The sequence below is a fragment of the Lepisma saccharinum genome, chromosome 15 (genome assembly GCF_977018435.1).
Source record: "Lepisma saccharinum chromosome 15, izLepSacc3.1, whole genome shotgun sequence".
NCBI lineage: Eukaryota > Metazoa > Arthropoda > Insecta > Zygentoma > Lepismatidae > Lepisma > Lepisma saccharinum.
The window spans coordinates 65,878,767-66,021,446 of NC_139243.1; the positions used below are offsets into that span (position 1 = coordinate 65,878,767).

The window sequence follows — 142,680 nt, forward strand, 5'->3', positions numbered from 1 at the left end:
AACGTAGAACGGTCAACTCTGAATGGTACACAACAATTTGTTTGCCACAGGTCTTCGGTCAAATACGGAAAACAAACAAACGCCATTGGATCATTCTTCATCAAGACAATGCCAGCTGTCACGCATCTCATCTAACAACCGACTTTATGAACAGTCAAAAAATCGAATTGATGGGTCATCCGCTGTACAGTCCTGATTTGGCACCCAATGACTTCTTCTTGTTCCCGAATGTCAAGAATAAATTGCGTGGACAACGATTTTCGTCAGCGGAAGATGCCGTTGATGCGTTCAAAAACCATATTATGGAGGTGTCTCAAGAAGATTGGAAAAACTGCTTTGACAAATGGTTCGAACAAATGCACACAAAAAGTGTATTGACCATAAAGGAGAATACTTCGAAAAACAATAAAGCAGTTTTCAATGCCAAATTCCTGTTTTTTCATTGTTAGGCTCAAAATATAAATAGTGACACTCGTACAAGCACTAAATGTAGACAGGATGGGTATTTTTGGGAGTCATAATAGCTACACCTCTGTTTTGGATGTAATACAGAATTTGTGAAATAGTAAGATGGAATGTAGTGTCTCTTTCGCCCTGCTGAACTTTTGTCAATTATTTGCAGATTACCATGTGAGGCTCCTAGGGAGTTTTATGCTCAAGGCAAGATCAAGATGTGATCAGGTGTTAAAGGGGCATTATTCTACTGCTAGGAGACCTAAAGGTGACATAAAAATGCAGTGGCCATGAAAGAATTGGCATTAAACAATAGGCACTTGGACACGCAGATGCTGATAATGATGAAAGATCTTGCTGCAGCTGAAATTCAGTTGCTGGTGCTGAAAATATTTCTACCTTTTTTTTTTTTTGTCAAGTTACACATGTTGGTTTAATTCTGTTAGAATTTTGACAATTTCTTGGTTGTATCACTCTTGATTTTCTGCCCCTCTTTACTAATCATGATGATGAGGATGAGTGATGATCAGATGTACAAAATTTTGTTGATGGGATTAAAAGCCAACCAATTGATGTGCTTGGCCACAGAGCCAGCAAAATTTACCTTTGATACAAATTGGAAACAGGCTTGTCATGAGGATGCTGATATATTCAGGAATATCATTCAGCATATTGTTGCCATATACCCTGTAGGCCCCTGCGTGGCTGTGTTTGTACTTCATACATGATCCTTGTGCATTTACACAATGCACAATTGCAAACACATTCTTGAAATTTGCATATTTTTGCATTTCTTAGCATTTACACATGGTTCTACACATTTTGAATGTGCATGCAACTGGTTCAGACACATAAAAATTGTGGAAGTATTTCACGATAGAACTATGTGGGAAACATATCATGACTAAATACATCAGATATTCGAAATTCTGCATTGTGAACAAATTTTATGTTATGTAAAACATGAACATATATTAATTGAAAATGAGAATCAACATAAATTTAGAGGAGTATATTTGGTCACCAGCCTACATAGGTAACGGTTTCGTATGTTGAATGTTTTTTTTTCCATGTTTTTACACGTTGTACAATGTGTATGTATAATATGGGATGTAGTTACATTATTTATGAAATGGGAATTTATTATGTGCAGACAAAAATGATATGCTTTCTTTTCTTTTAATATGAAATATATAATGATTAAATAACAAATATTTGCTCACGCTCTCTCTCTCTCTCTCAGTCTCGTATTAGTAGTGTTTTATTTAAATATAGTTTCTCTTGGCCTCCAATGAAAACAATTGAATAAGCATGTATTCATTTGGGCAAGAGAACGAGTGTTCTTATTGTTGTTATTGATTAGGTTTATTTTACTTCGCTTTTCTACCACACTTGGTTATCGCGAAAATGAGGATGAGAGTGATATATGATGGAAATGATGAAGGCTGGAATTCGAACACGTGACGAGCGCGCATTCTTGTTCCTGTGTGTTGTACTCTGCAGTGAATAATGAAATGAAAAATTTATTTTACCTCCCATCACTTTTTCTAGCTGCATAGATTTAATAGCGGTAAGTACCTAATAAACTTAAGTCATGAGGGCAATTACAAGCAGAGGACCCTGGACTCCAGATTTCACAGTGGCCTGCAGATGCACTTGGAGAAAATTATTTGTATTTTCTTTTTGTTAGCATTGCTCTTCCATCACTTTACCTAACTTCTGCCATGACGATGAATGTTGATTAAAATAAATGGGTGAAGGATGGATACAAAGAGACGCTCATGCACAGGCCAGGGCTTGAACTCGTATCCTTTATTAACGAGATCGTGAGATGGAGAAATAAGGGAAATCAAGCAATGCAAATTTTTTGAAAAAAAGTTAATCATACACAAAGATGGTGTTTCAAAAAGCAATTGAAAATTATCACTGGTTGAAAATGCAGTTTGCTTTACGGATAGTTAGCCCTTTCCTCTAGGAAATGCAAGGCAGTGGATTTTTTATTTGCTTTATTTTACTTGGCTTCTTGTGCCACTTTTGACTAATTTGCGAAGATGGGGATGAGTGATGACATGATGAAATTGATAAATGGACACTCACAAACATCATGCCCATGCCGGGATATGAATCTGGGGCCCCTGGTGTCTTAGCGCGATGTGCTATGAGGACCCGCGTTACACAGTGGAGGCACACAATGATTTAGTTCCCACTTTAAACTGCAGGGCCAGTCCCGATTAGCCTTTCTGTACATACAAGTGGGCTTAATATACCAAGTCAACCAACCGTGGGGGAGTGGTTATCACAGTGCACTATGACACCAGGAGTTCCGGGTTCAAACCCCCACCTGGGGATGGGTGTTCTTTGTGTTTGTCCCTTCCTTAATTATATCGTATCATCTTCGCGGTTAACAAAAAAATGACGCTAAGTAACAAAAATCAAGTCAAATCATTGATTCATTGTTAGATTTGGTTTATTTTACTTCACTTTCCTGCCACTTTTGGCTAATCGCGAAGATGATAAATTGATGAAGGGACACACACACAAAGAACACCCATCGCAAGCCTGGATCTCTGGCTCAGTAGTCAAATGAAATCGTTTACAATTTTCAAAAGGCGGTGGGAGTTACGTGTACTTTCTTTAGAAATACTGGGTGCTAAATTGTGTGTGCATGTATGTGTGTATTGGGGGGGGGGGGGGGTATCACCACACCAACCACCCTTTGGCACCTCTCGGATTGCTACCCCATGTGCCAAGGTTAGCGCACGTCACTGATGTTAACAGACGTAAATCGCAATTGAATCGAACCATGTAAAAATTGCTGGTATGAATGAAGAATATACAGAATGTCTCCAATTTTGTTAATATTTAGTATACTAACTACATTTGGCCTTCTAATAACGAATCTGTTGTTGAAATGCTGCGGTCACATGTAAAAATTGTTTACTTACGGCTATATATGTTGCAAAATTACATTCTTCATTACTGCATTCATTCTCCATACATAAACATAACAGCCATCTTTGATGATATGAAAATGTGACGTTCAACATTCGTTGCGCTGTCTACAGCTTTGGCATACTGTTCCTTCATTACTTGCAGAGCATTAGTTGTTGTCTTGCACTTGAAGAACAGGTACTACTTTACTATACCGGAGACACCTATCAATGATTTATTTCGCAATTTTTTACATTGCTGACGTACTATTCTGCATTGCGGAACATTTCTTTAGGCGAAATAATGAATTTCTAATGAAAATAATGTCTATTTCTTGTTCCTTATTTCCAACAAACCATCCACGGGTAGCCCCAAAAACCATTGACGTTAGCCCAAAAATTCACGATAGCCCCACGAACCATCACGGGGACGAGGTATGCCTACTAGGTTAGGTTAGGTTAGGTTCCATTAGCACTCCATTTGTTTAATTTAGCATATACGGACAATACGAGAGCGTATTGTGTTCTCATGCAGAAAGCAAATGGCAGCAGCAGCAATAGCACATCAGAAATAGATTTTCGTAGAAAACCACATGCATTCGCATTAAATGGATCAAAACTATATTCCCAAACATCAACAACACTACAAAAAATGATTTGCGTAAGTACTTTCTCCTGTAAATTTGAAGAAATCTGTCTCCGGTATAGTAAAGTGTTACCGAAGAACATTATTCATTGAAGCAAGGCGGAGCAGAGGGGTGATAAAATTGTTAAGGTGCAAGATTTACTTAGGTGGAGTGCGGAGGAGGATGGACGTGGGCTAATTACGAAATTGATGGATTTTGGTGTTTTACCCAATGAGGGGGTTTACATAGGTTTGGCAATGGTGTTTGAGCATTGTTCTAGAAAAATGGCATTTTGCGCAGTGAGGAAGTAGACTTATATCTCCACGAAACTTTTTCCGGTAAACTTAGAGTAAATAAATATCTTGAATTTCGTTAATATTTGGTATATTAACTACTTTTTGCCTTCTGATCAGTACATTATGCATGGTAGCCCAACTAACTATGCACAGTTAGCCCAACAAACTATTGACGGATAGCCCCAAAAACCATTGATGAAAAGCCCCACGAACCATTTCCGGCAAGGTTAGGTTAGGCAAGCATAGTTATAATTTTGTTCGCAAAACAATGCGTTACAGAATTAAAAATAAAAAAATAAATAATTAAATGCACTTTCTTCATGAATTCCAGACGTGACCACGGCATTTCAACAACAGATTCGTGATTAGAAGGCAAAATTTGGTAAATGTCTGTTATATCGGAGACACATTTCTAACGCATATTTTCAGTTTCAAATGGTTCGTACTTACCAATTGTGTATTGCGGAACCTATTTCAAGGTGCCTTTATGCTTCTTACACGAAAATAACTTCAATTTTTCACATTACGAGTAATTCTTTTAGGACCTTTCTTCCATTGCGGAGCATAGAATATTTCGCGCACAGCTGTGGATCATCACGCATCGTGCTTGTGTTTTGTCGACTTGGAGTGGGCATGCAGTGTTGCAACCTTCTTAACCGAAAAATACCTACTTTCGTGTTCATTATGTCATCACAAACCATTGACGGATAGCTCCAAAAACCATTCCCGATAGCCCCAAAAACCATTCACGATAGCCCCAAAAACCATTGACGGATAGCAGTAACAATTTATTATCCTTCGGACACCTCTAATTTTTGCGTTTCGTCAATTTTTCACATTCGTACTTACGTATGTGCTTCGCGGAACATTCCTGAAGGTGTATTAACGTTGTTTTCATAAAATTAATTGCAAATTTTCACATTACCAGTACGTCTTTTTGCTTGCCTCAGACACAATATCGCAAGTACACCTTCCTACATAATCGCGCGTCGTGCTTGTCTTTTGTCAAATTTTTGACATTCGTACTTACGTATCTGCCTCGCTGAACATTCCTGAAGGTTTATTAACGTTGCTTTGATCAAAGTAAGAGCAATTTTTTACATTACGAGTACTTCTTTCTCCTACCTTTCCGCTTCCCTCACACACAATATGGCGCGGACACTTTCGTAAATAATGACGCGTCGGGATGACGCATTGGCCTTGTCTTTTCTCGATTTTCAATTTTTATGCAGTGTTTCAACCTTCGGAACCCAAGAAATGCCCGACACCAAAATTTAATTATCTATCTCAACCTAACTGAACTAACCTATTCACGCGCCAATGCTTCGTGCGGCTATCAGCTTCGCGGAACATTCCTTAAGGTGTATTGACACCGTCGTGACTATCATGACGCGTCGTGATTGTGTTTTGTTGATATGTAGTGTTTCGAACTGTCTGCGTTTGCGACGAGAGTTAGAACGGTATTGTGTAACACCGGGAAGGTGTTTTGTGTAAAATTCAGGTAAGTTTTCCGTATCCTGGAAACGGATTTCTTCAAATTTAAAAGTTTGGGACTCATTTGGGGGCAGGTGACTCTGGCCAATTTCTAACATGCCCTTAAAAGAGAGTCTATAGAAACAGGCGGGTAGCCGGAGCGGAGGCGGGGCCGCGATAGCGGTTGGGGGCGGTAGGTCAATTACTCCAGGGGCGGAGCCCGGAACCGGTGGAAAATTTGAAACGCAAATAGTGAAGATTCAATTACTTTGATCAAAAAAACGTCAATACACCTTAAGGAATGTTCCGCGAAGCTGATAGCCACATGAAGCATTGGCGCGTGGATAGGTTAGTTCAGTTAGGTTGAGATAGATAGTTAAATTTTGGTGTCGGGCATTTCTTGGGTTCCGAAGGTTGAAACACTGCATAAAAATTGAAAATCGAGAAAAGACAAGGGCGATGCGTCATCCCGACGAGTCATTATTTACGAAGGTGTCCGCGCCATATTGTGTGTGAGGGAAGCGGAAAGGTAGGAGAAAGAAGTACACGTAATGTGAAAAATTGCTCTTACTTTGATCAAAGCAACGTTAATAAACCTTCAGGAATGTTCAGCGAGGCAGATACGTAAGTACGAATGTCAAAAATTTGACAAAAGACAAGCACGACGTGCGATTATGTAGGAAGGTGTACTCGCGATATTGTGTCTGAGGCAAGCAAAAAGACGTACCAGAAAGACGTACTGGTAATGTGAAAAATTGCAATTAATTTTATGAAAACAACGTTAATACACCTTCAGGAATGTTCCACGAAGCACATACATAAGTACGAATGTGAAAAATTGACGAAACGAAAAAATTAGAGGTGTCCGAAGGATAGTAAATTGTTACCCACGTTTTGAAACACTTCTTCCTCTCGCGAGACCGCGTGACTTTCGACTCTCGCGCCATCTGCAGGTACATAATCGAAACAACGGCATTATGTTGTCGCTTCGCACAAAAGGCTACTTTTTTACATCAAAAGTGCTTATTTTCTGTTGTGCAGCATTCCATAGTGACAAAATACGGAGCGATTTTACAATACAGGGAATTTCTCCATTTTGTTTGAAATTCGGCATACTCACTAATTTTGGCCCCCTAATCACGAATCTGCAGTCAAAATTTGGCGCTCACACGTGGAAATAGCAAAATAATCGAAATTAAGTTCTTATTTCCACACCCTCGATTTCCGAATTTCCCGCCGGTTCCGGGCTCCGCCCCTGGGGTAATCGACCTACCGCCCCCAACCGCTATCGCGGCCCCGCCTATATCTATAGACTCCCTGTTAAGGGCATGTTAGAAAGTGGCCGGATTCACCTGCCCCAAATAAGCGCCAAATTTATACGTGAGCGCCAAATTTTAAGTGCAGATTCGTGATTAGGAGACCCAAATTAGTAAGTAACCGAAAATTCAAACAAATTGGAGAAATTCCCTGTATTGTTAAATTATACCAACTTTAATTACTCTACCAAATATTAATGAAATTGGAGACATTCTGCACATTCTTCATTCGCTCCAAATTGCATTCGTAGCAACTAAATCGGAATAAAACAAAAGGAACTTGGGCCCCTTTGGCTTTAGGCTCCGCTCTCTTCCAGCTTGAATTCAATGCTAATTTCACCCCTCTAAAGAACACACATAGATGAAAAATTCTACATAAACCCCTGGCACTAATATGCAGTGGAATTACATTACACCCAAAGTATATACCACTGATGGTACTAATTTTCTTACACGGGAACAAAATAACCAGCCTACAGAACTCCATGTGTTCCAGGTAAACATAAACAAGAGATCACAGATTAGCAAGAGATGAAAAACAAAACAGTAACCAAAGCGCCAAAATTTCTGCAGAGTTGCCAGATCAAAATTAGAAAAGTCCTTTCTTCTGGATATGACGTCCGCACGAAAGTAGAATGGCCAAATCCCAAATCTACAAGAGAAACCGGATTTCGCATTCCTAAGGGCCGGTTTATCAATGTCCAGTTATTCTTTCTGTTAACTATCTGCCAGTTGGAGAGGGGGTGCGGGATAGAATATTTTTGGTCACGACGGGAATTTTCTTTAAGGCCGAGTCTGCTGCCACGCGCGTGTCAGCAGCAGGGTTGGCATGTTTAAAACAAAAGTGTTTAAAACACTTTGTTTTAAACGTTTAAAACACACGGCTTTGTTTTTTTTACAAATGTTTTAAACGTTTAAAAAATGTGTTTTAAACATGTTTTTTTTACAAGTGTTTAAAACACATTTTGGTGGTAGATATTTTATAGTCTGTGATAATTTTTTGTTTGGAAACCCTGTTTTTAATTGAATCTGTGTCAATTAATCCGTGCTTTACAGTCTCACTTATCGCACAACACTTGAGCAACCTTATGTTCTGACGTCACGGGAGAAAGCTTTTTACTTTTAGGCTAAATGCCTATGTTGTTAGGTTAGGCAGGCTAGCTATGTATGCACAAGGTAGCAAAATTGTTGTGCGACAAGAAAGACTCGTGCTTTACTGTAGAAATTGAAACCTCTCAGTTACTTGTTTCGTATCGTAAGTTTGAGACTGGTGGAAGCTGGAAATGGAATCTAATATCTAAATACACAATGCGTGATTTTGATCATGACGTGATTTTTTTTCTTTTGCGATACGATTTATTGGTCTGTGTAACTGAATGAAGCGCAGATGCTTACTTTTGGTAACATAATTTTGTACTTTGAAAGATAAATTCATTTGGAGAATCTATTATGACACTCAGGCTGTTTTCTGCTATATATATATATATATATATTTCACCGTGATTTTTTCAGGACGAGCATAGTAATTCTATAATATTTAGTTTCTTGAAATTTAGATGAATATAAATCCTAACCTACTTCAGTAGTGGCGGAAAAAGGGGGGCTATTACCCACAACTTTTGTCCCTGCAGTCACGTTCGCCGACTTGTCAAAATTATTGTTGGGGCTCTGATCACTGAAATAAATTAATGAATGACTCACTCTCTCCCTTTTTTAAGTTTTGGCCTCAGTGTTCGGAATCTCATAAAAGTTAGGGGTGCGCGGGATCCCGAAGAGTCAGGACCGGGATCGGGAAAAAATTTCCCGTTCCGATCCGGACTTCGGGAAATGATTTCCCGAATTTTCGGGATCCCGTGCAGTCGGGAAATACCGAATTGTCATTTGAAAATGTCGTTATTTCTCGACGTTTTCTGCATTGTCAATTTCTGGGACTTACCGTAAATTGTTAGTTTTAATCCAGAAATCACTTAAAGTGAAAATGACGTGTATAATTCGAGATTTTCAGAGCTTCGGGAAATTTTGAACATTTCCCGACTCAGTAGGGAAATTGAAAATTTTTTTCCCGTCCCGATCCCGTCCCGCACACCCCTAATAAAAGCCCATGAATTCCTCAAAAATATCATTTTTTTATTCACAGTTCGAATGCAGAATATTAATTGTCCACGGATGGATATGTCACAAGTTTCGTCAACCATAATAGCAAAATATTCTCGACTTTTATTATCTGCTACCACGGAGCGCGAAACAGATCTCCCTAATATATCAATGATCTCGTTCTGAATGTCATGCGAGAGCCATTTGTAGTCCGAGCGTCCCATCCACTACCCTAGTTCATGTCGTCTTTTGAAACTTTTTTAGTAAAAATTTTAACAATACTCATAATTGCATACTTAGTATATACTAGTAATAAATCATGCGTTTTGCTGTCTCTGGTCATAGCCTCCCCAAAGTTGATGGTTTAGCGGTTTCAGTCCCCCAAAGTTGATGGTCTAGAAAATTTTAAATGTGTATTAAAAATTAAGTTCATGTGGCACAATTCAGAGTAAACTTTACAAGAGAAGCAAAATAATACATTAGATCCTCTTAAGCAAAATTATTTGGGAGGATCTGCCCCCACATTAATATTCGGGGGCTCGAGGCCCCCCCCCCCCCAAGCCCCATGGAGTCGGCGCCTATGCCTGCAGTAGAGGTGTGCGGGATCCCGAAAAGTCGGGACCGGGATCGGGAAATAAAATTTCCGTCCCGATCCCGACTTCCGGAAATGACTTCCCGACTTTTTGGGATCCCAAGCAGTCTGGAAATTCCGAATGGTCATTTTAAAACGTCGTCAATTCTAGACGTTCTCTGCATTGTGGTTTTGTACCAGAAGTGCAAAAACAAGCACTTAAGATGGAAATTACGGGTAGAATTCGAGATTTCAAGAGCTTTGGGAAATTTCGAACACATCCCGTTCCGACTTTTTCGGGAAATTGAGAATTTTCCCCGTCCCGAATGTCGGGATTTAATGAATTTCCAGTCCCGACCCAAAAAATTCTGTCCCGCACACCCCTACCCTGCAGTATGGTAAACCTCATCTCCAAAGGTAAATAAACTGTCCTTGTCGCCAATGTACTCATAAAAATGAGTATTTTTTCTCTTTAACGACTTTAACTATAATTTACTGGGAAAAGGTTGAATTTGTTTTGTTTAAAACATGTTTAAAACATGTTTTTTTAACTCATGTTTAAAACTATGTTTAAAACAAAAAAAACATGTTTTAAACAAAAAAAACAGTTTGTTTTGTTCTTTTTTAAAAAAACACAAATTTTGCCAACCCTGGTCAGCAGTAAGAATGAGCTTCAAATTTGCTCCTGCCACGTAATTCGTCTGCTAAGAGGATGATACAAATCTTAAGTACAGATGAAGACGAGAAAAATGCAAGTTTATGGCTAGTGGGAATGAATGTACAGGTAATTTAGATCCTTTTTCTTTACAAACTATTTCGCGATATTATTTTAATGCTAACAGAACCTAACCTAACTACGAGAGCATTTAGGTTTATTATTAGAATAATGCTGAGGGACCTAATCTTAAAACATTTTTGTGTAAGTAATCGCTAAAACTTCACAGTATGTGTTACAGACGTAATTGCATACATAGCATGATGAAATCACGATAAAGGAAAGACCGAGTTTGCTGCCACGCGCATGTCACTGTTGGGTTACAGCAGCAAAAGAACGTGGCAGCAGACACTACCTTTCTTTAATCCCGACAATTCGCGATTAAAATTATCCGATATGCCATCTGGTGAGATTTTCATGAACCACTCCACGTAGGACACTTCGTAGCGCTTCGCCGTGTTGAAGCCATTCAAAGCATGGGGAACAAGCGAAACATACTGTTCAGTATTTTGCTCTAAATCGTTTTGTGGTTCAGGACAAGTGAAAAGCCTACATCTGTTTTCCACCCCGTGGAATCAACAAAATGAAATGTTTAAATAAATCAGGGAAAATAGAACTGATTGGCAATATTGGCATAACTGAAATGCGGCAAGGAAATGACGAAGAATGTACGAGTCTGTTCACTCTATTTTCCGAAATAATCTTTCGGAAAGATGATTTTATTGCCTTGAAAGTAAGTGTTAAAATGTTCTTTATGAATATAACTTTTTTTTCGAAAGCAATGTATTATGTATGTAATTTGGAACAGGTGCAAGTCGATTAAGTGCAAAGATGAAAATACTTTCAGAATTAATTAATGTCCGCAATCATAAAGGTAAGTCAAAAAACATAATTGACATGCTAATGTTGCTGTTTCATTCAGTATGTCAATTTTTAGTGCGAACTGAAAATAGCCTCAATGAAATTGTTGTTATTGTTATTTATTATTATTATCATTATCCGGTGTTGTTATTAAAACAGCCTGCCTCTTTGGGGAAAAAACTGCAACAGCATGTTTTTATTTATTTCATCCCAAGCTTTGCAATACAGGTGAATTGCTTTATTTTCAAATCATTTCTGAGAGCCCCAGTTAGGCATTTACAACCGAGGTGCAGTGCAGATGAAACAGCACTGCTTTGAAAAGCCAGTGCGTATACATTAGTTTCGTGTGCGTTTCCCGTGTTATTTTTATTATCATATTTAAATGCTTCGTTCTCAGCACAGCTTCACCTTCGTTATAGTTCCTGGAATGCACATCGCATTCGCAATATTTAAATATAACGAGTAATTTAAACGTTTCTTCCATACCAGCAATGACAACACGCTGCTATTAAACTTTTAGGAGGGGGAAAATAATAATTGTCATCCTCGAAGATGGTATCATAGAATGGTATTGAGGCATCCTTTTAATGATTAGTAACATAATTGAAAAGGCGCTACTTTTAAAAGTAGAAAAAATGTATTTTGAAAAACCATATTCCTGAAACTTTCTGACCGATGCGCTACATAGAAAGTTACGTGTTCTCCTTTAGAATTTCGTCATTTTACAAATCGTAATATAATTTTAACAAAACATGGCATGCTAAAGAAGAATTAAAGAGTTTAAAAAAATAATTGATTAATAGACTTAGTTTATTTGTCACATATGGCTAATCGCAAAGATGAGGATGCGTGATGATATGATGAAATTGAAGAAAGGAAAGTAGACCGAGAATTGTCGAACGAGAATAGGGGGGCGATCCAGCTCCCTCCCTGTAGCGTGGTCACTGCCTATAGCTATGCTGGAGAAGAATGCACCAATTAATACGCTATTAAATAAAACAGATACTTTTAAAACTTTTAATCAAATTATTTGTGAACTATAATTTAAATTTAAAGAGAGCACATACTACCTGTGTAATTTAGTTTGGATGAATTAACTTCTGAAGCCTGCCATTTCAGAGCCTTCTTCCGGTGTAACTGCACTGCCCTTTGAGCCCTAGCTGTTGCGTTCATGTGGCGGAACGAGCAGAATACTAATTAAAACAAATATGTGACAAATATATATATATATATATATATATATATGTATATACAGGGTGTTGCAAAATACCTGTTACAACGCTTGGGAGGTGATTCGACAAGTAAAAACAAGGAAAAAATGCCATGTGAAAAAATTGTCGAAATCGGCACAGTTTTCGAGTGACAGGCGTGCGAAAATCGCCTCACACCATGTTTATGGCACAATAACTCAAGATGGAAGAAAGATATCAATGTCGGAATAAAATAATACAAAGAAAGTCGTGCCTGACGAATACAATGGTGCATCAATTGAGGCCCAGTGTAAATTGCGCAAGGGGACTCTCAAAGAAAGTGGGGAATCCCCTGATGGAAAATACAAGAAATTTATTACTATCTTCTACATAATGTTGAGATCGGAATGTAGCCAGTAAAAAATGGCGACGTATGTCCACATGTCCCACTACTGCTGGGACACCGTCCCACACCCGGGAAATAGGAAATTAACTGCAAATCTCCTGTTGTACACGGTTCACATTGCGGTACGAAGAAGAAAGAAACCAATTTGTCGCATGTCTCACTACTGCTGGGACACCATACCAAATGGAAAAAAATACGGGAAAATCATAAAAAAAAAGTTTTCAATCCCTTAATGTTGACACACTACTTTGCAGTACGAAAAACAAAAGTTAAACAATGGCCACATGTCGTCAGGCTGTACATATACTACAAGAGAGCTCCCCAAAGAAAGTGGGTAATCCTCGAAGGAATGAAGACGGAGAATGGCGAGAAAACGCACACAATCGCATGTAACATTTCCAGGCACAGCACATCTGGAAGGGATTCCACTGAGAAGCGCACAACCTCCGCACATGCAGATCGACGGTATGAAGTACAGCGATATCCAGCATCTTCACTCGCACCTTTCACTAAAGGACACTATGCGGTGCTGATAGGGGCTCACAAACACCGGTATACTCAGAGACGTTGTTGAAAATGTCCGCCATTGACTTCAAGACAAAGATGGCATCGGCGAAGCACTGATTGTCTGGTACGCGCAAATACCTCTGACATGTCACCAATTGTCCCAGCAGCGGCACTAACACGAGCAACGAGATCCTCAGCACTTTCCACAGGGGTTTCATACACGAGCCTTTTCATTTCTCCCCACACAAAGAAATCCAGTGGTGTGAGGTCGGGGGAACGAGGTGGCCTCGGTAAAGGCCCTGGCTCCCCGGTCGAAAGTGCGGGGGCGCCGTCGTGTTGAAACCAGATACGTTGTCTACCTGCCAGTGGCACGTTTTCCAAAAGTTCAGGTAATACGTCATGTAGAAACACCCGATAATTCCCACCACACAAAGTAGAGGGCAAAATGTACGGGCCTATCAAGTGGTCACCTACTACGCCACACCACACATTCACTGCGAACCTATGTTGATGATGGCGCACAATGATTGCATGCGGATTGTCCATATCCCAGACGCGGCTGTTGTGGCTATTGAACTTGCCGTCCCTGCTGAATATTGCCTCATGGGTCCACAGATCTCTTGTTGGGAAATCTGGAATCGCAAGAGTTTGTTGCACGTACCATTGGCAGAAATTCATGCGCAGGGGAAAGTACGTGGGCAGTATGTGGTGCACCTTATGCAATTGGTATGGGTGCAATCCCTCCTCCTGAAGAACGCGGAACATATTGCTATGGTGGGTTTGTTGAGTACGAGCAATGACACGTGTGCTGGTGTCAGGACGGTCTCGTATCGCGTCCAACACGTCCTCTTCAAATTGCACAGTGCGCACAGTGTGGGGTCTTCCAAAATCCCACCTACGGGGTAGTAGAGATCCAGTTTCATGCAGTCGAGCATCAAGTCTTTGAAAGAGTGCATGTGCTGGTAACCGCCTATTGGGAAAACGTTCGTGATACGAACGCCGTGCTTCACGGCTGTTTCGGTTTGCCTCTCCATAAACGAGATGCATATCAGCAAGCTCGTGGGTAGAGTACTCCACCATTGTCCTGTTCGAGAACTGCCCAGCAACAGGGGCACTTTCCTCCGAGTGACGGATCACAACTACCGTGATTAGCACCCACGTAATGTCACACAGGTGTCCACGCAGTTGTTGCAAACCGAGAAAGAACACGGGAATACGTACTCTACGTACAATATTCCTTGGCGCAATTCAACCATACACACACGCCAGACTAAACTCCACGCTGCGAGACGCAGAACAAGACAGGAAAAACAACGGTCGACTACACTCTCTACGTAGTATCCACCAACACTAATACGTAACAGATGACCTACACTCACAGCGCCTCTACTGGGGCTTTCTGTATCAATTAGCTGAAATCAATCTGAGCGTAATTTGACGGCATAGCGTCATTTTCGAGTGAATTTCCTATTTCCCGAGTGTGGGACGGTGTCCCAGCAGTGGGACATGTGGACATACGTCGTCATTTTTTACTGCCTACATTCCGATCTCAACATTATGTAGAAAATAGTAGTAAATTTCCTATATTTTCCATCAGGGGATTCCCCACTTTCTTTGAGAGTCCCCTTGCGCAATTTACACTGGGCCTCAATTGATGCACCATTGTATTCGTCAGGCACGACTTTCTTTGTATTATTTTATTCCGACATTGATATCTTTCTTCCATCTTGAGTTATTGTGCCATAAACATGGTGTGAGGCGATTTTCGCACGCCTGTCACTCGAAAACTGTGCCGATTTCGACATTTTTTCACATGGCATTTTTTCCTTGTTTTTACTTGTCGAATCACCTCCCAAGCGTTGTAACAGGTATTTTGCAACACCCTGTATATAAAATAAACAACGTGTTGATGCTATTGACGGCGCCAAAGAAAAGACAGAAGAGAAACGTGGAGAGTGCAGTGAAAATTTAAGGGGAGCAGTCACGTTTATTACACCCTTGAACTATCCCTTCTTAAGTCTTATCTCACTAATCGGCGACAGATAGCAAAATTTAATAATAAGAAATCTGATGAGTTAGACGTTTTATCTGGTGTCCCCCAAGGATCAGTATTAGGTCTATTTTTGTTCTTAGTTTATATGAATGACCTACCTTTATTACAAATGATCATAGTATTCTTAACCTTAGTATCAAAAATAAAGAAATGTTAAATGCTTCCTCTACATGGTTTAAAACAAATAGCTTGGTGTTAAATACGACAAAAACAGAAACTCACTTTTTCTGCTTAAATAACCCACCGTCCACCTTAAATAATCAGGATTATGTAAAATTGCTTGGCATATATTTAGATACAAAATTAAACTGGTCAGTTCATACCCAGGAACTATGTAAGAAACTTGCACGTGTCTTATATGTATTGCGGAAATTAAAAAGGTCTGTAAGTGAGGAAATGATGATCTCTGTGTACTACGCTTTTCTCCATTCACACTTACTGTATGGTAATTTACTATGGGGAAACTCTACAGTTGCAAAGGAAGTCTTTAAATGGCAAAAGAAGTCTATACGTTGTATTAAAGGAGTACAGGATATGGAGTCATGTAGGGAATTCTTTAAGGAATACCGTATTATGACAGTGCTGTCTATAAATATTTATCATAGTTTAATGTACATAAAGGAAAACCTCCCCAGTTTTAGGTTGCGATCTAGCGTACATGACTATAATACAAGGCACAATCTGAATATAGAAATGCCATACGCTAGACTATGCAAGACTCAAAAAAATTTTAAACATAATGGAATGAGATTATTCAATTTGCTACCAGCTTCTATACGTAATTTATTAAACAAGCAGTTTGTTAAACACATTAATAATATATTAGTACGATATTGTATATATAGTGTCACGGAATTTGAAGAACACTTCCGTCAGGGCCTGTAAAATGTAAATGTCTACTCATAATGCATCACAGAGCTGTAAAATGGGTTTTTGTACATGACTTGTATTGTAACGAAAATAGAGTACTATTTTCCAATTGCTTTCGCAGTAATAAAACATGTAGTTTAATTTGCAAATTGTATTGTTGAATGTGTAATATTTTAATATGTATTTTTAATTTTCTTTTCTTTTGTATTTTTTTATATTAATATTTATATACTTATTATGACGAAGTCTATTGCAATCACCTTGTCTAATGACTAATAAAGTATTCTATTCTATTCTATTCCATTTGCATACAATTTAAAAAAGTTCTGCTTTTAGATCTCGCACAATGCCTTTTTCACAAAAACGGGCAATCCCGCATTTTTTATATCAATCAAGCTGTGATATTTTAGATTTCTTCCGTTAGTTTTCTGATAATAGTTTTCACATCTTTCCATAGCATTTAGGCATGACTTCAGTTGACAAGAACAAAATAATCTTATTTCAAAACATGCAGCAAAAAGAAATCCAACGCGCTTAAGTTAAAACTCCCTTACATTGGAAGCCTGGAGAGAACAAAACAGGGCTTCCTTCGTAACACGATTTCTTGAAAACCATTTTACACATTTGAATCAACTTTGTGATAAATTGATTAGAAAGGATGAATCTTAACAGTAAAAGTTGTAACTTTTCCCCTGCTACTATCATGGGCGTCCGGAAGGGGGGCAAGGGCAGGCCGTGGTCCCCCTGGAAAATGAAAGTCAACCAAAAATTATATATTTGTCACATATAATTTCATTTCAGCCACAATTATATGTCTTAATTATTGCATAAATATGATAAATTCAAATTTAAGCAATTTGTTTTGAGGGAACAACACTATTATTGGGGAAAATTTACCTTGTTTGCCCCCCCCCCCGGAAAAAATACCATTCTTGCCCCTCCCTGGAAAAAATCCTGCGGACGTCCATGGCTACTATATTTTAGAAGATATTCGTTATCAAATATCTCAATATTTGCATATGGAACCAGCCTTTTCCGTGCCGAGCGTTTCGACGATGACGTAATGCATCCACGGACAACTGCGCATACGATCTGCGCCGAACGAGCACCCCCTGTGACGCGCACACCACGGAGCGAAGAAGCAAACAGAAGAAGTGTTTCGGTTTTCGGAAAGATCAGGCAATAAGTGAAAACGGATAATTCAATATTATTTTTTTCTACTCAGTGGGAAGGTAAGGGACAATATTCTTCGCTGTACTTGAAATTGCAGAGTACGCAACACATATGTAGAATATGTAAAAGGTCTTTTGTTGAAGACTGGAATGTTAGTTCTTTTCCTTTGAGTTTCACAATCAAGAGAGAGATGTATTTACTGTAGCATCCACAATTCTACCAAATAATGTATAGTTTCAAGATTTTTATCTGGAATTTATGTTCAGTTTAGATAACCAGATGAACATATTAAAAGGTCTACGTTTTTCTACAAAATGTACAAATTTAAGTCAAAATGCTATTCGCACTGATGCTGAAATAGGTCATTGCCATATGCTAGGAAACTGTGCTGTCCAATATGAAATTCATACTTCTAAGAAAATAATATTAAATTAATAGAAATATTTGAACATACCTACAAGAATTATGAATAATAAATGGTACACAAAAGAAAGAAAAACGATCAGACTAGAGGATGCTTATAAAAAATTGCTTCATCCGGATTTATGAGTGCTGTCTAATATAGAAATATCAGCACTGGTAAGAAGAAAATGAGAACACATCTAACATGGTTCACTCCTAAATTAGCGAACCTTAGAGCTATTATGCTCAAACTACATGAAAATGCCAAAAATGGCGATCAAACTGCTAAATTGAACTATAGTGAGATTAAAAAAAATACAAAGGAAATAAAATTAGCTAAGCTAAAAGCTAATGAGAAGTACATAACTAAGGCAAGTAATAAATGCAAAGCTGCCTGGTCAATAATTAAAAAGGGAATTAAGATAAGGGATGAAACAAAGTTGGCAAATATGACACCCGATGAGTTTAACAGTTTCTTTATAAACAATCAAGAACATTTAAACAAAATTTCTGTGAACTATAAAGACAATGTCAACAATGACCTTAATGGCTGGCTATCTTGGTAGGCAAAGTTTCCCACAATTTAATCATAAAACAATTAAAACTATCAAAGCCACGAAGGTACCAGTTAGATATACCGGAAACACATTTAACTTACCGGAAACACATTTAACTCGTTTATTTTGAAATAAATTTCATTCCTACTTACCTCATATGCATTTTGGAACATTTTTCAACTAGGGATTACTTTTTTTGTCAATGAAAAAAGCTTTATTTTTAACATTATAAGTATTTATTGGTCATTGCTAATTGGCGGCAAAATTTTGACTCTCATTGTCTATCGTCAGCTGATATGTTGTGTCGTCAGCTGATATGCAGTATTTCCGGTACTACTTTAGAATACCGGAGACACCTATCAATGATTTATTTCCCAATTTTTTACATTGCTAACGTACTATTCTGCATTGCGGAACATTTCTTTAGGTGAAATATTGAATTTCTAACGAAAATAATATCTATTTCTTACATTGACGAGTACTTACAGTTGTTCCTTATTTCCCACAAACCATCCATGGTCAGCCCCAAAAACCATTAACGTTAGCCCAAAAATTCAGGATAGCCCCACAAACCATCATGGGGACGAGGTATGCTTACTAGGTTAGGCCTGTTAGGTTAGGTTCCATTAGCACTCCTTTCATTCAATTTAGCACATATGGACAACATCGACTTGTAGCAGCAGCAATAGCGCGTTGGAAATAGATTTTCGTAGAAAACCACTTGCATTCGCATTAAAATGGATCAAAACTACATTCCCAAACATCAACAATGCTACAGAAACTGATTTGCGTAAGTACTTTCGGTACTAGTTTACTATCCTTCGGACACATTTATTTATTTTTACAGAAGAAACTACTTACCGTAATAAGTTCCTGTAGCATTGTCGAACATCGGGAAGGTGTTTTGTGTGATGTGGGAATGTTTCATAGTTGAAATTCATGTTGTTTGTTGAAAATTAATTCTCCGATGGAGAATAGCTAGCCCCACGAACCATTGGCGCTTGGATAGGTTAGTTCTGTTAGGTTAGGAAACATAGTTAAAATTTGGTGTCGTGTTAGTATCATGATCTAGAAATTGGAAATAATTGCGAACCATTAGCACTAGCCCCACAAACCATTGGCACTAGCCCCACGAACCATTGGCGCTGTCCCCACGAACCATTGGCGCTATCCCCACGAACCATTGGTGCTAGCCCCACAAACCATTGGCGCTAGCCCCACGAACCATTGACGCTAGCCCCACGAACCATTGGCACGTGGTTAGGTTGGCAAATTTGGTGTCGTGGTAGTATCAGGAATATATATATTTGGAATGTTCCGCGAAGCAGATACGTAAGTACGAATGTCAAAAATTGACGAAACGAAAAAATTAGAGGTGTCCGAAGAATAGTAAATTTTTACCGTACTTTCTCCTGTAAATTTGAAGAAATCCATCTCTGGTATAGTAAAGTGTTACCTTGTTTCCAAACTTATGAACCGATAAATGCCACACAAACTATTCACAAAAGGTTTTTAAGCGAAAATTGATCCACAAACCATTCACAGAAGGTTAGGTTATGTTCAGTTAGGTTAGGCAAACAGAAAATTGAATTGGAGGAAAAAAAAACCGCTCACACGTCATCTTGTAAAACTACCGCGTGGTTGTTACACTAACACTTATTAACAGAATAATGATTGTTTCTAATCCACAAACCATTCACGGAAGGTTAGGTTAGGCAAACATAGAAAATTAAATTGAAAAAAAAAAAAATCCCGCTCACACGTCATCTTGTATAACTACCGCGTCGTGGTTCCTACACTGACAGGGGGTTACGTAATCGAACGCACGGAACGTTTGATTCACGTAGTAGACGGTAATGGTGGCACGAGCTATAACTTGCACAATTCGAAAAAATACTTTTCCCAGCGTCAGAGAGTCCACAAGAACTAAATTCCGTAAGTACTTTCTCGTCTTTTCTCCTGTAAATTTCAAGAAATGTGTTTCCGGTATATCTGATCGTTACCGCCGGGAATCCTCTGTAACTCGTTTATTCTGTAATTGTTTACATTCATACTTACTTAATCTGCATTGGGAAAGATTGTTGGTACCAGTTTCATGGATCGGAGACACATTAAAATTGCATATTTTGTGTTTTGCATGGTTCGAACTTACCAATTGAGTATTGCGGAACATAGTTCAAGGTGCCATTATGTATTTTGCACGAAAACAAATGCAATTTTTCACATTCTGAGGGCTTTTTTTATTATTCCTTTCTTCGCTTCCGGAACACACAATATGGCAGGCACATCTTGACTCAAGTTCTGGGTATGCAGCGTTTCAACCTTCTTCACTGAAAAGTACCTACTATCGTCTTAGTCACCGGTGGAAATTATACATTATACATGGGTAGCTGACGGATAGCCCCATGAACCATTCACGGATAGCCCCACGAACTATTATGCACGGTAGCTGACTGATAGCCCCACAAACCATTTTCGATTAGGTTAGGTTTGGTTATGTTAGGCAAGCATAGTAAAAAAATAAAGGAGGGGTTGAAACACAGGGGCTTACGTCATCAAACGTACGCAGCATCTGGTTGTCGTAGGGAAGAAAATGAAAGCAATGGCAATTGTGTGCGTCGGTGAGATATTTCTCTTGAAAAATAAATAATTCCCGGTCAAATATATTCCACGATGAAAGAAAATACCTCGACAAACGTTGAAAACTTTGGAGAAACTCATTTCCGTAAGTAGTTTCTTGTGTAAAATTGAACAAATGTGTCTCCGATGTATGAAACAGTTACCAGATTATTTAAAAAGGGATTTTGCTTTTTTTTAACGAAATTAGTATCTATTGTCGACATATCGAGTAATTATTGTTCGTTCTTTTCTCGCTTCCTGAACATGCAAAATGGCAGGCAAATCTTGACTAGCCCCAAAAACCATTCTGGATCATAACCATCCACGAATAGCCCCAAAAACCATTCACGATAGCCCCATGCACCATTCCGGTAAGGTTCGGTTGCTTTAGGTTGGGCAATATAGTGAAAAAAACTGTGTTTGGAAACTCTTACTGAGGATTACGTCATTAGATGCTCACAACATCTGGTTCAAGTACATGGATGGAAATGCAAGCAACAGCTTTCGTGCATTGGACGGACATTATTATAGAAAAATACATGAATTAGCGGCCAAATACATTGAAAAATGCGAGAAAACACTTCTCGAACTTCCGAAATTACACACACACTCAATTCCGTAAGAACTTTCTCCTGTAAATTTGAAGAAATTGGATTCCTACTTTGATAGTTTTACTGAAATTTTAATTTTTGTGCCAAAAATGAAAATCTCCTATAGTGAAGATTTTTTTGGTCTATCGACCTTTATTATACAGTATATAATTTATAACGATAAAACTTGTTTTTGGACTTTTTGTGTTACAGTTTCGTTTACGCTAGAACATATTTTTGGTTTTACATTTCTAATTTACACTTTAAAACTGCTTAAGAAAACCCAAGGATTCTTTACGGTTTTTTTATTACAAACTTCTAAAATAAACTAGCGGTTAATAAATTTTTAATTTGCCCTGGAAAGCTGGAGGGCTTTGTTTTACATAGTTAAAACTAATACAAAAATTACCTCCAGTTGCCTTAGATTAATCTTAGATTAGTAACGTGGATTAATAAACAGAAAATAAACACTTTAACCTCAATTAAAAGAATATGGTCGACCTACTTACGAAATTTACTCAGCGCTGCGCTTTCTCTTTTACTGTAATCAACACTTCTGATATAAAAGTAATCATCTCGAGAGCTCTCGACACTGGGGGGGGAACACTATTGGCAGAAGGTGCTTGATGTCTTCTTTCCGCCGCTTCTTCTTTCCCTCGAAGATCTTCGACGTCTGTCTTCTTTTCACTTCTCGCACTATAAAAGTTGCCACGAGAAAAACAGTCTGTATTTAAATAAAATTCCACATGCCCTTTTCCCAATCATGCGAACGTTCAAATGTCCGGAACACAGGTCACTGTTAACTGTCCACTAGGCAGACGACATCTACAAAAACAGTCCACGAATAACTAACTGCAACTTGCTGCCGTTAGCACAATCAAATTCGCGAATTCTCCATACCCAGAGATCTCGACGCCAACTGCTGCAAGTAAAGTTCTGCAGCCTACGCGTGAAGTAACGTGGCCTTTCACTCAATGGCTCTACAAACACTGCTCGACAAACTTCACCGCGTTTTTCTTTGTCCCTTTACACAATGCACAGTAAGGACAGTTCATTTTCCCTGAGGGGTGTTAATCTCTCTATCCTCCTTCTTCTCGGAAGGAATAATCAGTCCTCAAAATAATCGGTTATAAATTGACACAATAGCTCTTCCAATTACAGATCTTATTAACAGGACATTAAATGATGGTATTTTTCCAAATAATCTAAAAATATCTATAACAGTCTCTATCCACAAAAAGCGTGATAGAGATAACCCTGGTAACTACCGGCCTATGTCCCTTGTTCCAGTGTTTTCTAAAATTATAGTTCTGTGTAAAAAAGCAATTGGCCCCTTATTTTGAACAGAATTCACTTATTAATGTAGCCCACTTTGTATTCAGATCGGGGCTATCTACTATTAATGTGGTAGAGAAGGTTGTAAATGAGATAATTAATGGTTTCGAGTCTGGCTCATATACATGTACTACTTTGATAGATTTAAGTAAGGCCTTTGATACAGTTGTGCATGAAATCTTATTTAAAAAAAAAAACTACAGTTATGGAATAAAGGGTACCGAACTATCCCTTCTTAAGTCTTATCTCACTAATCGGCGACAGATAATAAAATGTGATTTAAGAAATCTGATGAGCTAGACGTTTTGTCTGGTGTCCCCCAAGGATCAGTATTAGGTCTATTTTTGTTTTTAGTTTATATGAATGACCTACCTAATTGCCTACCATATAAAACAGCTATTTATCCTGATGACACTACATTTATTACAAATGATCATAGTATTCTTAACCTTAGTATCAAAAATAAAGAAATGTTAAATGCTTCCTCTATATGGTTTAAAACAAATAGCTTGGTGTTAAATACGACAAAAACAGAAACTCACTTTTTCTACTTAAATAACCCACCGTCCACCTTAAATAATCAGGATTATGTAAAATTGCTTGGCATATATTTAGATACAAAATTAAACTGGTCAGTTCACAGCCAGGAACTATGTAAGAAACTTGCCCGTGTCTTATATGTATTGCGGAAATTAAAAAGGTCTGTAAGTGAGGAAATGATGATCTCTGTAAACTATGCTTTTTTCCATTCACACTTACTGTATGGTAATTTACTATGGGGGAACTCTGCAGGTGCAAAGGAAGTCTTTAAATGGCAAAAAAGGAGTACAGGATATGGAGTCATGTAGGGAATTCTTTAAGGAATACCGTATTATGACAGTGCCGTCTATAAATATTTATCATAGTTTAATACATAAGGAAAACCTCCCCAGTTTTAGGTTGCGATCTAACGTACATGACTATAATACAAGGCACAATCTGAATATAGAAATGCCATATGCTAGACTATGCAAGACTCAGCAAAATTTTAAACATAATGGAATGAGATTATTCAATTCGCTACCAGCTTCTATACTTAATTTGGAAAATAAGCAGTTTGCTAAACACATTAATAATATATTAGTACGATATTGTGTATATATATAGTGTCATGGAATTTGAAGAACACTTCTGTCTGGGCCTGTAAAATGTAAATGTCTACTCATAATGCATCACAGAGCTGTAGAATGGGTTTTTGTACATGGCTTGTATTGTAATCAAAATAGAGTACTATTTTTCAATTGCATTCGCTGTAATAAAACATGTAGTTTAATTTGCAAACTTCGTATTGTTGAATGTGTAATATTTTAATCTGTATTTTTAATTTTCTTTTCTTTTGTAATGTTTTATATTAACATTTATATTCTTATTATGATGAAGTCTTTGCAATCATGTTGTCTAATGACTAATAAAGTATTCCATTCTAAGACAAATTATGCAGTGAGAAAGATCCATGAAGAAAATAAGTGTGGAAGCAGAAATATTTTCAGACTGCAATTTAATTTTTTATGCACACAAAGACAAAAATTGATATTTGCACCACAAGCATGCTTATTTACCTAGTTTATATATTTTTTCACTGGCGAGGAGCGAAGTGGTCCTCACACCTGCACTGCATGCATTATGTCCAAAGGAGATGCATTGTTCATTTTTGGACGACTACCATGTGGTCGCTATATTTTATGTAAAAAGGGTGTGATTACCATTTACTCTGTATTTGGTGATTATATTGGATCGTGAGGGGGAGAGGGACTTTTGCCTGTAGTTTCCTTGATCTGCCCATTGTGCTGTGAGATTAAATATCATCTGAGTTTCAAATTGATTCAGGATACAAATTAATGGGGACGACCATTAGATTCCAGGATGGAATTGGGTGCATCAATAATGCAGAAATTGTTATGTTGTTTTGAATACCATATCTCCCTCCTGTGCCAATAAATGCTAAATTGGCAAGGGTATGGCATTATAGGCTTCTCTGGCATAAACTAATTCCAGCTAGAAATAGAACCATGAAAGGAAGAACCATATAACATACTTCATTTTGTGATTATACCCATTGACTCTGGACAAACCCAGGTTAGGTACCTTCCAATTCTCTTGAAACATGTTTGTTTTACGTCCACTTTATACTCCGTTAAGGTAATTGAGGCTGGGCCTACAGTCGAAAGTGGGATCCAATTCACTGTGCAATGTGTCCTACTAGGGATCGATCCCAGAAGCCTTGATTACAAGGCAATTTCCTTGAAAGAGAATGAAGCAAATTGTAGCCTCTCCTACTCTTCAATTAATTGGTGCAGTACAATATGTGACTAATCAGCTGACTGAAGAGTTACTCTCTGATAGGGTTACCAGATAGCTAAGGGCATGCTGTCCCAAAATGTAGGACATAAAACATTCTCAATAAATAATACGTATTTCTATAGAACACGTTAGAAAGCAATTTAAAAATGACACTTTTCAGTTTAAAAGAATGAATTGTTAATGGATTTTTAAATGCAAAATTTCAAAACTTGCAATCATACTAAACAATGCAACTCTTACTACATGATTCAAGTGGTACTTCTCAGAGCAGCCTATTTTTCTAAAAAAAAATCAGGTTTAGTCAAAATATATTTATGTTAGAGTGGGCAGTCAAACTCTTTGAAATTATAGGGACCAGTACCAACATTTTACAAACTTTATGAAAAATATACATTTGCATTATGAATTGTAATGGCAAATAAATATTCACCAATTACCATAATTTGAAATGGTTCCAGAGTTTCATTTTGAGTAGTTTTTAGTTCAATTACAGGGTTTCTAAGAAAATAACAAATCCAGAATTCTCTGGACTCTTCTTGGCCTTTTTTTCGTTTTCCTTGACTTTTATTTAATAAACCCCGACTTAGATAAAGTTGGAAATTAGTAATTTAGAATATAAATATTTATTTAATGAAAAATCCCTACCAAAGGCCCAGTTAAGTTGAAAACTGAAGCTGTATTTAAGAAGAGAATTAAACCTGCTTTATCTATTAATGCATCCTGGACTGCATTTGGCAGACTATCAAGGCTCTGTCATCTGGACTCACAGCCAGTATAATCTTATGTGGGGCTTGTGTCTGTTGTCCCTATATGTTTGCGACTGTCCCTTCATCCATCTTATCTTAACACCATTCATCCTCATCTTCGCAATTAGCCAAAGGGGCAGAAAAGTGAAATCTACCAATCAGTCATTGTGGTAGCAAAAATTCTTGACCACAAGAATAATTTCTTGCCTTTTTATTGACTTCTTGAGCTACTTCTTGATTTCTTTGCTTTTTCTTGACTTTCAAACACCCTGAATAACTCTGTTCTCTATATCCCTGCTTTACAATTAAAATATTGAATCAGTATAAACGCTAAGGCAAAAAATTCCACTCAGGCATTAAACAGTGACATCAGTAGTAAGAGATCCCAAAAGTTTGTTCATTACTTGCTTCCGTTTTCCCATTTGTTTTCAAGCAGGACAAACATTTTTCTTTTTGGGCAATGACTGAATATCTATGTTCGTCTTAAAGGTTCACATATAACCACTTTTTGTAGATGCAAAATAATCTAACAGTTATTTTTCGTGATTTTTATTTTATTTTATCTGCAACGTTTCACCCTGGTTTCCAAAAACTTTTTCAAGCTACACCAAGATATACATACAACAACTGATGAATGACTGAATCAAAATAAATATCAGTATTGAGTTTGGATGTGCAGTAATTGACTTGTTACTTGCATGATTTTTTTTTTTGTTACATATTTTCCTAATTAATATTATGTGATGCTCAAAATATAGGACGTTTATGATATTTTTCAAATTCCTCCCGGATGCTGGACATAAGGTAAAATGTAGGACATGTCCAGGGAAAAACCGGACGTCTGGTATCCCTACTCCCTCAGCACTTGTCTTTTTAATCTGTGGAGAACAAGTTGATTTTTAGAGGTGTTAAATTTAAACTGTGAATTGCTATTACTATCAAGTTTATAATGCACTGCATTTTCCTAGAGACTTTTACATTCAAATTAATGTCAAAATATTCATAAATGCAAATTTTGTAAGCAATTGATGATCATGGGCTGACATCTATGACTTAAGCATACAACTTTGATATGTTTACAATGTAATTTTTTTATTAATCAAGAGCAAATTAATGGATGCAAGGGGTATATAAAATTTTACATGTGTGAGAAGTAAATCAAGCAGGAATGTGTAGTTATGAATATTCTAGGTGCTCTAATGCAGTCAGGGTACCATGATTAAAGGGCACACCAGAATCTTACCCAGGAGGCCAGTCGAGACCAGGCTAGCCTCAAGTATTTCTGTTGTCAGGGCTGATTTTGTCCACCCCTCATAACAATAATAATCACATTTGTAACAAGTACAATTTGTATTTCTGTTAGATTTTCAGATAGAAAGTTATTCATGAAGCAAGTGTCATTTCATACTTTAAATGCAAGAACAGACATGGTATCAATATTGCAATGAGGTGAGACTTGGTAATCTTGTCTTCTTTCATGTGCAAGGAGGTTGCTCTCATTCATGGTCTCACATCAAGTTGTAAAATTGTATCTTGGTGCCCCATCTGCATTAAAAAAAAAAAGAAAGTCTCGTTCCTGACTTGATCTCAAATTTAAACCTGAATAATGCAAAGATAATCACGATAAACAAATTATATAAAATAAATATAGATATCCTGTGGTGCAACAGCCTGTGAGGGGCAGGGCCTACCTTCCGACTCCTGGCCTCATTCCCACCTGTTGAGGTGGGAGATCATCCAATCACTTACGGGGTTTTGTGTGGTCAGCATGACCAATACCTAGTCGTAGGTTTTCATGACCGGATTATGCTACCCATTCGTCTCTTCGAAATTTCCTCACGATGGTGGGTGGCCACCAGTCCCATGCACAGGCCAAAATCTCAGGAGAAAAGTTGTTAGGCTTCCCCCAGGAGATTCGAACCGGTGGCGTCTCATAATTGGAGCCCTGTTGCTTAATGCTGAGCACAGTGATGACCAGATACAGCACCACAGCCAATATTTTTAGTTATTTCCCAGCACATCATTATTTAAATTTTTTTAGGATTGCACCACCATTGTTATTTACTGAAATAAGGGAATTGTGTCTAGTCCGATATTTAGAAACCTTGTAAACAATAGGTCTAGAAATATATTTGGGGAGGGGGTGGGGGGTCCGAACCAAGTATCTCAGAAATCATAATACAGTAAACCCTCATGAACACAAAATCGCTTAAGACGAACACTCGGTTAACATGAACAAAATGTTGGTCCCGGCAGGGATGTATTATATCTTATAGAAAGTTTTATCGGTTAACGTGAATTTCGGTTACCACGAATTACGAACTGTTTTCTTAGTCCGTTGCATCATTAGATCTCATTTAACATGAACTTTCAAAGCTTTTCATAACTTTTTTTGATGTTCCTCTGTCGTTCCTCTGCTAGGTATGTAAGAAATTGCTCAACAATCTCTATTATCTTGTCAACAATCAACTTAGACAGTATTGTAACCAACAGATTCAGATCAATAATGTGTTCAAATGTTTTTTTCTATTCTTTAAAACATAGCCAGTACGAGTAACATTAAGATTAAAACTTGGGTGCAATTGCTCAACTATCGCGATCATCACATCAACAATGAGCTTATATGTATTTAACCAACAAATTCAGTTGTGTGTTCAGATGTGCTTTTCTATTCTTTAAAACGTAGCCAGTACGAATTGACTGCTAGTTTTACGGAAGCTATGAGTACAGTTGACCGTGAAGTTACCAGGCATTTGCGTTCCCATCTGCGACAGTGCAATATGCAGGAATTTTTCACCAGAAAATGATCTGAGTACTTTTTTTAAAAAAAAGTTAATTACTGTAGTAGTGTTTACTATGATGACATACATAATATGTATTGTATATGGTTAGGTAATGTGTAGAAAGAACTGTATTACAACAATAAAATTTGAGTCCCCGAAATTTTTTTAACACGAACTCTTGATTTTTCGGTCCCTTAGGATTCGTGTTAACAAAGGTTTACTGTAATAATGTTTAAATTAAAATAATTATATTAAATTTAAATAATGTCAATTAAGATAATAAATAAATTAAAACTGTATTGGTATTATTACGTTAATAACTAAAAAGACGATAAGTGAATAGATATATAACAGTACTATTATTATCTAGCTTACATATAGTTAAGATTTCCAAAATTTGTGCAAAAGCAATTGCTCTGGCAAGGAAATTATGTGCATAAATCTTCTTTGGTACTGTGAATTCAAAGCAGTATGATCACAATAGAATCCTTGCCTTCTACCAAGGGTGCCTGCAGGATTTTTTCTCAGGTGGCAGAGCAAGATTTCATACCTTTCCCTCAAGTCATAGAAACTTACTTTTTTACAAATCACAAAATTGATATTAAATTGAAAGTACCTTGGTGGTGTTGTCAAGTTCTGTCTTGAATCCCATATTTAAATAGAAACCGGATTCACCTTGCTTTTTTCCATAAAAATTTATACTTTGCTAATGACTAGTTCTTTGTCTTTCTGTACATTTTCTCAATGCACAGTGGCAACACTGCGTTTCGGCAACTAGTAGCGGATATGAAATAATACCCACCCAACCCCCAATTCTCCACATATTGTAACAACTCTACAACACTCGCCAACGTCTATTTCCGCAAACAGTAGCTAATATTATATAACTCTTATATAATATTAGCTACTGTTTGCGGAAATAGACGTTAGCTAGTGTTGTAGATTTTGTTAATGATTAGGGCAAGACATTTGATGATTTTGCCATGTGAAAACTTTTTCTTGCCGACTATGAATTAAATCCAGGATACATTGCTTGCTTTCAGCATGCTGTAATTGTATCAGCGAAAGTATACAGAAGCTCCTCAAGTTAATGTCACTACTACAGGGTGGCGACAGACCTGGAAAACCGGGAAAAGTCAGGGAATTTGACGTGTCAAAAAAAGTCAGGGAAATGTCAGGGAATTTCGTCCTCATTGACTTTTTTATTTTTTTTTATTTAAAGATATCGTTATGGAACTCTGCACGGGAACAGAAAATTGTTATAACTCGGGCACTATGGGAGCAATCTACTTCGGATAAGTTTTGTTTTGCACCTAAAACATCAGCGCATGCAACCGTGTACAATTCAGAACGCCAAACCGAGGAAGGGGGTTGGGGGGCGCAACCCCCGAATTTCAATAGAAAAAAAATCTGAAGTTTGCCCCTCTTCTCCCACTATTTTGGGGAGAAGGCGCGAACTTTAGTATTCTTTTCAAAGAATGGACATTTCTCAAGAGAATGAAACATATTTCATGTTCTTGGGTGCCATACAACTAGAATAATAAGCCAAAATGTGATTATTATTTTTTACGAAAAATAGGTAATTTGCATTTTTGGAGGAAAATTGTTACAACTCGGGCACTATGGGAGCAATCTACTTCGGATAAGTTTTGTTTTTCAGATAAAATATTACAGCCTCCTCGATGGCGCAGTGGTAGCGTCCTCGCCTTGTAATCAAGGGGTCCCGGGTTCGATACCCGGTGGAGGCACATAGTGGTTCGGATCCCACTTTAAACTGTAGGTCCAGTCCCGATTAGCCTTACTGTGCGTAAAGTGGACTTAAAACACCAACTCAATCCAATCCAATCAGCTAACACATCATAGCATGAAGCCGTGTACAATTCAGAACGCCAGACAAAGGAAGGGGGTTTGGGGGGCGCGGTCCCAGAATTTCAATAGAAAAAACAAAAATTTGAAATTTGCCCCCCTTTCTCCCATTATTTTGGGAATAAGGCGCGAACTTTAGTATTCTTTTCAAAGAATGGACATTTCTCAAGAGAATGAAACATGTTTCATGTTCTTGGGTGCCATACAACTAGAATAATAAGCCAAAATGTGATTTTTTTTTTACGAAAAATATGTAACTTGCATTTTTGGAGGAAAATTATTATAACTCGGGCACTATGGGAACAATCTACTTCAGATAAGTTTTGTTTTTCAGATAAAACATCAGAGCATGCAACCGTGTACAAATCAGGACGCCTGACCGAGGAAGGGGGTTTGAGGGAACCCGACCCCCGAATTTCAATAAAAAAACCCATAAAAATCTGAAGTTTGCCCCCTCTTCTCCCGCTATTTTGGGGATAAGGCGCAAACCTTAGTATTCTCTTCAAAGAATGGACGTTTCCAAAGAGAATGAAACATGTTTCATGTTCTTGGGTGCCATAAGCCAAAATGTGAAACACTGTTTTTTACTAAAAATAGGTAATTTGCATATTGCTCAGAAAATTGTTATAACTCTGGCACTATGGGAGCAATCTACTTCGGATAAGTTTTGTTTTTCAGCTAAAACATCATAGCATGCAACCGTGTACAATTCAGAATGCCGAACTGAGGAAGGGGGGTTTGGGGGGCGCGACCCCCAATTTGATTTTGATTTGATTTGATTTAGTTTATTTTACTTCGCGTTTTGTGCCTCTTGGCTAATTTGCGAAGATGGGGATGAGTGATGAAATGATGAAATTGATGAATGGACATTCACAAACAACCAAGCCCGACCGGGATTCAAACCCGGGACCCTTGGCGTCGCAGGCGACCCCCGAATTTCAAGGAAAAAGTCTGCCCCCTCTTCTCCCGCTATTTGGGACGAAGGCGCGAAGTTTAGTATTCTTTTCAAAGAATGGACATTTCCAAAGGGATTGAAACATGTTTCATGTTCCTGGGTGCCATACAAATTGAATAATGAGTCAAAATGGGAAACTCTGTTTGGAAATGTGGCATGGATATGTTGCGGAGAAGGGAGAGGTTGGTCATCAATATGAATTTTCCAGGCTTGCTCCAGACCTGTGTCAGAGTTTCCACCCAAACATTAGAGTATGAACGTCCAAAAGGCACATTCATTTCGTAATCAGCACCATTATACCATATGGTGGTATCATCAGGCCAGTACGACCTTACTCTGATGATACTATATGGTATCATTGGGGGAGTAAAGGTTAAGCCTCTAAATATTACGTGGAAAATGCATTTAATTATCATTTTTTCTTGACCATATGGGAGTAGTAACGGGACTTGTGAACAGATGGAGCAGATAAGAGAGGGTGTCGCCGTCCGATAGTTGTCGGACGTCGTAGTAAGGCATTTTGTTGGGCAAACTGAAGGAACATGGAAACAAATAGGTTCCATTGATACATACGATTTTTGTTGAATATCGCCACCTGACAAAGTATCTCATTACAACATGTGACAGAAATTGCATGGACTGCAACATCCAACAAAATTCGAATGCATAAACAAGAAGAGCTTTAGACTGCAAATATGCTGCTGGAATGTTATTACTCTTCTGGCTCACTTCACCTTATTTAATGTAGCAGTGCTTACGACTCAAATTTACTGCAACACTAGTATTGCAATGAAATTAACGCCACTCTCTGTCCTGTCTGTTTAAACTTGTGAGAGATGGTCATTAATCTCTCACAGGGTAAGGTTAATGTCCAATATTATGAAACAAAATACTAATAATAAATACGTAAATATTTTAATATCATATTTACTCGATTCATTCAATCATAAAAGCAAATCACTTTCTACAAGAATTGACTTTTCTCTGCCAGCGCTGCTAAATTTTCACTTTCCATCTACTGATTTATATGAGGGGTGGCCAGAAAGTAATTTACAATTAGTAGGCACATTGATTTTTCGCAAACGCCAAAACCGTGAAAAATGGTAATTGCCATTCGAAATATCGAAATAATGCGAATTTGGCATAAAATGCGAATTGTTGGCGTTTTTAACGTTTTTTAAAAGAAATGTCGTAAAAGAACAAAAAATTCATGAAATCCAACTTTCTTGTATTTTTCTAGGCCATGTTTGTGTACACAGAACATGCAAGTTTTCCAACATTTTACTCAAGAGTAAATTATAGAGTTATACGTACATAGAATAATTCCGACAGACACATTAAATCATGTATTTCCCACGATTTTTTCAATTTCTGTCAAAACCATTTGCATCACAGAGCAAAGTGGCAGGGTTCTAACAGGAGATCGAGTGCATATCTACCGTCACACAGAAGCCACATCTTCATATTTGTCACACAAGATATGTTTTGAATTACCAAGCCAAGTGCGCACCATCGGCATTTGTTGAGCGAGTAATAATGGAGCTCAGTCATTAGGCCATCTGACAACTATGCGAGAAACCCGGGGTCGATCCCCTGCGGTGGAGAACCAGTATGTTTTCCACCTATTCAAACTGCTCCGGCGCCCACTCAGCATCATATGAAGCTGGTACCTTGAGGAAACTTTGAGGGATAAAGGTAGCCAGAAGCATGGTGCTGATCACATCACCCCCCCCCACCTTCAACCATGATCAAGAAAGTGTGGGGCCCTAACTCCACACCCCTATACACCTCCATGGAAAAGTGCAGGGGAGCACTTTACTTTTACTTCCTCAAAAATATGTTCCAACATATCAAACTGTCGCGAAAATATGTAGACCATGTGACCTACAATTTAAAATAATAGTTTAAAAGCACAATGGAGTATTAAGTTTCGGTATATTTCTCAGATAAATGTTCTAAAACAAAAACGCGAATTTTGGGAAACGTAACACTAAGAAGTCAAAAAAAGATAATACCAATTTTTGGTGCCATAATATATCGGTATCTGTCACGTGAGATTGATTGATTTTAATTTTTGGGTGCGTCGTCACTTATGGTCATTATGCACCCTGCAGTATATACGGGGAAAATTCCTTTATCTAAAATCCTTACCTTAAAATTAAAAAGGGGGTATGGAAAATAACTTTCCCAAAATAACTTTCAAGATATCAAAATCTCACGAAGAGGCGTAAGCCATGTAACAGTAGTTTAAAAACACCATGAAGGTATAATTTCAGATATTTGCCAGAAAAAGCGCTAAAATGAAAATGTGAATTTTGGGAAAAATAACACTGTATATTAAAAAATAAAAAAAATACACCAATTTGAAAAAAAAGTAACAAAATATCAATGTCCCTACCGATTAGGCATAAATAAAACATGAATATCAGTTGTAATTTATTCCATTAGTAACAATGAGTCCTAACCTAATTTTCGGCATAATCACCACCGTTGTTCTGGCATTTGTCGTAGCATGGCACTAAATTTTGTATGCCCATGGTATATGTGTCTGACAGCAAAGACTGGGACTATCTCTATCACAGTGTAGCTGTCAAATCCTTGCCCTGCCAGAAACCTCTTCAGTTAAACCAGGAGATGAAAGTCGATACATTCAAGGGCAGGGCTGTAGTACAGGGAGTGGTCCAAGATCTCTCACCTGAAGTGATGCAAAAGGCCTGTGTTGTGCTGTGTGGGGTTGTGCACATTCGATTGGCCTTCCGTTAATTGTCTGCACCATCGTCTGACCATACTATCACTCACGACGTCCAATCTGCACACCTCACACGATTGCTGGTGGCTCTGTGCCAAATTCTGAGCGTCCAATGTATAGGCTACATCGCAGTCGTTGGGAGACTGGAGAGCTGCAATCTTTAATCTAGAACTGTCCTAAAACGGCTGCATTGCAACTGTACCAGATTACAGCTACATGCCACTTCTTCCTGCCTGCATGTGTGTGTGTCGCTCTCTGACCTCTAGTGCTGCGTACAGGCACCATTGGAGCTTTTTTCAGGATGCCCCTCGTATATGAACTTTCAGAAGCTTTTATTATTAGTGTGTTCCTGTTTTAATGTGTGGTTAGCTAAATCAGGTACCTATACAATGCAATTCTATAAATTCCTTGCGTTAAATTTCTAATACCTACTTACCCTTTACGTCAGCATTAATGGTATTAATGCATGTTGTCAGTTTTACAGTACTTCACTTGGATATACTGTACTGAAGCAGAAATCCCATTGATAATGTAAAGAAATATGGCACTTGATTTTGTTCGATTCAATTGTTTCATTTATATGCAAAAGTTAAGTTGTTTGCTTTACGGAGAAGAGAGAAGTAGCTTTATGCATCGAAAAATGAATCCGCACTCATGGTTGTTGCAAGCAGAGGGTTCCAAACCTCAGTGGAAATATCAACATATAATACCGAAAATGGATAAGGAGACTGATAAATTACAAATTGTATTTCTTAATCATTCACTCTTCACTCTTATCTCATTTAGTCATAACTTTAAAAATAATCAAGTATTTTATTTTAAACTTACTGCGCATGACAAAATTCCGTAATCCTTCCCTACCTTGTGAATTGTAATAATTTTCCAAATTCACTATTTTGCAGTTTGAATTCAAATGATAGAGAATAGAGAAATTAAGTCAATTTCATAGAAGATAATATTGGTACTTAACAAATCCATACCTGGATCTGTATGAGTTTATTATTTCAATTTACAAAAACATCGATTTAGTTTAGTTTGTAATTGTCAGTGAAAAATATAAATTTTGTCCTGGAAAACCTGCAAAAGTCAGGGAATTTCATTTTTGCTTGTTTGTAGCCACCCTGTACTAGCAAAGAATAGGCAATTATTTTTATTTGAAAATATCAGCCAAGTGTTAATTGTTCATTTTAATTCAGATTTATTGCAAAAAACTATTTCAATTTGTGTTTTCAGTAACAATACAGAATACAGTTATTTTTTGTAAATTGATATTAAATTGTTCTACATTTGCTATTTCTGCAATAATAATCAGACTGTTTCTTACAAGAGGTGTTCATGGGCATTATCCTCCATCTCAAACAACATGCAATAAATTTAAGCATATTGGACTATAATCCATTAAATGGCTCCCTAAAATTAACTCATTTTCTGGTAAGAAACTAAAAATACAAATATGTTTTTAAAAATCTTTTTAAAATTTTTGGGATCTTAGTAGACACAAAAAGACAGTTCTGCAACCTCTTTTGAGGCTCGAATCATCATTTGAGGCTCGTCGTAGCCTTTTATGATGTATATTTTGAGGGCACAGAGTTGGCAACACTGTGGGCCCTTACTGTAGTTTTTTATGAGGGGGGGCCCATTGCCCCCTGTTTACATCTGGCAACACTGCCGTAGATCCTTTGACAGTGTTGTTAACCTACTGGGTTTTTCACTGTAAACTTTCATCAAAGGGCCTGAGGGGTCCATGTATTTTTTATGTCTGGCAACACTGTTGGGGGCCTAGTGTTGGCGACCTGTGGGCTCTTACTGTAGCTTTTTATGAGGGGGACCTATTGTCCCTTTTTTACATTTGGCAACTCTATTGGATGTTCCTTTTTTAAGGCTTGGGTTTTGCCAACCTATCCGAAGAAAATTCCACTATATGATTTTTCACTGGCTAAGCTAACCTACAAATAGAAATTGGCAACACTGACGAGGCTCGAATTATCATTTGAGGCTCGAATCATCATTTGAGGCTTGTTGGTGTTGCCAACCCACTCTACAAAAATTCCACTATATGATATTTTGAAGTTTTTCACGGTGTATGTTAACCTCACAAGCAGTGTTGCCAACTCGGGGCGAGGCGTAGCCTTTTATGGTGTATGTTAACCCCACCAGCAGTGTTTCCAACTCATCGTAGCCTTTCACGGTGTATAATTTTTAGCTTTTTTTTTGTGTGTGTGTGTGTGTGTGTGTGTGTGTGTGTACATGTGCCCGGGCGAGGCGTAGCCTTTCACGGTGTGTGTTAACCTCACTAGCAGTGTTTCCTACTAGCAGTGTTTCCAACTCGTCGTAGCTTTTCATGGTGTATAATTTTTTTAGCTTTTTGTGTGTGTGTGAGTGTATGTGTGCCCGAACAAAACGTAGCTTTTCACGATGTGCTTTTGATAATGTATGTTAACCTCACTGGCAGTGTTGCCAACTCGCTCTACAAAACACTAAACTCGCTGAAATGGCGCTCGCTGAAAATGGGCGCTTGGGGTCAGTTCTCGGAGAGAGGTTAACTTAACCTAATTTTTTTTTGTACGAAGCAAACATATCCCACTCCCTCCTTCCCCGGCATGCTTTACGTTTGCGTAGGGGGTAAAGAAAAAGGGCTTTGCTTTACAGTAGAGCAGGTCAGAGAGTTCACCAACCGAAAATGAGGTAACCAACCGAAAATGAGGTATAGTGAGGTACACAGTGTTGCCAACCTCTTACTCGAAAAAATAACCAAGGTTTTTTTTTTTTTTTGGTCTAACCTAACCTCAAACAAGGAGCTGGCAATCTTGCTTGAGGCTTTTCTCGCAGTGTTGCCAGCTGGAGCTCGGTGGCGCTCGCAGTGTTGCTAACTCCTCACTTGAAAAAAATCACCAAGGTTGTTTTTGGGTCTAACCTAACCTCAAGCAAGGAGCTGGCAATACTGCTTGAGGCTTTTCTCGCAGTGTTGCCAACTCACCTTAAAAATATTTCACCATGTGATATTTTACAAGCGAAGCTAACCTACAAATGGGAGTTGGCAACACTGATTAGTGGAGGTGCACGGGTTCACCAGCATCAATTGGCGATCAGTGTTGCCAACTCACCTCAAGAATATTTCACCATGTGATATTTTACAAGCGAAGCTAACCTACGAATAAGAGTTAGCAACACTGATTAGTGTAATCAGCTCAGTTGAGCGCCATCAATTGGCGATCAGTGTTGCCAACTCACCCCAAGAATATTTCACCATGTGATATTTCACAGGCGAAACTAACCTACAAATGGGAGTTGCCAACACTGATTAGTGGAGGTGCACGGGTTCACCAGCATCAATTGCGGTTCAGTGTTGCCAACTCACCCCAAGAATATTCCACCATGTGATATTTTACAGACGAAGCTAACCTACAAATGGGAGTTGGCAATACTGACCAGTGGAGGTGCACGGGTTCTGCGCTATTATTTGCGATTCAGTGTTGCCAACTCACCCCAAGAATATTTTACCACATGTTATTTTACAGGCGAAGCTAACCTACAAATAGGAATTAACAACACTAACAACATCAATTACGGTTCAGTGTTACCAACTCACCTCAAGAATATTTCACCATGTGATATTTTACAGGCGAAGCTAACCTACAAATAGAAGTTGACAACACTGGTAACATCAATTGCGGTTCAATGTTGCCAACTCACCTGAAGAATATTTCACCATGTGATATTTTACAGGCGAAGCTAACCTACAAATAGAAGTTGACAACACTGGTAACATCAATTGCGGTTCAATGTTGCCAACTTACCTGAAGAATATTTCATCATGTGATATTTTACAGGCGAAGCTAACCTACAAATGGGAGTTGGCAACACTGACTAATAGAAGTGGCCAGGGTTGCGTCCGAATCAGCAGCAGATGTCACCTAGAGCGCTGTTCCATCCGGGACTCAGCCAATCTCTGTTGTCCGAATTTGCGGTAGACGTGGAGTCGGAGGGAAGGGCAGAGAGGCGCGACAGATGCACGCTTGAACTCGCTGTGACGCTGCGCTTGGCAGCCATATTCTAACTTTCACTTTGTACAGACAATATTTACCGATTAGAGGATGTAAAACTCAGTTATATTTTAATATTTTATCGATAATACTGAATGCAGAAAACATAAATAATGAAATAGCGTGTTATATTTTTAATGTGAGTAGTTAGGTGGAAATCATTGTCATCTTTGTTTGCGCCCCAGAGCGCGGTGGGTGAAGTTTGGGCTGACACCTGGCGGGAAAAATAACAACCATACTACAAGAGGACATGTAGATTCGGACGACTTGGACGTGACTTCGACGGCACGCGAGAGCAACAGGAGAGAACAGAACGGGGCGCTTGCCAATCCGGACACGGCCTCAGCCAACCTCTGTTGTCCGAATTTGCGACAGACGTGGAGTCGGAGGGGAGAGCGGAGAGGAGCGACAGATGCATGCTTGAACTCGCTGTGATGCTATGCTTGGCAGCCATATTCTAATTTTTTTTTTTTTACAGACAACATTTACTGATTAGAGGATGTAAAACACAGTTATATTTTAATATTTTATCGATAATACTGAATGCAGAAAAATTGTAAATGATGAAATAGCGTGTTATATTTTTAATATGAGTAGTAAATAGGTTGAAATTATTGTCATGTTTGTTTGATGTTTGTTTTTTTTGCTTCCGTGCAATGCGCCTGCGCCCCCCAGAGCGCGGTGGGTGAAGTTCGAGCTGACACCTGGCGGGAAAAGTGACAACCGTACTACAAGAGGACATGCAGATTTGGACGTCTTGGACGTGACTTCGACGGCACGGTAGAGAACTGGACGGAGCGCTTGCCAATCCGGACACGGCCAGTGTTGTTAACCTACTGGGTTTTTCACTGTAAATTTTGATCAAAAGGCCTGAGGGGTCTATGTATTTTTTATGTTTGCCAACACTGTTGGGGGCCTAGTGTTGGCGACCTGTGGGCTCTTACTGTAGCTTTTTATGAGGGGGTTTATTGTTTTTTTTATATTTGACAACTCTATTGGATGTTTTTTTTGAGGTTTGGGTTTTGCCAACCTATTCGAAGAAAATTCCACTATATGATTTTTCACTGGCTAAGCTAACCTACAAATAGGAATTGGCAGCACTGACGAGGCTCGAATTATTATTTGAGGCTCGAATCATCATTTGACGCTCGAATCATTATTTGAGGCTCGAAATTATTATTTGATGCTCGTCGGTGTTGCCAACCTACTCTACGAAAATTTCACCAACTGATATTTTGAAGCTTTTCACAGTGTATGTTAACCTCACAAGCAGTGTTGCCAACTCGGGCGAGGCATAGCTTTTTATGGTGTATGTTAACCTCACCAGCAGTGTTTCCAACTCGTCGTAGCTTTTCACGGTGTATAATTTTTAGCTTTTTATGCTGTACGAATACTGGAAGCTTGGCAGTGACAACCAACAGAGTAGGTAAACCTACATCCAGGAACTGGCAACACTAGTTTCTGACAGTGAATTTGAAATAAAATATTAAACAAAACACATGAGTAAGCACTGTGGGTATTTTTTTTTAAAAGAAGAAACGGACAAATAGTACCAGTGTTGTGACCCCAACTCCAACTGGGCAACTGGGGGAAATAATTGTACAACAATTTGTACCTAATTGTACAATACTTGTACCTAATTGTACAACATACATATACACAGACATAAAAGAGAGAGCTTTCCCGTAACTTACTTCATGTACAATTTATATGATTTTACAACTGTGAAAAGAAAGCATATGTGTTCTGTATGCACATATTTATTCTTATTTTTCGAAGTTGAATGAAAGCACATGTTTTTATGTTCTCGTAATACTAATCTTGCTCTACTGATTTTAAATTGCTTCTATTCGCTTTTTTTTTCTGTGTTATTTCCGTATGCACGCAATATTTGCTTTCAATAGTATAATGAAACACAGAAGGAGTGTTAGTATAGCAGGCTCCGAGTTTACAATTTATTAAATTAAACAATAATTTATGTAAGAATATACTTGTACTTGCCGAACACAAAATAATAAGTTGTCATGTTGTAATCAAAAGGTCCTGGGTTCGATACCTACTGGATTCTGTTTCTATTTTAAACTGTACGCCCAGTCCCCCCCCCCCCGATTAACCTATCTGTGCATAGAGAAAACTTAAAAAGTTGGTTAATTATTGTCGCGATTAAGGATTAAAAAAAAAAAGAGTGGGTGGGTGAAGTCAGATTCAAAGAGAATGCCACGTGATTATTTTGATTCAATAGCTCCGTCTAGTTTGCTGCACTTTTTGACTGCACTCACGTGTCTAGTTGGTTACATGGTGCAACCTATCTTGTTGATTTTGGGTGTCACGTAGTGTATTTGGTGTCTGCACCACGTCCTGGAGAGGTGTAATATGTGGTGTGGTGTATGATCGCGTGGTGAGTGGTTAACTAATCAAATGAATGTTTAAAGCAGCAGACAGGCATTTGTTGAATCTTCTGAACTTGAACACTGCTATTCGTCTACTTGGTTGAATGTTGTTATTTTTTTTCACCAGCCTGACACCGGGATACACTTGCTCTGCATCTAGTGTTAAAGAAGTGCAGCGTACTAGACGAGGATATTAAATTGCTCTGTTGTAAATAAGATGCATGATGTTTTCTCGTAAGTTGTTAATATGAATTGATGTTACTGTGAAGAAACTGAAGGCAGAATAACGCCAACGCTATCTGGACTTGGGGGGGTTCAACCATGATAACTTATTTTTATTTTGTTAGGAGCCAATGCTAATGCATGTCTCTACGATGATTCTATCGAAAAAAATTGACAATTGGCCCACTCTTGACCTCCAAATTTTGTACATGTACTCTACATCACCAAAAATCGACAAGGGGTCGGTTGACCCTATCTTCTGCACAACTCTGACGTGTATGTACGTCCTGTTTCGCGAAGAGTCGACAATCTTCCACAGCTGTTTGTATTATATTACATCAGATATTATATTGCATGAGTGAGTTGGCTGTGTGTATAAAGACTAGTTTTAGACATGGACGCGAATATAACGCCATGATAATTAGCTGCTGTCCAAAGTTATTACATAACTTAAAATATTTATATATAAAAAAGGAAATTTATTGCACTGTGCTTTCTAGCGAAGGTATTATTGTAAACGATATTGTTTGTAAATGTGGAAAGTTAGAAGCTCAGTCCCAGGCCTATTAATGATAAAAAATTTCATCACGGACAGCAATCAAAAAAAAGGGCGTGCACGTCACAAAAGCATTGTCATATGGACTGACGATTATTATTTTTTTTAAAAAAACAGACCTAGTTACGATGGGTTATATAACCTGTACTGTTTTGCAATTGTTTTTGCTTATTTTTAATGTCAGCGAGCGTGATATGAAACATGCATGCGAAGAAGGGAGGGAGACCATAACAAAATAATTCACACTTCGATTTCAATATTTTTGCTAGTCATGTTTTCCACCTCCTATCTAGAAGGATACTGGACGCTATTTTTTTTGAAGATGGCTAAAAAGCGAGGGAAGGAGAGAAATGTAATTTTTTTTTTTTTTGCCTGTGTGTGACGAAAATAGTTTTACATGCATACGGCTGTATCGTGATCTGCTTGAATCATCATCACGTCTGTGAGTTTTTAGTATTGCTGAATATATTTACATATTAACCAACGGTTATGAATTGCGTTGAAATTGGCTTTGTTAACGGTCCAGTGGCGAAGTTGGAAACAGAGAGCGGTCACATCAGACAGGTGCTCCTGGTATCTAAAGAAATGCTTTTTTTTACAGAAAAAAAAAATGGAGTGTTAGAAAAGAAAGATGTTATACCCGAATGAACGGGGGGTTTCGAGCAGCATCTTCCAATCCTCATCTTCGCGTTTAGCTAACGAGGAAAAAAAAGAAATTTTACATATGGGGGATGCAACAGCTGCTGTACGGTATTGTCCATGGATGTTAAAACTTTTGGTTTTTTTTTTCTGAATAGACGGACATATCAGTGTTGCAATCTCCAGATGAGACCGGAGCTTATTATTATTATTATTATTTTGGACAAGGGGGATCAGATCAATACATGGACTAAAACTTTTTTTCACATCAAAATAAAACAGAGGATTTTTTACTCCACTGCTTACTTATTATTGTAAAGAATGGGGTGTCGCGTCTTATTGTATAGTCTTCCAACAGCAAACCTCGGGGCGTAAATTTTTGCTTCTTCATGTATGCAAAATGCACTTAACTTCTGTTGTGAAGCGAATGGAGAGTTTGTTTTGCTGCTGTGATTAAATACTAAACCAAAAATCTTATTACATAACTTTGAAGTATATTTGTTAATACGATCTATATTATATCATTGCTATAGGTGGTCCATATTATGCGCAGGAGAATTTTTAAAAAAATGTTTTGTTTCTCGAACCTGCGACCTGTAGATTTGCTTTTGCTGGCAACAGAAACAGAAAATGGCACCATGTTATTCTATACTGATACAGGTGTACTGTAATCATAACAATTTTCTAGTAACAAAACAACAACTATGTCGGAAAGAAATGGTGGGGGACTTGTTTGTGTGGGATCTTATTAACTACTTCACATCTGTACTCGCACAACTCATCGACTACAAGGCAACAATGTTAGGAAGTGTGTGCATGGCCCCAAAAATACAAAATTTAAAAAATCACTAATGAGACATGAACTCCTCTTCACTGGTGTGTATTTGAATATGCGAAAATGAGGTATTTTGAATAACCACAAAAAAAAGCTTGCAACGGTATAGAGAAGGGTCACAACTTCAAACTTTAGACGATTTTTGTTAATCTGCAAAGGCCCAGGGCGTACGGTAAAATTGATTTTATTGAAAAGTATGCAGAAGTAGTGTTGGAAGCAGTTTGAAGACTGAAACGGCTATGGAAGGACACTTATTATAATGTTAATATTTCGGTATAATGTTTTTAGAATTGCTTTTCGATAATGTTTGGTACTTAATTTAATCAATTGTTAGACAAAACACACATTCGAATTCAAGGACGGAAAATATGAACAGCGAATGAATGCTTTAGAGTAGATGTGATATTTAAAGGAGGTGATTATTTTTTTTACTTTCTCAATTCAAACAAAAAATTCATGAATATTATTATTATTGAATGGTTGGTTAGGTGCTCGGTTTACCTTGTCCCTTCGAACGAAAGATGGAATGTATACAAGCCTGTGCCTCCTAAGTTTATCGCGGCTATGAGGATGAATCGCGAAATGAAACGAACTGGAAACTTTCAATATATATTTATTTTTTATAACATACTTCACTAAGGAGGTCAAATGACAAGTTGGATTGCTATCTTTTTTATAACTTGTTAATTTTATTACGAACGAAGAAAGAATGCATGGCACTTAATGCTGTAATGTTATTGATTAGATCATTGTTTATCTTGTCCGTATCGATTAATCTCCTTATGTTCTTTTTTTTTTTTTTGTTTTCTCGTCGCGTCCATCTCTTCTGTTATCACAATCGAGACTTCTAGATTATTATTTTTTCTCCCTGCAATTTTAGAAATGTAATTTTTCATGATCATCCAGCGAACGCCGGAGACATTTCAGCAAAATGTCGATTATTCAATGGATGTTGTAAGGTTCTATGTTTTTTTTTTCACTATTTTTTTGTTTGGTCGATTTTGAATTTGGGAGTTATTTTTTTTTATTTTGCTTTTCGCGACATGTTCGACTATTCGTGACAATACGTTTCAACCTTTCTGTATAAACGTTGAAACGTTTCAACGTTTATACAGAAAGGTTGAAACGTATTGTCACGAATAGTCGAACATGTCGCGAAAAGCAAAATAAAAAAAAATAACTCCCAAATTCAAAATCGACCAAACAAAAAAATAGTGAAAAAAAAAAACATAGAACCTTACAACATCCATTGAATAATCGACATTTTGCTGAAATGTCTCCGGCGTTCGCTGGATGATCATGAAAAATTACATTTCTAAAATTGCAGGGAGAAAAAATAATAATCTAGAAGTCTCGATTGTGATAACAGAAGAGATGGACGCGACGAGAAAACAAAAAAAAAAAAAAGAACATAAGGAGATTAATCGATACGGACAAGATAAACAATGATCTAATCAATAACATTACAGCATTAAGTGCCATGCATTCTTTCTTCGTTCGTAATAAAATTAACAAGTTATAAAAAAGATAGCAATCCAACTTGTCATTTGACCTCCTTAGTGAAGTATGTTATAAAAAATAAATATATATTGAAAGTTTCCAGTTCGTTTCATTTCGCGATTCATCCTCATAGCCGCGATAAACTTAGGAGGCACAGGCTTGTATACATTCCATCTTTCGTTCGAAGGGACAAGGTAAACCGAGCACCTAACCAACCATTCAATAATAATAATATTCATGAATTTTTTGTTTGAATTGAGAAAGTAAAAAAAATAATCACCTCCTTTAAATATCACATCTACTCTAAAGCATTCATTCGCTGTTCATATTTTCCGTCCTTGAATTCGAATGTGTGTTTTGTCTAACAATTGATTAAATTAAGTACCAAACATTATCGAAAAGCAATTCTAAAAACATTATACCGAAATATTAACATTATAATAAGTGTCCTTCCATAGCCGTTTCAGTCTTCAAACTGCTTCCAACACTACTTCTGCATACTTTTCAATAAAATCAATTTTACCGTACGCCCTGGGCCTTTGCAGATTAACAAAAATCGTCTAAAGTTTGAAGTTGTGACCCTTCTCTATACCGTTGCAAGCTTTTTTTTGTGGTTATTCAAAATACCTCATTTTCGCATATTCAAATACACACCAGTGAAGAGGAGTTCATGTCTCATTAGTGATTTTTTAAATTTTGTATTTTTGGGGCCATGCACACACTTCCTAACATTGTTGCCTTGTAGTCGATGAGTTGTGCGAGTACAGATGTGAAGTAGTTAATAAGATCCCACACAAACAAGTCCCCCACCATTTCTTTCCGACATAGTTGTTGTTTTGTTACTAGAAAATTGTTATGATTACAGTACACCTGTATCAGTATAGAATAACATGGTGCCATTTTCTGTTTCTGTTGCCAGCAAAAGCAAATCTACAGGTCGCAGGTTCGAGAAACAAAACATTTTTTTAAAAATTCTCCTGCGCATAATATGGACCACCTATAGCAATGATATAATATAGATCGTATTAACAAATATACTTCAAAGTTATGTAATAAGATTTTTGGTTTAGTATTTAATCACAGCAGCAAAACAAACTCTCCATTCGCTTCACAACAGAAGTTAAGTGCATTTTGCATACATGAAGAAGCAAAAATTTACGCCCCGAGGTTTGCTGTTGGAAGACTATACAATAAGACGCGACACCCCATTCTTTACAATAATAAGTAAGCAGTGGAGTAAAAAATCCTCTGTTTTATTTTGATGTGAAAAAAAGTTTTAGTCCATGTATTGATCTGATCCCCCTTGTCCAAAATAATAATAATAATAATAAGCTCCGGTCTCATCTGGAGATTGCAACACTGATATGTCCGTCTATTCAGAAAAAAAAACCAAAAGTTTTAACATCCATGGACAATACCGTACAGCAGCTGTTGCATCCCCCATATGTAAAATTTCTTTTTTTTCCTCGTTAGCTAAACGCGAAGATGAGGATTGGAAGATGCTGCTCGAAACCCCCCGTTCATTCGGGTATAACATCTTTCTTTTCTAACACTCCATTTTTTTTTTCTGTAAAAAAAAGCATTTCTTTAGATACCAGGAGCACCTGTCTGATGTGACCGCTCTCTGTTTCCAACTTCGCCACTGGACCGTTAACAAAGCCAATTTCAACGCAATTCATAACCGTTGGTTAATATGTAAATATATTCAGCAATACTAAAAACTCACAGACGTGATGATGATTCAAGCAGATCACGATACAGCCGTATGCATGTAAAACTATTTTCGTCACACACAGGCAAAAAAAAAAAAATAACATTTCTCTCCTTCCCTCGCTTTTTAGCCATCTTCAAAAAAAATAGCGTCCAGTATCCTTCTAGATAGGAGGTGGAAAACATGACTAGCAAAAATATTGAAATCGAAGTGTGAATTATTTTGTTATGGTCTCCCTCCCTTCTTCGCATGCATGTTTCATATCACGCTCGCTGACATTAAAAATAAGCAAAAACAATTGCAAAACAGTACAGGTTATATAACCCATCGTAACTAGGTCTGTTTTTTTAAAAAAATAATAATCGTCAGTCCATATGACAATGCTTTTGTGACGTGCACGCCCTTTTTTTTGATTGCTGTCCGTGATGAAATTTTTTATCATTAATAGGCCTGGGACTGAGCTTCTAACTTTCCACATTTACAAACAATATCGTTTACAATAATACCTTCGCTAGAAAGCACAGTGCAATAAATTTCCTTTTTTATATATAAATATTTTAAGTTATGTAATAACTTTGGACAGCAGCTAATTATCATGGCGTTATATTCGCGTCCATGTCTAAAACTAGTCTTTATACACACAGCCAACTCACTCATGCAATATAATATCTGATGTAATATAATACAAACAGCTGTGGAAGATTGTCGACTCTTCGCGAAACAGGACGTACATACACGTCAGAGTTGTGCAGAAGATAGGGTCAACCGACCCCTTGTCGATTTTTGGTGATGTAGAGTACATGTACAAAATTTGGAGGTCAAGAGTGGGCCAATTGTCAATTTTTTTCGATAGAATCATCGTAGAGACATGCATTAGCATTGGCTCCTAACAAAATAAAAATAAGTTATCATGGTTGAACCCCCCCAAGTCCAGATAGCGTTGGCGTTATTCTGCCTTCAGTTTCTTCACAGTAACATCAATTCATATTAACAACTTACGAGAAAACATCATGCATCTTATTTACAACAGAGCAATTTAATATCCTCGTCTAGTACGCTGCACTTCTTTAACACTAGATGCAGAGCAAGTGTATCCCGGTGTCAGGCTGGTGAAAAAAAATAACAACATTCAACCAAGTAGACGAATAGCAGTGTTCAAGTTCAGAAGATTCAACAAATGCCTGTCTGCTGCTTTAAACATTCATTTGATTAGTTAACCACTCACCACGCGATCATACACCACACCACATATTACACCTCTCCAGGACGTGGTGCAGACACCAAATACACTACGTGACACCCAAAATCAACAAGATAGGTTGCACCATGTAACCAACTAGACACGTGAGTGCAGTCAAAAAGTGCAGCAAACTAGACGGAGCTATTGAATCAAAATAATCACGTGGCATTCTCTTTGAATCTGACTTCACCCACCCACTCTTTTTTTTTTTAATCCTTAATCGCGACAATAATTAACCAACTTTTTAAGTTTTCTCTATGCACAGATAGGTTAATCGGGGGGGGGGACTGGGCGTACAGTTTAAAATAGAAACAGAATCCAGTAGGTATCGAACCCAGGACCTTTTGATTACAACATGACAACTTATTATTTTGTGTTCGGCAAGTACAAGTATATTCTTACATAAATTATTGTTTAATTTAATAAATTGTAAACTCGGAGCCTGCTATACTAACACTCCTTCTGTGTTTCATTATACTATTGAAAGCAAATATTGCGTGCATACGGAAATAACACAGAAAAAAAAGCGAATAGAAGCAATTTAAAATCAGTAGAGCAAGATTAGTATTACGAGAACATAAAAACATGTGCTTTCATTCAACTTCGAAAAATAAGAATAAATATGTGCATACAGAACACATATGCTTTCTTTTCACAGTTGTAAAATCATATAAATTGTACATGAAGTAAGTTACGGGAAAGCTCTCTCTTTTATGTCTGTGTATATGTATGTTGTACAATTAGGTACAAGTATTGTACAATTAGGTACAAATTGTTGTACAATTATTTCCCCCAGTTGCCCAGTTGGAGTTGGGGTCACAACACTGGTACTATTTGTCCGTTTCTTCTTTTAAAAAAAAATACCCACAGTGCTTACTCATGTGTTTTGTTTAATATTTTATTTCAAATTCACTGTCAGAAACTAGTGTTGCCAGTTCCTGGATGTAGGTTTACCTACTCTGTTGGTTGTCACTGCCAAGCTTCCAGTATTCGTACAGCATAAAAAGCTAAAAATTATACACCGTGAAAAGCTACGACGAGTTGGAAACACTGCTGGTGAGGTTAACATACACCATAAAAAGCTATGCCTCGCCCGAGTTGGCAACACTGCTTGTGAGGTTAACATACACTGTGAAAAGCTTCAAAATATCAGTTGGTGAAATTTTCGTAGAGTAGGTTGGCAACACCGACGAGCATCAAATAATAATTTCGAGCCTCAAATAATGATTCGAGCGTCAAATGATGATTCGAGCCTCAAATAATAATTCGAGCCTCGTCAGTGCTGCCAATTCCTATTTGTAGGTTAGCTTAGCCAGTGAAAAATCATATAGTGGAATTTTCTTCGAATAGGTTGGCAAAACCCAAACCTCAAAAAAAACATCCAATAGAGTTGTCAAATATAAAAAAAACAATAAACCCCCTCATAAAAAGCTACAGTAAGAGCCCACAGGTCGCCAACACTAGGCCCCCAACAGTGTTGGCAAACATAAAAAATACATAGACCCCTCAGGCCTTTTGATCAAAATTTACAGTGAAAAACCCAGTAGGTTAACAACACTGGCCGTGTCCGGATTGGCAAGCGCTCCGTCCAGTTCTCTACCGTTGCTCTCCCGTGCCGTCGAAGTCACGTCCAAGACGTCCAAATCTGCATGTCCTCTTGTAGTACGGTTGTCACTTTTCCCGCCAGGTGTCAGCTCGAACTTCACCCACCGCGCTCTGGGGGGCGCAGGCGCATTGCACGGAAGCAAAAAAAACAAACATCAAACAAACATGACAATAATTTCAACCTATTTACTACTCATATTAAAAATATAACACGCTATTTCATCATTTACAATTTTTCTGCATTCAGTATTATCGATAAAATATTAAAATATAACTGTGTTTTACATCCTCTAATCAGTAAATGTTGTCTGTAAAAAAAAAAAAATTAGAATATGGCTGCCAAGCATAGCATCACAGCGAGTTCAAGCATGCATCTGTCGCTCCTCTCCGCTCTCCCCTCCGACTCCACGTCTGTCGCAAATTCGGACAACAGAGGTTGGCTGAGGCCGTGTCCGGATTGGCAAGCGCCCCGTTCTGTTCTCTCCTGTTGCTCTCGCGTGCCGTCGAAGTCACGTCCAAGTCGTCCGAATCTACATGTCCTCTTGTAGTATGGTTGTTATTTTTCCCGCCAGGTGTCAGCCCAAACTTCACCCACCGCGCTCTGGGGCGCAAACAAAGATGACAATGATTTCCACCTAACTACTCACATTAAAAATATAACACGCTATTTCATTATTTATGTTTTCTGCATTCAGTATTATCGATAAAATATTAAAATATAACTGAGTTTTACATCCTCTAATCGGTAAATATTGTCTGTACAAAGTGAAAGTTAGAATATGGCTGCCAAGCGCAGCGTCACAGCGAGTTCAAGCGTGCATCTGTCGCGCCTCTCTGCCCTTCCCTCCGACTCCACGTCTACCGCAAATTCGGACAACAGAGATTGGCTGAGTCCCGGATGGAACAGCGCTCTAGGTGACATCTGCTGCTGATTCGGACGCAACCCTGGCCACTTCTATTAGTCAGTGTTGCCAACTCCCATTTGTAGGTTAGCTTCGCCTGTAAAATATCACATGATGAAATATTCTTCAGGTAAGTTGGCAACATTGAACCGCAATTGATGTTACCAGTGTTGTCAACTTCTATTTGTAGGTTAGCTTCGCCTGTAAAATATCACATGGTGAAATATTCTTCAGGTGAGTTGGCAACATTGAACCGCAATTGATGTTACCAGTGTTGTCAACTTCTATTTGTAGGTTAGCTTCGCCTGTAAAATATCACATGGTGAAATATTCTTGAGGTGAGTTGGTAACACTGAACCGTAATTGATGTTGTTAGTGTTGTTAATTCCTATTTGTAGGTTAGCTTCGCCTGTAAAATAACATGTGGTAAAATATTCTTGGGGTGAGTTGGCAACACTGAATCGCAAATAATAGCGCAGAACCCGTGCACCTCCACTGGTCAGTATTGCCAACTCCCATTTGTAGGTTAGCTTCGTCTGTAAAATATCACATGGTGGAATATTCTTGGGGTGAGTTGGCAACACTGAACCGCAATTGATGCTGGTGAACCCGTGCACCTCCACTAATCAGTGTTGGCAACTCCCATTTGTAGGTTAGTTTCGCCTGTGAAATATCACATGGTGAAATATTCTTGGGGTGAGTTGGCAACACTGATCGCCAATTGATGGCGCTCAACTGAGCTGATTACACTAATCAGTGTTGCTAACTCTTATTCGTAGGTTAGCTTCGCTTGTAAAATATCACATGGTGAAATATTCTTGAGGTGAGTTGGCAACACTGATCGCCAATTGATGCTGGTGAACCCGTGCACCTCCACTAATCAGTGTTGCCAACTCCCATTTGTAGGTTAGCTTCGCTTGTAAAATATCACATGGTGAAATATTTTTAAGGTGAGTTGGCAACACTGCGAGAAAAGCCTCAAGCAGTATTGCCAGCTCCTTGCTTGAGGTTAGGTTAGACCCAAAAACAACCTTGGTGATTTTTTTCAAGTGAGGAGTTAGCAACACTGCGAGCGCCACCGAGCTCCAGCTGGCAACACTGCGAGAAAAGCCTCAAGCAAGATTGCCAGCTCCTTGTTTGAGGTTAGGTTAGACCAAAAAAAAAAAAAACCTTGGTTATTTTTTCGAGTAAGAGGTTGGCAACACTGTGTACCTCACTATACCTCATTTTCGGTTGGTTACCTCATTTTCGGTTGGTGAACTCTCTGACCTGCTCTACTCTTTACCAACGCTGAAATTGGCTTGCTCGAAACGAATTGCTAAATATAAAATAAAATAACAATGCCTATGAACCTGTTTGGCTTCAGGAAGCAGGCTATGGAAGCATTCGCCCAAAGCGCACCGTCGCCACCTGCAAGCTGGGACCTGTTACCCTCCCTATTATCTAAAGTCAACGGTTTGTTGATTATACACTTGAATAGCATCCTGACCCAGTACGACGAGGATGTGGGCAAGACTTTCTACATATTCAACAACAACTTGAATTATTACCAATTCCCCATCTCCGGCAAACTGCAGTTTGACATGAATCCCGAGAATAAAGGAGAGGCCAAAATTTCCTCCGGCAAGAACATCTATCGCATCAAACACGATAGGATGAACAGTACCACCACGTACGATGTATCTGCTGGCGATCGCCTGTACATAGAGCTCTTGGACGACTACGACAAACTCATCCCTTTTTTCATAGAAATGAAAATTAGCTATCCTATAATAAATAACAATAATGCCTAACGATATTTTTGGCCATACGAAACGCGACGACCATGGCGACGAGCTTCTCATGCTCGACGTCAGGGTCAAGAAGCTGCGAAGCGATCTGCAGGCCCTCCAGTCCACGCTCAACTCCAGCCTCCAGTCCGAGATAGCCAGCTTGCAGTCTCAGTGCTTGGACCCTGTACTCAAGATTGATGCAGAGCTAAAATCGCTGCTGCAAAAATACACCGACCTCGCGTCGATAGACAATCTCGACAAGCTGGCACTGAGTGTGGGCAATCTGCAGAACGAACTTCTGAAGCTGCAACAAACGCAAACCTCAGACGTTGAACAGCTGAAACAACGCTTGCAGGATCAAACAAGCAACATCCAGACCGAACTGCAAACTATCATCCAAAGCATTAAAACACAAGGCGACTACGATCGCGTGAACGCTAGTATTGCTAAATTGCGCGAACAGTTTCAATCTTTCGAAATCCCTACGTTGGAAAGCATCAAGGCTGAGCTTCAAACGGATGCTTTGCATGCGGCCATCAACGAAGTAAAAACTAAACTCCAAACGCTGGAGGATTTTATCAACAATCTACCGTCGTCCAGCGAACTGAACGCCATTGCCCGTAGCGTGGCCAACATCAAACTCCAACTTGAGACCTACGAGGATTTCGGGAAGCTGCAAGGCACCATAACCCATATTGAGGATGCTCTTGCTGCCATTAGAAATGATCTGGCGAACGTTCACGATGAGCTGGAAACCAAACTGCCGGGCATCAGGGATACACTGGCCAACGTCCAACAGCAAATCGCCAAACTGGAAAATCTGAATGCAGAATCCGAGTTGTCTCATTTCCATCACTTGATCGACGACATACAGACTAAGTTGGAAACCCTGCAACAATCTACCCCCACCCAGGATGACATAACGCAACTGCAAGAAGGCATACGTGCTGCTGCCGATGCCTCCGAGTTGGACGCGGTGAAAAAAGCTTTGGAATCGCTCCAAAACACGGTGGCCACCCTGCCTACCTCTCAGGAACTGAAAAGCGTGAAGAGAACTCTCAACCGAATACTCGAATCCGACGACATCAAAAACATCCAATCCGAAATTGAATCGATACGGGGGTCTGTCGCGATTTTACCTACCAACCAGAACATCACCGAGCTGCATGAATTGTTTGAGGAAATTAGAACCCAGGTCCACGACCTTGTAATACAGAGCTCCAAGTTGACGCTTGTAGAAAGCCTGCAGCAGATTATTGCCAGCGTGAAAGAGCAAATTGGGAGTATCGAGGCAAGTCAGGAATCAACTATAGCTAATTTCAGCACCCAACTACATGACTTAAATGAAAAATTCAAGAGCCTTATTGTCGATGTAAAGATCAAACCAAACTACGACACTGTTGTTCATGCTATCGAGGAACACCTGGAATCGGTGAATGGCAGATTGGAGGATGTGGAGACTGAGGTTCGAACCAACGTAAACACTCTAAATGCCAGCATCGACAATCTCAAGTCTACGATTGTCATCGAACTGTACAGCATACCAAACAGAGTTCTCCTCCCCTTTCAATCCAGGTTACAAACTCTACATGTTGACTCCTGCAAAAGCCTATCATCAATTTTTCCTCGCTGGCACACTTCAGTTCGTCAAGGTTTCCTACTGGTCTTTGCCTCACGCAACCCACTACCCAACCATGACCGTGACGAACATTGGCGATGAGCCTAAAATAAGAGGAGTTGAGCTGGTCGATTTCACACACACCGAAAGTCGCGAGACTGCCTATGCCGAAGATGCCACTCAAATTATCGACATAGAAATAGGTGACAAGCTGTACATAGAAAACCCAGCATTGTCTGCAGCCAGAAATCCCATCCAGGCTATATTCTTATTTTCGCGCCATGTCTAGGCAGGGTATCGTGAACGAGCTTCATAAACCTGCACGACGAAACTACAAACGACTGGCGGTGGTGACCAAAGGCGTGGATGACCTTTGGCAGGCTGACCTTGTGGAAATGAGTAGCGGCAACCTAAAAAATTTACATAAAATCAATAAAGGATACAAGTATCTTCTTACTGTTATAGATACATTTTCAAAATTTGCGTGGGCTTTGCCCCTCAAGGCTAAAACAGGTGTGTGCGTAATGGAAGCATTCAAAACTATTTTCAATGAAAGTGGCAGGCGACCTCGATTTCTTCAAACGGATAACGGAAAAGAATTTTACAACTCGATATTTCAACAGTTTGTTCATAAGCAAAATATTCAACATTACTCGACTTTCAGTCACATCAAAGCCAGCGTAGTAGAACGTTTTAACCGTACTCTCAAAACACGGATGTGGAAACGATTTACGCTTCAAGGTAACCACAAGTGGGTAGACGTACTTCCGGAACTCGTAAACGACTATAATCACAGTTTGCATAGCACGATACGCATGAAGCCTGCCGATGTCAGCAAGTCTGATGAGGCACGACTGATCTCTACTGTTTATTGCCCCAAGTACCGGCCCACTAACAAAAAACCGAAATTCAAAATTGGAGACCAAGTAAGAATTAGTAAATTTAAGCGCATGTTTGAAAAAGGCTTTACCAAAAACTGGAGTACAGAACTTTTCACCGTTGCTCGATTGTTACCCGGTAACCGTCACACGTATATAATAAAAGATAATCGCGACGAAATTTTGAAAGGGCGATTCTACGAGGAGGAACTCTCCAAAACAAAATACCCCAATACGTATCTTATCGAAAAAGTATTACGTAGAAAAGGTGACAAACTGTTGGTGAAATGGTTGGGACTCGAGGAAAAAAGTTGGATCGACGCAAACGAAGTGATTGTGTAACAGGTGCTTGGGATGTGGTGAGACGACTGCCAGATTTTCCCTCGGAGTGTCAGGCTAGGAAAAACGGCGAATTGTTGCCGGACAACATTCGCAGCCTTATTGTCGGACCTTCAGGGTGTGGGAAAACAACTTTACTTATTGATAATTTTCTTCTTGCTCCCGACTGGTTAGATTGGAAGAACAGGCACTTGTATGTTTTTTCCAAAAGTTTGGAGCAAGCAAAATATCAACAGCTGACAAAACTGTACGAAGGGCTGAGCATAGCTACCTTTGCCTCCGAAGTAATGCCACTAGACTGCTGCCATGAAAATTCGGTGGTGGTCTTCGACGATGTGATTTTGGAGAACCAGAACGAGATTCGCAATTTTTTTACTCAGGGGCGGCACAGAGGCATAGACTGCTTCTACCTTGCTCAGACCTTCTCCAAAATTCCCAAGCAGCTTCTCCGAGACAATGCTAATTTTATTTGCTTGTTTCGTCAAGACCACACCAATTTAAAACACGCCTACGATGATTATGTAGGCGGGGACATGAACTTCAATCAGTTTTCTAAATTTTGCTCTTCATGCTGGAACCAAGATGATTTCGGATTTGCCACGATAGACATGACGAGGAAACCTAATGACGGAAAGTACAGAAACAAAATTAACAATTTTCTAAACGTTGCGACGTTACAAGAAACGTCTTGACGTATTATAAATAACAAATGATGAAACGCAAACTCGCAGACGACAACCTGAAGCTGCGCGACTACCTGGCCAAACGCTTCAGGGGTTGGAAATCAGAGAATCGCGGAATTTACGAAGAGAAAAAGCGACAGGACCAACCTATCATCGATGCTATAAGTGGACTAGGTAAAGACATCAAAGATGTTACCGAGCAAAACAAAGATTTAATCAACGAGCTCGTGCCACTTGCTGCTCGAAATTATGCTGTGCCTACACCGATATCCAGTATTCACACTACCCCGTTCGAACTTGGAGCTGCACCTCTGAGACGTCAGGTTCTAGGCAGTACCTCTTCGGACAAGGTAGTTGAATTAGGTCCGTTGGCGAGAGATTACCTGAGCACCGGGAAATTTGAAAAGGACGAGGTGTTTGGATTGTACCCCTCTGTGGAACCTAACGAGGGTGTGGTTTGGAAAATTGGGAAATCGAAAGTCACGTTCGAAGGTGACGACGTGAAAATTAATTTGGGCGAGAAGAACAGCTGGACTAGGTATCCTGGCACTGTGGGCCTGTGGGAACTTATCACCAAAAAGCAACCTAAAGATTATACAGACGAGGATTACCAAAGTTACACAGAAATTTTAATCATGACGGATGCCCTGTACCAAAACAACGATGCAACACAGAATCGCGTAAAATCAAGCAGTTGAGAAAAATACAGGAACCTCATCAAGCCAATATGGAACCAAATTAAAACTGGCAGCGGTGTCAAACTCTACAATACCCTACCTAAAGAGTTTGTTTGGGTAGACGACGTAAGAAAGCTTGTAGATCGATTGCTGGTTATCGCAGGTGAAGAGAATGCAGGTAATCGCAACTTTCACAACGAGAAGGTGGGCATCATGGACATGATTAGCACCAAGCTTAGCAACTTCATTGTCAACGACAACAAAGGTATAGGTTACCTTATCAAAATCATCAACACCGTGCCTCCCAAATTGTGGAATGTGGCCGAGGGTCGAGGTCTCGTGAACGACATCATCAACAAGCTACCCTTCGAGATGCACCTGCCAGGTTACCAGTACTGCGGACCGGGTACCAAACTCGAACGACGACTGGAGAGAGGAGACAAGGGAGTGAACCCATTGGACGCAGCATGCAAGGATCACGACATTGCTTACAATACTCTCACTGATCTCGACGCGCGTCACGATGCAGACAGAATGTTGGAGCATGCCGCGTTCGGGAGACTTGTTAGCAGAGACGCCTCGCTGGGTGAACGGGTTGCAGCATTGGGTACGACTATTGCCATGAACACAAAACGAAAATTGGGGTGGGGGCTGTAATTAAATAACACACGGATTACAGAGAGAAAAATTTAGCAAAAAAAATGTCTACGCATATAACAGACTTACCAACTGAAGTGTTATGCAAAATATTTATATTTACCTTCGACGATAGTCACGAGGATGTTAAAAAGCCTATTGATTTAGTTAAAATAACACCACAATTTCGCTTGCCCTGTGAAATGCTACTTCTGGATCATCTGAGAAAAATAAGCGGTGTGAAATCTTCTTCTTCTCCCTATGCTCTTTTTCGGGCTGCTGATGAAAAATTGGCTGATAAGATGGACGAACTTCACGAGTGGAGACAGGGGAGGAGACGATATACAGACGACTGGTATGCTTCAAATGCAGAAACCAGTAGGATCATCGATCACCTCATCGCATTAGGCAATGCCGAAACTTTTTTCTATAAATAACACACTGTAAAAAAATCTACGAGACCAAAAAAAATATTTCTTCGATATGAGTGAAAAAATTAGTGACGTCCAGGCATTAAAACAAATGCTAAATTTGTCAGTCGAATATATAAAAATTCAGGAATTGGAAGTGGACAAACCTTACGCAATAACTTCCGGTTCAATTGTTGCAACCCAGTATGGTCCCAAAGTACGTCTGTTGCTCAACGGACAATACAGTCTATTTTTACCAGATCGATACGCTAGCATGTTATCCGACGAGAAGCTATCTATTTTAATCGAGAGTAAAACTCGAATCGTGTACAAGGGGACAAAAGAACTTCTTGGTAAGAAAACAAAGCACATAATAGAATTTGTTTAACGGTTGCGTAGTATATATAAATAATATGCCGTAAAAAAATTATACGAGAGGGAAACAAAAAATCTCGGAACATATATAAAATAACATATCGTAAAAAAAAAAAATACATCATGAATCCCAAGGGCGTCGTGTACCAGATACCATATTCGAATCTGAAAACGCTGGGTGCCCTCGATGGGTTACTCACCAAGAAACAACTCGAGAAGAAACGTTCATGCTTGTCCAAAGGACACGGAATGAAATTGCTGCTCAGCACTCCACAATTGAAAAAGTTGCAGCATTCGCGGAAGCAGCAGAAGATTGGAGGTTTCATATTCAGCATTCCGGCCATCTTGGCAGCTTTGGGTGCAGGGGGCAGCTTGGCTGGAGGCAGTGCCGCTATCGCCAAAACCGTCATCGATGCAAAGAAGAACAAGGCCGAGCTGGAAGAACAGAAACGTCACAACCTGGCTATGGAGAAGAAGGGGAAAGGTGTGACCAAAAAGCAAAAAAGCAACCTCGATGCTTTGAAGAAATATAAAAAAAAGAAAAAGCCCTGTCCAACTTCGATATTGAATCTCTGATCGAACCGTTGGGAATAAGGAACTTCAGGGGTGTTTTCATGTCCGATTCTCTACCCTCTGCTGTGAAGAAAAAGGAGTATGTCGTGGTCAACCTGGACAGTTACAAAAATCCTGGTACACATTGGATATGCTACCTCAAAATTGACGATAACAATGCATTTGTTTTCGATTCGTTTGGTGGCACACCGCCTGCCAGGTTGGTGAAGTATCTCAGTGTTGCCAACCTCTACTACAATAACAAACGCATCCAGGGTTTCACCGATGTTAACTGCGGCCACCTATGCCTTTCCGTTCTCGCATACATGTCTAAAATAAATAACCCGTCGGTGGAACATTTTCAGAAAGCATTGTGGTACCTAAAACACCATGGGAGTGTTCCATCTCACCAGCGAGACTTCGGTCTTGAAACTCGCGTTGCATGACGACATCATCTATCCTAAATCTATTGCTCTTCGTGCATTCTACAGCATGTACCTAATACCCAATGTCACGGAGCACAATAACAAAATTACTGTTGGAAATGAAAAAATAGTTATCACGCCAGGACAGTACAATCTGTCTACCTTGCAAGCCCAATTGCCAAGAAATGTACTGCTATCTCAAAATTCTGTAACTCACAGAGTTGAAATTGTGTCTGCTACGGAAACAGTAGACCTAGGCACTGTTGGAGAGCTTCTGGGATTCGAGAACAACACAAAGCTCGAACCTGGCATCAAGCACATCGGTGCCAACATTCCTAAATTTCTAGCCATCGAGACTCTGAACATACATTGCAATGTGGCAGAAGGCATGATCACCAAATCCTCGGATGGTATCCCAGGCAGCCACAAGCAAACAGGTATCATCGCTACGTTCAAACCAAACTCTGAATTCATGGAACCGATTATCTACACACCCTCACCACCGATATACTTCCCTATATCTCGTAATCGCATAGACAACATAGAATTGGCAGTGACAAACGAAAAAGATGAGGTGGTGAATTTTGCCGGAGCTACTACCACCGCCGTCGTGGAGATTAACATATAATAAATAACAATCATGGAGCAAATCGAAAGTTACGAGTTGCAATCTTTCCCACCCAATCGCCGCACGTTCGCCAATTTGAACGAGCCGAACAGGGAGATCGAATACGATGTGGACGTTGGGGATGGGTTCATTCACCCTCACAGAGCTGATTTGTATATCAAGTTTGATGTGGTGAAGAGAGACAACGGCGAAGCATTCCACGCCAATGCAAATTTAAGACTTGTGGACAATTTTGTGCCGCATCTGTTCTCGCAAGTGGAAGTTAGAAAGCATGGCACCGTCATCGATAGGGTTGACTACCCTGGGATTACTTCTACAGCTGTGGGAACACTGAAACTCTCCAAGACCGATGCAGCATACTACCAGGCAGGGGGATTCGAAGCAGATACAAAAATCAAAACTCGAAGCCACGCAGTACTGTTTCCCATGCGCTTGCTTCCAGGCTTCTTCTCCGACTACACGGAGATTATGTGGAAGGGTGGCTTGCGCGTCACTTTTCGCAGAAGCGCCAACGACAACGATGTGCTGATGCGTTACAGCACCTTGGGTGCAGACGGTGCAGCACTTGCCAACACACTACCCGACGCAGCCAAGTGCGTCATCCAGTTCATGGAGCTGCGCATGCCTGTGGTGGAATACGAATCTAACTACGGTCTCAAGTACAAAGCCGACATTTTGAAGAACCCCCAAGTACCCATCCAATTTTATGGTTACCAGTGTGTGCAGAAACCTGCTTCTGGCAGCCATTTTGAATTTGATGTTACTACGCAGTTCAACAGCATCCGGTACGATATGCCTGAGTTTGCGGTCGTGCTCTTCCAGACGGGGAAAGATAATAACCAAGAGAAAGATTCTAGCCAGTTTGATAATTGCAAAATTAAGAATGTTTACCTCAAAAATGGAAGGAATGAAGTTTTTCCACGCGAGAATTATAACTTAAACATTACGAACAACGATTACCTGAAACTTTACGAGGCATACACAGCTTACAAGAGAGTGACCTCCGGCAATGTGGACGTGTACTACAACCCCAACGAGTTCATAGCTCGCAGACCCATGTTTGTCATCAACACATCTAAAAGAAAACAGGTTGACTGTTAACGATCGTACCAACATCAAGATTGTATGCGAGTTCCACGACGCCTTGCCTGCAGATACTCTGTGCAGTGTCATTCTTATTGCAGAGAAAACATTTGTGTATGACGTCAAGAAGAATGACACTGCACAGAGTATCTGCAGGCAAGGCGTCGTGGAACTCGCATACAATCTTGATGTTGGTACGATCGTTAACAACCACCTGTTTTCTTTTAGATGTGTTGATGACAAACATGGGTCTGCGAGCTATGAACTCGTTGGGGTTGTAGTACACGTCCACATTGCCGGAGGTCACTCTCTTGTAAGCTGTGTATGCCTCGTAAAGTTTCAGGTAATCGTTGTTCGTAATGTTTAAGTTATAATTCTCGCGTGGAAAAACTTCATTCCTTCCATTTTTGAGGTAAACATTCTTAATTTTGCAATTATCAAACTGGCTAGAATCTTTCTCTTGGTTATTATCTTTCCCCGTCTGGAAGAGCACGACCGCAAACTCAGGCATATCGTACCGGATGCTGTTGAACTGCGTAGTAACATCAAATTCAAAATGGCTGCCAGAAGCAGGTTTCTGCACACACTGGTAACCATAAAATTGGATGGGTACTTGGGGGTTCTTCAAAATGTCGGCTTTGTACTTGAGACCGTAGTTAGATTCGTATTCCACCACAGGCATGCGCAGCTCCATGAACTGGATGACGCACTTGGCTGCGTCGGGTAGTGTGTTGGCAAGTGCTGCACCGTCTGCACCCAAGGTGCTGTAACGCATCAGCACATCGTTGTCGTTGGCGCTTCTGCGAAAAGTGACGCGCAAGCCACCCTTCCACATAATCTCCGTGTAGTCGGAGAAGAAGCCTGGAAGCAAGCGCATGGGAAACAGTACTGCGTGGCTTCGAGTTTTGATTTTTGTATCTGCTTCGAATCCCCCTGCCTGGTAGTATGCTGCATCGGTCTTGGAGAGTTTCAGTGTTCCCACAGCTGTAGAAGTAATCCCAGGGTAGTCAACCCTATCGATGACGGTGCCATGCTTTCTAACTTCCACTTGCGAGAACAGATGCGGCACAAAATTGTCCACAAGTCTTAAATTTGCATTGGCGTGGAATGCTTCGCCGTTGTCTCTCTTCACCACATCAAACTTGATATACAAATCAGCTCTGTGAGGGTGAATGAACCCATCCCCAACGTCCACATCGTATTCGATCTCCCTGTTCGGCTCGTTCAAATTGGCGAACGTGCGGCGATTGGGTGGGAAAGATTGCAACTCGTAACTTTCGATTTGCTCCATGATTGTTATTTATTATATGTTAATCTCCACGACGGCGGTGGTAGTAGCTCCGGCAAAATTCACCACCTCATCTTTTTCGTTTGTCACTGCCAATTCTATGTTGTCTATGCGATTACGAGATATAGGGAAGTATATCGGTGGTGAGGGTGTGTAGATAATCGGTTCCATGAATTCAGAGTTTGGTTTGAACGTAGCGATGATACCTGTTTGCTTGTGGCTGCCTGGGATACCATCCGAGGATTTGGTGATCATGCCTTCTGCCACATTGCAATGTATGTTCAGAGTCTCGATGGCTAGAAATTTAGGAATGTTGGCACCGATGTGCTTGATGCCAGGTTCGAGCTTTGTGTTGTTCTCGAATCCCAGAAGCTCTCCAACAGTGCCTAGGTCTACTGTTTCCGTAGCAGACACAATTTCAACTCTGTGAGTTACAGAATTTTGAGATAGCAGTACATTTCTTGGCAATTGGGCTTGCAAGGTAGACAGATTGTACTGTCCTGGCGTGATAACTATTTTTTCATTTCCAACAGTAATTTTGTTATTGTGCTCCGTGACATTGGGTATTAGGTACATGCTGTAGAATGCACGAAGAGCAATAGATTTAGGATAGATGATGTCGTCATGCAACGCGAGTTTCAAGACCGAAGTCTCGCTGGTGAGATGGAACACTCCCATGGTGTTTTAGGTACCACAATGCTTTCTGAAAATGTTCCACCGACGGGTTATTTATTTTAGACATGTATGCGAGAACGGAAAGGCATAGGTGGCCGCAGTTAACATCGGTGAAACCCTGGATGCGTTTGTTATTGTAGTAGAGGTTGGCAACACTGAGATACTTCACCAACCTGGCAGGCGGTGTGCCACCAAACGAATCGAAAACAAATGCATTGTTATCGTCAATTTTGAGGTAGCATATCCAATGTGTACCAGGATTTTTGTAACTGTCCAGGTTGACCACGACATACTCCTTTTTCTTCACAGCAGAGGGTAGAGAATCGGACATGAAAACACCCCTGAAGTTCCTTATTCCCAACGGTTCGATCAGAGATTCAATATCGAAGTTGGACAGGGCTTTTTCTTTTTTTATATTTCTTCAAAGCATCGAGGTTGCTTTTTTGCTTTTTGGTCACACCTTTCCCCTTCTTCTCCATAGCCAGGTTGTGACGTTTCTGTTCTTCCAGCTCGGCCTTGTTCTTCTTTGCATCGATGACGGTTTTGGCGATAGCGGCACTGCCTCCAGCCAAGCTGCCCACTGCACCCAAAGCTGCCAAGATGGCCGGAATGCTGAATATGAAACCTCCAATCTTCTGCTGCTTCCGCGAATGCTGCAACTTTTTCAATTGTGGAGTGCTGAGCAGCAATTTCATTCCGTGTCCTTTGGACAAGCATGAACGTTTCTTCTCGAGTTGTTTCTTGGTGAGTAACCCATCGAGGGCACCCAGCGTTTTCAGATTCGAATATGGTATCTGGTACACGACGCCCTTGGGATTCATGATGTATTTTTTTTTTTACGATATGTTATTTTATATATGTTCCGAGATTTTTTGTTTCCCTCTCGTATAATTTTTTTACGGCATATTATTTATATATACTACGCAACCGTTAAACAAATTCTATTATGTGCTTTGTTTTCTTACCAAGAAGTTCTTTTGTCCCCTTGTACACGATTCGAGTTTTACTCTCGATTAAAATAGATAGCTTCTCGTCGGATAACATGCTAGCGTATCGATCTGGTAAAAATAGACTGTATTGTCCGTTGAGCAACAGACGTACTTTGGGACCATACTGGGTTGCAACAATTGAACCGGAAGTTATTGCGTAAGGTTTGTCCACTTCCAATTCCTGAATTTTTATATATTCGACTGACAAATTTAGCATTTGTTTTAATGCCTGGACGTCACTAATTTTTTCACTCATATCGAAGAAATATTTTTTTTGGTCTCGTAGATTTTTTTACAGTGTGTTATTTATAGAAAAAAGTTTCGGCATTGCCTAATGCGATGAGGTGATCGATGATCCTACTGGTTTCTGCATTTGAAGCATACCAGTCGTCTGTATATCGTCTCCTCCCCTGTCTCCACTCGTGAAGTTCGTCCATCTTATCAGCCAATTTTTCATCAGCAGCCCGAAAAAGAGCATAGGGAGAAGAAGAAGATTTCACACCGCTTATTTTTCTCAGATGATCCAGAAGTAGCATTTCACAGGGCAAGCGAAATTGTGGTGTTATTTTAACTAAATCAATAGGCTTTTTAACATCCTCGTGACTATCGTCGAAGGTAAATATAAATATTTTACATAACACTTCAGTTGGTAAGTCTGTTATATGCGTAGACATTTTTTTTGCTAAATTTTTCTCTCTGTAATCCGTGTGTTATTTAATTACAGCCCCCACCCCAATTTTCGTTTTGTGTTCATGGCAATAGTCGTACCCAATGCTGCAACCCGTTCACCCAGCGAGGCGTCTCTGCTAACAAGTCTCCCGAACGCGGCATGCTCCAACATTCTGTCTGCATCGTGACGCGCGTCGAGATCAGTGTGAGTATTGTAAGCAATGTCGTGATCCTTGCATGCTGCGTCCAATGGGTTCACTCCCTTGTCTCCTCTCTCCAGTCGTCGTTCGAGTTTGGTACCCGGTCCGCAGTACTGGTAACCTGGCAGGTGCATCTCGAAGGGTAGCTTGTTGATGATGTCGTTCACGAGACCTCGACCCTCGGCCACATTCCACAATTTGGGAGGCAGGGTGTTGATGATTTTGATAAGGTAACCTATACCTTTGTTGTCGTTGACAATGAAGTTGCTAAGCTTGGTGCTAATCATGTCCATGATGCCCACCTTCTCGTTGTGAAAGTTGCGATTACCTGCATTCTCTTCACCTGCGATAACCAGCAATCGATCTACAAGCTTTCTTACGTCGTCTACCCAAACAAACTCTTTAGGTAGGGTATTGTAGAGTTTGACACCGCTGCCAGTTTTAATTTGGTTCCATATTGGCTTGATGAGGTTCCTGTATTTTTCTCAACTGCTTGATTTTACGCGATTCTGTGTTGCATCGTTGTTTTGGTACAGGGCATCCGTCATGATTAAAATTTCTGTGTAACTTTGGTAATCCTCGTCTGTATAATCTTTAGGTTGCTTTTTGGTGATAAGTTCCCACAGGCCCACAGTGCCAGGATACCTAGTCCAGCTGTTCTTCTCGCCCAAATTAATTTTCACGTCGTCACCTTCGAACGTGACTTTCGATTTCCCAATTTTCCAAACCACACCCTCGTTAGGTTCCACAGAGGGGTACAATCCAAACACCTCGTCCTTTTCAAATTTCCCGGTGCTCAGGTAATCTCTCGCCAACGGACCTAATTCAACTACCTTGTCCGAAGAGGTACTGCCTAGAACCTGACGTCTCAGAGGTGCAGCTCCAAGTTCGAACGGGGTAGTGTGAATACTGGATATCGGTGTAGGCACAGCATAATTTCGAGCAGCAAGTGGCACGAGCTCGTTGATTAAATCTTTGTTTTGCTCGGTAACATCTTTGATGTCTTTACCTAGTCCACTTATAGCATCGATGATAGGTTGGTCCTGTCGCTTTTTCTCTTCGTAAATTCCGCGATTCTCTGATTTCCAACCCCTGAAGCGTTTGGCCAGGTAGTCGCGCAGCTTCAGGTTGTCGTCTGCGAGTTTGCGTTTCATCATTTGTTATTTATAATACGTCAAGACGTTTCTTGTAACGTCGCAACGTTTAGAAAATTGTTAATTTTGTTTCTGTACTTTCCGTCATTAGGTTTCCTCGTCATGTCTATCGTGGCAAATCCGAAATCATCTTGGTTCCAGCATGAAGAGCAAAATTTAGAAAACTGATTGAAGTTCATGTCCCCGCCTACATAATCATCGTAGGCGTGTTTTAAATTGGTGTGGTCTTGACGAAACAAGCAAATAAAATTAGCATTGTCTCGGAGAAGCTGCTTGGGAATTTTGGAGAAGGTCTGAGCAAGGTAGAAGCAGTCTATGCCTCTGTGCCGCCCCTGAGTAAAAAAATTGCGAATCTCGTTCTGGTTCTCCAAAATCACATCGTCGAAGACCACCACCGAATTTTCATGGCAGCAGTCTAGTGGCATTACTTCGGAGGCAAAGGTAGCTATGCTCAGCCCTTCGTACAGTTTTGTCAGCTGTTGATATTTTGCTTGCTCCAAACTTTTGGAAAAAACATACAAGTGCCTGTTCTTCCAATCTAACCAGTCGGGAGCAAGAAGAAAATTATCAATAAGTAAAGTTGTTTTCCCACACCCTGAAGGTCCGACAATAAGGCTGCGAATGTTGTCCGGCAACAATTCGCCGTTTTTCCTAGCCTGACACTCCGAGGGAAAATCTGGCAGTCGTCTCACCACATCCCAAGCACCTGTTACACAATCACTTCGTTTGCGTCGATCCAACTTTTTTCCTCGAGTCCCAACCATTTCACCAACAGTTTGTCACCTTTTCTACGTAATACTTTTTCGATAAGATACGTATTGGGGTATTTTGTTTTGGAGAGTTCCTCCTCGTAGAATCGCCCTTTCAAAATTTCGTCGCGATTATCTTTTATTATATACGTGTGACGGTTACCGGGTAACAATCGAGCAACGGTGAAAAGTTCTGTACTCCAGTTTTTGGTAAAGCCTTTTTCAAACATGCGCTTAAATTTACTAATTCTTACTTGGTCTCCAATTTTGAATTTCGGTTTTTTGTTAGTGGGCCGGTACTTGGGGCAATAAACAGTAGAGATCAGTCGTGCCTCATCAGACTTGCTGACATCGGCAGGCTTCATGCGTATCGTGCTATGCAAACTGTGATTATAGTCGTTTACGAGTTCCGGAAGTACGTCTACCCACTTGTGGTTACCTTGAAGCGTAAATCGTTAGTAGTTGTATTTACGATAGGATAAAGACCGGAAAGTATGAACCCCCCTCAAGCAGATTTGTTTACACTTAAAACAAGCTCAACATGCCTATATGAGCTTTTTGCTCAAGTGTGGAACCCCCTCTAATCCAAGATTTTTGTAAAAAAGCCCTCATGAATTCCATGAGAAAGTATGACCCATCTCAGATTGATGTGCCTATACTTACAAAAGGCACTTCTGTGAGATTGTTGTCCATAAATTTGTTAAAAATATGCCCCTCTTGATGTTTTTTTTTTTGGCCACACTTAAAACTAGGCCACGATACACCCACACCCACCCACCTACACACCTACATACACACACATATTTACTTCTGGTTTAAGTTCAATTGGATACCAGGTTCAAATTGTATATTAAAACAATGCAATATGCAGAGCCCCTCTAGAATTGCTCCGTGACTCTCTCATTTCTTACATCATAAACATATGATTTTTCACCTATGAGAATAACACTACATATGGTGTCATCAGGTAAAGCCTCATGGAATTCACAGATAATTTTAATATTTGTTCTGTCATTCACCACAACCTGTTTTCTTTTTGAAGCATTGATTACAAACATGGGTCTCTGTGTTTTGAATTCATCTGGTGTGTAATACATTTCAATATTGCCTGTAGTGACTCTTTTGAAGGATGTAAATGCCTCATATAATTTGAGGAAATCATTCTTGGACATGTCTAAATTGTAATTCTCTCTAGGAAATACCTCATTTCTGCCATTTTTAAGATATATGTTCTTGATGTTGCAGTTATCAAATTTACTTGAATTTTTTTCCTGATTGTTGTGTCTTCCAGTCTGAAACAATACTACTACAAAATCAGGCATGTCATATTGTATGCTGGAGAATGAATTTGTAGCATCAAACTCATAATATGTACCAGATGCGGGTTTCTGTACACATTGATATGTATAAAATTGAAGAGGAATCTGTGGATTTTTTATTATATCAGCTTTGTATTTAAGAGCATAACTGGCTTCATACTCAACAACAGGGATTCTTAACTCCATAGTCTGAATAATACATTTGCCTGCATCTGGTAGGGTATTGGGCAGAGCTTCTCCTGTAGAGTTTATTGCACTGTACCTCATCAAAGCATTATTATCATTTGCAGCTCTTCTAAATGTGATTCTTAAACCCCCCTTCCACATAATATCTTTGTAATCTGAGAAGAATCCTGGCAACAGGCGCATCGGGAACAGCACTGTGTGGTTTTTAGATAATATCTTATCACCAGCCTCAAATCCACCTATTTTGTAGTATGAAGCCTCGGTTTTGGATAATTTTAATGTGGCCAAAGCTGTGGAGGTAATGCCGGGATAATCCACCCTGTTTATAACAACACCATGCTTTCTGATCTCAATTTCAGAGAATAGATGCGGCACAAAATTATCTACCAATCTTATATTTGAATTTGCCGGATAATCTGTTCCATCGAGCTTTACAACATCAAATGTCATGTATAGATCTGCTCTGTGGGGGTGTATAAATCCATCCCCTACATCAAGATCAACCTCAATCTCTGTGTTGGGTTGATTTAAATTTGCAAATGTCCTCCTGTTTGGAGGGAATGATTGTAGCTCATAACTCTCAATATTTTCCATTTTCTTCTTGTATGTATTTTTATTTAAATGTTAATCTCTATGATAGCAGTTGTTGTGGCTCCAGCAAAATCAACTAATTCTTCTTTTTCATTAGTGACCATCAATTCAATATAATCTATTCTGTTATGACACACAGGAAAATATAATGTTGGGGATGGATTGTAGATAATAGGCTCCATAAATTCAGAATTAGGTTTGAATGTTGCAATGATGCCTGTTTGTTTGTGAGTGCCTATGCCATTTGATTTGGTGATCATACCCTCAGCTACATTACAGTGAATATTTAGAGTCTCTATGGCTAAGAATTTAGGTATATTCATAGCAGTGTGTTTGATGCCTGGTTCAAGTTTTGTGTTGTTCTCAAAGCCTAACAGCTCTCCTATAGTACCCAGATCCACTGTTTCTGTGGCAGATACAATTTCTACTCTGTGAGTGACAGAATTTTGACTTAACACTACACCTCTGGGTAATTGAGCATTTAGAGTGGATAGATTATATTGCCCTGGAGTGATGACAATTTTTGCATCACCAACTGCAATTGTGTTGTTGTGGTGTGTAATATTAGGGATCAAGTACATGCCATAAAATGCCCTGAGAGCTATTGTTTTGGGATATACAATATCATCATGTAATTTGAGTTTCAATATTGAATTTTGGCTGGTGAGATGGAATACCCCCATGATGTTTCAGATACCACAAGGCTTTTTGAAAATCTTCAATTGATGGTTTATTTATTTGAGACATGTATCTAAGAACAGATAAACACAAATGTCCGCAATTAACATCTCTGAAGTTTTGAACACGGGCATTATTGTAATAAAGATTAGCTGATTTTAGATATTTTATTAAATTTTCAGGTGGAACACCTCCAAATGAATCAAACACAAATGCCTCATTTTTTAAATATTTAAGATAGCAGATCCAGTGAGTGCCCTGATTTTTGTACTCATCCAAATTAACAATGCCACACTCTTTGTTGAGTGGTTGTTCTGGTAAAGAATCAGACATGTACACACCTCTAAAATGTTTGATGCCCAGTGGCTTGATTAAAGCTTCAATATCTTGGTTTGTAAGTGCTTCTTGTTTTTTTTAAACTTATTGATGGCTCTCTTAACACCCTTGCCTTTTTTCTCCATTGCCAGGTTGTGGCGCTTCTGCTCATCTAATTCTGCCCTATTCTTCTTGGCATCTATTACTGTTTTTGCTATGGCAGCTGATCCCCCAGCCAAGCTCCCCACAGCCCCGAGAGCAGCTAAGATGGCAGGGATGGTAAATATAAATCCCCCCACATGTGATTTTTTTCTTGATTGCTGTAATTTTTTTAATTGGGGGGTGCTAAGCAACAATTTCATACCATGCCCCTTTGCAATACAAGAATTTTTTTTCTTGCGCTGCTTTTTGGTCAAAAGACTGTCAATAGTTTTAAGAGATTTGAGACCTGCATAAGGTACTTGATACATAACACCCTTGGCCTTCATTGTAGGTTTATTATATACATATTCACAACCCCCACCCCAGTTTTTGTTTGGTGTTCATAGCTATGGTGGTTCCCAATGCTGCTATTTTTTCACTCAAAGATGCATCTTTGCTTACAAATCTGCCAAATGCAGCCTCTTCTAATTTCTTGTCTGCAACATGTCTCTTGTCAAGATCAGAATGTGTGTTGTATGCAATATCATGGTCTCTACAAGCAGCATCTAGGGGATTAACACCAGGATCCCCTCTGTTTAATCTATCATCTAATTTTGTGCCTGGACCACAATACTGATAGCCTGGAATGTGTAGTTCAAATGGCAGCTTGTTTATAATGTCATTAACAAGGCCCCGACCCTCAGAAATATTCCAAAATTTGGGGGGTAGAGTATTAATAATTTTTATGAGATATCCAATCCCCTTAGTGTCATTCACTATAAAATTAGACAATTTTGTGCTTATCATGTCCATAATTCCAACCTTTTCATTGTAAAAATTGTGGTTGCCAGCATTTTCCTCCCCAGCTATCACCAATAGCCTATCTACAAGTTTCCTGACATCATCAACCCACACAAATTCTTTAGGCAGGGTGTTGTATTGTTTGATTCCACTGCCAGTCTTGATCTGTGACCATATGGGCTTGATTAAATTATTGTATTTTGCCCCACTGCTCGACTTGACTCTTTTTTGTGTGGGATCATTGTTCTGGTATAGAGCATCTGATTTTATTAATATTTCTTTGTAATCCTCATAATATTGATCTGTATAGCTGCCAGGTCTCTTCCTGGTCATCAATTCCCATAATCCAGGTGTGCCGGTGTACTTAACAAAAGCACCTTTTTCTCCAAGATGAGATTCTGAATATACAATTATATCATCTCCCATAAATGTTACTCTGAAATTGCCAATTCTATGTATGATGCTGCCATCCTGCTCTGTGTCATCATATAAGCCAAAAACCTCATCTTTATTGTCTTTAGGTGTGGTTAAATATTTTTGAGCAAGAAGACCCAATTCAATAGGATCCTGACTAGCCTCAATTCTTCTAGGAGCAATAGGACTAGGTGTATGAATACTTGAAAGTGGGGTGAGTGGATAATCTAATATGTTCCTAGCAGCTACAGGTACAAGCTCTGTGAGCAAATTTTGATTTTGCTCTGTAACAGTTTTGATATTCTTACCTAAATTATTAATAGCATCAATTACAGGCTGTTCTGTTTGTTTGTGTTTTTCATAAATTCCACGGTTCTCTGATTTCCATCCCTTAAATCTTTTTACAAGATAATCTCTTAATTTAAGATCATCAATGATTGGCCTTTTCATGGTTATTTATATATGTTTCAATGTCTAGAAAATTGTTGATTTTATTTCTGTATTTGCCAGTATTAGGTGTTCTTGTCATATCAATTGTGACAAACCCATAACTGTCCTGGTTCCAGCACCTGCTGCAAAACTTGGAAAAATCATTGTAGCTCAAGTCCCCACCTACATATTCATCATGTATGTGTTTGAGGTTGGTATGGTCTTGATGAAACACACATATAAAATTGCTGTTGTCCCGGATCAGTTGCTTGGGTATTTTTGAAAAAGTCTGTGCCAGGTAGAAGCAATCAATGTTTTTGTGCCGGCCCTGTGTAAAAAAATTCCTAACCTTGTTTTGATTATCCAATATAATGTCATCAAACACAACAACAGAATTATCGAGACATTCATGAAGTGGCTTAACATCTGGCTCAAAAGTGGCAATATCCAATCCATCATATAGCTTCATCAGTTGCTGATATTTTAATTGTTCCAAGCTCTTAGAGAAGATATACAAGTGCCTGTTTTTCCAGTCTAACCAGTTGGGAGCCAATAAAAAATTATCAACTAATAGTGTAGTTTTACCACAAGCAGATGGCCCAACAATAAGACACCTAATATTATCAGGTAGCAAGTTGCCATTTCTCTTATTCTGTTGTTCAGGTTCTGGCAGCCTTTTTATAACATCCCAGGTGCTCATATTATTATTTTGTTTGCATCGATCCAGCTGTGTTCTGGGAGTCCTAGCCATTTGACAAGTAACTTGTTGCCTTTTCTGCGGATGATTTTTTCTATGAGATATGTGTCAGGCTGTTTAGTTTTGCTGAGCTCTTGTTCATAGAACCTGCCTTTGAGAATTTCTCCTCGGTGATCCTTTATTATATATGTGTTAAGGGTCCCAGGTTTAACTTGAACCACTGTAAATAATTCAGTGCTCCAGTTTCTGGTAAAACCTCTTTTGAATAAGTGCTTATATTTGCTGATTCTTACTTGATCACCTACCCTGTATTTGGCTTTTCTTGTTGTTGGCTGATATCTAGGATAATAAACAGTGCTGATCAATTTTTGCTCATCAGATGAAGTTACTTCAGAGGGTTTCATGTTGATTGTGGAATGGATAGAATTGTTATATTTATGTAGAAGTTCTGGAAGAATATTAATCCATTTATAATTACCTTGGAGAGTAAATTGTTTATACATAAGATTTTTTAAGGTTCTGTTGAATCTCTCTACAATTGAGGCCTTGAGGTCACTGTAACTCGAGTAATGTTGTATTGCCTGGCTTTTAATAAATTGTTGAAACACTGAATTATAAAATTCTTTGCCATTATCTGTTTGCAAATAGCGCGGGGATCTTCCACTTTGATTGATGATTGTCCTGATGGCTTCTGTAACACATTTTCCAGTCTTGGATTTGAGTGGCACAGCTCAGGCAAATTTTGAAAATGTGTCTATTACAGTGAGTAGATACTTGTAACCCTTGTTGATTTTGTCTAAGTTTTTCAACTGTCCACTTGCCATTTCAATCAAGTCGCTCTGCCATAAATCATCTATGCTTTTTGTGACTACTGGGAGTCTCTTAAAATTATGTCGGGCCTGTCTGTGTAATTCATCAACAATAATTTGTCTAGACATAATATGTAAACAAAAATATTGCAACTATGGGGTGTTCAGCAGCTGAGACTGCAGGATTTTCTAAATATAATTTCTCCCCTATTTGTATTTTAAATTCCAAAGTGCCATCATCTTCAGTATAGGCTGTTTCCAATGTATTGGGATCTGTAAAATCCTCCAATTCTACACTGGTGATTTTCACTTTGTTATCAGCATTTGTTATTGATAAGGTAGGGTAGTGGTGTGCCTGTGGTTGAAGCCAATATTTGATCTTGATTGGTCTAAGTGTGCCCCCAACAAAAAACTGATAATAAAATTGTGCAGGGGACAGCATATATATTTTGCCACCTGGTGTAAATGGAGAATCATATTCTTTGTTGGGGATGCTGTACAATTCAAGAATTACTGTATGTTTTGGATTCTCGATTATGCCTGTTATTTCTTTTTCTGCTGTGAGCAATCTGCTTGTTACAGATTCAAGGTGCTCATTGATAGTCCTAACAACATCATCATGGCCTGGCTTGATTTTTATGTCCACAGCAAGTCTCTTGTATTGTTGCACAATTTCTTGTAGCTGGGTGGCAAAAACAGACAGAGCATTTGCTTGATTGGATTCCATGGTTCCTAGCTGTTGCTTGATATTAGCTACAATTTGTTGCAAATTTTCAACAACTGCCAATTTTGAATTTTGAGCAGTAAGATCATGGACCTGTCTTCTGATATCCTCAAAAAGGGCATGCAGTTCATTAATATGTTGATTGGTTGGAAGAGTGGCCACTGCCTGAGTGAGATGTTTGATCTCTGCCTGGATATTCTTGATATCTTCTGATTTCAATATCCGATTCACTGCCCTCTTAATATTTTTAAGTTCCTGTGATGTAGGAAGATTTGACACTGTATTTTGTAAAAATTCAAGTGCCAATTTTACATTGTTTAATTCAGAAGCATCAGCCACATTTTGCATAGCATTTTGGAGCAGGGCTATATCTGCCTGAGAGGGTGTTGAATGTTGTAAAATTTCAAGTTTTGTTTGGATATCATCTATCAAGTGATGAAAATGAGATAGTTCAGATTCAGTGTTGAGGTTTTCAAGCTTTGTGATTTGTTGCTGGACACTAACAAGGGTATCTACAATCCCAGGCAATCGGGATTCTAGTACATTTGCCAAATCACTTTGCACTGCTGCTATTGTACCTTCAAGATGGGTTATGGAACTTTGAATTTTTCCAAAATCTTCATATGTTTCAAGTTGCAGCTTAATATTTGCTACACTCCGAGTTATTGCATTCAAAGCATCAGAAGATGGCAAATTGTTCATAAAATTTTCAAGTGTCTCAATTTTTTCTTTAACCTCGGCTATGGCATTGTTCAAGGGGTCCAGATTAGGTATTTGGAGTGACTGAATCTGTTCCTTTAGAGTGGAAATCACTAGATCAAAATCTTCTTGTGATTTTATGCTTTTGACAGTTGTTTGGAGCTGTGTCTGGACATTATTTATCTGCTCTTCCAATTGTTGTTTCAATTGCTCAGAGTTGTTAGCCTGGGTCTTAAATTTGGCTTGAAGAGCTGCTACAGCCTCTTCCAAACTTTGAAAATTATCCAATGTGGCCAGGTCAGTATATTTCTGAAGCAATAATTTGAGTTCAGAATCAATTTTAAGAAGAGGGTCCATGCATTGTGATTGCAAATTTGTAATTTCTAATTGAAGACTGGCATTGAGAGTGGTTTGTAAAGCTTGTAAATCACTTCTTAATTTCTTGACTCTGACATCAAGCATCAAAATCTCATCACTGTGATCTTCATGTCTTGTATGGCCAAAAATATCATTAGGCATTTTGTTTAGTAGTTATTTATTATTGAATACCTGATTCTTAATTCTATAAAAAAGGGTATAAGCTTATCATAGGATCCCGGGACTTCAATATATAAGCAGTCACCAGCAGAAACAGTATATACAGTGCCAGAAATCATGTTTGAGTGCTTAATTCTGTAAATATTTCTCCCTACTGAAATTTTAACATCACCCTCAGGGGTTGTAATAAATTGTAATTGCCCACCTACAGGTAATTGGTAATGATTTAAATTATTGTTAAATATGTACAATATTTTGCCTGTTTCATCAACATCTGTAAATATGCTGTTCAGATGAATAATTAACAAAGCACTCAGTTTAGATATGATATCAGAAGAGGGTTGTGGTGTTGGCAGCTCCATAATACCTTGTTTTTTAAACCCAAATAAGTTCATAGGCATGTTTATTTATTTCAAATCATGCTCTGTAATTGGGCATTGATTGCCATTTTTCAAATCACAATGCCCCCATGGTAAAGTATGTATGCCACATGATAAAATGCATCTCTTATCATCATGTGGGTCCAGAGCCACTTTTCTTACAACATTTGAAGTCAATAGGTGATCCACACTCTGAATTCTGGATTCTGATGTTCTGATTAAACTCTGGGATTTGAGACAATTTTTATAATCTTCAAATTGGAGCTCTTTTTCAACAGTTACTCTGCCAATACCCTTGGCCTTTTTGACAACAGCACTACATGTTTTAAAACTGTACATCTTGGCACTTAACCCAGCAAATTCCACAATAACATCACCAAGTGTCTCATCTTTTAACTTGCCAGGCACTTTTTTGTTGTGGTGTTGTTGAATCTTTTTATGTTCACTGGTATCAAAGTATTGAAACAATTCAGGCTGGGTCATATCTTGATAAACATCTTCTGTTTGAATATCAAGAACAAAACTATCCGTGTCCATGTACATCAATTTTATATTATCACCATAAAAAGGTTTCAACACATCATAATACAATTGTAACATATGTAATTTGGCCAATTCCAATATTCCAGCCCCTACATAAATAGGTTTATCAAACTTAATTTTTGTTTTTTTCATGTTGAAAAGTGCCATATTTTCATCATAAATTCTTCTATAATTGAAATTAGGCTTTGCAACCAATTTTTTGCTCAGGCTGGGGTCAGTAATTATTTTAACATCGGTATGTTTTCTGACATTTTCAATTGTTTTGCCATACACAGAATTGACCATCAATTTAAACAAGCCCTTATCAAATTGGCTCTTTGCAGATGTTCGAAGCTCTGTATTTGTATTAATGTATGGTTTCAACCATTCTGAGTGCCTGAACCTTAAGACTTTGCCAAGTTTGGTCACTTGAACACCATGTTTCATCAGGAACTGGAGGTTTTTGTAATATATGACATAGCCTTGTTTTGACTCCAGTGTCATCATGAGCTTCTTCTGTTTAGAGCCAGGTGAGCACTGAACCTCGGGAATTGGGGGCAGATCAGAAAATTTTTTGTGGAAATTTTTTGGAATTATCAGATCAACCTCTAAGATTAGGCCATATTCACGGTCATCATAGTTCTGAAGATCTTCAATATTGAAATCTTCTACCCATTCAAGCCCTGCATATGGCAGTTTTTGCATCATCGCATGACCATAGAGGCTGTTGGCATCTACATACACTATATAATTTGATGGCAATTCTGGATTATAATCACGCATATATTTGTTATTTGCTCTGGCATATCTCTGGGAACATTGCACCATCCCCCCTCTTATACCTTCCTCCATAAACAGATACATATCTTGATCCTGGATCAGATCCAATGGCATTTTAGTGTTTAAAAACATTGCATCCCATGCTAGGCCCGGGGCACTGTAAAAATATATTGGGTCCAGTCCATAATTTTGCATACAAGATTTTCTGAATGCCTGCAATATATCAGCTAAGATGGTCACATCAAGTTTCAAATATGCCATGTGATAATCACCAAATGTCCGGCATTTTAAATTGTTCCACACCAATTGGGCATGTTGATAATCTTCATCTGTGATTCCAGATCCTCTGATTTTGCTGTAAAACTGTTGTTGCAGTGGCAGGGAACACTCATCAAATTTAGAAAAATCTGTAGCATAATCATAAGGATATACACCCTTCCGCCTAATTAATTTCAGGTCCTGATTTGGAAACAATGCACGTGTGATTTTGAATTGATCATCAGATAATTGAGTGGCCACTGTATCCAGGCTAGCAGATAAAAATCTGTAAGAATCAAGAAATCTTATGTGAATAGGAACACCATTAACTTTAATTGTTTTGCTTATAGATATATATTTTTCATCATTTTCAGCTAAAATATTTAAATTCTGCTTCTCAAACCCCTCATATCTGATCAAATGATGGAAATCATAATTGGATGCTCCATGGCAAAATATGGGGACAAATCTTGGTCTCTTGATCTTAATATTACAGCTATTACACAGTGCCATTTTGAATTTACCATCTGTATGAGAATGGTGTTTCACTTTGATATTTGTATCTGAAAATTCAGAATCACATACCGGGCATTTTTCTGCATTGTTGAAATCTTCAATCTGATCCTCTGTTAAAGGCAACATGGGCCTTGATTTTAATAAGATGTTAGATGCTATGTCACGGCACTCATTTTCTATTCTATGTGCAAATATTTTGATGGCATCTGCTCCCATGTATGAATATTCTTTAGTAACAACACCATCCTGTACAACCACATAACAAAAGCTGGAAGGTTCATGTAGCTGGTATGGTGTAACTGAAGATTCTTCAGGATCTGGATTGCAGAATGCAAGAGATTTGAGGATTGATTCAAAATCATAGACAATATATGCTGGGTGTTCCAACAAGGCTTCAAACTTTTTGAATTTGCAATTTTCACTTGGATTGGGCATCACCATATGAACAGGTTTATTGTTCCCACAGTATTTCAGATGCTCAATTAACTTGTTTTTGGCAATTTCTGTATTCTCTTCAGGAACCCTCTTCACCATTTTTTTACCATCAAATACACTTAAACATCTTCTGCACAACTTAAATATTCTATTAGATTTGTCTAGTTGTGTTCTCACTAAAGCTTGAAGATTATGTATCAGAGTATAATGATATTTGCCATCCTCTTCAATTAAGAGCAAATCAATTGGAATAGCAGATTCATCATCAATTGTACTGATTCTGAGAGGTTCTATTGAGCAATTGCCAGTGGAGCAAATAAATACATTAATAGATAATTGTTTGCCATTGATATGCCTGGCCTTTTTTTCAAATTTATCAATATTCTGAACAGACATTGGATATTCTAAACCCTTCATTGCATCATCAAAAAGATGTTCATGTTGTTTGTAATAATTTATTCTTTCAGGATGCCTTACAACTGGAAACAAAGCAGCTAATATACACCACAAAAAGCATTTCTCATCATTATTTTTAATATTAACCACGGCTTTTATGTTTTTAATATTAGCAGGTAATGGCAGATATGTAGATCCTTGTAATGGGCTGAATTCAGAAATATTAACATAGAGCCTGTGTGAAGAGCCGCATAGGCTCCATCCAGACTCTTTTGCCGCAAATTCAGAGTGTTTAATATTCAATTGATCCATTAAACTGCTTATTATTGTGTCTGAATTTGCATTTGAATATACCGGTACAGTTTCTGTTATGTGGGGCTGTGTAAATTTTGTGCCATTTGGTTTCTTATATTGAGTATACAATTTGAGGGACAGCTTATAAGAGCCATTTTGTGCATTTAGAATTGCCTGCAGATCAGGATTTACACTGTTCAAAAAATTCTCAATGCCACATCTTGGCTCTGATACAAACCGGTGATCTCTTAATTGGCCATTAAAACTGCTATGGATGGGTTCATAGCGTGGCTGCTTTGCAGGTCCAGCATTAACAGGTGCTTCATGCTTCCTTTTCAGACCAGATGTGGATGGTTGTGGGGGCAATGTTGATGACTGTGCAGAACAAGTATTTTTATGTTTATATGTGAAGTATTGCATGCTGTATTTTCTATTGCATTTGGGGCATATTTTTGTGGGAGTTCTGTATTTGTCCGGATTACAAATCTTTTGGTGCTTGGCCCAATTGGGGCTGGATATATTTTTTTTGCATTGATTACAATATTTCTGTTTCGGCATTTTTGTTGTTTTTTTATTATATACAATTTCCTGGGTTTCAATTCAAAATTCTATGCTGGATCAGTTGGGTTCAACACTGTGCTTTGTGTGTGTGTGTGTGTGTGTGTGTGTGTGTGTGTGTGTGTGTGTTAATATTTTTGGCTTTGGTATTTATATAAAATTTCCTGGGTTTTAAATCAAAACTTTATGCTGGATCAGTTGGGTTCAGTGCAGACAAAAAAAACTGCATAGCTCTATGTCAATTAGTTCTTGAGATTTGTATTTAGGAACCCAGGAATAAAACTGCCCGGGCGAGGAATATTAATCCTACAGCGGGGCAGGAATCTGAGAAACCGCCCCGAATATTGATCGCACAACTCGCGGGAATAGAATTGCCCGGGCGGGGAATATTAATTCCACGGCGCAGGAATCTGAGAAATTGCCTCGAATATTGATCCGGGCAGAAGAACTGGCCGTGGCACAGCTCCTCGGTGCGGGAATTTGAGGAACTGCCTCGAGTATTGATCCGGGCAGAAGAACTGGCCGTGCTACAGGCCCTTTTCCCCCCTTTCCCCCTTTTTGCCAAAAATTGGCTTTTATTGTAACAGTGTATATTGTTTCTATGACCTTACTTGGGTTATTCCGCCAAATTATATGCTTCAATTCTCCTATACTTTGGTGGAGCCTGTTCAGGTTCTGCCCCCCACTTGTGGGTTCCACTACCGATCCAGCAATGGTGAAGAATCTGCACTGTGCCCTGGCTTATATAGATTTACAGAGCCAATAGGAGCCCTGCTTATTTAAACCAATCAGAAAACACCACATCATCACATTATGTCATAAGCATTTAATCAATTAATATTGCACAACATGATGCAATAGAAGTGTGCCGGGAAGTAAATATGTATGGATGTGGGTGGGTGGGGATGTGGGTAGGGGTGGATGTGGGTGGGTAGGGGTGGGTGGGTGGGGGTAGGTGGGGGTGGGGGTGGGGGTGCATCTTGGCTTAGTTTTAAGTGCTGTGTTCAAAATAAAAATATAGTGGCTGATAGCTATATCCAAGTACCAGCAATTGATTCCCCAGGCTGGGGCTTCCTACAGGCAGCCAACGAGCCGTGCGCACATCTGCGTGTACCACTGTGCGAGGAAGCCCGGTCAATAATATTTCCCAGCACCGTGCGAGGAATTGCCCGGGCAATTGATTTTCCAGCACCGTGCGAGGAATTGCCTGGTTAATATTTCCTAGCACCGTCTGCCCGGTCAATAATATTTCCCAGCACCGTCTGCCCGGTCAATAATATTTCCCAGCACCGTGCGAGGAACTGACCGGGCAATTGATTTTCCAGCACCGATGCAGACAAGTTGAGAACTGCCCCGGGCAGAATTTTGAAATCTATACCTGCTAGGGCACTGTATCAGTTACTACACTTAAGATATCATATAATATCAAGAGGGGCATATTTTTGACAAGTTTATGGACAACAATCTCACAGAAGTACCTTTTGTAAGTATAGGCACATCAATCTGAGGGGGGTCATACTTTCTCATGGAATCCATGAGGGCTTTTTTACAAAAATCTTGGATTAGAGGGGGTTCCACACTTGAGCAAAAAGCTCATATAGGCATGTTGAGCTTGTTTTAAGTGTAAACAAATCTGCTTGAGGGGGGTTCATACTTTCCGGTCCTTATCCTATCGTAAATACAACTACTATCGTTTCCACATGCGTGTTTTGAGAGTACGGTTAAAACGTTCTACTACGCTGGCTTTGATGTGACTGAAAGTCGAGTAATGTTGAATATTTTGCTTATGAACAAACTGTTGAAATATCGAGTTGTAAAATTCTTTTCCGTTATCCGTTTGAAGAAATCGAGGTCGCCTGCCACTTTCATTGAAAATAGTTTTGAATGCTTCCATTACGCACACACCTGTTTTAGCCTTGAGGGGCAAAGCCCACGCAAATTTTGAAAATGTATCTATAACAGTAAGAAGATACTTGTATCCTTTATTGATTTTATGTAAATTTTTTAGGTTGCCGCTACTCATTTCCACAAGGTCAGCCTGCCAAAGGTCATCCACGCCTTTGGTCACCACCGCCAGTCGTTTGTAGTTTCGTCGTGCAGGTTTATGAAGCTCGTTCACGATACCCTGCCTAGACATGGCGCGAAAATAAGAATATAGCCTGGATGGGATTTCTGGCTGCAGACAATGCTGGGTTTTCTATGTACAGCTTGTCACCTATTTCTATGTCGATAATTTGAGTGGCATCTTCGGCATAGGCAGTCTCGCGACTTTCGGGGTGTGTGAAATCGACCAGCTCAACTCCTCTTATTTTAGGCTCATCGCCAATGTTCGTCACGGTCATGGTTGGGTAGTGGGTTGCGTGAGGCAAAGACCAGTAGGAAACCTTGACGAACTGAAGTGTGCCAGCGAGGAAAAATTGATGATAGGCTTTTGCAGGAGTCAACATGTAGAGTTTGTAACCTGGATTGAAAGGGGAGGAGAACTCTCTGTTTGGTATGCTGTACAGTTCGATGACAATCGTAGACTTGAGATTGTCGATGCTGGCATTTAGAGTGTTTACGTTGGTTCGAACCTCAGTCTCCACATCCTCCAATCTGCCATTCACCGATTCCAGGTGTTCCTCGATAGCATGAACAACAGTGTCGTAGTTTGGTTTGATCTTTACATCGACAATAAGGCTCTTGAATTTTTCATTTAAGTCATGTAGTTGGGTGCTGAAATTAGCTATAGTTGATTCCTGACTTGCCTCGATACTCCCAATTTGCTCTTTCACGCTGGCAATAATCTGCTGCAGGCTTCCTACAAGCGTCAACTTGGAGCTCTGTATTACAAGGTCGTGGACCTGGGTTCTAATTTCCGCAAACAATTCATGCAGCTCGGTGATGTTCTGGTTGGTAGGTAAAATCGCGACAGACCCCCGTATCGATTCAATTTCGGATTGGATGTTTTTGATGTCGTCGGATTTGAGTATTCGGTTGAGAGTTCTCTTCACGCTTTTCAGTTCCTGAGAGGTAGGCAGGGTGGCCACCGTGTTTTGGAGCGATTCCAAAGCTTTTTTCACCGCGTCCAACTCGGAGGCATCGGCAGCAGCACGTATGCCTTCTTGCAGTTGCGTTATGTCATCCTGGGTGGGGGTAGATTGTTGCAGGGTTTCCAACTTAGTCTGTATGTCGTCGATCAAGTGATGGAAATGAGACAACTCGGATTCTGCATTCAGATTTTCCAGTTTGGCGATTTGCTGTTGGACGTTGGCCAGTGTATCCCTGATGCCCGGCAGTTTGGTTTCCAGCTCATCGTGAACGTTCGCCAGATCATTTCTAATGGCAGCAAGAGCATCCTCAATATGGGTTATGGTGCCTTGCAGCTTCCCGAAATCCTCGTAGGTCTCAAGTTGGAGTTTGATGTTGGCCACGCTACGGGCAATGGCGTTCAGTTCGCTGGACGACGGTAGATTGTTGATAAAATCCTCCAGCGTTTGGAGTTTAGTTTTTACTTCGTTGATGGCCGCATGCAAAGCATCCGTTTGAAGCTCAGCCTTGATGCTTTCCAACGTAGGGATTTCGAAAGATTGAAACTGTTCGCGCAATTTAGCAATACTAGCGTTCACGCGATCGTAGTCGCCTTGTGTTTTAATGCTTTGGATGATAGTTTGCAGTTCGGTCTGGATGTTGCTTGTTTGATCCTGCAAGCGTTGTTTCAGCTGTTCAACGTCTGAGGTTTGCGTTTGTTGCAGCTTCAGAAGTTCGTTCTGCAGATTGCCCACACTCAGTGCCAGCTTGTCGAGATTGTCTATCGACGCGAGGTCGGTGTATTTTTGCAGCAGCGATTTTAGCTCTGCATCAATCTTGAGTACAGGGTCCAAGCACTGAGACTGCAAGCTGGCTATCTCGGACTGGAGGCTGGAGTTGAGCGTGGACTGGAGGGCCTGCAGATCGCTTCGCAGCTTCTTGACCCTGACGTCGAGCATGAGAAGCTCGTCGCCATGGTCGTCGCGTTTCGTATGGCCAAAAATATCGTTAGGCATTATTGTTATTTATTATAGGATAGCTAATTTTCATTTCTATGAAAAAAGGGATGAGTTTGTCGTAGTCGTCCAAGAGCTCTATGTACAGGCGATCGCCAGCAGATACATCGTACGTGGTGGTACTGTTCATCCTATCGTGTTTGATGCGATAGATGTTCTTGCCGGAGGAAATTTTGGCCTCTCCTTTATTCTCGGGATTCATGTCAAACTGCAGTTTGCCGGAGATGGGGAATTGGTAATAATTCAAGTTGTTGTTGAATATGTAGAAAGTCTTGCCCACATCCTCGTCGTACTGGGTCAGGATGCTATTCAAGTGTATAATCAACAAACCGTTGAGTTTAGATAATAGGGAGGGTAACAGGTCCCAGCTTGCAGGTGGCGACGGTGCGCTTTGGGCGAATGCTTCCATAGCCTGCTTCCTGAAGCCAAACAGGTTCATAGGCATTGTTATTTTATTTTATATTTAGCAATTCGTTTCGAGCAAGCCAATTTCAGCGTTGGTAAAGCAAAGCCCTTTTTCTTTACCCCCTACGCAAACGTAAAGCATGCCGGGGAAGGAGGGAGTGGGATATGTTTGCTTCGTACAAAAAAAAATTAGGTTAAGTTAACCTCTCTCCGAGAACTGACCCCAAGCGCCCATTTTCAGCGAGCGCCATTTCAGCGAGTTTAGTGTTTTGTAGAGCGAGTTGGCAACACTGCCAGTGAGGTTAACATACATTATCAAAAGCACATCGTGAAAAGCTACGTTTTGTTCGGGCACACATACACTCACACACACACAAAAAGCTAAAAAAATTATACACCATGAAAAGCTACGACGAGTTGGAAACACTGCTAGTAGGAAACACTGCTAGTGAGGTTAACATACACCGTGAAAGGCTACGCCTCGCCCGGGCACATGTACACACACACACACACACACACACACACACACACAAAAAAAAAGCTAAAAATTATACACCGTGAAAGGCTACGACGAGTTGGAAACACTGCTGGTGGGGTTAACATACACCATAAAAGGCTACGCCTCGCCCCGAGTTGGCAACACTGCTTGTGAGGTTAACATACACCGTGAAAAACTTCAAAATATCATATAGTGGAATTTTTGTAGAGTGGGTTGGCAACACCAACAAGCCTCAAATGATGATTCGAGCCTCAAATGATAATTCGAGCCTCGTCAGTGTTGCCAATTTCTATTTGTAGGTTAGCTTAGCCAGTGAAAAATCATATAGTGGAATTTTCTTCGGATAGGTTGGCAAAACCCAAGCCTTAAAAAAGGAACATCCAATAGAGTTGCCAAATGTAAAAAAGGGACAATAGGTCCCCCTCATAAAAAGCTACAGTAAGAGCCCACAGGTCGCCAACACTAGGCCCCCAACAGTGTTGCCAGACATAAAAAATACATGGACCCCTCAGGCCCTTTGATGAAAGTTTACAGTGAAAAACCCAGTAGGTTAACAACACTGTCAAAGGATCTACGGCAGTGTTGCCAGATGTAAACAGGGGGCAATGGGCCCCCCTCATAAAAAAACTACAGTAAGGGCCCACAGTGTTGCCAACTCTGTGCCCTCAAAATATACATCATAAAAGGCTACGACGAGCCTCAAATGATGATTCGAGCCTCAAAAGAGGTTGCAGAACTGCCTTTTTGTGTCTACTGATCTTTTTTTTTTAACTATTTTTAGGTCATGAATGCATTTTCTATTTTGCATGTTTTTAGGTATTTTTGCTCATTAAATGTTAAGCCCTAATAATGATCATTTTATAATTATTCAAGCTTGATTCCTTCATGATTCTCTCGGATGCAAAATGAAAATGAAAAAGGAATTATTTTTTTTAATTTCTGACACTCTTTCCTTTAGGCCAGGCACACACAGGATCTGACACGACGAGTCATGATGCAATGCAATGCAACACGATGGAATACAAACCGACACGACAAGTCACTTTGCTTCTGACAAGAAGTAACAAATATTTATTATTGTTATTATTGCTTTTTTCTGGAAAGAAAGTTTTCGGCACTCTACAAATTGGTTTACTGTTATTATTTATTGTTGTGTTTATCATAAGAACTGCTCTAAATACTGTAGTATATAAATAATCATGCATACATGTACACACACACACACACACACACCCACACACACACCCACACACACACACACACACATATTTCTTTTGTTAAATTAAAATTATTTTAGTTTCATTCTTACATACAAAAAGTTACCTGTATGGCGTGCTGTTGCGTAAAACCTGAAAAAAAAAGCACTGATTTTTATTATTATTGCATCCAAAGTAAATGTGTAAACACAAGATAGATCACATCTGTCATTTCAGGAAATTAGGATCTCATTTACATCTAAAACGAATAGCACTCACTCCAATATATTAGTTGTTTCTACATTTCTGGTCCGCCCACTGACAGAAGACACATTTAGTACAAGAACTTCCTTTTTTTCCTTTCATTTATTCTTCACTAGGATTAATGTAACAAAGAATGAACTTTTGTATGGTGCATTAAATCAATAAAATGGATGTCCAATGTCGCAGCAGGGACAGCGTTTTGCCAGAATGGAGTTCCGGTGCATTCCGGCTCACTTTAAGTGCTGCCCCCGCACCCTCCAAAAAAGCAAAAAGTTTAATTTGCATACTGCAATCACATAGTTATTCGAGCAATAAATATAAAGCTTGCCTGAAGATTGTTTTTCTTGTACAATTCAATGTAAAAGCTCATACCACAGACCTTACGACTACAAAAGACACATAATTGTATCCCATACGACGACAATTATTTAATATGATGGAAACTGAAATGCAAACACCTCAATTGTCGCATTTAAAGGTAAGAAGGACCTTATGGTTCACCACCAATTTTTGTTTTGATAATGAGAAGCAGATTCATATTGTTCAATGTGTGCTTTTCCTCTTAAGAAGTGGAAATAGCAGACATTCGAGTGGTGCCCAGGATTTTCAAAAAAGGGAGGGGGGTTACGTGTACGTTTTAGTAGTGATTCCTGAAGTCCTCATTTTGCCATTTTTTCCTGCCTTTTCTTTCATCTTTTTTTCCCCAAAGAATATAGAGCCTAAGCAGAATTATGATCCTCACCACCCCTCCTTGAGAACGCCACTGGACACTCGGAAGAATTTTGATGACTCCAAACAAACCCTGCTGTGGTTGTAAATACGGGGATGGGGGCTGAAAAAAGGGCCTGTTAAGACCCAGACCTTCAAGAGAGGGGGAAAGTACAGGTTGCTGGACTTGTCTGCCTGTTCAGAAGCGTTCGGCTGTTCTCGGCACCAGCAGAGACCAGAGAGATGCGCACCATTCTGTGATGAGCTGGGTCGACGAACACCATTGCCTTCAATAGGAAACTTGGCGGGAGGGTTCAGCATGAGGGTATTACTGGGGCCTTATTTTGATGCGCTAAGATTAGCGAATCTCTTACGTATTTTGAGCTGTTTCTTGCTGTTGCTTGGCTTATTTCGCACAAATATGTGAGTATTCTGACTTATTATTTTTACTGCTTCTCTAAAATATATAAAATGCAATATTTTTATTATTTTGCTTGGTCATCGCTGCATCTCCCGATGACCGGATGCCTCGCCTCTGATAATCAGAACCAGAACCTCTTTATTACCTTTGAAGATTCAGGCTGTGTACAAACGGTCCAAAAAGCAGGCTTGAATACAGTCTTATCAGAAGTGACGTCACCTAGTGCAGTTTGAATGTGCTAATTAAACAAGCAATCAAGCCCACAGCATCCATCATTGCTGCTTTGTTTACTAGACTCATGCACTTGTTGTTCACTCCTTGAAAATCATGCAAGTCGGTCGGCCAGATGTTGGTTGTAATTTCTTCTGATCTGTGATAATGTAAGTATACAAACTTTTTAAAAATGCTTTGTGATTTCTGTGGTGAAAAACAATTGTTTATACATTGGGAAAATCAATGTGTTCATTTGTCTTTGGCGCTGCAGTCGAAGTGCAATTCGATAGATTTTCATTACTAGTCAAAAGCTTCAAGACTGAAAAGAGAAACCATTCTCAAAGGATGTTCACTTCAAGTACAGCCTTGCACCTTTTGGACACAGGCAAAATTTCCTACTCTATCTGGATGCAAAAATCTTTAGACATGCTTTCTTCTAGAGTTAGTGGCATATCACTGTAGTAAACAAATGTATTAATTTTAACATCTCCAATTTCCTTGAAAATGAAAACATCTCATCTTATGAAAAACATCTCTAAAAAGCATATTTTATTGTGGAGCAATTCATTGTTTATTCAAACATTTTATTTTTTCTTGTTAAATTATAACCAGAAGAAATCTTTATTTTTTAATGTAAAAAAAGCAAGTATTCTTTTTTTTTGTTATGCATTCATTTTTGACATCTCTTCTTAGATTGGAATAAGTTACATTATATTCAAATTTACCAGTTTGTTTATATTTGTCATAATATCTTCTTTCTTTTATTCATCATTACTTTTTAAGTTTCTTGGTCATCTAAGCCAAACTCGCAGAAGCACATCCAACTTTTAGAGGCATATTATTTTCTAAAATTTATTGGACAGCACCATTATAATTCTTAATAAGTTCATCCTCATCACTAGTAATTAAAAACGTTTTTGAAATATTTAAAAAAAAATCAAAATAAAAATGATTATAATCACCTTTGTATAACTGAAATCACTGCTTGTCGAGTAGGATTCACAGGCACAGTCCAGGACGTGGTATAGAACAGCTGGATCATAAGATACATTGAACTCATTGACATTTGCTAGGGCAGGTAGCTACAACCTTTTCTGCTTTCTTTTTAACATAAAAATCAGTACAAAGAATGTTGGCAGTGCTCCAGCCAATACCACCTACATTAAAATCACCTACTAAAATAACTTCATTAAAATTTCTTGCAAGACCCAATCTAGGTATTTAATAAATGTCTCATAGTTAAAATCTGTGGGAAATAATGGAGACCAAATAAAATTGGTTCACAGCTGAAGGTCAAGAATTTTATTCAAGGTCTGAAACATACAATCTGTTCATTGTGGATGAGGTTTTAGTATTTCATAGGTGAAGTTCGGTGTTTTCATGTTGCTAATTTGGATGATTTCCAATTAATTTCGAAGGCCCACTCACTGTCTTCATTAACTCGGGATGCAGTGACTGGGACAGTGCATTGCCCAGACACTGCATCGCTGCTTTGTTTCTTCCTGGGCAGCAGCAGTTCCAATTTATCCCATTTGTCAGTGTTTGTGCATGTTTCTTGGTTTGCATCGTCTACTGTGTTTTCAGCTGGCAGCTGTTTAGGTTTCCCTCGTCTGGCAGCGTTGCAGGGTGGTGACAGGCAGGTTGGGTTGTGTACTGTGGCTTGGTGTAACATGGTTCTTGATCCTTGGAATGTTCGGAAGAGGGTAGTGTTTTCTGTTCTTGTGCACAGTGGTCCAAGTGACTGCAAATCCTGGCCAAAATCCCAAAATTGAAATTGCGAAAGTAGATTTGTTACCCTTATAATTCTAGAGTAAAAGGTCCATTCTATTGAAAACTACCTGAGGTTACACAATAAGTGTCGCCTTCAGTTGGGTAGCGAGCCTTGAAGTGCGGCTATGATGTTTGTTTGTTGCAGAAAGGACTTTTCCACGTAGTTAGTTTTGCATCTTTATAAACATTTATTGGATGCCAATTGCGGTTTGAATCTTATTTTTTGTTAGTTTTAAAATTTAATTATGAGGATATACTGTCATCTGGTTTAATGAAGTATTAATTTGTTAATGTGCTGAAACTCAAGTTAGCCACAGATTTCTTATTTTTCAATACTTCTCCAGTCAATTACAAAACGACTCAAACAAGCTCAAGTTAAGATTCAACTATCTTATGTTAGAATAATGTCTCTAGAGTTTCAGGATCCAAAAGTAGTTTTTGCCTGTTCTTGCCCCTTTTAAGAAAAAGTCATAAAATGCACTTGGATACGCAAGATCTTCACTCTTCTTAAGTTGGGTTGGGATGGACATCTGGGTAATTTCAATGTAAGCAGAGGGCCAGGGAAGAGGGATTTCAAGACAGACATTTTCGTCACATCCCTTGTTCAGCTTAAGATACACTATGAATGTAAGAAACTAGGAAAAGTTGCTATTTAACAAACTCTTTGACTTTCAACAACAAATTTTTCTGGCCGATCAGACTTCAATTATAAAAGGAAACCACGGCTCTAACAGAAAAGTGTTATATGCGCATAGGCATATCCTATGGGCACTATCTTATGGGCTGGGCCTAGACGTCGTGATATTTGAGATGGGAACCAAGCAGAAAATTTAGCTTTACTTCTCACTCTATCAACGTGCCAGTTTCCACAGAAAATACTTGTCCAGCGATTATTTCGGCTGCTCAAGATGCCGGAAACAAGCATATAAAGAGGTATTATCCAAAACATCACACTTGGACCAGTTCTCGGGAGGGAAAAAAGGTGATGAATGTAATCCTTCGACTCCTTAAATCCAATCATCTCCACAGAGCAGTCTGAGATAGACACTTCAAAACGATGCATTAGACTTCCTTAAACGGCCCCTCGATCCATATATATATATGTTGAAACCGATAAGAGATAGAAATTGTAAAAATGTTGGAGTATAAGCATATACGTATATACTATATACACGACTTATGCGTTATACTATATATATTGTTTCATTGATATTTGGTTGTATCGACCAAAGGATAAGCTCTTAATCCTGAAGGTAGCAACACCCTAATATCCGTGCATCACCGGTATTTACCACTTTTCGCCGATGCAATGGAAGAGACCATTGCATCTAAGGATGCTAATTAGTACCATCGCATCTCTATTGGGTTCTGCTGCAGGACTGGAACCTTTTATCTTGCATAATTTAAATTCAGTCTACATTGCGTATTGTTTCATTGAAAAAAGGTTCCTGTACCATATTTAAATTGATTCTGTAAAAAAAGGTTCCTGGACTGTATTAAAATTGATCTGGAAAAAAGGTTCCTGGACCAAATTGAAATACTTTACAGATGAAAAACTGATCCAGAAGAAATGTTCCTGGACAGTATTTAAATTCATCCAGAAAAAATAGTTCCTGGACCGAATTTAATTTGATCCTGAAAAAAGGTTCCTGGACTGTGTTTAAATTCATCTGGAAAAAAGGTTCCTGGACCATATTTAAATTCAGCTGAAAAAAAAGTTCCTGGACCATATTTAAATTCATCCGGTAAAAAAGGTTTCTGGAGCCATATTTAAATTCTATCGGGAAAAAAGGTTCCTGGACCGAATTGAAATACTTTACAGATGAAAAGGTTATTTATGGTCCAGATACCATTTACGCTTGCTGATTTTCTCTCCTGGACCGGAATTGAATTTATTTAAAATTGCTGGAGTTGAACTTCAAACATATCTTTGCATGTGTTTTGCAATAAATGTGAAATAGAATGTGTTGTTTCCCACATATTCCTTTAGCACAGACCCCACAAATAATAATAATATGCACACTGCATGACCATTTCTTTGCTGTCCTTTCTTCATTCATCTCATCAATTCACATCTATTCTCACTGTTGTGATTAAACTACAAAGGTGAAGAAGTAAAGTGAAAGATCTAAATACAATGAAACATGCACAATACATTTTCTTATTTTGTTTGTGTAATGGTAATACATTACAAATTCAAAGCAAATATATACTGGGTGGGGCACCTAAAAGTATTTTGTAAACAAGAATAAATATTGAAAAACTGCTTTTGCATATATATATATATATATATATATATATATATATATATAGGTACGAGGGGGGGCTGGAAAGTTCATGAAATCACCCAGAAGAAATAAAAATTGAAACAAATTGTTGTAGCCATTAGAAAGAGCATATATTGTAAACCTCTTATCCTGCATATGATCCTTTTGTCATTGTTATTTTTTTGTTTCACGTTCAGTAAGAAGAGATGGTGGAGGACCTAAGGAAATTTGAGAAGAATGAGCTTCGCAGTGTCATCAAGTTTTTCGTGTTGCAAGACAAATCCCCCATGGATATCCATAAAACTTTGCATGAGACTTTGGGGGAACATGCCCCAGGATATACAACAGTAGCAAAATGGGTGAGGCGTTTTAGGACTGGACATGGTGAGACTGAAGATGAACCCCGCTCTGGCAGGCCTGCAAGTGCAGTGACTAGGGAAAACATTGTCAAAGTGCACGACATGTTCATGGAGGATAAGCGCATATCCACCAAAACCATTGCTGCGTATCTGGGGATATTGCGTGAGTGTGTGGGTGTCATAATATCAGAGTATCTGGACATGCGGAAGCTCAGTGCGAAATGGAACCCAAAATGTCTGAATGCTGACCAGAAGAGAACACGAGTGCAGATGTCACGGGATATCGTGCGCAAATTTCAACACCCTTATGATTTTTTGCACTGTCTGGTGACTGAAGATGAAACATGTATTCACCATTATGATCCACAGACTAAAAAGCAACCCATGGAGATGCGCCACAGTGGGTCTCCTCGACCGAAAAAGTTCCGAAGTCAAAGGTCAGCAGGGAAGGTTCTGGCATCGGTCTTTTGGGATAAGGAGTGTGTCATCCTCATAAAATATCTTAAACAGGGTGAAAACATCAGTGCTGCTGTTTATTCCCAATATTTGATTGAATTGAAGGCGGCTCTGAAGGAAAAACGTCGGGGGAAAGTGAGCCGTGGTGTGCAATTTCTCCAGGAAAATGCGCCCTCGCACAAGGCCCATCAGACCATGCAATTGCTGGTGGATCTGGGCTTTACCTGTGTACCCCACCCACCCTATTCCCCTGATATCGCCCCATCCGACTATCACCTCTTTCCAAACCTCAAAAAACATCTCAAGGGCACACATTTTCCATCCGAAGAGGCACTGGTTGAGGAGGTGGAGGGCTGTTTTGCATGGCAGGACAAAACCTTCTATTTGAAAGGGTTACAAATGTTGAAACATTGTTGTGAAACGTGTATTGAGCTTCGGGGGGAATACCTTGAAAAATGTATTAAAATGGTTGTTCCAGCTGTATTCCTTCTGGGTGATTTCACGAACTTTCCAGCCCCCCCTCGTATGGGAGGGGCTCATGAAATTAATGGACACAATACATTCAACTATATAAGGATACACACAAACTTAGTTTTTTTTTAATGGAAAACTCACTTATTTCCAGCTCATTTGACAGTACGGAAAAAATCATTAAGAATGGCGTTTGTTACATTGTAATATGTCAAGTGGTTCTCAAGTAATTGCAACGTGAAGTTGAGCGCAGAAGGTGCATCCTATGCCTGTTGGCAGAGCCAAGCGCAAATGCCGTCGTGCATACAGCCTGCATGCTTGTGCTGCATTTTTCCTACACTCGCCATAGATAAGTATCATCTTGGCCTTTTCAGAGTTTGAAAATACTGTTTTCTTAGCAACAGTTTTGACGTAGTACAGTCACGGACACTGCCGGCTTGTAACGATTCCATTGAAAGTCAGTGTACTCATTACAAGCCGGCAGTCCGTGACTACAAACGTCTGGTTAATCAGTGTACTTTGTTAGGTCTTTGCTTTATTTGATAACATTTGTTAAATCAATTCAAAAGAAAGAAAGAAAAATGTATAAGGTGCAAAGTATAAAAGTTGAAAACAAAGATTTGTCATAACCAAACGTGAAGACTTGATTGTTCCGATGTACTAAAAATTATGCTGTAAATGAATGAACACCAATAAAAAATTAGAAAGATGTTAATGGACTAACCTTCATGAATGTAACTCATGGCGGAATGTTTAAACTTTATACTTTTCAATGTACAATTATTTGTTAACAGTTTGTGTTGAAAGCAATATTTCCTTACATAGTTGAACGTACTGTGTCCATTAATTTCATGAGCCCCTCTCATACCCATATATCTGGGAAAGCAGTTTTTCAATATTTATTGTTGTTTACGAAATATTTGCGGTGGTACTTTTACGTGCCCCACCCGGTATATATATATATATATATATATATATATATATATATATATATATATATATATATATATATATATATACACTTGATATTTATGACTCGCAACAACTGGTTAGTAGCAATGCCCTGTTAGTGGAACAAAAAATTATCTTCTTTGATTTTTATGGTGCTTCAAAATTTTGGAAAATTATATAAAATAACATTTTTGTTGACACATTATTAAATAATAATGAACAATTATTTTTCACAGGTTACTACTTGTAGTTATGGAATACTGGGGTCTTCCAGATGAAACTGACGTTACAGAGAGGATGGCAACTGTGTATCTGTTTAAGCGACCTGTTCGAAGCTTACATTCGGAACAGTGGGCTTTAGTTGTCAAGTTTGAAGGTGATGACTGGAGAACCGCAGAAGGTTAGTTTCAGTGGGTACACTATATTGATAATATCCTCCCCTCCCCAAAGCAATAATAATAATATACACACTGCAGGGATATTTCCTTGTCCTTCCCCATTGAATTATCGGGAAAGAATCCCACATAAATATTTACTGTCTTGAAGACAGAACATCAGAAGTTGAAGCACCAGAACATGTATTTATGGACTTACGGAAATTAGCATGTACTCCAAAACAGTACGTTTTTCACATAAAGACTGAAATTTTGAGTTTTTATGAAAATTATGGTGTCATTTAATCATGCACTGTTACCTTGAATTACTGTCTCATTTTATATAACGAGAAGCAATGTTTTTTAGTGAGAAGGTCTAACCTATTTGCATGCAACTTCCTCGTCCAATATTTTTTACACAGAGTTGTTAAATCTAGCTGCCTAACAACAAACTCAAGAGAAAAAAGTGGGTAAAAAATTAAGTATTTTCTGCCTCCTTCCTGGACATCAATGAATGAGGAAAACCCCTTGTATATGCCAAGAATGTCAAAATAATGCATAAAATGTAGGGGAAGTTTGGTGTACATTTTCAGTTTAGTGTATGAAACCATTTGTTGCAACCACATCCAATACACACAGGGCATCTCCAATGGCATAGTGGTAATTAAGTGTAATTAAGGGGTGTGGTTTGATACCCAGTGGATCTCACTGTAAATTGTAGGTCCAGTCTGGATTAGCCTATCTGTGCATAAAGTGGTCATAAACCAAAAATTCCATTAAATTCAATTTCCAAAGCACAAAGCAGTCTCTACATATTCAATGTTAGGGGTCCTGTGATCCAGCTTTCTTTAAAAAATAATACTGCAATAAAAATAATAGTCATGCACCGTGGCCACGACATCTAGAGTGTAAGTTTTGAGTATGTAAGTATGCATGCAGGTTTGGATATATTATTATGCCTACTTTTTGAAGACTCAAATGTTCTACCCTTTTTCACCAAGTTTAACAGACCCAAGAATATTTTTTAAAGTTTTATTCAGTTCACTTTACGGTCATGATAGGCTAATCGAAACTGGACCTACAATTTAAATTTGGATCCACTACTGTGCAATATGCCCAAAAAGGAGATCGAGCCTAAGACCGCTTCTTCACTTTGCTTCAGTTTATTGTGGCAATGGGAGGAATTGAACGACATGCAATAATAACCATCTATTCCAGTCCTGGACCCCTTTCTTTTGCAGAATTATACTATAATCTCTAGAACATCAAAGTCAACTTGGTTTCTGTTTATAGTATAACATATTCTGATTTTCAGGGAGGTGAGGTACCCTCTCAACTGTAACCACTGGATCCGCCAGTATTTCATGAGGCCTAATTTCAAGATAAGAAAATAGAAGAAAGAGTAAATAACACTGAATTCAAGTTTTCCAAACGTGCAACAGATATTATTAGTTAAAATAATTGCACAAATGATTACAAATTTTGTACAATATTTTTCTGTCTGTGTGTGTCTCTTTTTCCAGAAAAACACACTTTTTAAGTTTCTACTCCTTGAATTAAAGTGATTTTGGTACATAATTTTATTACCCTTAGCTGCCTACCCCTTTCCTAGAAACACCAGATCATGCCTACACCTTTTGAAAGATTTACAAAACAGTTTTTTTTTTCCTTTCTTTCTTTTCGGTGTGGTGGTGTACCTCTCAGTAGACAGACAAATTCATACCAAACCAACATTACTGGCCTTTGGAAATGAACAAAATTGAAATTACACATACAAAGTACATTTAGCAGCACATAATTTAGACTAAAAATCATATCAACAACAGATCAAAAAACTATTAAATTTGGATAGATGATCAGGAATGAAGTTAGCTCTTCACATCTTTGGTGTACAAGTGATGAATAACAAAGCATCTAATTTTATTGCATTGGTTATATTATAGATTTATTTTAATAGTAAACTTACAAAACAATCAGGAAGTCGGACAGGTGAAAATACAGGGTAATAAAAAAAAAAAAATAACACTATATGGGAAGTAGAAAATTAGCTTAAAGGAGCAAACTTTGCTGCAATCTGCAATGATATGAATTTATTCGTGTTTAGGGTGTTATACAGTATGTTTAGTGTGTGACAGGCTAAATATGCAGTCTTGTTTAATAAAAGAAGTAAATGTAGACGGTAAGTAGTACTTTTTCTATTTCCCATATAGTATTAACATTTTTTTTGGATCGCCCTGTACAAGTTACTTTTTGAATGCTGACACCTCATAGTAATAACATTTTTGTTTCAGATTTAGTTTAAAGTTTTTACCTGTATAAAGCATGTCTTGCTTGTACCTTGATTTATATAAAATTTCCTAGGTAGAAATTCCAGTGAAAAAAAAAATGCAGGTTCAACCAGAACTGCAACCTGGGTCCCTGACACATTGCCCATTGCTCTACTTATTCAGCTACTGAGCCAACCTAGTTTTGCCAGATTTTTGTGCTGCTGCTGTCTTACCTTCGTGGAATTGTAGTTCACAGGGTGGCGACAGACCTGGAAAACCGGGAAAAGTCAGGGAATTTGAGAGGTCAAAAAAAGTCAGGGAATTTTGCCTCTATTGACTTTTTGAGGCATTTGCTTTGAAAGATGTCATTATGTAGCACTGCATGGGAACAGGAAATATTGTTGCTAAATCTCGGCCTCAACTTTTAGGTCCCTTTTATGCTCAACACAACCACAGAGCCAGAACAGAAACCAGTGATGGGGGGAGGGGAGGGAGAGAGAGAGAAATTTCCGGAGGGGCAGACAAATTTCATAAGCCTCTAAATATCACGTGGAAAATGCATTGAATTATTGTTATTTTTGTTATCTGTATGGAAGTTGTAAGGAGGCAGAACAGTCAACAGATGGAGGGGGTGGGGATGGGCATTATCACTGTGGCACTGTCCAATAGTTGTTGGACGTCGTACATTATCATTTTGTCGGACATTCTGAAGGAACATGGAAACAAAAAGGGCACTATGCAACCTTGTAATTTGTTGAATGTCATGGTACATGTCGGATGAACATGTAGGCTCCATTGATGCATACGATTTTTTTTGGATATCACCGTGAGACTAATGTTGAACTTTGACAAAATGTTCACTACAATGTGCGACAAAAAGTGCATGCATGCTATTCTTATGAAATTATTTTTTATTGGATGTCTTCGGACTGCAACATCTGACAAATATTCCACCCATTAACAGAGCCTTGTACGTCCGAGTTTGTCTTGTGTGGTACAACATTTCATTGAACAAACTTTTTGGCTCCTTATATGCATGCAATTTTTGTCGAACATAGCAGTTCGATACATGTCATTCTGCGACATCCGACAAAAATCACACGCATTGTACTCTCATGAATCCGACGTTTCTTGGATGTTCCAGTATGACATTTTTTGTCGTTTATGACGTTTGTCAGATGCAACATCCAACAAAAATGAAGCCTTAGTCTGCTAAACCACTGCAAATATGCTTCCGGAATTTTATTACTCTTTTGGCTCACTTAATCTTATTCAATGTAGAAAAGTGTACGAAGGTTTTCTTTCATCATCCATGCGTAATACTGGTTTTGCACAGGTTAACATTAGTTTACAATGACATGGAACTATAATTCCATGTCAAGAAGAATACAACAAATCGGGATATATATGTTGAATAATGTCACAAAAAAGGAAAACAGAAATCTGCATGGGTGAACGTCATATAAATTTGACAAGTACATGATGCTCCCAACCTCAAATTTTCTGCAACATTCGAATTGCAATTCACACCACCCCCCACCCCCTTCGGTCCTGTCTGTTTAAATCTTATGAAATAAAATTATAATAATAAATACAAAAATATTTAATATCATAATTACTGGAATCATTCAATCCTAAAAGCATATGACTTTCTTCAGTAATTGGCGGTTCTCTGCCAGAGCAGCTAAATTTTCACTTTTCATCTACTGATTTATACAAGGGGTGTTCAGAAGGTAAGTTCCAATTAGTAGGGACCTTGATTTTCACAAACGTGATAATAATGAAAAATGTGCGAAGTAGTGTTTATGAATGTGCAGTGATGTGTGGACACACTTTTCACCCGTTTGAAATAGCGAAATAAAGAGAATTTGACATAAAATGTGAATTGTTGGCAGTTTTCGCAAATTTTAAAAAAAGCTAAGTAGTGCGATTTTGGTGGAGATGGAGTGCTCACCTACCACCACAGGAAAGTCGTAACATCGGCATTTGTCGAGCGAGAAATAATGAAAAATAACTTCCTCAAAAATCGGTTTCAACATATCAAACTGCCACGAAAATGCATGCACCACATGACCTACAATTTAAAACAGTAATTTAAAAACACCATGCAGCTATAATTTTAGGTATATTGGCCACAAAATGTGCTAAAATGAAAATGTGATTTTTGGGAAAAATAACAATGAGTAGTAAAAATAAATAAATAAAACAAAGAATAACACCAATTTGGAAGAAAAATAACAAAAGACCAAGGTCAAGGTCGGTGGGAGACTGTGAGAGCTGCCATCTTTAACCTAGAACTGTCCTAAAACACATAAAACGGCTGTGTTTTACTGCACCAGATTACAGCCACATGGCATTTCTTCCTGCCTGCATATGCATGTTGCGCTCCAACCACTAGCGCCGTGTACAGGTAAAATTGGAACTTTTTTCTGGATGCCCCTCGTACATAAACTTTCGGAAGCATGTTCTTGTTTTAATATTTGATTAGCCAAATCAGGCACCTTTACAATGCAGTAGATCCCTCTTTCATAAATGGCTTGCATTTAATTTTATATATATATATACAGGGTGATTCTAAAGGTATAGTACAAACGAAAACCACAGATACCTCCCATGAAATAGAGACGAAAGTTCCCCTTCCACTTTGCCGAGAGATGCCTCCGTGAGGAGCTAGACAACGCCGAAAACGTGTGAAAATAAACTTCACACCTCTGTACAGCCAGTACCAGTGAAGATAGAAAGGCGGAACAAACAAAGTCAAAAGGAACACCAAAGTCGCCCATCCGAAAAACACTAGGCGGCAGCTGCGCAACGCATGCGCATGGGGTTCCACAAAGGAAATAGGAGAGTCCCGCAAGACAAGTGAAGGGAAAGGGTAGCGATCGACAACGGTAGGGACAAAAGAAGCAATGAAGCATGAAGTAACAATTGCACAGCGGGAAACAAACACATGCAGCGCGTGGGGAGTCCCCAAACACAGTGGGGAGACACCGCAGCAAGAACAAAGCACGGTTCAACAAAAGAGAAAGAGGACCGGACGGGGAATGGTACCTGTCAAGGAGACAACAAATGCGGGACGAGGGATTCCCCGTAGCAGCACCGAGGGGATGTCACGCAGAGGACAAACACAGCAACTACGGGCACAGGAGGTTTATTGCCACGCAAAGGTGCACTTACAGATAGGAATAGTACGTAGTACGTAGTCGTACCCCGGACTGACGTTGTTACAAAAGTTGCTCAAATTGACAACCACCACATTCAATGCAGACATTGCAGCGTCGCAGGAAATTCTGGCAAACCCTATCAAAAATCCCTGGCATGGTACACACCTCGGCCGATGCTGCAAGTATCCGCGCTACCAATGTTTCCTTGTCAGGCACCGGGGTCTCGTAGACGAGTGTTTTCACATGGCCCCACAAGAAGAAATCCATTGGTGTGAGGTCAGGCGAACGGGCAGGCCAGGGGATGGGGCCCTCTCTGCCGATCAAGTGCTGTGGGTAGGTATGGTGCAAAAGGTTTCGCACTGTGCCATCAAAAAGGTGCAGGCGCTCCATCCAATGGAAACCACATACGATGTCGCACGTTGAGGGGTACATCTTCTAGCAGCTCTGGAAGGACTGATGCAAGAAAGGTGCGATAGAGGCGGCCATTTAAACGTGGTGGCAGCAGGTATGGACCGATTATCTGTTCATCGATGATAACTGCCCAGATATTTACTGCAAACTGGGTCTGATGGTGCACCTCGACTGCTGCATGTGGATTTTCATAATCCCACACATGGCTGTTTCGGCAATTGAAGATGCCCTCACGGGTGAATGTTGCCTCATCCGTGAAAAGCACATGGCGCAAAAAACGGGGATCGTCGGTACAAAACTGCAACAGTCGTTGACAGGATTCCACACGGCGTGGGTAATCTCCAACCTGCAACGCGTGGACTCGCTGTGGATGATAGGGATACAGCAGATCATCATGAAGGACACGCCACACTGTCGACTGTGATACTCCCACTGCACGTGCAATGCTACGGGTGCTAGTGGACGGTGTGTCATCCACGCGAGCAAGTACGTCCTCCTCCTCGACCGCCGCGGTGCGCACATGTCTTGGGTGACCGACATGATGGCCTGCACGTAACACACCTGATTCACTAAGGGTACGGTGCACGTTCGAAAACAACCTGCTGTCGGGTTGTCGCCTCTCCGGATACCGTCCGCGATAAAGGCGTGCAGCTGCTAGGCCATTGCCATCTGCAAGGCCGTAGACAAAATGCATGTCCCTCAGTTCTACAAATGTGTAGCGTTCCATGGTACGGTGAGGATAGTGCCAATTATGGAATACTGTACTGCAGTGCACAGGTGGCACACACACACACTGGTCACAACGGCTTCGAAACAACGTACTCAATTGTCATACGTCAAGCACACCACCGGCTCTTTCACTGACACGCTCCCTGACGCTGCACTTCCAATCAGCCCACACGTCCGCTGTGGTACAATCAGCTGACGTTCCTGAGCCACCCGTGCCTGTGCTCTTCACTACCTGACCACTGCCGTCAGGTGGGGCCATGTACTGTGGGGCCTTGTCATCGTTGAACACATGTAGCGTCCTTCATTCTTGCCCCATTCACCTACAACACGTACTTCGTCCGTCTTGCTCGAGCCGACGGGGAGCACTACGTACGATCGTGTGGTGTTTGTGTACACTAATGTGGGGTAACCCAGCAGTTGAACAGACTTGCATACCCCCACGTAGCTTCATTACACGATTGTCCCACGCAGTTTATCTGTCCAGCCTTGCTCGGCCCGGTCTCACACCCACGCGGCAGTGTGGGGCTGCAGTGGTGTGAGGCCATGCTTGGTTTCGGAGCGGAAGGCTGCGGCCGAGGAGGGACTCGAGTTGTTCGGCTTGGGTTGCGCTCGGAAGCAAGCAGCCTCGTAAGGTCTGGGAACGGTGGACCTGGTGATCGGGATGGAAACATTCCGACCTCGTCCGTTAGTGTCGTCCACCGTACAGAGTGGTGGGGTCCGTACGACACTCCAGCAGCCTTTCGCCCGCTCCCACCCAGCGATGTGCCTTCGGCTTCATTTCTAAGAGGCTGATTGGGCCCCATCACGACGTTTGTTACAACGTCAGTACGGGGTACGTGGTCCTATCTGTACGTGCACCTTTCATTAGCAATAACCTCCTGCGCCCGTAGTTGCTGTGTTTGTCCTGCTGGCGCACGACCTCTGTGTGACATCCCCTCGGTGCTGCTACGGGGAATCACTCGTCCCGCATTTGTTGTCTCCTTGGCAGGTACCATTCCCCGTCCGGTCCTCTTTCTCTTTTGTTGCACCGTGCTTTGTTCTTGCTGCGGTGTCTCCCCACTGTGTTTTGGGGACTCCCCTTGCGCTGCACCGCCAGCGCCGCCATTTCTGCCCCGAACCATGTACGCGTCTGTTGCCTGTCGAGAGTCATGGACCACTTTGCTTGCATTCTCAGTGTGTTTTTACATCCTACGTCGTCCTCCCGTGGTTCTGCAACCCCGCACTACTTTTCTCGACTGCACTGCTTCAGTCATGGTGTTTGTTTCCCGCTGTGCAATTGTTACTTCATGCTTCATAGCTTCTTTTCTCCCTACCGTTATCGATCGCTACCCTTTCCCTTCACTTGTCTTGCGGGACACTCTTATTTCCATTGTGGAACCCCATGCGCATGCGTTGCGCAGCTGCCGCCTAGTGTTTTTCGGATGGGCGACTTTGGTGTTCCTTTTGACTTTGTTTGTTCCGCCTTTCTATCTTCACTGGTACTGGCTGTACAGAGGTGTGAAGTTTATTTTCACACGTTTTCGGCGTTGTCTAGCTCCTCACGGAGGCATCTCTCGGCAAAGTGGAAGGGGAACTTTCGTCTCTATTTCATGGGAGGTATCTGTGGTTTTCGTTTGTACTATACCTTTAGAATCACCCTGTGTATATATATATACACACACACACACACACACACACACACACACACACACACACACACACACACACACACACACACCCCTTTTCGCCAGTAATAATGGTATAACTGCATGTTGGCAGTTTCACAGTATTTCACTTGGATATAGGCAAGGGTTAAGTTGCTTGCTTTACATAGAAAAGAGAAGTAGGTTTGTGCATTGAAAAATAATTCTGCACGCATGGTTGTTGCAAGCAGAGGTTTCCAAACCTCAGTGCAAATATCGACATATAATAACGATATAGGCTAAAGAGATTGAAAATTACATAATTCGTTTTTGCATCAATCACTTCGCTCTAATCTAATTTAGTCGTAACTTTTAAAAAAAATCAAATATTTGATTGAAAAACTGGCCGGATATGAAAAAATCCCATATTTCCTCTAGCTTGTGAATAGTAATAATTTTCCAAATTCACTATTTTGCAGTTTGAATGCAAATCATAGAGAAATAAAGTCAATTTCGTTTAAGCAAATATAGGTACTTAATATACCTAGATCTGTATGACATTCTTATTTCCATTTGCAAAAACATGAATTTTTTTGATAATTGTCAGGAAAAATCCAAATTTTGTCCTGGAAATCCTGGAAAAGTCAGGGAATTTCATTTTTCCTTATCTGTAGCCACCTTGAGTTCAGTATGTATAGCAATGTCACAGTATGCCAGATCTCCAGGTTCAAGCCCTGGTCAAGCCTGCATTTGTTGTTGGAAGTTTCTACATAATACGAGGGGGTATCATAAAGTTTTAATTATTGCCATGAACTAAATGAAACGGGTACTTTATTTTATATTGTGGTCCTTACTCTACGTAGTCACCATCCAGATTCACACATTTCTCCCGTTTCTTGACCTTCCACAGGCCATCATTGTAGAATGCGTCAAAAACCAGCATTCCACCTCTTGCATGACATCATTCATGTTGTTGGATCGCCAACCCCAGAGTGGATTTTTCATTTCATGGAACAAGTAAAAGTCACTTGGAGCTAGAAAGTAGAATAGGGAGGATGCGGCAAGATTCCATAGCTGTATCGCCTTGCTTCCACAGCAGCAGCTTGAGATGAGTGAGCAGGTGCATTGTTGGTAAGGAGTCAGACTGCGGGGTTCAGTATTCTGACACCTTAGACATGCAGAGTTCGTCGTGAATAATTTTCCATGCACTGCCATAATTAAGACCAGTTGAATCCATGATCATGTGTAGAGTTCCTCGTCGGTCTTTCGGGAGAGATCCTCTGCTTTCTTCACTGTAGCCTTATCATCCGTGAGTGATGGAGTGATGGTCGTCCACTTCCTGGCTTGTCTGTGTGGAACATGTGGCCACTTTGGAAATTCCTCTTCCACCTCACAACAGTGTCCTATGAACAATCATCACCATAGACAGTCTTCATTTCATCATGAATTCGCCTGGCACTGAAACCTTTCAAATGCAGGAACTTAATCACGCTGCGAGCCTGACTCTTCTACATCTTGCAGGTTACTGACATCTACGGCACATGTCAAAAAGTAAACAACATACTATGAACAGTTTTACACCATCATGCACACAAATATCAATAATTACACTGGTGAAATTTCATTCACATAGTTCAATAACTTGCAGATGATAATTAAAACTTTACGATACCCCCTCGTACATATCCTGTGTGTGTGTGTGTGTGTGCCAAATCAGAAGATAAAAGTTTCTGTTTCTGCAATCTTGTTTGAGAAGTTGACTTAAATATATTGCATTTTTCTTTGCACAGGGAAGCAAGATTGTCATGGAAAAATTGTTCCCAAGTATAATAAGCAGCGACCATTGGGATTTAATTTTAATAATAAGCTGGGAGAAGTGCGATTGTCTCCATGCAGACTGTGGAATTATGTACAGATCAATAAACACAATGGTATGATATATTCCACAGTGGGTAAGAACTCCCAACATTGGCTTCATGCTTTGTGTTTCACCATCAGTTCTGAAATAGCGGAAAAAGCAAGAGTCATCTCACCATCATGGATGCCGTGGATACTACGACTGCAGTCGCTGTAGTAGGTACAGTGGCTTTCTTGACTGTAAAACTTGCTGGTTTTGTATTCGGTCTTCGTTTTTGAGACAATCCAGAAATACTGCTGTTCAACAGTGCCACTCAAATCAGGGATGTGTGTGCAAATATGAAATGTTTACAAATATTGAAAGAGCATCAATATAAAATTTGCTGGAACAAATAAATTAAAAGTTAACCAATCCCACACAAAAGTAACAAAATTTTGTGAGGGAACTGATGGGTGAATTCAAACTAAATTAATGGGAATCTGATGACATACGTGTGAATTTTGATCCACATTAACATGTGTTGACATACCATAATTTCTCATGTATAGTGCACACTTTTTTTTCCCAAAACTTTTGCTCCCCCCCCCTTAAAAAAAACAACTATGGTCCGTATTATGCATGGAATAATTCGGACAGCCAACATGAAACGACACATGCTTTCACTATGTCACTGCGTATAGCATGTAAATATCAACAGACACAAATACAAATCACTAGGTTGGATTCCTTTAGTAATATTAATTTTTTAAAAAAAACAACCTATAAATAGCAGTTTCCCATGATCTTTCACTTTGAATCGGAACATTCTGAGCAATCGAGAAAAGTAGCACCATCATAGAAATTGAGCATGCACCTCCTGTCAAACAGAAGGCATATAGCGGTATTTGTCTGTCGTGGGAGAAATAATGGAAAATAACTTTCTTAAAAATTGTTTCAACTACAGAAACTGTCACTAACAGGTGCTAGTAACTCCTGGAAACTGTGTATAACATATATATATATATATATGTGTGTGTGTGTGTGTGTGTGTGTGTGTGTGTGTGTATATGTATGTATATATATATATGTATAGCATCATCGGTGTGAGGAGAAATAGACGGAACCGGTTATAAATATATATAAGTACAGTAGAGCGTCGATTATCCGAACGTCGGTTAACCGAACGACCGCTTAACCGAACTGTGTACTCGCTCACTTTCAGATATCTGTAATGAAAAAAGTACGTGACTTAGCTGCTCGTAAGCGTGTAGGCTTGCTTAGACAGACCAAAATAAAGGATTTTTTTAAACGTTAATTTTGTGTACTGTGTGTATTGTTCATGCAAAATGCGTATGTAATATGTACATATTTTTGTTTAATAAACTGTACCACATACTATATATTCCTACTAAAGTTGCCTTTGTACGTTACTTTGTAATACATACTTAAAGAGATGCCTGTTTTTATGAATAAATTTACTGTACAGTACTTCTTTTTGGCAAATAAACATGTACAGTTCGATTATCCGAACAAACCAGTTTTCCGAACACCCATGTCCCCCAATTACTTCGGATAATCGACGCTCTACTGTATATATAATATAAATTAGCGAAAATTTTGAACTTTTCTACTGTCCGGTGAGTGTTTCCTTTTACCTTCTTTGATTTTTACTTAGCCTTTTGGCCCTCCTTGCTTTTATCCATTATTATCCACTTTTGGTATGAATCCTTTCACATATAACTCCTATCAACTGAACCGCCTGCGATCTCTTATTGTTTCCTACACCAAAGCTACGTCCCATGCACGCTTCCTGCACTCATATTTGATATTAGGCCTAACACCCAAAAGCCTCACACCCAAACTGCCGTTTTCTGCCATGCCCCCAAGCATAAAACCCACTGTTCCGGTTCCGTCTATTTCTCCTCACACCGATGATGCTATAAATTAGCGAAAATTTTGAACTTTTCTACTGTCCGGTGAGTGTTTCCTTTTACCTTCTTTGATTTTTACTTAGTCCTTTTGGCCCTCCTTGCTTTTATCCATTATATATATATATATATATATATATATATCAACAGGTGTAAATAGAAATTACGTCGGTTTTTTCAATATTCACCGGAAATCATCAGGTGCCTCCAGGAATGTTCAGCATTGGAGCAAACCCAGGTAGCAAGGTCTCTGGAGGCACTTACTACCTGGGTGTTGCAAGATAGCAATTGCTATTTCAGGCTGTAAGGATTTCATGTGCTACCTGTGGTCAACTTAGTCTCTGCTAGTGGCAAGATGGCGGACAGGGACTACATGCAGAATAGCTTTTAGGGTATATTGCACAAACAGATGGCTTCTGACTAAAGCCATCAATGCTTACATAAGACATTATATAACATTGTCCGTAGTTATTGATATAAATAAATGTAAATAGATATCTTTGTTAACTTTTCTGGGCCTTGAGTAAAGTTTGACATGCAGTGTGAAAAGCATGGATCACAAGATGATTCTCAACTGTTATCAGCTGATGCTTCTTTCTACTCAACTCTGCATCCAGGAAAAGCCCTAAAACTGTGTGATGTAGCAGGTCAACATTTGCTGCTATGTTGAGTTATCGTGGAGGCACCTATTTTAAACAGTTTTGAGATACCGAGCATGTATTCACTGTGTATAACACATATATATCAACAAATACAAATTATCAGGTTCGTTTTTTTGAGCAATGATATTAAAAAAAACAAAAAACAATAGTTTTAGGACCATATTCAATGATTTTTCACTTTATAATGGAATATTTTGCAACACGGAGAAAGTTCTGGCAAAATTCAAGTATGCACCTCCCATCAGACGGTTGTTGTGCCACATAATTTAGTTTATAAGAAATACAAATAATAAAATTGCCTTTATTCAGCAAAGGTGTTCCGGCCTTTAAGGCCATTCTTACAACAAGCCCTAATAGAATATAAAAAAGAAAGAGAAAAGAAAACACATGCTGCAAAGTGCAAAGTTGTAACAAATCAGTATGGTATATTATACTGGTACTTGACTAGTATTGGTAAAAATTTCATATTGACCATCCCTACATTTACTGCGCATTGAAATAACATTATGGAATACATATTTACACAACTGCAGTCATGGGTGTATGAAGCAGGGGCTTCAGAACTCTGAAATATCTGTGGGAACAAGTAGGAGATTGCACTTTTTATTGTAATAGACCTGTCGTTACATCGTGGGCTGTAAGTTTTTCAAAATGTTATCCTGAAGCAAATATTCTCTTCCAGTTATCGAATGCAAGAGTATCATCATTGTAATAGAAATAATGTAATATTTCTGTAAAATTTTAACGTCTTTCACAAAAGACTCATGAAATCGAAATATGGACAATGGTAAAAGTTCTTCTTGTTGCCTTCTTGGCTGAAGCCAGCGAAGCTGTTTTTGAAATTCCCTCTTCTTTCGCAAAACAACTATGATTTTCCAAAATCAGAATAATTACATTTCCTTTGAATTCCTTCCAGAGCATTGAGGTAAATATTTATGTGGTTTGCTATCGCTGTTGTCTAGGTAGTTTTGTGGGTACATGAGTCCATTACGCTATAGCAAATATTTACACAACAGCAAAAACAAAGTACATGAAGATTCATGTGAATGCTCTAGAACAGTGGTTCTCAACTTTTTTCAGTCTGGTACCCACCTTGATTGATATTACACTTCATGCAACCCACAAGCATGGACGCTGGCAGAATTACTTGTAGGGGTTTGCATCCAGTTTATAATCATATTCTTGCTAACATTTAGTACTTGTAAGTACTTGATTGATTGAATTGTTGTTTTAAGTCCACTTTATGCACAGAAAGGCTAATCGGGACTACCACTAACTGGTATCCGAACCACTATGTTTTTCCACCAGGTATCAAACTGGGGACCCAACTTTAGTATGGGAATTTTGAACCTAAAATTGGTATGGAAATTTTAGTGGGGGATTGGATATTAAATTGGGGGAAGAGGGATATGCAGCTCTGATCTTACATGGTCAATTGACTTCTGTAAAGTAGCAGGGTCGAACATTAAACTTTGGCGGGGGAAAAATTAGCGATGTGGTATAAAATTTGTATACTGATTCGCTGTTTTCCTAAAAGTGCCAAGGGTACTCTTTTAAATATCTTACCACGGATACTATTAAGATATTCTGTTGTTGCGTACCACCGTCCCAACCAAAACTGAACTCTCTATATACTCGTGAGAATCTTTATTATAAATTACAATATTCATTTTTTTATTCTAATAATTATAACCCAATTGAAGTGTATGGAGCCTGATGTGTAATGAGGCTACTGATATCGCATTCACTAACAAGTCTTGTTATGTGTGTTCGGTTCAGTTATATATTATCACTCGCTGTTTCCTTTTTTCGTCACAGATCATATGTCTCATGCCTCACTCTGAAGGCATTATAAACGGCAACAACCCAACAATACAGAAATACAAGAAAAAAGGAGCGAAAAGAAAAAACCAATCAGCCTTTACATGTTTCTTTCCATATGGGGTAAAGGCTCATCTGAGTTTCTTCCGCCGATGACATCACACCCACGCCAATCGCGAAAAGAGGAGTGTCTGACCCCAGCCTTTCCTTCTAGTAGTCTTGGGTCACACCCCATAGGTTGAGAAACTATGCTGTAGAAGAAATTCTAAACAGATGTAATTTTTCAGTCCTATGGAAATTCATTATGGTTTTTGAAACAAGGGAGAATTTCAAAAACAGCTTTGTTGGCTTCAGCGGAGACTTAAAAATTGAAAGCAATTGTTATATTATAGGGATGAGTCAATACTGATGTACTGTTATCGACTGTTACTTTTCCAGATACAACAAAAATGTCATGTCATTGAGTCAGCATATCCTGGAAATTATGCAAAATGCTTAATTTTAACTGCTTTTTACAAAAACATTATGAAAAATAAATGGTGTTATGATTAAGTTGTCATCTCATGAGAAGTTATGAATATTTTAAAGTAAAACTGTAGACCGATTCAGTATGATTCCATGGAAAATGTATATATTTTCATTTATAAATATTCTGAATGCTTTGAAATATTAAATTTTCCGGTATCAGTATTAGTGATTATCATTAAGAGTATTGACATTTATATTGGCTCAGCTCACTTGAAACGCATATGTTCACCTGTATTTATGGTTTAGTTTCAATCCCATAACAACACATTGGTGATAGACAATATGGACACACATCTTTATGTGCTACTGTCCAAACAAGTAAATGACTAGTATTGCGCGATGCCAGACAATACATCACAATATTGAAGAAAGAATATCATCCAGGCGATATCAACTAGATGATATATTATCACGATATTTTGGCGATATATATTGTCGGTGATATATTGTCACATTATTTTGGCGAAACATCATCACGATATTTTGTCTATGTATTGTGGGGATGATATATCGCCAATATCACGATACGGAAAAATATTGTATTGTATTGTCTGTGATGCTATATCGCGATATCAAATTTCCGATTTAGTCCATCTCTAGAAATAACTCAAAAGGCTTATGTAATTTATGCAATTTCCAAACAATGAAACATGTTTGTATGCAATTTGTCAGTTTGCAAGCAATGTAAGAAGATCAATTAATCTGCATATATTCAAACCTAGACAAAATATCATTAATTCATTTTTATATATGCATTTATTTACAGTATTTACACATTCAATCTCTGTGAGATATGTTGCATTGAGAAAACTTCATTTCTTGGTTTCTTTTTATTTTGAATTTATTAGCACTTCAGTTAGATATACTGCATCAATACAAAATTATTAATCAGTACCTGTGAGTCAAATATTCTTTCTTCTAAAATATTAATATCATAAAGCTATGTTGTGTTTTGTTCTTGTGTTTATAAGCTTGAATAATACTTTGATGACACTTATTTGAGTTGAGTTGATGTTTTAAGTCCACTTTGTGCACAGTAAGGCTAATCAAGACTGGACCTACAGTTTAAAGTGGAATCTGAACCACTTTGGGCATCCACCAGGTATCGAACCCGGGACCCCTTGATTACAAGGCGGCAATGCTACCACTGCGCCATCTGGGAGGCCCTTGATGACGCTCGTATAGAGTACATGAGAATAAGAGCTCTACTGATGTTGAACATTTTTCAAGTTGTTCACTTGAATAACATCTGGTTGGTTTTGATTCAACAGTTTTGTAAGTTGGTTCCTTAAGCAGACATTATAGGCTAGACAAAATGTTTACTTGCATGTTTTCATGGTTTTGTCAAAGTAAAAGTTTGTAACTGTTCAATATATTGTAAAGGGTAGCAATTTCACAGAAAATATCAATTGTTGCATAAATATATGAAACAAAAAGAATTTCATGATTAATAAAGTGCAATTTTCAGGGTAAACTAGAACATAGCCAATGTTAGCTTTCTGTGATTTGCATGCCACATATATTTTTGAAAAATTGTAATTTTAATTCCATGTACTGTGTTAATGAACGATTGTGTTATATGTATATTAACAAGTAAGAGATCCTTTTGAACAAAGGTGTGCCCTGTGAGTTTATATTCCTCAATGGCTTTTGATATAATGAAAAATATATTTTATACATCAATGAATTTTTTAACTTTTTGTGAATTTTAAGTTCTTTTACAGATATTATGCGCTCCATGTTTGTATTACTATCTTTACTGAATTTAATAAATATTAAAAATGAAGATGCTTTTTATTTCTATGTCCATGATGCTCTGAACATGTGTGCTCTGTTATGTACCCTCATGGCAAAATATCCACTAACAAATTCTAACTTAATACCCTTTCATGAGGTTCATTATTTTTCAATTGGAGTACTTTCTATGGGAAACAAATGTAACTAGAATTCTTGTTGTATACATTATTTTAGATTCTACAATTGTATGAAAAAGTATTATTCTTGAATTGATAAAATACTTGAGTAAACTGACATGCTTTACCAAAGTATCAAACCTAGGAGCTCCGTCTCAAAAATGAACTATAATAATGGATGCCTATCATAGGAAAAAAAGCTTTTACATACCTTCATCAGTAGATTGCATAGCTGTTTTCACCAGGAATAGAACCAATTAACAGTGACATAGCATTATAGAATGTCCTGCATTCCCTGATTTATGTATGTTTGAGCTATATTATTATTATTAAAGTAGGGTTACAATTAAGCTTACAATTTTCTTTACATTGATTCTGAACTACGAAAACAGCTTTTTGCCCTACATGTATTAATATACAGTTATGCTATTTGTTTATAAGTATACATAAAATGGAATATTATAAATTTATATAATTGAAAAATATAAATAGAATAAAATAAACATTTTTGCAGCTACGTTATATGAAGGAGGCAATGAGGCACGGTGTCAGTATTCATAGATTAATGTTCTAATCTCTTGTTTAAATTTGGCCAAATTTCTCTCCTTTCTGCAATTTACAGGCAGTTGATTCCACGCTTGACTTGCCAGAGATTACAGGGATTTTGATCCGTATCTTGTTACATTTTGGTAATCGGATACTGTTGGTGTTGTTGGATCGCAGATTGGGATAATGTATGTTACTAGATATCATTACTTTGTCCTTTAATAAGTGGTGGTGCGTGTTAATCGCCTGGTGAATTTTTAGTAGAAATGCATATTTCGTCTGGATTCCAGAATTTGGAAATTATCGTTTAAATCGAAGAGGATTACTAAAAAAAATGGTAACACACTTAGGGTAAAAATTATGGAAAAAACTACCACGTTTCATAAGCTCTCCAAAAAGATTCAAATGTTGTCAACTGGCACACGGGTTGAGGGGAAAAATCTGAATAAAAAGCAGAGAAGGCACGTTGTAGACCTCTTTGTAAAATGAAAAGAAGTTGTCGGTTGTGAGAAATACAGGAACGAAAATGAGTGAAATAATAATGTTATTTACCATTCTCATGTTTCCAGGTTGCCAGAATGAACTGTTACAAAAACTACAAATCCTGTTCAAATTGCCTCCCGGTTACGTATGCAAGCACGCAGCCTGCGGCGTACTTCAGACACAGTCACTACTGTTGACACTCAGTCTCTTATATATTGGGCACCTGTCACAATTCTCTCTGTGAACTCTTCTTGGGAATCCACTGGTGTATTGTAGACTAACTCTTTCATGTGACCCCAACTGTAAAAGTGGCATGGCGTCAAATCTGGACTCCTCGCCAGCTAGGGGGTCGGGCTGCCGCAATAAATCCATCACATGGGATAATTGTTGTGCAGCCACTGTCGCACACCCCGGAAATAGTGGGCTGGGCAGCCATCGTGTGAGTATACTGTTTGACCAGCGATCCGAGAGCTCTCGAGTTTTCTGCGCATGACCGAAGTAGCCGAGTCCAGTCGTAAATTGGGGGAGTTTGCGGAGGCGCTTCTTTGAAACGCGAGCAGCGCGAGTGTCACGTGGGGAAAGAAAGCAATGTTGCCAACCGGAGAATATTGACACAAGATATTGGAAGTGCTCTGGCCGTGGACAGGTGTCTTTGCAAATGCTGGTCTTGAACGTAGTGCAAGTTCGGCATCTTTGACCCAACCTCAGAGGAAGCCGACCGGACCCGTATCTGGTTTCGGGCCACCACCAAGGGGGTCGGGAAGGGGGGCATGAAATATGAAAGTAAACCAAAAATTATGTATTTCACACATATAATTTCATTTTAGCCACAATAATATGTGTTAATTATTGCATGATCACCATAAATTCAAATTTAAGCAATGTTTTTTTATGGAACTGCACTATTTTTGGAGAAAATGTGCCTTGTTTGCCCCACTGGAAAAAAATACCTTGTATAAGTGACACTGCAATTCTATACCCTACTATCCTTCTATTTTAAATTGTAAGAAGGACAAACTACATGATTGTGATACAAAACAAGTCCTTGTCACAATCCTTTACTTCTGTGCGTGTCCCTCAGTTTTCGATACTTATGTTCTGGTGGATAAGCATCCTCGCAGATTGGTAACACTGTTCAACGTGCAACCCCGAACTGTGTTCTCCCGCCTGCCTACCTCTCACGAACTTCCCCTTTTTCTTGGCACTTTGCCAACTGGAGCTCTCGGATTGCTGGTCAAACAGTATCTACCCCTTTTTGTGGTGAGCGGCACATCCTCCAACAGCATCATCAATTCTTCCCTTAGTTTTTGTAGGTAATGCCGTTTAGGTTTTGTGGCAGATAGAATGGCCCGATCACATGATTGTGGATGATTCCCATTTAGTGAGAATTTTCGCTGTTAAGCCTTTTCTTTAGCTTTTCTTGGGTTATGACCCTTAGGGGACCAAAAAAAGCATTATGAAAATTCGTAATACCATCGTAGTCAAATTTGGATTCGTCCGTCCACAGAATTCTTGTCAGATGATGGGGGTCTACAACGCACCTTCTCCGCTTTTTATTCAGATTTTTTTCCCCAACCAGTGTTACAGTTGACAACATTTGTATAGTTTTGGAGAGCTTATGAAACGAAGTTTTTTCCCGTAATTTTTACCCTAAGTGTGTTACCATTTTTTTTTTTGAGTAATCCTCTTCGATTTAAACGATAATTTCCAAATTTCTTCATGACGTGTGCTCCAATGACTGTTTCTTTCTGTGGGTATGGGAATTTTGGGCATGAATTTTTTTTTACCAGTAGTCATTCATTCGTCAGCTGTTAGCTACATGTCGATTAAGTGCCCAGGGTGTAGTAGTTTTTTGGTTGCAAGTCGGAATATGTCACAAAAGTTTACAAACTGCAATGACTCTAAACCCATTGATTTCCGACCCCCGGTGCATAGGGTCAAATTTGTTGCAAATGTGCTCTATTATTACCCCTTTCCAGGAATAGGTCGAATTACCAATCACCCTGTATATATATATATACACCGCATGAGGCACCTAAAAGTACCACCTGAAATAGCAACGTGTCAAAGCCAGACACAATCTGAAAACCTATAAAAAGCAAAAGTGCCCAAACAAACTCCGGAGCAGAAGGTGATAGCCAAAACAAGGGCTCGCAAGCTGTATGACCGCATTGTGAAGACGCCAGAGCAATGCATTTTGATGGATCATGAAACCTACGTCAAAGAGGACTTGAAAACACTGCCGGGGCCGCAGTATTATACAACAGGCAGTGCTGTGATTGTGGGTGACTCCGACAAGTATGTGAAAGTGGACAAATTCGGACATAAGGTGCTGGTGTGGCAAGCTATTTGTTCTTATGGCTTGCGTTCTCCTATGTTTTGTACAAAAGGAACCATTAATGCGGAAACATACAGAAAGGAATATCTGCAGAAAGGAATGCTTCCTTTGTATAAAAGGCATGTTCTCCCCCCACTGTTTTGGCCAGATTTGACATCTGACCACTATGCTTGATCCACAGTACAGTGGCTCACTGAACGGAACATCAATTTTGTTGGCACACACATGAACCCACCCAACTGCCCACAGCTCCATCCGATTGAACGATATTGGGGAATTGTGAAACGAATCTTCCGTCAGAAAGGTGAACCTATTCGCAACATGGCTGAATTCAAGAAATACTGGTCTGCTGCATGTCGACACTGCACCGCCGATACTGTGCGGAAATTGATGGGTTGGGTCAAACGAAAACTGCGTTCATATGTCCGTAATGAATGATAACTGTATTTGCTTCTGTACATTGTACTCATCACGAGGTGTAGTTTCATAAATACTACTTTCTCTCATTATTGTCTTCTTTTTTTGAGTGTGTTTGCCGTCTCCTTGTTGATAACTACTTTTCGATACACTCCTTAAAATACCTGTAACATACAATAGCATTATCTGGAACTCTTAACTTTTGTTCTAATGACAGTAATCCCTCAGTTCTAAGGTGGATGATTGTATTGCGGTAGAAATTAATGGAACAGTAACCACATAGAATTGTAGATAATATGAGTTTGTGTAAATGGGCATATTTAATGTGCATATAATTTCATCTATTTTCACGTAACCCTTACACAATTCAAAATCTTGTTGATCTGAGTTTCTCTGCTTGAAAGATATTTCAAGTTCAAAATAGTGTTTTCAAAGTTTCCCATGGTTTTATGTTTTCACAGTATTTGTTCTGTAAAAAATCTCCCATAGGCAAAAATGTATAAACTGACCTGAATGTATATTATGACAAATAATCCTGTGGGTGTTCTTCATATTACCTACCAATTAAGCCTTTCTGAAAAGCATAAATGAAAGAAAAATTGCCCATCTGGCAATATTTTTCATAGACCGATCAAGGAAATATTGCCACATTCTACAACAAGATCAGAGTTGTTATTACTTTGTTATTATTGAGAGCAGTGTGAAATCTCTTGTATTCGTGAGTAACTTCCCACTGCTGTTGATCACTTACTGGCCTTGAGGTGCAGTCTCCATGTGAAAAGCTCACGTGTCTCCATGAGCATGTGAAGTCCCCAAGCCTGTTCTACATTCTACTCGCCTTGTCCTATGTAGTTATAGCATAATTAAATATGTCTACATTAAGCTATTATTAATTACATTCATAATGGCACATGTAAGCCCATAGTGTAATATTGCTCATGAATGACGGATGGAGACTCAACAGACAGGTGACTCTGGAAGGTTCTGCCATTGGCTGGGCTTCTGCGCTGGTCGAGCAAAAAGTTTAGCGTGGCAGATCCTTGCCGACTACGAGAGACTTCTGACGTACTGGACACTGGTTGGACAGGCTGAGTATATTGCATTACAGTCTATAGCCCTTTATAGGCCCTCATGGCCGGGTGTAATTTACCTAAAGTCCATTGATTTATTTTGAGTTCTTAAAAGTGCAAGAAAAGGAAATTGTTTTAGTTTAGATTTTTTTAGGTGGATTGCTCCGGGTCATGTTGGCTGTGGGGGGTTTTGGGCTGGGTTGCGATTTGCTCTGACTCGTGTAGCCTTTACTTACTGACTGCTGACTATCAAATGGGACAAATTAAACTAGGTTAACTGGGAGATAATCCATAGACATTTCTGTTGAATTAATTGTATTTGGAAAGTATAAGTACTAATATGTTTTGTAATAAATATTGGGTTAACGAATATTAAGTTCCAATTGTATACTTTAAGTACCTAATATATGATCATCCACTGCGCCGATAAGACAATCCTCGTCTCACTTCTTTGGTATTAAAGGGGAAACAAGAGACGTAGAGGATTATACACAGAGCTTCATATTACATCATATATGTACAAATATAAAAAATAAGGTATGCATTTCCTTGCACTAAAAATTGAAATGGGAGCTGTATGTATGTCACAGATATATACCATGCAGTTCTCATGTTTGCACCAGCTTCATAATCTCGATGAATTCTTTACACAGGCGATTTTTTTAAAATCTTCATAATCATGACATACTAAGGTAGTATTTATTTCCATCGCAAAAAGTAAAACAATGTGGTACATGTTATTTATTTACCAATATCAATATATACATTATAACTCAGAATATTTAACACATCAATTGAAACTGGGTACTTACTACCTTCACAAATGTTCACTCCATGATTGATAGCTTTCTTCCCAACTACAGAAAAAAAGATAGAAATAGAACCTTGTGCCAGAATCCGAGTTGACAATCCATCTTATAGTGAAAATATCCTTGCCACACTTGAAGAAGTTGGAAGCGAAAGTGAATTATCAGATATGGTGTCTGAAGAAAGGGATAATAATGAAGTTATTTACACTTACTATCGCTAAGATCAATAAGCTTTTTACTCTCATTTTGACATTTTGTAGAATTTTTTTGTGTGAATTTTTGTGATTTTCTTTTCTTTGGGTAACTGCATGTATGTTCTGTGATAATTGAACAACAAAAGCATTTTGATACTTTAGTATTATACGGATTACCTCCAATTAGTATGCTATACGTATCTAACCTAACCTTCATATGTAATTGCAACCATAAGAACGTAACCTAACTAATTCGATATGAAGGTTAGATTAGGTACGTACAGCGTACTGATTGGAGGTATAATACTAAAGTACGAGCATTTTTTGTATCTTACAGTCACATGAAAATACATTTATAGAGCAGTTTATGAATATGTGACAATGTTTTGTAGTGAAACATTGAGTAGTGAAAACAGAAATTGTGGATAAAAGTTTATCATAATCCTATAAAGAAGATCCACAACACATGATAATATGTGAAAACATTCGCTGAACTTTCAAATATTCAATTACTCACACCGGTTTTTGTGTACATAATGAAGCTAATTGTAATGACAATCCAAGTTATGATGCACTTTTGATAATGAGACTATGGCAGAGTTATATTTCCCGAAAAGTAAAAAAGATACAACGTACTGCAAATTTGAAGTAGCCAATGATTTTTCCATTGATAATGAAAAAAGCCATGTCATTGGGTCTCTTCCATGATTGTTGATAACTCTGCATTCAATAACCACCACAGTCACACGCGCTATGGAAATATCACTCGTCATCACATTTACAATGTACATTCACACTACAAACTGGATAAAATGAGACTACAATGGATTTTCATCATCCACTTGCTATACCTATGAACTACAATAGACAAAGCTGCTCACAGATGATTGCCCTTTCTACTTGCAATGATGTGTAGGTTGCTTTCGACTCATCACACAATCTCAAATGGAATAGGGTTGTAACACTACATGATGGAAGAGAGATGTCATGTGCGAAGCGAGCTCGTGTAAAGTTTACTGATACAAGCTTTCTCTATGTGCTCGCTAAAAACAGTGAAACAGATAGTTCACTTGTGAGCCTCGGTCAACGTAAAATATAGTCTGCAGGCAGAAATATTGGTGAAGCAGAAAGAAAATGAAAGGTGATGTGGCGAAACATTTGATCTTTTGAAGGAGATCATTCAATGAATAAGTACAATGAATATTAACTGCATTACATATTTATTTTTTTTACTGCGCAAATAGTCAGAGCCGAAAGTAATGATCCCAAATGTTTAATGATTTTTTTTTTTTTGCAAGTTTTATAGGAGTATTAGAAAGTGGTTGACAATACTGGAAATGACTGTGGAAGCTTCAAACTTCTACATCAAACTAAGTACTATTTACTAGAGAAATTATGATTTGTAAAGTAGCTTATGCAAGCGACCATGCTTTTCATCTAACAGCTGTTCTTGGTTTCCATTCGTCTCAATAGCAGATTTTCATGCGAGGCTTGAAAGGAGTTTTGTGCTTGAGACCAGATGTTACGTGATCAGGTATTGGAAGCATTTAGGAATGTTATTTTAATGCTAAGAGCCCTAAACCTAACCTACCAATGAAAGCATTAAGGGGTGTTTTATTAATATGAAAAGTCCTAAATCTGAACATCCTAACCTAACAACAAAATTATTTAGCGACGTAATACCTCTTTGCATTCCATGCATGTGAAGTAGATGGCTGCCACGGTACCTTTATTAGGTAGGCCATTCCCGAGGTTCTGAGTTAATTTCCCGTGATCCTGTGCACGCTATGACATCATTAAGAGGACAGAATGGAACTTGTTTCATTAGCATATACGGAAGCTTGAAATAAATGGGTCGATTTTTTACTTATACACACCTTTTCTTGAATACCGGTAGAATGAGTTTGTGCTCTTGCCATGTGCAATAATAATAATAGAAAAAAATCGCCTGGAATAAAGAAACCATCGCTTCCACAAAAACAAGTTGCTGCAGCAGGATTGATTCAATTTGTTCCTCCAAATTTCGGACTTACTCAGTGGTGCAACCACAGGTGGGGAGGGGGGCATTGCCCCCAAACTTCGACGGAAGTCAATTCTAGGAGGGGCAAACATTGATGGCCAAGGGCACCTGCAGGGGGCACAGAGGAGCAATTGCCCCCTTCTATTTCAAATTTTATAGAAATAAAAATACATTTCGTAACATTTTCTTGCTCGCTTCGCTTGCAATGCCTGCTTTTCTCAGTCTCTTCAAGTTCAGAGCCATACGTAGGGGGTGGCGGGAGTCTGCCATGGGCGCCAAATGATCTAAATTAAAAAAAGTTGTGAAAGAGAGAATGCCTTGGCGCCATGTGATATTATTTGCTCCCTATTAAATGAAAATTATTTTCAATTGCAAAAATTGGATCTAAAAGTTTTCTTTCTCGCTTCGCTCACAATATAATTGTTTTCTGTAATGTAATGTATTTAAATATGTTTTGTATATATGTATTGAATAAACTTTGAATACGTACATAATTTTGTGTTAGCATCTTGCATATGTATTTTCTTATTTTATGTTACTCCATGTTGCATATGTGTAAAACATATGTTGTACATGAAAGTTATACATGTTATATGTACCAAAAAAATATCTTCGGCATGCATTTTCTGCCATTCAAAACTACAGTTTTTGTGCTTGTTTTCCATTATTAGCTAATGTAAAGTTGCTGGTGTTGAAAAAATATTTCAAATAGTTTGTTCCAAATAAATGCTTTAGCACAGACATCTACCTGCCTTTTGCGTAATTTATGAGGATAATAACGTCTTTGATATTACTACTACTACCACTAGTAATAGTAATTATAATGCCGTTATTAATGTTGTTATTATTATTACTATTATTATTATTGGTATGTTTATCCTGGTACTTGCCCCTTCCAGACAAAAAATCGTGGTTGCGCTTCTGACCTTACTTCCACACTCGCCTTCAGTATCATCACGTATGCAACTTTCAAAAACCATTGCACAATAGGAACTGAGTTTCTAAGTATTGCTTCATTGAATATTGAGAGCAAGATAAGATTTATTAGCTTTGAAGTTGAAACATTGCCCCTCGAAAATAATACTTTGAACATCTCATAGGTAGCCAACACTAATTAGCAATTGCACTGTGTTACTTTACTTTATGTGAGTTTGTTTAGAAATTGTGCTGAAAATATAATGTACGACTTACAGTACAGACGTTTTGCCCTTGCACATCCTTTCAATCTTCTTGTCAATCAATGAGAACAGCTGTCATGTAAATAATGCCCAAATAAGCTATTCAATGTAAAGCATACTTAACAAAGAAAGGAAAATTTTATCAATGATTTTTGTATTATCAATATAGCTAATATGTTGTATACACGTCTATTATATTATAATTTCAAGATATCGTACAAATATAATACTATTTGCTGGCTTTAATTAATTGTATATGTGCTTTAAAAAGCCTCGTTGGTTCAGTCGGTAAGACGGTAAATAATCTGTCACGCTGAAGACGAGGATTCTGTTCCCAGGGTGGTTGGTCTCGAGGGGGATTTTGTCAGAAACATGAAAACTTGCATGAAAACTGCTTTGAGGGTCACCAGGGGTATAAAAAATAGTGTTTTGTGGGCCGGAAAGTGATGCTAACACCACCTTCATAAATGGCCGAGAATGTGAATCATAATCCCTATATTCATTCATGGCATGTTGCAACGCGCAAGAAGGTATTTTTGCTTTTAAACCTTAGTGCATATTTAGTGGCACACCGTGGCCGTTTAGTCTAAGACGTCATGCTTTGGGCTCTGGCTACGGAACACGCAGGTTCGAGTCTCCTAGGGGAAGCGTAACAACTTTGCTTCTGAGGTTTCGGACTGTGTATGAGACCAGTGGCCACCCACCATTGTGAGGAAATTGGAGAGCTACGAATGAGTAGCGTAATCCGGTCATGGAAACTTACAAAAATGACTGGGGGGTCGTCGTGCTGACCACACATCATCTCGTAACAGATTGGGTGATCTCCCACCTTGGCAGGTGGAAGTGAGTTCGGCAGTGGGTAGGTAGGCCTTAGCCCTGTATTAGTACATATTTGAATACATGCCGCGAGAATACTGACACATTATAAAATTTCTTTGACAACTCAAACATACTGCAGAAACTCTTTCCACGTACAATAGCCGGCATCCGTGGCAGAGTGGTTAGCACATCGCGCTTTGATGCCGGTGGTCCTAGGTTCGAATCCCGGCCTGGGTATTGATGTTTCAGAGTGTCCATTCATCAATTTCATCATCATGACCCATCCCCATCTTCGAAATTAGCCAAAAGTGGCAGAAAAGTGAACTAAAATAAACCAAATAGAAAATAAAAAAAACTAGATTTAATATTTGTGTTGCTTGATTGAATTGGTGATTTAAGTCAGCTTTTTGCACAGAAATGCTAATTGGGACTGGACCTACAGTTTAAAGTGGGATCCGAACCACTATGTGCCTCCACCAGGTATCGAACCTGAGACTCCTTGATTACAAGGCGACTGCGCTACCACTACGCCATCGGGGAGGCCGTATTTGTGTTGCTTCACAAGACTTATTTTCTAATGGCACACTGTTATATTAGTAAAAGGCATTTTGTGTGTGTGTTGGATATGGTATGAGATTTAATTAGGAAAAGCGACTGATAATGTAATATTTATACAAAGTAAATTAATGTATTAAGTATGTTCTTACAACAAATGTAACTATTACAGAATATGATAGGAACAGTGCCGAAATTAGCTGTAAGTTTTTTTAATTCCTCGCAGCGGTAAATATTGTTACAAATAAAATCTAAAAATTTAGATCCTCAACTCAGGTTGATAAGAGACCAAAATTGAGAAGTAGAGAAAACCCTCTTCCGTCAGTTTAGATATAAAAAGGTGCTAGAATCAGGTGCACAAGTATGACAACGGTGCGAAAATGAAATGTTTGTGTAATGAGTTCAAGATAGGCATCCCATGTATATTGTTTATACCAGAATCGAATCCGACGGCCTTTAGTGCAAGGTGACACCCTTAACCACTATTCTATGGGACATGCACGAGTGTTTTGTGGCATCCTACTGTACACATTGGAGAATGATGACGATATATATGAAATTTTATGCACACATCTAGTTTCTTAAAAGTAATCTTCTTTGCATGTGCAAAACTGAATAAATGATGGCAATAGAAACAACAAAATTCCCGCACGCTCAAATTATTGCTCTCTAATCTTTCAAGGTTCGATCCCTGGTAGAAACTCCAAAATTTCTGTGATGTCCAAACACCGTGAGGACAATTGAGAAGCTACTTGAAATCAATATGTAAGCAAATTCCACTCTCAAAACTAGATAGGACTCGATGTGATGACCACACATCACCGAATGGAAAAACACTTCGGAACACATTTTACTGAATAACTGTAGTTTTCTTTAGAGGACCTAAACATGGCTTTTTTGCACAGTACAATTTTGTTTTCTTTCACCCGATTTTTATAGTTTTTCATTCAAAGGATTCCACTCCCGAAGCATGAGCATGAGGTGCTACGAAACCAGAGGTCCCAGGTTCGGACCTTGGACAGGTATGGTTGCATCATGTGTCCCATCGCTATTCCTTCGGATCATCATTCAATCTCATTGTTACATTTAACCCAAGAAATAAAAAAGCGGCGTAAAATAAAGAAATAGAAATTATTGATTGACTTGGTTCATTTTACTTCACTTTTCTGGCTAATCGTGAAGATTAGAATGAGTTAAGATTAAATTGATGAAAGGACCATCACAAAGAAGACACATTCTGAGGCTGGGATTCGAACACGGGACATTCAGCTTCAGGTGCAGCTCGTGCATTATTTACCCGGGGGTTCACTGAAGTCATGTGACATATATTCAGTTTCCGCAAAATAAACTTCCTTCCCCTAACAAAAGGATGGGGGAGGGCTTAAAAGATTTGTCCAGAATTTTTTTTATCTGGGAGTATAAGGTTTTGTATTAGGGGTGTGCGAATAAATTTAGGGCTGAAACTACAATAAATTGTGCCTTTATGAAAAAGTTGAGTTTTGTTGGAATGGACGTCCTCAAGTAGGGGCAAGTAATATATTTTTTTCCCCAGGAGGAGCAAAAAACACTCCTTCAGTCTGAAGTTACTGCAACGCTTTTATAATAATTACCAAAAATTACTGTGACTGAAATTAAATTATATGCGTGTAATATATAATTTTTGGTTTACATTCAATTTCCATGGGGGGGCGGCCCCCTTTTCCCCTTCCGGATGTCCATGCCGACTAATCAGAACTGGTTCTACATTTATTAAAGGGAAATGGCAACTAATGGCATGTGCATACTGGAAATTGAACCTGAGACCCTTTCATAGATACGCGACAGGTTTGTTCAAATTTGGGGCTGGTCGACCAGCACACGCTTTTTTTTTCAGTGGACAAGGAAGTTTGTTTACATTAATTATGTGCATTTCTGCGTGGACAGCAACGCCTACACTGCATCAAATGACATAACCTAGGTAAAGTCCATCCCTCGCTTCACTCGCAGCATCACTTAATACTTTCCAACAAGTATCCAAGCACTTCAAAAACAACAAACTTGAGACGATTGACACCGAGCGACAGCGAGTCACGTCTTCGCGCCATTCTTTCTCTTTCACGAACCTGAAGTGTTTCCACCTTTAAGGAAAAACCCCTGAATGCAGGCACGAGCTATTTTGGTAACGTATCTCTGTTATTTTAATTCATCGCATCTAATTCCAGCTTTTATTTGTTTCCACTCAACCATCTCTGCCACAATCTTGCATTTATTCCGAGAAGTTCGGTACAAAAATGATACAAAGAGAAGATTGAATACGTAATGTGTGCGCTCAAACTTGAACCCCACACAGCAACACTGGAAGGGAGGAAGCAGCGAGAACGGAGCCTTGTCCCACGGCTTCTGCGAGAGAACGAACTGCGCATGACCGTTGGGTGGAGATATAGGTTCTGCAATATCATCTTCCATGTATTTTGTCCTATACCCTCCTCGAGCTTCTGTTGCCGCACGAAGCTTTCACAATGGCAAGAGCTGTACTGTGGGGGTTCAACTGAGGGTCTGTATCAGGGCGGCCGATTCGCGGTTTCTTCTTCTCAGCAAAAGAGTTCGCCGTATTACGGGCACAAATACATGACTTATTGTGTAGAATTTTTAGTGAAATAATGTGAAAATGTAAAGACATTGTTTATTGTTCATTCTGGAGGTGATTATCGTATATTACTGGGGGTTCATTGATCCTGTGCGCTATAGGGCCAACCACGCCTGTTCAGCTTCATAGCATAACCTGATAACCACTCCACCACGGAGTTGTCGGCCCAAATAGAAATGAAAATTAGAAAATGCCATCTTGAATTTGCAGGAACCGAGTTCACCAGCAAGGGCAAAAGATTTTAGTTTTCACTAGGATAGGCATATAACAGAAAATGCTTGATAAGTAAATTGGCTCTCCATGTTTCATGATATTATTATGTAAGTAACTATTATTCACTATATAACTTTGTATTAATTTTACTTGAATCATGGTTGTAGCAGGCAATTCGGAAACGTGGTTTACCCAGTGATCCCCAGTCTGTGCACGTTGCTACCACAAGTACGAAAGAAGAAAATTGCATCGTGATCCATCGGGCCCAATATTTCTTCGAACAGGAGAAAAGAACACTTTTGCCAAGGACCAGAAAATGATAAGGTATGTTAAGTGACAAAATGGATTAGAACTGTAAAATTCGACCTTGTTGCACGGAATGATTAGATTGCGTGCCGCTGTTTGAACATTATGGAACTAATCGAATGAACGTTCATAGTAAATGAACCAAGTAATTCAGTGCTTCATAATTTTGGTGACTTTATTTTTGCATGCTTGGCCAGAATATTGTGTATGCAAATGAACTAGTCAGCAGAATATAAAGAACAATTTGTAGATAGCTTTACTGAGAGAGGAGTACCCGTAGCATAAGCATGCCAATAATGATGTTAATAATTATATTTATTCCATTATTATTGGCATTTTCTTCTGGTATTTTTGAAAGACAAAAACAATTCTTTTTGTACATATGTGTAACTTGCGTGTAGATCATGTTTTACACATATGCGACATGGAGCGACGTAAAATAAGATAGGCTACATGTGCAACATGTCAACACTAAATTGTGCACGTACTGTTTCTTTAATACATATTCAACTCATCTGACTCATAACAATCCAACAGCAAAAGTGATATAAATTGTTTCTCACGTGTATCTGATATCGCCCGAACGGATTTCTTCAAATTTACAGGAGAAACTACTTATTGAAATCACTTTCTGTATTATTTTTGAGGTTCTTCGAGGTATTTTCTTTCATGGAAACTAAAAACTTCACCATAGAATGCTGCAGAACAATAAATAATCAGTTGTTATGTAAGGAACTTGCATCTTGTGTAACATTAGGCCGTTGTTTCCATTATGTACGTGCAGATGGCGCGAGTGTCGAAAGTCATGCAGTCTTGGCAGTTTCCAAACGTGCATTTTTTACGAGATTTTTTTATTTTTTATTTTTAACTATGCTTACCTAACCTAACCTTGCCGGAAATGGTCCGTGGGGCTATTGTGAATGTTTTTTTGGGGCTATCCGTCAATGGTTTGTGGGGCTATCGTGAATGGTTTTTGGGGCTATCCGTCAATGATTTATGATGACATAATGAACACGAAAGTAGGTATTTTTCAGTTAAGAAGGTTGAAACACTGCATACCCACTCCAAATCAACAAAACACAAGCATGACGCACGATGATCCATGACTAGTGCACGCCATATTGTCTGTTACCCAAGCATAACAAGGAAAACAAATAATGACTCGTAATATGAAAAGTTGACACTATTTTATGGAAAAAGGCATAACTTCACCTTAAAGAATCTTCCGCAATGCAGAATAAGTAAGTATCAATGCTAAAATTAAGGAAATAAAAAGAGTGAGAGGTGTTTGGGCCTTATCGGATAAGTACCTATGCTCCTTTTCCTCAAAACAATAATTCATACTTCGGTGACAGTTCATTATATTGGAGACACATTAAAATCTGATATTTTGTGTTTTGTATGGTTCGTACTTACCAATTGTGTAGTGCGGAATATAGTTCAAGGTGCCATAATGCTTTTTACATGAAAACACAATTTTTTACATAGAGAGTAGTTTTTATTCCTTTTTTTGCTTCCCTAACACACAATATGGTGGGCACACGTTGACATACCATTGTCGCTATGCAGGGTTTCCAACCTTATTCACTGAATAATACCTACTATCGTGTTTGTCACATGTGCAAATTGCACATTATGTACAGGTAGCTGACTGAAGGCCCCACAAACCATTTCCAATAAGGTTAGTTTAGGAAAGCATACTTAAAAAAATGGGGTTGGAAACACTGACAGGGGGTTATGTAATCAGATGTATGGAGCATCCGGTTCACGTAGGAAAGCAGTGGCAATTTTGCGTCGGTGAGATATTTCACCTGCAAAATACACGATTTCCCGGTAAAATGAGATTCCACGATGAAAGAAAATACCTTGACGAACATTAGGAACCTTAGAGAAACTCATTTCTGTAAGTAGTTTCTTGTGTAAAAATGAAGAAATGTCTCCGATATAACGAACTGTTACCCATACTTCTAAAACAAAACTGTTAGCAGCAACTATCTGATGTACGTACATATTTGGTCTTGCTTCTCTCTTAATAATTTACAATCCATTACAGAAAAGCATCATATTGCTAGCGAAGCAGGCAAGAACATTTTTAGATTCAAATTTTGCAAACTGAAAATAATGTTGATTTACTAGGGCACAGCCTTGGCATTCTCTCTTTTACAATGTTTTCAGTAACCGTTTCAGTTGTTTTATGATTTTTTCAAATCTTAGAATTTTGGAAATCATTGACACACAAAATTTTAACCTTCCTTAAAGTAATGAGAATGGTTTTGCATTCGGCAAGTTTTTGTGTTGAAAAATAAAACCAGATGCAAGCATGCATGCTTACCATGGACACGGGTATTATCAGTTTGACAAGTGACAGTAAGTATCATAGACTAGTGGGAATGAATGTACAATCAAATCAGAACCTTAGTAGAATGCATTTAGGGACTTTATTTTAACGGAGTGACTATTTTCACCAGGTGGTGAAGCTAGCTTTTGAGCTATTTTCACCAGATTTTAAGCTGCATGTCAGGGTGTCTGCCGAATTAACAAGTCCAAACTTCTTGACCTTTTTTTCTATTTCTTGGCATGTATTAATCTCCTACTTAGGTATGGTTGGAAATTAAGAAAATGGATATTTTTTGGTATATCGGATGCACATTTTTAATTTTTACAGTAGAAATGGCATACTCACTAATTGATGCCTCCTAATCACGAATCTGAAGCTAAAAGTTGTCAGAAACATCTAGAAATTGCAAAATAAGCAAAAATAAGGCATTAGTTTTTGGAATGGAAACAGTCTATTTTTGTTGAAGTTTTTTGTTTCACAAGCAAATATTTATATTCCTGATACTATCACGATGCCAACTTTTAACTGTTTGCCTAACCTAACCACACATCAATGGTTCGTAGAGCTAGCGTCAAAGGTTCGCAATTAATTTAAAATTTCTAGACTTTTCCGACAAACTTTAACTTCAGATTCGTCATTAACAGGCCTCAATTAGTAAGTATGCCAAAAATGAAGAAAATCTGAGGGGGGTCTGGTCATCTTTATTCATACTGAAACTATTTACGGAAATGAGTTTCTGCAAGCTTTCCAACGTTCGTTGAGGTATTTTCTTTCATCGTGGAATATATTTGACCAGGAAATCATATATTTTTCAAGAGAAATATCTCACCGACATACAATTGCCATTGCTTCAACTATGTGAACTGCATGCTGCGTACGTTTGGTGGCGTAAACCCCTGTCAGTGTTTCCAACCCCTTTTTTCCATTATGCTTGCCTAACCTAACCTTATAGTAAATGGTTAATGCATAATTTCTTGACTTTTTCTTGGTACCTGTTGATTTCTTGACTTTCTTGGCTGGTAGACATTATGCATGTGCATCATCTAAAATCTGGCCTGGCCTGCTAAATGGATGTGTTTTCTTTAATTGCTGATGTGTATTAAGCTTAAATCGGTGTTCATTTGCTTTCATTGTTAGGCAGGTAAGGTTTATGGCTATTAGCATTAAAATTGCTTTTATAAATACTTACCAACTCCTGATCATGTAATTTCTTGTCTTGAGCAATTTATGCTATTCTCTCTACCTGGTGAAGCACCCATTTTTTAATTTAAAATAACTTCTTAGAGGTAAGTTGAGCAACACTGTCAATGAATGTAATAAGATAAAATGCAATGTCATGATATGATTCAAGTAATTACTTTTGCTGGTGCAAATACACATATATGCTGTTCCTCAGCACCTGGTGAAAATAGCCCTGTATGCTATTCACACCCATGGTGAAATATAGTCGCAGCCTTATTTTAATGCTAAGAGAACCAACCCAAATTGCCTAACTTAACCACGAAAGCATATATTGAACAAAATGTTAAGCAATCGTAAAACTCTGCAGTATGTGTTAACAGACGTAAATTGAATCATGTAAAAATTAATTTGCAGCATGCTGAAAAAATGCAATAAAACAAAAGGAACTTGAGGCCCTTTTTTTGTTTAGATCGTTTGGTGCCCAGGTAAGACTCCTACCGCCCCCTAGCTATGAACTTGATGAGACTAGAAAAAAGCAAGAAAGTTTTACGGAACTTATTTTTGTATGCATAAAATTTGAAATTTATGGGTGCCCCTGTGTGTTCCCCCTGCAGGTGCTCTTTGCCATCTGGAAGAAAAATGCAAGAAATATATAACTAATTCGATTCTGCTAGCCTTGATTTTCTTCAATGTTTGCCCCTCATAGAATTTGTTTCCATCCAAGGTTTGGGGGAGGGGGGTTAATGCCTCTTTTGGTTGCACTGGAGCAGTTGCGATAAAATGAACAAAAATCGCACCAATCATTTATCGACTGCAAGATTTCCACAAGTAACATGACTATGATTAAGAATCATGAAAAATATAATTACCTATTGTAAAATAAGAAACAAGATTAATGTTCCTGGCCTCCCCAATTCATGATTAAAATTATCCGATATACCATCTGGTGGCATTTTCCGGAACTGCTCTATGTAGGTTACGGTGTTGTGTTGATATCTCAAAGGATGGGAAATGTGTTCGAAAGAGTAACATCTGCTGTTCTTTTTGCTCCGAATTGTTTTGTGGATCAGGACAAGTGAAAAGTTTACATGTGTTTCCACCCCATGGAATCAACAAAATGAAATTTGTAAATAAATCCGGAAGAACAGAATTGTTTGACAGAAGATTGGCATGGATTGATAACGTTGAAATGTGGTAAGAAAATTACTAAGAATGCAAGAGTCCGTTAACTTTATTTTCCGAAAGACGATTCTATTACCATGAAAGTAAAATTTTAAATTGTTCTCTATGAATATATTTTTTGAAAACAATGTTTTATCACAGACCTTGGTGGTGGTATTATCTATTATGTATGAAATTTGGAACAGGTGCATGACAATTAAGTGCGAGGATGAAAATAGTTTGAGAATTAATTAATGTCTATAATCATAAAGGTAACCAGAAAAAGAAAATAGACATGCTAATGTTGCTGTTTAATTTAGTAAGTCATTTTTCAGTGAAGATAGCCTCGATGAAATTGTGAATTCTATTATTTTGTTATTATTAAACCAGCTTGCCTCTTTGGGCGAAGAACTGCAACTGTGTGTTTATTTTTTTTCTCGTGCCCAAGTTTGCAAATACAGGTGAATGAATTGTTTTATTTTCAAATCATTTCAGAGAGCCCTAGTTACAATCTGAGATGCAGATGAAACAGCATAGCACCAGTGCTTATACATTACTTTCATCTGCATTTTCATGTTATTTTTGCCTATCATAATTAAATGATTCATTCTCAGCACAGCTTCACCTTCGTTAAAGTTCCTGGAATTCACATCACATTCATAATATTTAAAACAACCACATAATTTAAATGTTTCTTCCATACCAGCCATGACTACATGTTGCTATGTCGTACTACTACTAATGTAAACACAGATTCATCCTAGAGTGGCCATATTGGAAGCGACACTAGTGCTCAGGTAGTAATTTTAATCGCGAATAGTTAGAGGTGGTTGGAAAAAACTAGTTTTATTCTGCGGCTTTATTTGGCTGAGCTTTTTTCGGCTTTTTCCCCCAAAGTCTTGCAAATCAATGAAAATACATTACTTGACTGCATTTATCTTACTTCATAGCTTTCATTTATCTCTCGACTACAAAAAGATGCCCAGATCTAAATATAAAGTACAACTTTCGATATGGAATTCTTAGCTAGACAAATCAGTTTGCAAAAATGGATAGTCTTTCCCAAATGTCATCTTCAAGTTCCAGTGGGTTTTTAAACATATCTACGCACACACATTCGCATAACTTGAGTAGTGTTGCACGTAGATTTTTGAAATAGAATGTAATAGTATAGTATAATTTTCAATGTCAGATTTTTTGTTTGAATTGTTGCTTTAAGTCCACTTTATGCATAGATAGGATTATTGGATCCAAACAACTGCACAATATGGCTCTACTGGTTATTGAACCTGGGACTCCTTGATTAGAAGGTCACAACATTACCACTACACCATGGGGGAGGTACTTTTCAATGTTTGGATTTGCACATAAAACAAAAGAAAAAGAAGAACTCTTGCTACATCTTTTAACACAATCAAATGCATCCTTGACGATACAGTTTCTTGAACTATGACTATGAATGGAAATCTAATATCAAACTCCTTGACAATTGTATTCACATAAAATATTTGTAAACTTGGTCATGGAACAAGATGTGGTGTATTTTGGCCACCTTGTGTAGTGATTCTCAACTGTTGAGATTACATCGTGGTAAATTCAGATTATAAAAGCCAATGCCCTGCTCAAAAAATTGTAATTTATATTTTTTTAAAAAGCTTTATACATTAATATGCACCCTTGAAATTAAGTATTAATAAATAATGGAATATAGTATATGCCTAGGCTTGTTGACAAATATAAAATTGGTGGCAATCATTTCATCTACTTAACTCGTGTGACCTGGTATAATACAGTATATGCCAGGGCCCGGTACAGGGCCACAACGCATTGCAATAGTGCATGGTGGCACCAAAACAGAGGCAGAAACTGAAATAGACTGGCCACAAATGCCAATTTAAAAAGAAAATCTGGCTGTGCCAGTAGAATTTTTTGTTTAATTAAGTCCACTTCATGTATGTTCAGACATGTTAATTGGGATTGGGCCTACAGCTAATCACTGTGCCTTTATTGGGGATTGAACCTGGAGCCCCTTGATTACAAGGTGACAACATTACTTGATACCATCAGCATTCCTTTACCCTGAGGAGGGACCGTGGTGGCTATGCCCCTCCTCGATCTATGAAATATTTAAAGGTGAACCAATGAAAAGCCAGAAAAATAAGATTATTTTTCACATTTGTAAAAAAAAAAAATTGTCTTTGCATAAGTGATTTGGTTCCATGTGTAGGGAGGCAGGTTTCAGTCAATATTGGTAGTTTTAGTTTTATAACCATTGATACCAGATTCCATTCATTTTATCCCCTTTTCTGGCTTTTACAAAGCAGTCATGAGATTTTTTTTGTTATCTCACATTTAGACATGTTCTTTGTAATAATAATATTTGCTAATATGTATAATTGATGTATTATTTTCTAAACAAAGAATTGTCATGGCTGTTCAGTGATACTGGTATATAAAAAATATAAAACCATTGTTAATTTGTGCAATGGTACGGTATTTAAAAGATTCTGAGAATTTCAATGCAAACAATAAACATGAAGCTGTACACAGCCTTGGTCAGTATGTGACTGTGTTTCTGATTGTTGGATCGGTTAATAGATTGTTTTCCGTTGGACCATAATACTGCAAGTCGACAATTTTATGTTTAGCTCTAGTACCTACTCCAACAGCATTTTGCCAACTGCTGTGGCAGAGTGGTTAACAAAGTATGCTATGATGCCAGGGGGGACCCAGGTTCAAATTAAGGCCTGGGCATGGGTGTTGTTTGTTTGTCCCTTCATCAATTTCATCATATCGTCACGAATAGACTTGGCAGTAAAATGATGTAAAATAAACTAATTCAATCAACCCTACAGAATTTAGGAATTCTCTTTGTTCCACATATTCTGATTTCCAATCTCCGCCTTTAATGTCTTTGTGACATAAATCTCTTAACTGTACTGTTTGTTTCATACAAATTTTGGTGGTTTTACCTACACATAAGCTACATAATGTATATGTACTATCTGTCCAGAAAATAAATGCTCGGTTGATGGTGGCATTGCAAGCAAAACTTCTAATGAAAAATTTTGAGGTCAAATGTGTGCCTAAACTCATCATTCCCACAAAGTTTATATATATATATTTTTCTTTTCTGTGAGTTGCATCCCAATAATGTATTCCATAAGTATCTCCATGGGTGGCAGAAGGTAAAGAAATGTATCGGACTGGAGAAACCACTACATTTGAAAGGAAATAAGCAAAAAGAAATTTTCGTTGCCAGTAGTGAAACAATTCTAAAACTTACATAAGTAAATAAATACCCTCCAGTAGAAGGTGAGTGGTTAGTGTTATGGCTTCACGCTCTGAAGGATGAGTGTTCGAGTGCAGTTTCAGATTTTCTTTTAGTTGCCAATGAGACACCAACATGTGTGTCCGAATCCACATTTAGACATTGATTTTTTAAAATCTGTAATCACAGCACATGCATTTTTAATCCACGATTTCACCTGCTAATTTCGAAAAGCACCTTAGATTTTTCCTTCTTAAATAAATAAATAATAAACAAACCATGGCTGGACATCCTTGGCCTATACAGACTGCCAGCCTCCCTCCCACAATCCTACATAGGGATGTGGAGATCTTGAACAGGTAATGGGGTGACATGAGGCCAGCACGTCGATCCCTTGCCCGTTATAGCTGATTTCCGAAACTGGGTTATGCTACTCGTAGCTCCCAAATGGTGGGCTGCCACCGGTCTTACACAGGCCTAGAACCCAGGCAGACTTGAACCCATTCATATATACAGCTACAGATTTTACAACACAATTATAATGTTAAGATGTGGACTAAATCTGTTGACTCGTATAACCTAAAAGTTGTTGTTGAGTTGTTCACAGCGCTTCATGAGCTCTTATCAGAACTTTAATAATTTGCACTAAAAAAATCTACCTTTGATGAGAGGCGAACCCAGGACCATTGGTATGTTGGGAAGTTATGATACTGACTTGACCACAATGTTACGTTCAGAGCATTTCATTTGTCCACTTCGGCTTCTGTAAAAAATATTATAAGACTTTATATGTTATTCAACAATAAATGCAAATTTGGATATTTAAGGCAAGTGTAGGGAAATAGATATCATGCACAGAAATGCCTGTTCTGCCCGGGATGCAATTTACACACAAGAAGTTAATTCCTTGATTGATCTGCAATAGGACGTTAACCAAAGGGTTGTGGAACATGTATTGTTCAATTTGCGTGGTGAACTAAAGAAAAGGGAAGCTGCTACAAATTACAATGATAGGTCTGGATGTACATAATTCACGAAAAAACTCAGAACATACAAAATTACTAAGGTGTGAGGCTATTGCCATGTTGTTCACAGCGCCTCATGAGCTCTTTTAAGAACTTCAATAATTTTTGTACAAGGGCCCATAACCAATGCACGTCAATATTACTATACAGTATCTATAGACAAATTTCAACATTTTGCAGGTAGGAGGAGCAATAAGAAGTCAGTGTCACTAGTGTATCTTCTTAGTAATACATAATCAGGCTGTAAGAAAAGATGCAACGCCAAAAATCTTCCAATTTGTGTATACACACAACAGTAAGAATATACACTACTTATTCTACCTCAACTACTAACTACAAGTAGTCACAGGAATTCCACATTCAATTGTTATTTCGTACTAAGGTCAAATGATTGTATGACTATATTCAATTTCAACAACAGTAGTTTTATTCAAGATTCAATTAAGAAGCTTTCTTAGTATTCGTAGAACAGTTGGATAAGCAAATTTCAAATCAATACGATGCGATAAACATTTTTTGCAATATTTGTTCCTTCAAATTTTCACTTGTAACAAAGCTTTGAGTTTTCTTTACTGTAACTTACAAGAAAATATCGAAAGGTATATAAACATATAGCACTGATGTAACTACATTCGTTACTTATTGCAAACTACAAAAATATCAAAGTGCTTTCTTTGGATGCACACAGTTTAGAAATTATAGAACTAACTGTACAAATCTATTAAATGTACTAAAATCGTAATTTTTGCACAGCAAAAATTCCAAATTCAATTTATCTTACAAGCCTTCAATACTTGATTCATTTAAACATCATGATTGTATCATGAAATTTCCTAACAAATGCATTAACGTTAGTATAAAACAGATATGCTTTCTATTTCTTAACAAATTAAAGCCCCTATCACACGGAACTGGATTTCTAGTTAGAATGCCCTAGTTGGCGATGAACTGACTTTCTGGGTAGTAATCATGGCCGCCTGGCTGACTGCTTGACTGGTTTTGAGGAATAGGACATGTTCTAATTGCTACTAACTTCTTCGACTAGATTCTGTGGAACAGCCAATCAGAGCAAAGTTTGGCCATGTGAAGATATTCTGAGAGTTTGTAAAGTAGCCTTTTTTTGTGTGTGGCTTCCGAGTGCATACAACACGAAAGGCATGTTTGCAATTCAAAAAGCTAAAATATTCTTCGATACGTGTATAGTAAACATTGTAAAGTATGTATTTTATCAGCGCCGTTCTTCTCTACCTAAAACCATTTAATGCGATGCGATATTCCTCTCGGTTGGATAGTTATCGTATTTTAAAACTGTGAAGTGATACGTTGTTTACATCTCGCGCGGCCGCCATTATGAGAACGAAAGACTATCGACAAGTACGGTATAACAAGTACCGTGTGAGGCGAAAACTAGCAAATGGGTAGCCAGTCCAGCGTCAACTAGAGCATTCCAACTAGAAATCCAGTTCCGTGTGATAGGGGCTTAAGAATATCCTTGAAACATGCGTGGTATTAGGTGCTCAAGGAAGGTTCTTTATCTAAAAAGGTCATTATAATGCGATCAAATAACTTTTTTGTGTTCAATCAAAAGTCAGTCGTCGCGATTATTCAAGGTAACTATTTGCGACGATTTCAATCTTTCACATTTATCACAGTAAGAATCAATGTAATGACAACGTGCTCTCACAGTTTCATTATTCTTGTTTGTAGACTGAAATTATGCAATGAAGAAAATAACATATTTATATATGAGCATAATTTTAACAGATTTTCAGGGCCAATTAAAAATGTTCATTCTAACGTTACAATTTTTTATGAGTTAAACTTGGTGATCACAGCAACAATATTGAATGAGAACTGTTCTACTCCTTTTACAAGCACACTTTATCTCAACATGCACAAATCTTGGGAGAGAGGAAACAGCACTTTTCAAAATTTTGTGGGCATACAAATACAAGAATATAGTTTCGTACCTGTATTATTTAACACTGAAGTTCACTGGATTCATTGTAGATACTTCCATTGAAAAATCTGCAGTCCATTTAAATCGTTCGAGAAGAATCCATTTGCCGAATTCCCAAATTTTGCCTTTGTAAAATTGTGCTTTTTACAAGGCACCTACCCTAGTCAAAAATTCATATCTGTTTGTCCTTTGACTTTGCTTACGAGTACATAATACATATTCCCTGGTAATCGTGTATGCTGAGGCAAGAACACCATGATACCACACAATATTGCCCCGAAGGCAATTTGAACTCGCCGCAAGATAAGCACAGAGCAGCTGCCCTCTGTTGTGTGTTGCAGGATCTAGTTTCCCATCCAGATTCCTTAAATAGGATATTTTTTTCCTATTTGCGGCCAGTGTTATTTGCTTCTGCTTCAGTGTTAGTGCCATTGTTGTTCAACCGCCACACCAGAAAAGTTCCATTGCACCCAGGGGTTGAAGACTAATTTAAATTAATTTCATAAACTGAACTATGATATGCAATAGTTGATATACTTGCTGTCAAATATAAAATTAGATTTGATTGTGTTCTAAGTCCACTTTATGCACAATTTTGGACTGGACCTACAGTTTAAAGTGGGATTTGAACCACTTGTGCCTCTACTGGGTATCAAACAAAGGACCCCTTGATTACAAGGTGACGACGATACCACTGCACCTTCGGAAAGGCCCATAACATTAGATTTAAATTATTTAACCCCACGGTGCATATTAATATTAATTAAGGGTGCACATTAATTTCAATATAAACTTTAAAGACCAGAAATGTAATTGAGTGAAATTGTTGGGATCGGGATATTGACTTGTAAAAAATAAAATTACTGGGCTGTGGGTCTGACAAAGGTTGAGAATTTCGCAACAAGCAGTCAAAATACATCACTAGTTGCCATTTAACCAAATTATACATTATGTACTGGAAAGCCAGAACACAAATATACATATTTTACTGAACAGAAAATTTAATGTAAAGAGATTTGATACTAGATTTTCAAAAGGAAATTTTTTTTTTGCTTCATGTATTTTCCAGTAGGGAGATAAACGAAATCCATGGAACAGTAAAAATACTGCAAACTCCCGTATTTTCCTTGCTTTTAGAAACTTTTGTGAAAAAAGTAAAAAAAAAATCCAAAGCAAAAAGAGCACTGAAAAATATTTTTTCTTGAAAAAGCCTTTTTTTTCTTTTTCAGACCACTTCCAACTCTACTGCTGATATGTTGTACAGACTTTTCAGAAATCCCACAAGCTTCTGCAGTCAGTTTTTGTACTTGTGCAAAGCTGCTGTTCTTCCTTGCTTCTTCATTAGATGCAAGATTTCTGAAAAACTATTAAAAGTTTCCAATATTTACCTTACTTTGTTTTTATTGTCTGTTTGCCAGTCACCTACACCACCATCACTTCAACCTACTATTGTACTGCACATAGGATGCTGATCCTCAATGTCAATCATACTGAATGCAAAACTAAATAATCCGTACATAATACACCAACGAATGTGCAGTCAACTGCATACGAACATTGCACGAAGTGTAGACTGAGGAGTTTAGAAGAAGGGTTAGAGCTCAAAATTACTTATAAATGCATGTACTGTTGTTGGGAAAATGGCCAGATTTTTGATTGAATGTTATACATTAAATTAAAACGTTAACATAATTTATTGGTCTATTCATAATGCATAGATTACTTAATACTGTATTATTATTATGTCAATAGGTAAAAAGAAGGTATATACAACTGTACTATATGTCCAATAAATAAATGCTCAGTGGCTGTGGCCAGATCTGGAACTAACAATGGTATATATTCCGGAGGGACAATTCTTCACTTTGTTAATTTTTCAAACCACAATATTATTTATTTTTTATAATTACAATTTAAGATACACTAGCGTGCAAAAGTCTTTGCCCAAAGTCATTATCTGTGATTTATGTTATGAAACTCAAATAAATATCAGTTTTGACTCTATTCTGGAATGTCTTTGATGTATATCAACAAGTTAGAAACAGCCTACATTTTAATTCGGAGCATACACAATCGTATTTTATATGAAAACATAGACAGACGTCGTGACGACGACGAGCTGAACCTGTATGTGTATACTGAATGTTGCACTTGTTCCTTGTTTCATATCAAATTTCGGTGTGTATATTGACGAATATGTTCTATTATTTTTTTTAAAAATTTATACTTAACATTAATTTAAATTTAATGTACATTTTGTAATTATAATAGATGATTTGCAATCATATCTTTCTTATTGCAGGTGCAATAATATAATAGTCACGAAATAAAGAAAAGACACGAATATTCAACTGAATTGCGTGGTAAAATACAAATTTTATCAGAAGAAGTTTATACTCATGCGAAAATTGCAAAACGTTTGAATATTCCAAGGAGAAGTGTTACATATATGTTAGCTCGTCTGAAAGCAACAGGGACAAATATTACGAAGAAACGTCCTGGACGACCCAAAAGCACAACAGCAATGGAAGATAAACATATTATCGTCATGAGCAAGCAAAATCGAAGACTTCCAGCAACTGCAATTGTAGAAGACATAAACAGAATTAGAAAAACTCTGATTTCGGTTGATACGGTTAAGAGGCGACTGTGTAGCGTAGGTTTAAATGGTCGAATATCCTGTCGAAAACCTTTCTTGCGGCCTCAAAATAAAGTGAAACGTCTGAAGTGGGCTAAGACACATCAAACATGAACATTAAGACAGTAGAACAAAGTGTTATGGACTGATGAATAGAAGTTTGATTTGTTTGGAACAAAAAGACGATTATACATACGTTCTAAGAAATGTCGGAGAGCGAATGCTTGGCAGTTCTTTGAGTCACACTACTAAACATGGAGGAGGTAATGACACGGTCTGGGGTGGTTTTGAAGGAGGAAAAGTTGGAGATTTGGTGAAAATAATGTCAACTATGGACAAAAACATGTACCATAATATCTTAGTACGTCATGCAGTGCCATCTGGAACGAAGACTATTGGAAAGGGATTTATATTTCAACAGGACAATGACCCAAAACACACGTCCAAACTGTGTACGAACTATTTAAAAACAAAGGAGGCAAAAAATTCACAAAGTGATGTTGTGGCCTCCACAATCACCCGATCTCAACCCGATTGAGAAGCTGTGAGACTAGTTGGACAGATAGGTTCGTATGATGGCTCCAACGAATCTTCAAAGTTTGCGGCAGTGTTTAGAAGATGCCTGGAAAAATATTGGACACGAAACACTGCAAAATTTAGTGTCTCGAATGCCGAAGTTATGTCAAGCTGTACGTGCTAAAGGGGGGTCATATCGATGAGAGAATAATATAAGTTTATTTACGTTGTTTATGTTAACTAATGAAGTTCTACATTTCTATTTTGTTCAAATCTGGTATAATATAACATTTCAAAGAAAGTTTATCTCATTTTTTGATATATTTGGTTTATTTTTACAGTTATTACCTTTGGGCAAAGACTTTGCACGCTAGTGTATGAATTGGTATGAACTTCTCAGATAAAGACTACACAGGGTGAATTCCAGGAATTATACGTGAATTTTTGTCTCTGGGAATTATGCATGAATTCTGCTCGATTTTTCTCCGTAGAATTGAAAAATTGCAACTTTTATTAATACAAATCAAATTGAGTTTATATTATGTTATAAATTCCCTGAGGCAAGTATTTCATAGTTTACCTTCTATTTTTATGAAGGAAGGAATGAAAAGATAGCTGTGTGAAAAATAAAAACTGAATTCTCTCAATCGGTTTACTTTGTTGGTGCCCTTTATAAAACAATCGGACAGAAGGACGTTTATTGAGATTGTGAATTTTAATTGGGTAAATTGGTTTGAAATTCTTGTATAAATAACAATCTTTTGTAGATTAGTATATTCCGCAACATTTGTGACTTTTTGTAGATTATTTCGAGTGAGTATATGAAATGGCAAATGTAAACTCTAGGCCTTAGATTAAATACTTATACATATATTCCATTTAATGGAATTGAATCAGAATTTTTGGATACATTGGAATCACAAAGACACTTTATATTATTAATATACTGTATTTGTGTGTGTGGTGGGGGGAGCAGGGTGTGGTGAGAGCCAGTAATAGGCAAGGTTGAAACAGTGATAACATCTTCTTGTAACTTTGAATTTTGGAAATTTCACCTTGAAAACTGGGAATTAAACTTGAATTTTATAATGGTCCTAGAGTGGCCACCCTGCTACAGTTGGCTACTTCATGCAGAACAATTAACCTTTCATTTAAGAAAAAATAAGAAAGGCAGTGTTGTAGAACAGAGTTGGTTCTTTTTCTATTTATAGAGGAGCATTTAGTTATTTTTTTTCTTCAAAAAGTAATATATTTGTCATTGAAAGAGTGGAAGATAATTTGTACTGTAAAATATACATGTGAGAGTTAGTATGTTGATTCTAATATCTTGTATTTTTCTTTTCAGATGTTTTCAGAAACTGTCTATTGATATGGCAAGAAAAACCTGATGCAGGGAAATTCTTAATTTGCTAAGGTGAAATGAAACCTCCCATCAGCACTCACATAATCTTCTTGTTGCTGAGCATCATCTTTCCGAAAAGGCATTTAATTTTCCCTTGAATGTTTAGAACTTGCATGGATATTTTCATTAATCGCTTTGAGCTTACGTGATACTTTCCTCAGGCTTTTTCACTTCCACATCTTCACCCTCACTGCTTTCTGTAGTTTGGCATTTTCACATTTTCCTGCAATCTGGTACATGACAAAAAATTCTTTGTTTGAGAACAGAAACATAGTGCAATGGAGATGAACAAGATGTTTGCTCTGGATAATAAATAAAGAGGCAGAGAAAGGGTGAGTCCCTTATTGAAAATTGGAGAGGAATTTTGCGAAAATGCCAAACTTCAAAAAGCACCGAGGGTGCTTGTGGAAGTGAAAAAGCATGAGGAAGGTAAATAATCAAATAAGCATGAGGCAACAAATGAAAATGTTCATGCAAGATCTAAAAATAAAAGAATAAACAACATGACATCTCGGAAAGATGATGCTTGGGACAAGAAGATGTGAGTGCTGATGGCATTTCCATTTCACAGAAAAGCCATAAAAAGAATGAAGACAAATCACTAAATGAACCATTAATCAAGCATATGCTTCTTGCATTTAGAAAGAAACACTTAGTGCAGAGAGATAAAAATGAAACTCAAATTTGGTCCACCCTATGAGGGTGTAATCTCATCACAGTGTGACTATGATAATCTGGTACATGACACAGACATGGCGAGCATGCATAAGAGAAAGAAACATAAATTGTATAATCAGGATGACTGCCAAGGAATTTATGTAAAAGTACATTCACCTGAAGAAAATGAAGAGGAAGAGGGGGACATGTTTTGGTTAGATGATAATTTCCAGCCTGTTGGCACAAACAAAAAGTTGTGACACCTACGACAAACAGAAGAAGAAACTGTATAAACTCTCATTAATTCAGATGACACTACTGGTATTGAAACTATTGCTTCAGCTGATTTTGTGAATTCTGCACATTCTGTAAACATAGTTCGATAAGAGGATCACCTCATTTTTCGGATACAGAGGAAAATTTAAGAACTGAGTCTAGTGTTGTTCCAACAGATTACAGATCATATAGCAGACATTATGAAGCTTCTAGGGTCATATGTGCGAACTTCAGATGAGTGGATATACTTTGCTTAGTGGAAGTAATATTGCAATCCAAAGTAATGTGCATGAGAATATTGCTATTCTAGTGAAAAGTTTGCATAACCAGTGTTGCATTACATAAGAATGCTACATATTTTCTTTGGGTAGTAATTTTTTATTGCTTTACGGTGGCATATGACTTCAGTTTTTCCGGAGTTTCTAACACCAAAAGTGCACAGAGCCTTACATTGCTAGGTACTATACATTATTATTGTTGCCATGAGGAGCAAGAACCAATATCAAAATAATAATTACAATATGATTTCAGAATTTAGATCAAAAGTATCAGTTCAAAGGCTCTACTTTGCCTTCTGTGTAGGTCTTTGGATCTTTGTATAGATGCAGGGTGGCTACTCACCCGTAGTTCCTAATTCCGGGAATGATTCGTGAATTCTGTGTGAATTTGTTTCCATAGACTTGAAAATTTGCAACTTTTATCAATCCAAATCCAATTGAATCTACACAACCTGAGGCATTTTGTCACTAAGTTTTTACTTTTATCGAGGAAGATTTAATTTCTGTTAGTAATGAACAAGATGATTTCATACGTTAGTCTTACATTCGTGTTTTATTTTGTATGTTGCAATATGGCCTGTACCTAATTTTTTTTAAGGTGCTAGATCAAAGAACAGACATCTGAAATGCTTTGAGGTTGATTGAATTATGTTATTTTGTGTTGCTCTTTCCCAAGTTTTTTTGATCACTTCGATAACATGATGTAATTAATGGAGGATCACACTCGCAGAAAACACCTATGCCCAGATGGATTCAAACCCAGATGCCTTGGCATCGTAGCGTGCAGTGCCACGATTGTCAGAAATGCTCTTGGAGTATTAGATGTGACCACCAATGATGTGATAATACTATGTGCCCATTTCCTTGCGAGGCTGAGAGATCTGGATAAGTGTGGCTGGCGGCGCAAGTGGAGATGCAGACATTTTCGACCAGTAACATCCTGCTTATTTTTATGGACATATCTTTAGCATGCAGATATGCAAATTAATATTGCAAAACTAGCTGTTCAAAGTGATGTCCACCTACATTCACACATTCCTGGCAGCATTTGATGAAATTTTGATTCACATGCAAAAGTCAGCAACTTATGCTTAGGGGTTGTAAAATTTAACGATTAAATTTCTTGTAATTTGACAAGATGTCTTAACAGACTCTCTACCTGGAGGTAAACTGCCCGGCAATTTGTCAAATTGCCTACACGCGTCTGTTTTCACGTAAATGTCATAAATAAAAATTTTCTTGTAACGTGAATTTTGTGGCTGGCATTTCAATAACGACACTTACACACAAAACACACACACACACACACACACACACACACTGCACAAAGAGCAAACATCCAAGAAACACTCTCGAAGTATGAAATCAACACACTCATGGTTCAAAATCTGTTTCTCACTCCATTTGCAGCTCTGTCCAGGGCACCTGTAGTTGCGAAGGAAAGAACAAATCAAGCTCTGAGCTTTCATATTGCCAGCAATGCTCACGAAAACCATAGACTTTTAACAGTTTAGTCTGCAACACAATCTTGATACAGTGTTGCACATTTGAAACCTCCAAACGATTCAGAGCGAAGCAAATGTCTTTTGAGAGTAAACTTAAGTGTGACGTTACTGGTCGAAAAAGTCTGCATCGCTAGTGCCCCCTGCCATCTCTCGGCCTGCCATCCCGATCTCTCGGCCTCGCAAGGAAATGGATGCTCAGTATTACAGCTAAAGATAAACATACAGTTGTAGAGTTGCAATAATTATGATGCAAAGTAACAGGAAAAAAATTCAACTCACCGATAACACTCCACCCAAGGCACAGCAATGAGCAACACAGTCTCTTACAAACAAATGTGTTGCACGTAATGTAATCTTATTGATTACATTCAATTATGAGGTATTCGAATAGTTCTGCGTTGCACAAATTAACAAGGTTTTAAATTTTCTTTTACGGGTACAATTTAACATTGATAATAATTCTGTGTTTGAAAAAAATATATATTTATAAATTAAATTATGCATATTAGTTATTATTATAATACAGAACATGGCTAAATGTGAGTTAACAAAAAAAGGGGGCATTTTCTCATTACAACTGTAGTTCGAAAAGAGTCAGGACTAAATCTGTGAATCAGTACGTCTCGTAGCCCTGTATCAAAGGTTATAAAACTAACGGTGATACTCTAATTGTAAAATTTAGAACAGAACCTGCTTGTGATTGTTACATATGCGCATGCAACTGCACATTGTCTTCTGGGGAGCCCATTGGTCATTGTCGGTGATTTCAATATCCTTGAAATTAAAAATTCCAACACTGTCACGAACTGAAATACTTCTTGAATTCAATGACCTGAATAGCAAAAATTCCATCCAGAACTCCAATAGTAGAATGCTTGACCTAGTTTTAACAAATATTGAAAATACTAAAATATTTTATCAAAAGTCACTAGTAAATGAAGATAAAAATCATCCTGCTCTAGGAATAACTTTAATGCAAACTGTGCCTAAACTAAAATCTTTAAACGCAAACATGAAAGTAATATAAATTCAAGAGAGCAGATTTTCTTAATGTGTATCAGAAACTCGATTTAGCTGACTTAGATCAGCTAAAATAATGCAAAAATTTAGATATTGCTGTTGATAAATTCTATGAAATAATTAAAACTGTCTTTAATGAATGCATTCCATGCACACGCTCTTGTGTAAAAAAAAAATCTTACCCGTGTTGGTTCTTGCGGGAAATTATTAGAAACCTG

The 142,680-nt window shown here is 38.5% G+C and overlaps 1 protein-coding gene across 2 annotated transcripts; it reads left to right on the top strand.

Annotated features, from left to right (window-relative positions):
• Window positions 1-17,512: 17,512 nt before the first annotated feature.
• LOC145999499 (uncharacterized) lies at window positions 17,513-107,834 on the top strand. 2 transcript variants are annotated; one of them, XM_083136462.1, is made up of 3 exons: window positions 17,513-17,593; window positions 92,640-92,803; window positions 107,216-107,834. In XM_083136462.1, exons 2-3 carry the CDS (start codon window positions 92,656-92,658, stop codon window positions 107,239-107,241), a joined length of 174 nt encoding a protein of 57 aa, XP_082992588.1. In that variant the 5' UTR covers window positions 17,513-17,593; window positions 92,640-92,655; the 3' UTR covers window positions 107,242-107,834. The 2 variants fall into 2 exon arrangements, with proteins under 2 accessions (XP_082992588.1, XP_082992587.1); XM_083136461.1 differs by lacking the exon at window positions 107,216-107,834 and adding an exon at window positions 102,761-103,511.
• The last annotated feature ends 34,846 nt before the right edge of the window (window positions 107,835-142,680 follow it).

Excerpts from the sequence above, each read along its gene's own strand:
- LOC145999499 (XM_083136461.1), top strand. The coding sequence starts at position 92,656 with ATGGAATACTGGGGTCTTCCAGATGAAACTGACGTTACAGAGAGGATG. Across the intron at positions 92,804-102,760 it reads TGACTGGAGAACCGCAGAAG|GGAAGCAAGATTGTCATGGA; the intron begins GTTAGTTTCAGT and ends TTCTTTGCACAG.